General features: G+C 46.1%; 3 protein-coding genes, 1 long non-coding RNA gene and 1 pseudogene across 15 annotated transcripts; 2 read left to right on the top strand and 3 right to left on the bottom strand.

Moving 5' to 3' along the window:
• The first annotated feature begins 15,189 nt into the window (after positions 1 to 15,189).
• UCN3 (urocortin 3) lies at positions 15,190 to 20,867 on the top strand. The gene is made up of 2 exons (XM_082738232.1): positions 15,190 to 15,314; positions 20,115 to 20,867. The coding sequence occupies exon 2, from the start codon at positions 20,121 to 20,123 to the stop codon at positions 20,622 to 20,624; it is 504 nt and encodes a 167-aa protein (XP_082594358.1). The 5' UTR covers positions 15,190 to 15,314; positions 20,115 to 20,120; the 3' UTR covers positions 20,625 to 20,867.
• Positions 20,868 to 25,913: 5,046 nt separating this feature from the next.
• On the bottom strand, positions 25,914 to 50,025 carry TUBAL3 (tubulin alpha like 3). 9 transcript variants are annotated; one of them, XM_082742328.1, is made up of 4 exons: positions 48,952 to 49,117; positions 34,839 to 35,082; positions 28,570 to 28,722; positions 25,914 to 27,290 (listed from the first exon to the last, which is right to left on the bottom strand). In XM_082742328.1, exons 1-4 carry the CDS (start codon positions 49,006 to 49,008, stop codon positions 26,350 to 26,352), a joined length of 1,395 nt encoding a protein of 464 aa, XP_082598454.1. In that variant the 5' UTR covers positions 49,009 to 49,117; the 3' UTR covers positions 25,914 to 26,349. The 9 variants fall into 9 exon arrangements, with proteins under 9 accessions (XP_082598454.1, XP_082598456.1, XP_082598455.1 ...); XM_082742330.1 differs by having other exon boundaries at positions 48,941 to 49,026; XM_082742329.1 differs by lacking the exon at positions 48,952 to 49,117 and adding an exon at positions 38,621 to 38,684.
• On the top strand, positions 49,276 to 108,558 carry NET1 (neuroepithelial cell transforming 1). 2 transcript variants are annotated; one of them, XM_082742326.1, is made up of 12 exons: positions 49,276 to 49,545; positions 67,934 to 68,000; positions 72,429 to 72,488; positions 101,294 to 101,401; positions 101,839 to 102,006; positions 102,415 to 102,477; positions 102,737 to 102,833; positions 103,259 to 103,335; positions 103,925 to 104,182; positions 104,619 to 104,789; positions 106,149 to 106,335; positions 106,677 to 108,558. In XM_082742326.1, the coding sequence occupies exons 1-12, from the start codon at positions 49,418 to 49,420 to the stop codon at positions 107,081 to 107,083; spliced, it is 1,791 nt and encodes a 596-aa protein (XP_082598452.1). In that variant the 5' UTR covers positions 49,276 to 49,417; the 3' UTR covers positions 107,084 to 108,558. The 2 variants fall into 2 exon arrangements, with proteins under 2 accessions (XP_082598452.1, XP_082598453.1); XM_082742327.1 differs by lacking the exons at positions 49,276 to 49,545; positions 67,934 to 68,000; positions 72,429 to 72,488 and adding an exon at positions 95,809 to 96,065.
• LOC309870163 lies at positions 91,635 to 95,733 on the bottom strand. 2 transcript variants are annotated; one of them, XR_014314518.1, is made up of 4 exons: positions 95,461 to 95,733; positions 93,436 to 93,552; positions 92,612 to 92,851; positions 91,635 to 92,016 (listed from the first exon to the last, which is right to left on the bottom strand). It is a non-coding gene; the product is annotated as an uncharacterized lncRNA (long non-coding RNA). The 2 variants fall into 2 exon arrangements; XR_014314517.1 differs by having other exon boundaries at positions 91,635 to 92,851.
• Positions 108,559 to 128,242: 19,684 nt separating the features above from the next.
• On the bottom strand, positions 128,243 to 129,300 carry LOC309869597 (calmodulin, striated muscle pseudogene; annotated as a pseudogene). The gene has a single exon. The product of its transcript is annotated as a calmodulin, striated muscle pseudogene (transcript).
• Between the last annotated feature and the right edge of the window lie 13,649 nt (positions 129,301 to 142,949).

Below are 142,949 nucleotides of genomic sequence, written 5' to 3'. Positions count from 1 at the left end.
ACTGAGTCTGTGGTATCCTGTTAAAGCTGCTGAAACACACACAGACAGAAGTACCTGTTTTTGTTAGATTAGATCTCTATATTCTAAGCAGAAGCTGGAAGTCTCTTAATTTGGATTTAATTTGCATTTTTCTGATGATTAATACTGATGACAACTTTGCCAACCTCATATTACCACTTTTATATCTCGTTTTGTGAAATGTCTATTGAAGGCTTTTGCCAATTTTTACTGGGTTTTGTTTTCACTGTAGAGTTGTTGGCATTGTTTATGTATTCTAGACCAAACCCTTTGTCAAATATATATTTTGCGAAATTTTTGCCAGTCTATGACTTACCTTTTCATTTTCTTAACAATGTCTTTTGAGGGCACCTGGGTGGCTCAATGGATTAAGCCTCTGCCTTTGCCTCAGGTCACAATCTCAGGGTCCTGGGATCGAGCCCCACATCAGGCTCTCTGCTTGGCGGGGAACCTGCTTCCCCCCTCTCTCTGCCTGCCTCTCTGCCTACCTGTCATCTCTCTCTCTCTGTATGTCAAATAAATAAATAAAAATCTTTTTTTAAAAATGGCTTTTGAGAAGCAGATTTTTTTCTTTTCAGATTTTATTTATTTATTTGAGAGAGTAAAAGAAAGCATGAGAAGGAAGGTCAGAGGGAGAAGCAGACTCCCCACAGATCTCGATGCAGGACTTGATCTGAGGACTCCAGGGTCATGATCTGAGTTGAAGGCAGTCACTTAACCAACTGAGCTATCCAGGTGCCCATAAACAGATTTTTTTCAACTTTAATTCAGTGTACCTATTTTTCCATTATGGTTTATGCTTTTTGGTTCCTAAGAAATCTTTGTCCAATATAAGTTCATAAAGATAGTCTCCCATGTTTATTTATAGAAACATCATATTACAAGCTTTTATGTTTAGGTTTATGGGACATATAAAAATCTTTTTTGTGTGTCTGATGGGAGGTAAGAGTTGAAGTTAATTTTTCTCCAATTATCTAGTTGCTCCAGCACCATGTGTTGGGGAGATCTGCCCTCCCATTGAACTGACTTGTGTGTTTGTCAAGAATCAGTTGGCCGTGTATGTGCGGGTTCATTTCTAAACTCTACCTACTGTGCCATTGATCTAGTTTTTGATTCATACCATCTAGTATTACAGCTTTACAGTAAGTCTTGAACCTAGTAGTGTTAAGTTCTTAAACGTTGTTCTTCTTTTCAAGATTGTTTTAACTATTCTAGGCCCTTTGCCTTTTCAAAGAAAATCCTTGCTGGGGCTTTTTATTGGATTTGTACTGATCCTGTAAATCAACTTGGGAAGGATTTGTGATTCCCTTAAGTCTATTTCCTAGCTAACGCTATAGAAAGAGCCTAAAAACAGTGATCCCCTATAGCAAGAGGCATATCTGGAGTTCTCCACTATAGACATTTTTTTAAAGATTTATTTATTTATTTATTTGAGAGAGAGAGAAAGAGAGAGAATGAGAACATGTGTGCAAGCAGGAGGAGGGGCAGAGGGAAGGAATATCCAAGTAGACTCCTACTGAGCACAGTGTCTGAGGCAGGTTTGCTGGACCTCATGACCCTGAGATGATGACCTGAGCTGAAACCAAGAGTTGGACACTCAGCTGCTGAGTCCCCCACATGGTCCCACTAAATATCGTTTCGAAACACCATTCCCCACTAAAAAGAACCAGGGCTGCTTGGAACAACGTTTGATCCCAGTCCTCTGATAGTGAAATTATAAGCCTATAATATCGTCTTACCAGAAAGTAAGGATGTATTTTTTTAAAAAAAAAAGAAAAGAAACTAATAGGGAGATGTCAAAAGACCCAGGAGCTAGCCTGAAGGACCACCATTGGACACAATTTGAATAACTCGAGAATAAAAAAATATATAGTAATGGATAATAACGCCGGGAATTTAAAAAAGAATCTCTAAGTCTGTGCTGCTTTGCACATGAGAGTGGAAGAGAGGGAGCAATGAGAAATGAGAGAGAGGGAGGAAGAAAGGTGGAAAGCTGAGGGTGGGGCGTCCTTCTCCACTGAGAAATGCCAGCCAATAAAAGTGGTTAAAGATTTAGGAAGTCACTGTTTTCATCCTCTATGATAAGATTTATCAGATGGTGTCAGTCAATGCTGAAACCACTGAGCGAAATGTTACCAGGAAACAAGATATTCACGAGCTCTCAAAATATCAACACAGATTACTTATTGACTAGAAAGAGGGAAAGGGGCTTTACAATCAAGAACACTAGGAAAACCATGTTGATGAAGTGATCAAAAGTCATAGAAGCAGTGATGGAACAAGTTGTTGTCACACACTTCTTCTTCTTTTTTTTTAAAGATTTTATTTAAGTATTTGACACAGATCACATGTAGGCAGAGAGGCAGGCAGAGAGAGAGAGAGGAAGCAGGCTCCCTGCTGAGCAGAGAGCCCGATGCGGGGCTCGATCCCAGGACCCTGGGATCATGACCTGAGTGGAAGGCAGACGCTGTAACCCACTGAGTCGCCCAGGTGCCCCTGTCACACACTTCTTGATGTGATGCTGTAGGAAGGTACATCATGTCATCGATGTGCTATTCTTGTCAGAAGTGTTTAACCTAAATCAAACACGAGGAAACTGATCCAGCATGTGGGGCATTTTACAAGATACGTGGCTTGGATTGTGTAACACACACAATGTTAACAACTGGTTAACTTAGGTAAATTGTATACCAGTGTTCATGGAGCTCTGATTTCTACTTTTCGGGAGATTTAGAACATTTTCCAAGATAAAAGGTTCAAGTTCAAAAAGAGTGCATAAGGAGTCATTTGGGCAACACTGCATTTTACACAAGGGATGGTGGTGTTATCCTCGTGGTAGAGCCCTGGACACACTGGCCACGTCTTCAGTAACAAGCTCGAATGTTTGAAAAACAGCCTGGGAGAGAAGGATGAGCAGTTGTGAATGCATGATGAATTACTGTTGGGGGGAAATCTCATTTTCACCTCTGAGCTGGAGCAGTTAGACTCTAGAGAAAAGTGATGTTCTCATTAGCAGCCCAGGTTCGGCTCAGATGGCCACGTGTTGTACACGGCATGGCACCAGCCGTCTCCCTGCAGACAGCAGTTCCTGAGCGAGTGCCTGCTGCTTACCAAGATGACTGTTCCAACCTCCCTCTCCCAAGGGGGAGCGGGAGGGGTGTGTGCCACGCAGCGAGCCATCCGCCTGAAACACAGAGTGTGAAATGAAGAGAAGAATGTCGTTATCCCCGTAACAGTGCAAAAGTGAGTCTCGGATGAGCAAAAAGGGAAGTAGACTTTTAAATGTTTGAAAAAGTGTGGTGGGTATGGGGAGATGGCAGAATATAAAGTAACGTCTATTCTATGACCGCAAATCCATGGAACCCGGTTTCTCAGGCTACAAATCCAGGTGCCCGCGCCCTTGTCTGAAGAACAGGGGACCCACGGTGCCACACTGACCCCCAGACCCGAGGAGCTATTTCTGGGGGTGTCTTATGCGAACTCCTGAAGAGGACTTTTTCTCCTTTCATTTCCAGCCCCCCACCAGGATCACACAGATGTCCTTCCCAAAGCTACTGACCCCGATGGGACCAAAGTGACATCATTTCCCTCAGCTTTCACTGGGGTAAAGGTAAGGTGTGCTCCACTAAGAGTTAAAAGCTGGTCATTTCTATTCTTCTTGGAGGCTCACCTCCCATTCAATCACCTGACTCCTCAAACTTATCTACAAATGGTTTCCTATAAGAAAGCCATTTATTGGTGCTCCCATCACTGCTCTTCTTGCCCGAGACTCTTGTTAAAATGCACGTTCTGGTTCGTTAGGACTGGGGTGAGAGCTGAGACCCTGCACTTGTCTAGAAAGCTCCTGGGGATGCTGAGGCTGCTGGTCCAGCGACCACGCTTTGAGCAGGAGGCTCGCATAGTACTTAGTACTAAGTCCTATTAACTTAGCACCTACGTTCCTCATACTTAGCAGGTATCCAGTAAACACACTCGGGGCGGGGTGGGAGGGGTGACTGCATCTAGGGATGTTTTGACAATAGTAGAATAAAGCAGAAAAGCTTTATCAAAACATCTGCTTTTCTTCCCACTCCCGAGCCTCTTTTTTCTTGGAGTAAGGAAGCTCTCGCGGTAACCTGTGTGCGACTCCATCTAAGTGACGGAACTGAAGTATAAAGTTTCTTGGGCCAAACTGTCTATGATTCTAGAAAAGTTCACAGAAGCAAAAGCACTTAAAATACCTAAAGAATAGAGTGTCTGTTCAGGCCTATGTGATTGACTGTGATGGTGTGTGTGTGTGTGTGTGTGTGTGTGTGTGTACACTCAATGTTCAGCCTCATTTATGCATATACAAAAACTATATACATATATATAATGTGTATATGTCATATACATGCATATAAATTATACACATATATGTTATATATATTGCAACGTATATAAATATTAATTTTTGCTATATGTATACACTTATATACATATGTGTATGTAAAATTTTGCTAATTCTACCTTGTTCTAGATTTCACACAGGTCTAGGAGTCACATGGCTTGCATTTCCTCACTCTGCCATGGATTGCCAGTGTAATCCTCAAGAAGAGTTATACACACCACACACACACACACACACACACACACACACACACATACACCCCAGCACCAGCAACAACACTGCACCCACCAGATTTCTGCTTCCATTGGCCTGATCCGTGTTAAGCAGCAGCATTTTCAGACCTGGGGCTTAGAAGGGTTGTTGGGTTTGGATTTTTCCTTCATTTTATTTGTTATGATAGTAAGAGCTGGGTTTTAAACAAAATTAGGTACAAAGCCCAGTATAGAAAACAAAAGTCCACACTGTGGTTAAAGCAGGGAAAGCAATCTGAAACCCTACCTTCCCAGTCACCCTTCACTCCCACGTCCCTCCTGCCCATTAAGAAACAGCCCGACATTTCAGCACGCTAGCGGAGCCATCATTTTGTCAAGGCTCTCTTCCACTCCAGGAGACTTTGCTCCCTTTTTCCCATGGGGTGAGGGGGAAGTCTAAGAGCTTCAAAACCAAGAAAATGTTGACCCTCAAAAATTCTTATTCATGAAACCTCTTTTTGTCAGCTGGAATCACATTGAGAAAAGAAAGCTACACCTTCCTCCCTATGAAGGCTTCCAAGAGGAGTGACCATTTCTCTCTCCCGTCTTCTTCAGATGAAGCCGCGCCCATTGATTTGGCTCTTATGCTGACTTTCAGGTCTCTCATCCCTTCATGCTGCCTCTTCATTCAGTTTATCAACATCACTTTAAATATGTAACACAAAACCCAGGGACTTTCTCCACAGATGCGGGGCTTCAGCAGCACTCTCAAATGAGATGAGCGTTGTGGTTTCCACAATCCTGGTCCCGGGAGCGTCCCTCTCTCAGAGTGGACACCAGAACTTGAAGCATTAGTAAGCGTCAGACTGTGCCAGGAAAAATATCCTACCCGTTCAGGATCTCTGGGGGATACCTTGGCAAATATCCATTTTTGTATTCATCGTGCAATTCTGGAAACCGAGCTCCATTTTGTTTCTTTGCTCATTGTGGAAGCAGGTTGGTGATGCTTAGATTTTGGTTTTCAGTCTGTGGCGAACACACAGTCCTGAGTCCTTGTCCACTGGTCCCAGCCTCCGTGCTCTTTGTAGAGGATAAGCATTAGGATATTCCATTAAAAGGTCTTCCCTCTGTGACAGAGAATTTCCTCCATGTTATCTCCACTCTACCATCCAAACAATCAATATTTGCTGTGTAGAGAACACTACAGACTCTTCACCACAGTATAGGAAGGAAATTAATTGCTCTGCAGCCAGATGGGATTTGTTTATGTATGTATGTATTTAAGTTTCTTTCTTTCTTCCTTTCTTCCTTCCTTCCTTCCTTTAAGAGATAATTCCTACCAACACACACCTGAATCCCCTGTACAGATGGGTTCTGCTGTCCTGTTGGACTCAGGAGAAGCAGCAAGAGAATGCTGATTTAAGGAACAGTGGTATCTTCCTTTTAAGGAGCACAGACCACTACCAGCAAAATAATATTTATATTTATAATATTTAATATAATTATGTATTAGCTACCTATCTGAATCATTTAGTTAACATACCATTATAGTAAGCCCTATATGAGAAAAAATAGATAAAATAACATACAGCCAGGGGTGCCTGGGTGGCTCAGTGGTTTGGGCTGCTGCCTTCGGCTTGGGTCATGATCTCAGGGTCCTGGGATGGAGCCCCGCATCGGGCTCCCTGCTCCACAGGAAGCCTGCTTCTCTCTCTCTCTCTCTCTCTCTCTCTCTCTCTGCCTGCCTCTCTGCCTACTTGTGATCTCTGTCTGTCAAATAAATAAATAAAATCTTAAAAAAAAAAATAACATACAGCCAAATGGGATCTCTGACGAAGGGACGGAGAGTTTACCCAACAACGGTCTCGCTCCCACACATCTATGTAATAGGTGTAGTGCACTAATATCTATTGATTATTATTTTTCCCTCACGATCACATGTTTTTCTTTCCCCATATCCTATTTAATTGGTTGGCCTGGCCTGCTGTCAGTTACTCAGGGGAAGGATGAGACAGGCAGGTAAGTGAGAAGTTTTCTTGGCTTTGATTTCCAAAGACCCAAGCATAAAAGGGAACAGAGGGGACTTCTAGCATAAAACAAGTGTTTGAGAGAATGACAAATAGTCACAATAAAGGTCTCCCTTACAAAAATGTCACTAGGTTAAGAGCAGGGCATGGGTGGAAGGCAGAGGGGGAGAGGAGGGGCAGGGGTGAGAACAGAAAGGTTGGGGGGTGCAATATGAAAGGGATAGGCATGAAGGCAAAGAGCCACCAGCAACCCAGGCTCAGTGCCCGCGGGCCCCGGGCAACCTCCTCCCAGCCCCTAGTGCCACACAGCTGCCTCTCCCCCTCCGCTCTGCTGGCTGGTAGAAACAACATTCTAACCTGAGACTTAGTGTTAAAAAAAAAAATAAAAAAAAGATTTATTCATTTATTTGAGAAAGAGAGAGAGAGAATCTTCAGCAGACTCCCCACTGAGTGCAGAGCCCGACCTGGGGCTTGACCCCAGGACCCCGAGATCATGACCTGAGCTGAAACCAAGAGTCAGATGCTTAACCGACTGAGCCACCAGGCATCCCGAGACTTAGCCATTTTCACCTGATCTAAAAAGTGAAGATTGCTGGACATACCCCGGATTCTTAAAACATGCATCTCAGCCCTTTTCTCTATTATATTGGAAAAACATTTGAAGAAAAGAAACTGACTAAAAGTATAAACTTTTTAAAGATTCTTGAAAGATCATTTCAGAAAACTTTCACACTACCCCCAGCGGTGTTGGGAAAATGTTCAGCCTCATTAAACGAAGAAAAGCAAATTAAAACAAACAGGATAAACAATTTTGTAATATTCAAAGCTGATAAGGGTAATGAAGAGATGTGTTCCCTCATGCACGGTGACGGTACTGGCTGAAGTTAATAGACTTTTTATTTCAGTTGCCAAGAAGAAATGGAGGAAATTTACATCTTTAAGCACCTTTCTTAGGCTAGGTACTGTGCTAGGTGATAATACACGTGACCTCACGTAATGTCATTATATCCAACGGGGGGGCGGGGTGGGGATTGATGAGTAACCACATTTTTAAAGAAGAAAGAAAAAAACTAAGTGAAATTAGTTTGAATAATATAGTTTGAATAATATATTTTACCTAACCCAATATATCCAAAATGTTATTTCAACACATAAGATTATAAAAAATTGATGAGATCTTTATACCGTTCAATACTAAGTCATTGAAATAGAGTGTGTGTTTCACACTCAGAGCCCACCTCGATGGAGATTAAACACGTTTCAAGGGTTTGATAGCCACAGGTGGCTAGGAGCGCCCACCCAGGACGGCGCAGAGTTGGAGAGGCCAAATTTTCTCTGAAGGACTGTGATAAGGAGCTTTCCGTCTAGACCCGCATTTAGCACAGCCTTCCAAATCACAGGGGGACACTCTACAACTGTGACCTACTTTCACCGAGCCGTTCGCTTCTCACAAGGACCCAGTTTGGCTCTTGAGGCATTCTAAAGTTCTTTCCATTTCTACATTGATTTATCTATCTCATAGAAAGATTTTTGCGGGCATCTCAGTTCTAAAACTACCTTTGAGAGGCTCCAAGCCCCTCTTGTCTGGTCCCACGTAGATGTTAAAACCAATGTCCCTGACTCCTAGGCCCGGCAGTCACCCCCCGAGGTGCATGTGGCATCCACTTATGTGTTTGTAATTTGATTTTTAGTACCTTTGTGTCTTCGTGCCAGAAGACACTCTCCAACCCCCCTTCCTCCTTGTGAGCTCAGAAATGCATTTTTCAATTATTTTTTTTTTAAGATTTTATTTATTTATTTGACAGAGAGAGAGAGATCATGAGCAGGCAGAGAGGCAGGCAGAGAGAGATGGAAGCAGGCTCCCTGTTGAGCAGAGAGCCCGATGCGGGACTCGATCCCAGGACCCTGAGATCATGACCTGAGCCAAAGGCAGAGGATTAACCCACTGAGCCATCCAGCACCCCTGATTTTTTTTTTTTAATCCAGAATTTCCATACGGCCAGAGTTGGAGGTTTGGAGTCATTGTAGCCTGCCTTCCTTACCCGAGTCATGAGGGCTTCTCTGTCGTACTTTCTGTTCTACCACGAGAGAGGCAGAAAGGAAGAGGGAAGTTGTTAGGAGGGAAATTCTCGCTGTCCTGCTTCTGGCTTCCTGTTTCCATTCATTCATTCGGCGCATGGAGCTGGTCCTTGTGATTCGCGGATTCCGTACCGCAGTTTGTTCCCCGTATTATAAATGTCGTAGGCACTTGAAGGAACACGTGCACGATTTTCTGTATATTATGTTTGGTCATCCTGAAGAAACTTTCCAGGTGGGAGACACTGACTGCTTTCCTGGGGCTAGGCAGTCCTTCGAGATAGGACACCTGTGGTCTGCAAACTACCCAGTCTTGAGCCAGGCCTCTCCATGGGATCTGTGGACCACAGGAGGCAACATCCCTCTGCTTTCATCATCCCAGGGCTGGGGGCCAAGTGATCGGGACGCACCTACAGCCCAGAGCCTTTACTATCTTGTCTTTCCTTTCTTGAAGAAACCCCAAAAAAGGCCATGGCTAAGCATTCTCCTTGCTCCAGCTTCCTGCCTCCTAACTCCCTGCAGCTTCTCCCTGTGGCCCTGTATGGTGGCCGTGTCTCCCATCTGCAGGACCTTTGAGTATAATAAACTTCGCTTTTCTGAGTCCTTCCTGCATCTCCTCCTACAGCTGCACCTGACCGACCAGCTTATAAAAGAAGACAAAACACTTACTTGGGGGGCCTGGTTGGCTCAGTCAGTTAAGCATCTGCCTTCGGTTCAGGTCAGGGTCCCAGGGTCCTGGCATTGAGCCCTGAGTCTGGCTCCCCGCTCAGCAGGGAGGCTGCTGCTTTCTCTCCCTCTGGCCCTCTCCTTACTTGTGTGTTCTCTCTCTCTCAAATAAATAAAATGTTAAAAAATAAACCACTTACTTACTACAACTTACTTGTAGTAATTTTACCCAAAATTAATACCCGTGGACCTTTCGGGGTCATTCAGGCACATGTGTCTGGGCAGAGGGGTGAAAGGTTTGAGTCCCCCAATGCACACGCTCCTGTCTCAGGTTGAGCAAGGTGACACTACCTCCTGCGTTTAGCTCCCCTGCTGCAAAGGCATGCCCTTTTTGCAACATATTTACTGCTGCATGTTAGCATACGTGTGCTTTTTGTTGTTGATTTTGCTGTTTAAAACGGCACATATCATCAGGGAAATACAAATCAAAACCACAATGAGATATCACACCAGTCAGAATGGCTAAAATCAACAAGTCAGGAAATGACAGATGCTGGCGAGGATGCGGAGAAAGGGGAACCCTCCTACACTGTTGGTGGGAATGCAAGCTGGTGCAGCCGCTCTGGAAAACAGCATGGAGGTTCCTCAAAATGTTGAAAATAGAACTGCCCTATGACCCAGCAATTGCACTACTGGGTATTTACCCTAAAGATACAAACGTAGTGATCCGAAGGGGCACGAGCACCCGAATGTTTATAGCAGCAATGTCCACAATAGCCAAACTATGGAAAGAACCTAGATGTCCATCAACAGATGAATGGATCAAGAAGATGTGGTATATATACACAATGGAATACTATGCAGCCATCAAAAGAAATGAAATCTTGCCATTTGCGACAACATGGATGGAACTAGAGCGTGTCATGCTTAGTGAAATAAGTCAAGCAGAGAAAGACAACTATCATATGATCTCCCTGATATGAGGAAGTGGTGATGCAACATGGGGGCTTAAGTGGGTAGAAGAAGAATCAATGAAACAATATGGGATTGGGAGGGAGACAAACCATAAGTGACTCTTAATCTCACAAAACAAACTGAGGGTTGCTGGGGGGAGGGGGGTTGGGAGAAGGGGGTGGGGTTATGGACATTGGTGGGGGGTGTGCTTTGGTGAGTGCTGTGGGGTGTGTGGACCTGGTGATTCACGGACCTGTGCCCCTGGGGATAAAAATATATGTTTATAAAATAAAAATTTTAAAATAAAACGGCGCATATCGTCAGGTGGTCCTAAGAGTAGGAGACCTGCCCCGCGCCCTACGGAGAAGATGCATGTTAGATGAAGCCGCAGTCAGGCAAGACTTGGCACCATCAGCCCCATCAGCTCCGAGTCCAGGGTCCGCTCCGAGTCCAGTGTCTGCTCCGAGTCCAGTGTTAGCCACGGCCGGCTACAGAGCACATCCTCGCCCAGGGAAACAGATCAGAATTCCCAGCAGACAGGAATATGCTGGGTTTTCTTTCTCATTGATGATGAGATCATTGATGGAGCTTCGTACCTGATGAAACCGCAGGCGTGCAGACGGGTTCTGAAGTGCGTCTAGTCAGCAGGGCGGCTGGAAGGAAGAAGGGGGACAGGTGCGTTTAAGGCTCTTGGAGGAATGGCGTCTGCTTGGCCACCATCCCCGCGGGCTGTGCTTCCACGCAGATGTGGAGGAGCGTGCTGTCCATTCCCCTGCCTTCGGGTCATGTTTCAGAGAGTTCTTATTTCCTTTGTCACTAGAGAACACGTCTATCCCGTATGTGGACCAGGCGCTATTGATTCCTTAGTGTGCCCACCACGTAAATAGCCCCCCAAGTTTGGGAAGATCGCAGTGGAACAGGCACACAAGGCTATCCGAGAAGGCGCACATCAGCCCCTTCTTGGAGAAAGAGAAAGCTTTAGATTCTTTGTTCCACACAGCCCTGGCCCCCAGGAGATTTGCTCCATGAATCAGTCAGCTACCCAAACTCCATTAGAGAGGGGCATAAAGTGTCTGACACATCACCAAGGCGCCTCGATATGGAGACGAGCCAGAACTCTCCCCATCTGCTCCCACTGCTGCTGGTTGCAAGATAGATACAAAGTCCAGTGAAAAGAGTGTGTCACAGATCCATGGAGGGGGTGTTGCCGACTGCTCCTAGCGAGGACTGGACGTTACTGCGGCGTAATGGGCCTGCTAGTATTGCAGAAGTACTCATATTAGCAATTAAATTCGTCCAGCTTGTTGCAAGAAACAGAGGTCAAAGCCCATCTGCCCTCCCCAACAGATAGAACGATTTTACCAGGTTAAGAGTGGGCTCTTCATTTTTTCTGGGATGCAGGGAAATCAGGGCTCCAGGGAGACACGGTGGTTTTGCATGCTTATATTATAAACTAACAGAAGGGCAAATGAAAATGAAGAATTAATCCAGCAGAACACAGACGAGGAAAAACCCTGGGCAAATAGAAAGCCCAATGTAAGACAGCAGAAAATAATCCCAATACATCCTTAACCACTATTTGTACAAGCGCGTTAAAGGCCCTGTTAAAATACAGGTTATGAGACCAGGTTTTAAAATCTAAATGTGTGCCATTGACAAAATAAATGTTGATGCAGAAAAGACTGGAAAAGTGCACCAAGCGAATGTTACCCAATAGAAAACTGGAACAGCCATTTGGAAGTCAAGCAAAGCAGACTTCAAGACAATCAGTGTTATTTGGCTTGAAGGGGTCGAAAGTCATCTGATGAACAGACATTTGCACGTACAGAACGTATCCCAAAAGAGCAAAAAATGGAGGGACCCGCAAACAGACTGGGACATTAACACACACACACACACCTGTCAGACACGGAGGAGTCGGGTTAGCTGAGAATCAGGGAAAGTGAGGAAAGGACTGCACAGTGAGGCTCACCATGCTGTCGTGCATCCGTGTAACTCACCATGCTGCGTGCGTCCGTGTAACTCACCATGCTGTCGTGCGTCCGTGTAACTCACCATGCTGTCGTGCGTCCGTGTAACTCACCATGCTGCGTGCGTCCGTGTAACTCACCATGCTGTCGTGCGTCCGTGTAACTCACCATGCTGTTGTGCGTCCGTGTAAGCCTGCATCAAGTCCTTACGAATGCCATCTTGACACCAACCTTGTTAGAAAAACAAGGAAGGCTCACGAATCCACATTTCATCAGAAGGCAATCAGGAATTGGAAGAGCAGAGAATGCAAACAACCCAAACAAATCTCCATGGGGGAAATCCCCTCCCTGTAAAAGCAAGAGTTCTCGCAATTCCAACTCCTTTCCCTGCCTTTTTTTTTTTTTTTGGCTGCCTGGCTCAGAAGTTGAGAAACTAATTGTGTTACTACGTGGAACTGCTCTGAGCCTTCAGAGACTCGAGTGTTGTAAACGTCAGCCAGTCCTGTTTGCGCGTGAAGCTGTCCAGCGTGTTCCGCATACGCCCTACGTCCCTATCCGACGTCCTGGTGCTGAATCCACGGAGGAGGCCGATGGCTCGCCAGGGCCGGAGAGCAGCACAAGCATAACACACAACCCCTGTGTGGCAGCAGAGGACATAAGGGAGACCGCCGTTTGCCAGTAAGGACACCCTGGGTCCTTCTGCTCACCAGTCGGCTTCCTTCTGTCCACTGCTCGCCCCAGGCCTCCATTAGATGCAGCCGGAAGCAGCTGTGCAGTTGTAAAGCAAAGACAATGCTCTTGTGGTTTTAATCCCTAAGAAAAGCACCTTGAGGACCAGGGCTGGGCAGACCCCGCGTGCGACCCTCCTCCTCCCAGGCCAAGAGCTCCTGGGAGCCATAGAACCCCAGGACCAACCCAGATGGCCAGGTGGGGACTCATGGGCCCTCCTCTGTCTGCAGAAGGGACAGTGTGCTCAGGGACAGCCACTAGCCCCTGACATAGAGAGGCTCCATGGTCCTGTGGTCCTTCAGACTCAGGTAGAGAGCTTTTGTGGGAAGTTGGGAGGAGACAGGGCAGATGAGCAAAATGAGAAGCCGGTGATTATGATCTCTCTTTCTAAATCTCATCTTCTAGGGCAGTCGTTCTCAACTGGGGCAGTTTTGTCCCCGGGGGACCTAGCTGGAGACCGTTTTGGTTGTCACAGCTGGGCAAGGGAGGGCGTGTTCTGGAATGTCATAAGGAAAGGAAAAGGACGCCCTACGATGGTCAGAACAGCCCCCCATAACATCATCCGGCTCCAAATGTCAGTAGAGCCAAGGCTGAGAATCCCCACTCTACGGGTAGCAATGTTGGGTATCTTCCCAAGACCACCTCCCCGGATTCCATAGTTCAAAAAAGGCAGAGAAGGAGTTAAAGACTCAGGTTTCTAACCAGGTACCCCTCAACCTACAGAAATTCCATTACTGCCTCATTATCTGAAATGGGGAAAAGAAAATTCCTCCCGAAGATGAATACATGAGGGAGTGAACAAGTAAGCAAAAGAGTTTGGATCAGATCTCTAGCCCCATGTAGACGGTCATCCCAAGAGAACCCCAGCCCGGCAGCTCCAGAAGAAGGCACAGTGAGGTCCAGTCCTGCGGGTCCACAATGAAGGCTGAGACTCTGGGAGGCATCGCATCCTTCCCTACGAGGCTTTCCACTTGTTCCCCCAAAGTACCTGTGGGCATGAAGACGTTGGGATAGTTCCAGAAGTCCACTTAGTGCTTCGTCTAGATGGATTTCAGGAGGTGAAAATGTCCATTGAGGATGGGGAGCTGTGGTCTGGCCTCGAGGCCGGACACAGTGTGGGTCTTGCATGGCTCTTCCAACTGGTTTAGCCCGAGGCTCAAAGAGCTCTGCACTCACCGGAGACCAGGATTCTCACCCTGACTCTGTCCTCTGTGTCCTGAACCTGAAAGCAGGGGCTTGACTGCCTGCCTCCACTTCCCGACATCTTCACCATTGTATCTGGAATGAAATTGAAACCCCCTCACCTGAGTGTTGGGTGCCTCCCGGTGTCCTGCCGCAGCACTGGCCGCCTGCCTCCCCTGACCTTGGGCCTCCTCCTCGCTGGTCCCCTCCCTGTCAAACCTCCTTTCAGTCCGGAGCTCTGCTCTCCTCTCCTGGAGCCCCATTACCTGTCTTGAGTCTCCAGGATGGAGAGGTGCCTGTGAAAACAGCGTTCTCAACATCTTTAAATTCCTCAGGGCCCTGCCAATACCAGCCACACAGCAGGGGCTCTAAAAATATTGAATGAATGGATGGAAAAAAATGGGTAAAATTCAAATTTCTGATTTTCCATCAGAAGCTCTAGGTACACGGTGCCTGCCCCCTCATGTGCCCTTTGATGAACACAGCCTTACCAAGCTCTGTGAGTAGCGGGAGATAATACAGCAGGTCAGGACCCACAAGAACCACAAGACAACAGGTGAACTTCAAGTCACCTTCCATACTTTCAAAGCAGGTTCTGCGTCCATTCCCAAAAGGAGGGGTAGAGTGCTGAGGGCATAGGAAGACTGAAATCAGGAAGAACTAAGATCAGTAATAAAACTCTTCAAAGGAGCTGCTTCTCAATTTAACAGACCGTTTATTCTTTTTATCAATGAGCAAGTTGCTAGGGCAGGAGGGGAAGTGGGCGGCGATGGGAGGGCCAGTGGGGAGGCGTGTGGGAGGGGTCAAGGATACAGAGTGCCTAGCATCTCCATGACGCGGACAGCTGGTCCGGGTGTATTTTAAATGCAATCGCATCCCAGTGTAGACACCACGTCTGGAATTACAATCCACCCCGTGATCTGTCACTTTTATATATAAACACGAGGGAGTGGAGTGGTTTCCATAGAGAGGAAATATCACGGCCCACTTAGGAACAGTACAAGAAGAGAAGGAGCAGTGACCCCAGCAGAGACAGGAGTTCAAGGGGATGTTTCTGGGGGAGAGCTCCTGGTCCTGAAGCTGCCGCCTGCCTTGCTGAGGGTTTCGACTCCAGAGCGAAGGCCACTCACAGGTAAGGTTTGGGCTGGGGACTCGTCCATGAAGGATGAATGTACTGGTTCTGGGTTAAGCAGGACATGCTGGGGACCAGAGAGGGGTGAGAGACCAAGGCTGCCAGCGCCCCTAGTCACAGCCCAGGGAGCAGGGTGCGGAACCCCACAGTGTGCGTCTGAGGTAAGTAGAAGCCCACCCTCCCTTTGCTGGTACAGAGAGACCTGCTTTACAAGGGTGATAGATGGGAGGCAGAACAGGTTCTTGCAAATGTATGTTTCCGAAGAAAAGGGGAGGTGGGTGTGAATGCAAAGCCGTCATTCCTGGCAGGAGGGTGCTGGCCTGGATTGACTGTTTCCTCTCTGCACACCTGCGGGGCAGGGAATGTCTCCTTCTTGGGCTGTGGCCCCACGGAGAAGCCCAGTGATTGATTCACCCCGGGGCAGTTGGGGGGAGAGGGTAGTTTCAAATCCAGGTCCTCTGCCTTCAACACCCAGAGTCCTTTGTCCCTTGCCAAGTTGGGGACATTAGAGGAAGGGGACAGACACCCGTAATGACTTGGTGCTACCTGTGAAGGGGAGGGAACATAAAGATGGATTTTGATGTCTCTGATGTCCAAGTTCTCTGAGAAGTCGTGTTTGCAATTTTCTCCTCAAACATGGCAATCTAGTGGCGATCTCACACACACACACACATACACACACACACACACGCACGCACGGACCCCACTTCTGAGAATGGGTTAAATAAGGTGACTATGAACACTGCCAGGACACATTCTCTATAACAGGTCTGTTTCTCCTTGCTGTTCCTCCCTCTTCGGGGAAAGCAGCCTTTCACGCAGAAACCCTCCTTGGAGGCTCACTTGGAGGGGGAGCTGCTAGCCTTTCTGTGGGGACGGGCGTGACACACATACACACTTCCAGGAGTCCACTGTAAGAAAACAGCTCCTTACTCTAACACGTGTTGACATGCATAAAACTCCTCTAGATTCGGCAGCCACGGTTTTATAAAGTGGTTTTTAAATTCAGCTGCTTGACAGTGTTTGCAGACCAATGGGGTAAAACGGGGCGGGGGGGTGGGGGTTGTAATACGGGGACTCCCCCCGCCTTCCTCACCTCCGGAAAAGGGAAAACGGAAAACGGGCTGGCACGGGGCGGCGCTCTTTGCCTCTGGCTTTACCACCTGTACCTTTCCCCTTGGGGCACCCTCTCCCTTGGGGTGCTCTGCCCCAGGCTGGCGCAGGTCCCTTGCGGCCTCAGGTCCTCGGGCGGGACTCTGGGACAGCTCTGAGAAGCACCCCGAGAAGTCCTTGCTGGAACCCAAAAGAAGGGGAGTTTCAGGTACCCAAACCCGAAAAGCAGACTCTTTCGGAGAGCTCTGTCCTCTTCCATCTAACTAGAGGGGAGGCTGGTTTTCACAGCAGGTGGCAGGGACCGCCTAAACCTTTGTGACACTCACTAGGGGTGACAGCGAAAGAATCCAGAGAATGGAGGAGGGGCAGCTTGCTCCTGAATCGCACTTGTGTTGAGGAGCACAGGGCGTCTGTCTGCCCTGGAGACCTTCTTCCCTCCTGCCCGGAAAACCCTAAACTCTCTCCACAACCTCCCTGCCAGCATTAACCCTTTCTCTGGGAACCGGCATTTTGAGTCTTTAAATCCTTTCCATCTTACAAGCCCTTGGAAACTGCTCCAAAGCTCCAGATGCCGCCAGGCAGTAAGGCAGCTAAAGCCACGATTCATCCTATGTTTCCACAAAACAACCAGGAACTAGCTGGGTAAATGAGAAAGCCGGTGTCTGGTTATTGAACACAATATTAAAAGACATTAAAAGAAAAGAGTCCATTTTCCCACAGAGATAGTCGATATGTCCTTGGTCGAATGCTCTCCGGGAATTCTAAGGAGCTCGCGGGAGGACAGGGGGCGCTCACAGGGGCGGTTCTCACGGTGCTGTCCCCGGACCGCCCTGTCCCTGTCCTCCAGGAGCACGTTAGAGAGGCAAAAGCTCAGGCCTCTTCCCAAACCTACTGACCCAGAAGCCCCCGGGACAGCGCCCTGCAGCCCACGTTTGAACAACCAACCCCCCATGTGGTTCTGAGCTCCTCGAAAAGCTGACAGCAGCTGACTGAGACGGAGTTTAGGGCCGGGGGGAGCCTGCCGGGCTGAGGACGGAGAATGTGGGAGAACGCCAAACCCTAAAATCCAGAAATACAACACAACAAAGGGACGGGTCTGCAGGGTCAAACTAGTGGAACAAAGTCACCGGCGTGTCGAGATGTAGGTGTAGAGAGACACACAGATAAAAATAAGTAGATGCAGGAGTGGCTTCCGAGACGGTTATACGTGAACTGAATCCTATCCTCATCGGAACGGGAGATGATTTGTGTGTCAACGGAGAGGAAGCGGCCTCCTTCATTAAGTAGCGGCTAGAGCAAGCGCGTTTCCCGCCTCAGGCTCATCTTTCTTCCGTGTAAGCTCGATGAGGCAGTTACCGCGGTCTCCATCTATCCAATGAGGAGGTGGAAAGGCACAGAGCTCAAGCACCCTGCCCACGGGCTGGCGCAAAGGACGAGGAGGATTTGAACCTGGGTCCCCGTAACCCCAGAGTCCGTGTTGATTTCTCTGCACAGCACCGCATGCCCAGACCCGGGGGGGTGGGGTGGGGGGCATGCATTTGGAGCACATAAAGCAAGGATCGCCTATTTTTTTCATAACTGTCGGATAAAATAAACTCGAAATTTTCAAGATGTAAAAACAAACAACAGACGAACAAATCCAGCTGGTTTCTTAAGGGAAAGAAAAAGGAAGGTGGTAGGCACGTGTGGAGTGTCCAGGAAAACCCCAGGCTTCTAAGGAACACCTGCCAGGTCCGTGTGCACGTGAGGCCTCCCAGGATTCTCCTTTAGAGAGAGAACGGGGCTCGGGTGCTTCCGGCTCAGCTCCGGCCCCATCCCTTCACAGCCTGAAGAAGCTGGGAAGGCAGCATGGGTTCGTTCCCTCTCTTGTTTCTGGGAAATGACCTGCTCCAGGTCATGTTGGCGATGATCTGCAGAGCTGAGGCTAGCCCTCAGCCTCCGACAGCCCGCTGCACCCCCACCTCTGCCTGTCACCACAGAAAACAGAAGGATCCTGTGCTAGTCCCGTCTTCTTTCTGATCCGTAGTCAGACGCGTTATGCATTGCACCACTGGCCCACTAGTCCAGCCTTCTTAATGCCCAGAAGGACCCCATGTTGATTTCTTTATCCAATTTGTTTCACTTCCTCAAAAACTACCTTATAGGAGCGGCCCCCAAGTTCGACAGCTAACCACACCTTTCTCGCTTTCTCTTGTGGGAACCAAGGATGTCTCAGGCAGAAAATAAACTCCAGGTTCAGGTAAAGCAGCCCAAGGGCAACCCTTCACTCTTTGTGCCTCCTGGGAGGGGGTGAGGGGGTCAGCATGTCGGGGTGCCCAGCACAGCCAGCGTTCCTTCCTGGGGGAGGGGAGTCGATGAAATCCCACACCTTTGACCTCACATTTCTTTCTCACGCTTCAGAGAGGGTGACAGTGAAGTCAATGAACCTTGCATCCTTGGTCCAGAGCTGGAGAGTGCGCAGACAGGACAGACCACAGGGGCTGTGGTGCAGGGCAGGCTTGGTCCTAGTACGCAGGAGGTGAATTCTGTCCCCTTCACCATTTGCCTGAGGCCCAGTGACCACACCCAACCCAAATTCAGATGGTCAGCGGGGAGCTGTTGCTGCAAAGGAGGCAGGGCAGAGGGGTGGGAATGACCCCGCTCAAGCCCGTGTCCCTGCTGGGTCGGCACAGTGCCGCAGTGGCCCGACAACCATGATGGCTTCAAACCCGAAGTCCAGGGTACAGGAGAGACACCGAGCCGGACGTTGTCACGGCCACACATGCTGCCCACACTAAATTTAGGGTTTTTCCTTTTCTTTCTTTCTTTTTTTAAATAAAAGACTAAATGCATCCTTTCATGCCTCTGAGCATCGCTGCTGGCCCTGGACAACAGCGCGACCTCCCCTGCTCGTGAAGGCACGGACCCACTCCCGGAACGGCACGTCCTCGGACATGGGTGTCCCTGGATTGGCTCTCAGACCATGTCTCTCTCACCCAGTCAAATAGATAACCAAGAACTTCCATATAATAGAGACAGCCGATCGTTTTAGGACTGAGGTCACATCAGTCTTCGACACTAGAAAACACAGGTGTTTTTTGTGAAGTACTTAACATCTCTACACAGAGACCAGACTGAATTTCACTTCATAAATTCTGTGGTAAAACCAAACAAATTCACAACTGTTTGCTCCCGAGGAATACTGATAGCCCAGCAGGGGGACGGGTCTGAACGACCAGCCTCAGACACACTGACTGGACCACCCACCACCGTCTTTAAACAATAGGGATGCACTGAGTCAGCAGCACTAAGGACAAGAGAACTAAAAGTCATCAACCCCAGTAAGCCCCAGAACACTCCCCTGGCACACTCGCCATTCATCTCGCAGGGCCAGCAGCGGCCAGCAAAGCTGGACGAAACAGAAGTCATCAATACCAGCCGATGAATGGCGCTCAGACTTTACTGACCATCAGAATCACCTGAAGACTTGATTAAAACTCAGATCCCTGGCCCCGGACTTTTGGATCTAGTCATTCTGGGGGCAAGATCTGAGAATTCTTTGCATTTCTCACCAACTTCCCGACGCTGCTGCTGGCCCCGAGTCCCCACTTTAAGAACCGTTGTAGACTATGACCAAAGCCCTATTGAGTTTTAACCCCTGTCCTCCTGAGCACTGAACCCTTCTCACACCCCTGTTCTCGCCCCCAGGGAGAGATGCTGAAGCCAGCCCACCTCCTGCTGTTGCTGCTGCTGTTCCCAGGGGTCCCCCGGCCGGGCCTCTCCCAGAAGCTGTACAGAGCCAAGTCCTTCTTCAGCTGTATCAACCCGGCCCTGTCGGAAGCCAGGAGGAGTTCGCTGGAGGATGTACCACCGCTGAGCAAGAGAGGCTTCCCCTACCTGCCCAGCCAAGACCCCTCCTCAGGAGAGGATGAGGAGAAGGAGGAGGAGGAAGAAGGCAAGAGGAAGAGGACCTTCCCAGGCTCCGGGGGCAGCAGTGGAGCGGGAAGCGCCCGGTACAAATACCTCCCCCCAGCTCAGCTCAAGGGCAGGCCGCACCAGGAAAAGGCCAAGAGTGACCGGCACACCAAGCTCACGCTGTCCCTTGATGTCCCCACAAATATCATGAACATCCTCTTCAACATTGCCAAGGCCAAGAACCTGCAGGCCAAGGCAGCTGCCAACGCACTCCTGATGGCACAGATTGGGCGTAAGAAGTAGAAGCAGAGACCAGCAGGAGGGCGGCAGCACACCAGGGACCGGGACGAGGTCGGGGTGGAGGGCGAGGAGCTGCCCATTCAGCCGGTTTGTATTTCGAGGGCTGGATCCTATACTCGAGGCTGTTCAGTGCTCGGCCCCCCTGCTCCTTCCTGCCTCCAGCCCGGCACCCTCCTCTGCACACATGCACACAGGGCGTACCGTCCTACCCACACAGACACGAGCCCCTTCATGTCTCTCCCTAGATTCTGCATCTGCTTTCTTCTTCCCTGCTACGAGAGGCAAAATCCCGCTGTCCGGCTCGCCACGCTCTTCCTCCACGGCCCATGCCTGGGGAGAGGGCGGGGAGCACTCCTTCCTGCCCACCCACACCCACGGCTCACCATCCTGACTTCGGACCCCATCTCTTCCCTCTCTCAATCCCATTAAAACCAATGGCTTCTGCAACCCTTGGGCTGGTTTCAGCTTCTTTTCCTTCAGCCCGTGGCCTGCACGTCACTGAGCATGGAAAAGTGGAGGCAGACCAGGGAGGTAGCCGCGGAGTCTGTTCCTGGTCTCTTCTGGGGTGGAGAGGTTCTTGCAGTCCTAGGAGGGGTAAGAAAAGGCTGGGAAAAGCCAAGCTGGCAGGACTCTGGCGAACGTTGCTTAGGTTAGAGCCATGTGCACGGACTGGTCCGGCCCAGGAGGCCTAGCCGAGGGTCTGCTCTCGAGTGGGCACTGGGTTAGGTGGGGAGGGGGCTTCCAGTTACTCCCCTGTGCTGCCCTGAACTCCGCCACGGCTGGGCGTGGGGGCCCATTTCTTGGCCCCTCAGCGATGATGGCCAGCCGATGCCGGGCCTGGTGGCAGGGGCCGGTGGTGGGTGAGGCAAGTCCTCTGCTCTCCTGGAGTCTGCACACCGAGTGAGGATTGAAATAAATACACCAAGGGCTGTCTGAGCGACCAGTGGCTAAGCGATGGCAACCGGCGTAAAGAATTAGATGAGGGATTCGGAGATGAGAAGATTTAATACGAGTGAAAGTCCAGTAAAAGGGGACATTGGCAAGAACTCGGATGGCCTCTGGCTGCAAAACCCAAGGGCCAGATTCCCGAAGAGGGACTGTGCTTCTACTCCCTCCTGCGAGGGGAGAAGTCGTGAGTAACAGGACAGGAACCTCCACATGTCGCCATTACTTTACGATAAGTGACGACACGTGGACAGCCAGTGCTACCACTGCCCCCAGAGGCAAAGTCCAAACCCAGATGCAAAACAGATTAGAAAAATGCTTGCAGCTCATACAAAAGACCAAGGGCTTAGCAATCAAATGCATAGCTGCTCAACACTGAGGAGAAAAGAACCGTTCCCCCAAACAAGCAAGGACAGGGACAGATTTTTCTCTGTTCTCTCTCGCATTCAAATGATCTTTACACATGTAAGGAAAGGCTAAACTTCATTCCTCTGAGAACTGCACTCATATCCAATTTCTCACCTATCAGACCAGCGAAAGTCCCCAAGCGTGACGATTAACCTAGACTCCACAGAGGATGATGGAGGGTAATAATGAGTTCACGTTAGTGAAAATTCCCAACACAATCTCTGTGGGATAATTTGTGTTGATTTGAGCTCCCTTGGAAAAAATCATTGAAACTCTCTTTTAAAAATAAAACAAGGCTCAAAAGCCAAGTGAACCTCCTCCAATAGACAAGAACAGTGGATGCACGATGTGACCTCAAACGTCCCACCACATAAGAAGCAAAAGGACCTGCTTTCTGACAGTGGCATGACTTTGGAGCTATAACTAAATAATCAGGGAAAGCTGAGCCCACCCAAAATTCTGTCAGATATTTCATACAATTCCAAAAAAACTTGTTCTGCTTTTGCTTTGTCTTATTGATGAGAGCCTGGTGAATTCACCCCACTGCTCTGTCCCTACACTCTGAAGCTAAACACAACTTAACACGTACGCACACACTCGTGCACATGTACTCATCCACACTCGCACGCACACAGTCACCAATCTCACCTTACAATCCCGACAAGCCCTCCATGGACAAAGCCCTCAGCAAAGACACTGCCACTCCCACCCTGACTACCCGAGACGTGCACTCATTTTCTTCTCTCCTCAAACTTCACATATTTCCTCCCCATGTTCCCATCGTAGCTGGAGACCTCGCTTTTCATTTCACTAAGAAAATCAGATGCTTCTGAAGCAAAATTTCACAAACCCCAGGCATCACCATCCACACACTCTGCCTTCTACTCTAAGCTGGACGCACCACTCGTGGGCCCCGTGTCATGCCCAAAGTTCCCATCGCCTTTGGCCACTGCGAGACACCGACCCAACAACGCTTCCTCCTTTCTGCTGCGTCATTAGCATTACCCCCTCCACCGCACCAGTCACAGCAGCACACAAACCCACTTCACTTTACCTGTGTTGAAAACAAACCCCCCAAATCCTTTTTTTTAAAAGGTCTTATTTATTTATTTGACAGACAGAGATCACAAGTAGGCAGAGAGGCAGGCAGAGAGAGGAGGAAGCAGGCTCCCTGCTGAGCAGAGAGCCCCATGCGGGCTGAGATCATGCCCTGAGATCATGACCTGAGCCGAAGGCAGAGGCTTTAACCCACTGAGCCACCCAGGTGCCCCAAATGCCCCCGAATCCTTAATTGCCACTCTTTCCACATCGTAGTGGACCACTCTGCTCCTCCTATGACCATCCACTGTGGGCAGTTATCTCTTGGGACTGTCTCTCACACTTTCTCAGGCTCCCATCCCTACCATTTCTCTGGATGGTCTTTTCTGAGTGTGTGCATTCACACACACACAGGCACGCATGCGCGCGCGCGCACACACACACACACACACACACAAATGTCCTTCAGAATAGCAAAACAATGATAGGAACTGAGGGGTTAGTTAAGCGTTCACTTGTGCCCTCTGGTGTCTGAAGAGAGAAACAACACATGCACATAGAACTAGTAAAAGTCTGCTAGTTAAAAACTCAATATAGGATATGCACATGAAAATATATATGTAATTCATTAATGACTCTTTAAAAAAGATTTTATTTATTTATTTGAGAGACAGTGAGAGAGAGCATGAGCGAGGAGAAGGTCCCATGGGGAAGCAGACTCCCCATGGAGCTGGGAGCCCGATGCAGGACTCGATCCTGGGACTCTGGGATCATGACCTGAGCCGAAGGCAGAGGCTCTAACCGACTGAGCCACCCAGGCACCCCTCAAATGAGTGTTTACTACATTATTTCCACTGCAGTGAGAGATTTCACAGTGTATCCCAAATGCCTCTAATCCTGGGGTGGGCGCAAATGGATACCCAAGAAGCTTCACAGGACAGGTGCACTGGGTTTGAAGGAAGTGTTCTATCACTCAGCCACAGAAGGAAAGAAGAAAGAAAGCAGCCAGAAGGAGCAAAGGCAGAGGCGAGAGAAGAAGAGGTGCTAGAAGTAGTGAGCTCCCCAGTGTGGATGGAATGCCGGGCAGCACAGGGAACGATGGGACTGGAAATGTAAGTTGGAACTAGTGGGGACAGGGCTCTGCACGCCATGGGCAGGGATTTAGACTTCATACTTAAGAAGATGGGAATCATGAAAGCTTTGAGCAAGGGGGGAAAATAACCCAAGCTGTGCTGTGGAATATCATCACAGGTGGGCTGGATGGGGCAGCAAGACAAAGGGAGAGGCAGAAAAGCCTTTGGGCACTAGTGTGCGGGCCTGAGCTAGGATGGCTTCCACAGGAAGACAAGGAAGGGAACGGATCCTGGAATCACCACCGAAGTAGAATTGCTAAGACCCCGGCTCTGTAGAAAGAAAGAAGGCAGTCAAAAATGACAGCGTTGTTTAGAATCTGGGATGAAGACAGAAATAGACAAGACAGAGCACTCAGGGAAGAGCAGATTTCTTTGGAGGTATAGTGGTAAGCTTTTCTTGGAAGAAGCTAAATTTAAGCGCAGGCAAGGCTATCTGAGAAGATAGCAGAGAGGCGAAAGTTTCGATAAAGAACTCCAGAGAGAAGGAACACTTAGCGTCTTCTCGGTCACTCACATGAAGCGAATGTGGTTGTGGACAACGGAAGTGAGAGCCAGAGAAAGGCACCAAGAGCATCTCCACCAGGAGCAGACGTGGTGCAAGAGAAGGCTGCACAAGGCTATGTGATGTGAATGGAACTCTTGAAGCCACATCCCAGGGCAGTGATGTTAGTACGTAAGCGCATCGACCAGGAGGCCGTTAGAGGTGGAGTCCCCATGCCAGCCAGGTCCACGTAAGAAGAAGGTGTCGCACTACAGTCTGGCAAAGCTCCCAGTATGACCCTCAGCTTGATGCCTTCAGCCAAGGATTTCGTGCAATTACCCTCAGATTATCTACCTGAACCCAACACCCTGACCATGTTAGGCAAAGAGGGCACAGATGGAGGACTAGGGCTGCAGGGGAAACACCACAGCTGAATGAGGCACCTGGAAAATATCTACCATCAGCTCAAGAGCAACACGTAAGGCCAAGCGAGTACCTTTGCAGGGTCTGGTTTACCTGAAGGCTGGTGACTAGTCAGACTAAAATAAGCATCATGGATAATAAAAATGTGGCTGATGGCTTTAATGCATTTATAACTACTTCTTCCACTTTAAGTTTTAACTTGTTTGAAAGTAGGATAGTTTAATTCCAAAAATGAATTCCTTCAACTGTGTGTGTGTGTTTTTTTTTAAGATTTTATTTATTTATTTGACAGAGAGAGATCACAAGTAGGCAGAGAGGCAGGCAGAGAGAGAGGAGGAAGCAGGCTCCCTGCTGAGCAGAGTGCCCAATGTGGGGCTCGATCCCAGAACCCCGAGATCATGACCTGAGCCGAAGGCAGCGGTTTAACCCACTGAGCCACCCAGGTGCCCCCAAGTGTGTTTTTTAAACTTCAGATTCTTAGGTCATGCCCTCTCCAATCCCCAGAGCTTCTGTACCTCAAGAATCTACATATTTTTTAAATTTAATTTTTTTATTTTTAAGTAATCTCTACAACCCCAAGATCAAGCATCACACACTCTACCCACGGAGTCGGCCAGGTGCCCCAAGAATCTGCTTTTTTTTTTTCCTAAACCTCTCCACTGGTTCCAATGCAGGGTTCTGCTGGCTACACTTTGAGAACATCTCTTCAAGAACAGGGAGCTGAGAGAGATCCTTCTCACCTTCTGACCCACAGGAATACAGATGTAAATTTTTGAAAGACCCAAAAATATTCTTGCTTTTTGTTTGCATATTAAAAAAAAACTGAGACTTTAAAGCCTACCTTTGAAAGAAAGAAAAGAATGATACTGAAATAGTCATTATTTAATCAATGTACAAAACATAGACAGGGGGGAAATAACATTAATAATTAACATGTGCTCCTTTACACCACAGGAAAGGGAATGGGAAAGCACTGACTTTAAGGTTTCATCATTTTTTGAAGGAGCAAAGAATAAAGCTAGCTTTCCATTCTAAGAAAAAAAGAAAGAAAGAAAGAAAGGAACATGGGCATGATCCAGAGGCTCAAAGGACCCCAAACCTAGGGGGTCCACAGGTAGCTGGGCTGAACCAACAGACAAGATACTGACCCATTTGACTGAGAGCTGAGCTTAGGGTCTTGTCTGATTGGGTTTCCAGTTTCTTCCAATCAGGGAGAACCCTACCCTCCAAGAGTACATAACGTCTTGAAAGAAAGCAAGACACTTCAACTTAACACTCATTCTCCTCGGCCACATTTCCATCAGGAACTTTGCCCCATTTCTTCATAATCCTTCTCCAGAGCGGCCAAGTCCTCCCTGGCCTCTGAGAACTCGCCTTCCTCCATGCCTTCCCTGCTGTACCAATGCAGAAACGCCCTCTTGGCATACATGAGGTCGAACTTGTGGTCCAGGCGGGCCCAGGCCTCCACGACGGCCGTGGTGTTGCTCATCATACACACAGCCCGCTGGATCTTGGCCAGGTCCCCTCCTGGCATCACCATGGGTGGCCGGTTGTTGATGCCCACCTTGAAACCAGTCGGACACCAGTCCACAAACTGCACAGAGTTCCTGGACTTCATGGCTGCAATGGCTGCATTCACGTCTTTGGGGACCACGTCCCCTCTGTACAGTAGGCAGCAGGCCATGTACTTCCCCAGCCGAGGGTCGCACTTGACCAGCTGATGGGAGAAGTCAAAGCAAGCAGCGGTGATGTCGGACACAGAGAGCTCCTCATGGTAGGCGTGGTCAGCAGAGATGATGGGGGCCAAGGTTGTCACGGGGAAATGTATTCTTGGATAAGGGACAAGGTTGGTCTGGAATTCAATGAGGTCCACATTCAAGGGCCCCTCAAATCGGAGAGAGGCAGTAATGCAAGATACCGCCTGGCCTATCAGCCTATTAATGCTGGCGTATGAGGGGCGCTCGACACCGAGTTTACGGTGGCAGATGTCATAGATGGCCTCGTTGTCCACCATGAACGTGCAGTCTGAGTGCTCCAGGGTGGTGTGCGTGGTGAGGACGGAGTTGTAAGGCTCCACGACAGCAGTGGAAATCCGGGGGGCTGGATAGACAGAGAACTCCAATTTCGTCTTCCTGCTGTATTCTATCGAGAGCTGCTCCATTAGGAGAGATGTAAATCCTGATCCAGTGCCTCCTCCAAAGCTTCGGAAAATCAAAAATCCCTGAAGTCCACTGCACTGCTCTGCCTGGGGAAGCAAAGGAGAGGTGAGACCTGGGCCGCATGAACCCCACAGTGGCAGTGGGGAGACAAGAATTTCCCCCGGACAAAACTTTCAGAAAGGACGAGTGTGCCTTTATTAACGCCCCAGGAACACACGTGAGTGGTTACCTGTGGGGGAGGGGAAGCACTTTAGAATTTCACTATAAACGAAGCATAAATATTCAACTGTCTTTAGCTGTCCTTCACAAATGGATCAGCTTGTGAGCTACAGTCTTTCTCAGTAACAAACAAAATGGCCAAACACTGAAGCAACCTACGCCTCCCGCTTCCCCCAGGAGATGAAGTACCTCTCACTTGTACATCCAGCCTACTATGCAGCTGTAAAAGGCATCGTGTGATTGAGGAGAATGCCAGACACCAATATGTGTACTAGACAAAGGATTCTCCAGATGCAGGTCCGTAAAGAAGAGTTCCAGGTCAGGAACTAGAGTAACTAATCTCCTGGTGGGATGTGTCACCTGTTAACTTCACGAATAGCGAGACTACAGGAAAAGGACAGGTGTCAGGAGGCTTTGGAGGTCTGTGAGAAGGTGAGCCATGTTGAGTGGGCAGTTGCAAGACTAGAGGGAGGCTAGTCATTAAAAAGAAGGCCACCCTGCCCTCTGTCACAGCATGGAGGGACCTTAAGGCCATTAGGCCAAGAGAGATAAGTCAGACACAACAGGACAAATACTGTATCATCCCATTCATATAGGTGGAATCGGAAAATGTCCAACTCATAAGAACGGAAAGTAGTACAGTATCTGGTGGGGGCTGTGGGTAGGGGAAACTGGGAGACGTTGAAGGACACAGTCATCCAGCTAGCAGATGAGTCCATTCTGGGAGCTAACAGACAGCACCGTGGCTCTGGTTAGCAATTCTGTGCTGTAGGCTTCAAAGTTGCCAAGAGAGTGGATTTTGAACGTTGTCAACACACACACACACACACACACACACACACACACACACACACGTTAACTGCACTGTGGCCATCACTGCGCAGTATCTCAATAAAGCAGTGGAAAAACCAAAGTCTTTCCTCATAAATCTAAAAAGAAAGAGAAGACGAGGCTGCAGTAAGCGAAACGGAAATGGTTTCTTCCATGCATCCTCCATCACGAAGTGTCGTCCAAGCCTACACCAAGGTGCCTCCCAGCCTTGAGTGTCTGCGGGAGAGGCCGGGGGCGGTGACCCGGGTGTTGTGTGGAAGGCGGATCCCAGGCACTCAGGCACGGGCCCCCGCTAGGCAGAAAGGGGCCACTTGCCAGCTTTCGGATCCTCTCGAGCACCAGATCGATGATCTCGGACCCCACAGAGTAGCGACCGCGGGCATAGTTGTTTGCGGCGTCTTCCTTCCCGCTGACGAGCTGCTCCGGGTGGAAGAGTGAGCGGCGCTGGCCGGCCCGAATCCCATCTGCAGAGGGGACAGGAGGTCAGCACGCTCCCTCCATTTGACAGCTAACCCTTTGCCAGTTCAACTGCCAACCCAATGCTGATTTCCCCAGTGTCACGGTAAAGAAAGGGTTTTCAACTGCCGAGCTGGCCTTCCTCAGTCTAGAACAGTATCATTACTTCCAGACAAATGGGAAGTACATTTTCCCAGTGTAGACCCTTTGTTAGTTTCTCACAGCTGCTGTAACAAATTACAACACACCTGGTGGCTGAAAACAAGAGAAATGTTTTTTCTCGCAGTTCAGGAGGCCAGAAGTCCAAAGTGAAGGTGTTGGCAGGGCTGGTTCCTGCCGCAAGTCTCAGGGAGAAGCGGGTCCTCAGCTTGGGGCCACACACTCGAGCCTACCTCCATCACGCATGCCCACTCCCCGGGACTGGGTCCGCTCTTCCTCTCATAAGGACACAGACCCTTGGTGTTATGGTCAACACCAATCTTGTAGGACCTCAACTTAGAACATCAGTGGCAAAGACCTTATTTCCAAATAAAGGCATATTCTGAAGTTGTAGGTGGACACATTTTTAGGAGACACTCTTCAAACCCATCACACACCCTGTGATGCTCCGGCATTCTAAGGCCAGTATTTCTATCTACAAATCGCCGAATGAGTGCCAAAAAAAAGCAGGAAAAAGCAAACTGATCTAAATTATTACTAGTCCACTTTAAAAGAGGCTTTAACAAAGAAGGTGTGATGAGCTCAGATGCCCTCCCCAACTCGAATGTGGCTGATAAAAGCGCAAGTAGCAGGGAAATTGGGGTGAACATGTTGGCAGTCTTCAACACAGCCAAGGGCAACTCCTGCCTGGTTTTCCTCCTTTTAAAAACCTGCTCAGCTTGAGAAAATACCAAACACACGTCCTCAGGCCCAGGTCCTGCTCCCCAGGCCGAGAAGTACCCAGATAGCCCAATTCCTACAGAATTACACATCGGTGTTTGAGGGCCAAGCAGGCTCTGGGAACGTTGCCCAGCTTACGGCAGGATGCCATGCGGTGCAGCATTCACGAGCACGTATCTGAGAATCTGTTTCCCAAATTCACGGTTTCCTTCCTCACTCGGCTTTCCAGCAGTTCCTTAGCATCCTTAAATCCCAATGACCTCACCTCACATATAAGGATAATGTTAAGACCTACCCCCTTGAGCTCCTATGAGGATTACGTGAGATCGTAGAGCACAATGTAACGGCCCATATGACAACAATTATAAATAATAATGACACAACTGGCTTCACGACACGTACTTATGCTAACGCTGTACTGACTCATCACCAGATCCCTACAGATAGCCCTAGAAGCTCACTGCCTGAGAGGAAACACGCTCCATTTCTAAGAACGAGATGGCTCTCTCAGTTCACCTTGCTCTCCTGCCCATAACCACGATTTTTTTTTTCATTTTTTTTTAAAGATTTTATTTATTTACTTGACAGAGAGAGACAGAGCGAGAGTGGGAACACAAGCAGGGGGAGTGGGAGAGGGAGAAGCAGGCTTGCCACTGAGCAGGGAGCCCGATGCGGGGCTCGATCCCAGGACCATGGGATCGTGATCTGAGCCGAAGGCAGACTGAGCCACCCAGGGGCCCCTTTAACCATGAATTTCTAACCACAATTTTGCACACCACCAAATGTTTAAATTTACTAAAACTGATTTAAAGGACTCTTAAGTAACATACACACACCCAAAAAGTAACCAAAAGACAAATCAAAAAACCCACCAAAGTGAAGAGCTTTAAAAGATATATTTATAAACAAGATGTAAGTGGGCGTATAATTCTGTGGACTATTTGCTTCTCGCTTACAGCTATAAGGCGGAGTTCAGGCAAAGAAGGGAATTTCTGGAATTTTGGAAGCCTGCTTCTTCATGTCAACGTTCAGTGGAGATCCTGAGGGTCACTCATAAATTCTTTCGGTAAAAACCATTCTTGGAGATCAGTGATTACAGCACTACCATTTAGTGCTACCAGTAGCTCTGCTACCCAAGCTGTCCACTCTCACTTCCTGGCACTTTTTCTACTTTCCTGAATGACAGGAGCATCTGACCCAGCATCCTGAACCAGCACCCTCACGGCGTTCAGTGGTTTTTAAACACGATTATTTGGCAATCCCTTGCTTCCTTACTTCCAATGCTATCAGCCCCATTCCTCTTGAAATCACTCACAACTGCCCCCCCCCATCCAAAACCTTAAAGTTGTGAAATCCTTTCTCCAACCAAACTTCCTTACTTCCCCTTGCTCCCCCAAGACCCAGCTCAACAGTCTTGCCAGATTCCTGTCCCCATCACTCTCCTACCTACACCCTGTTCCTGTTCAAGGTGCCCGCCCCTCCACGCCTCTGGGAAGCTGCCTACGCTGCTCCCTCAGCTGAAGATGTCTGATGGCTCCCCAGCTGCTCACTCCTTCCTCGGGGTACCGCTGCATCTCATGGGCATTTCTACTGCTATTAGGTTGCATTGAAGGACGCTGGCAATTTTTAGGGAAGAAATAACCAACCACGGACAATTTCATACGCCTCAGATGACCACGTGTGTTGGTGTTGCTACGACCACTTACATTTTCTTCTCCACTAGCTTATGCTGCTCTTTTGTTGGAACAGAATGGCTTTTTATTAGTTGGCAGACCTAGGGTCAACCCAGTTCTCCCCTCAACAGTTCAACAACCTAAGGCCAGTTCCATGACCTGCCCAAGACTCAGCTTCTTCATCTGTTAACCGAAGATGGCAACAAGGTTTCCTGACAGAATTGCTGGAAGGATTATAGGAAAACACCCGTGTGGTTTTTTGCTAATAACAGTGGCTTCTGCAGACTGAATGTTCGTGTCTCCCCAGGAGTCACACACTGAAGCCTCCCCGCAGGGTGAGGGTGTGAGGAGGAGGGGCCTTTGGGCGGGGGCGGGGCCAGGGTGGGGCCCTGGTGAATGGGGTTAGTGCCCTTGCAAGGGGCCGGATGTGAGGACACAGTGAGACGGCAGCTGTCTGCACATCGGGAAGAGAGCGCTCATCCGACACCAGCCAGGCTGCCACGCTGGTCGTGGACTCTCGCCTCCAGACAATGAGAATAAATTCCCGTAGTTTAAGCCCCCAGTCTGCAATATTTTGTTAAAATGGTCTGAACTCACTAGGACAGTAGGAGGGAAGAGATGGACATTCGTTCCTCTCGGTGCTCGTCTCTACCTAGCTGGAATGAATGTTCATTGGATTCACTGAAAGATACTAAATTCTTTCTCACCTCAGCCTCCCCTTTCCACCCCTCTTCCCTTCGGGCTGGCTTCACCGGACAGCCTGGCCCTGGGATTAGAAGCAGACGCTTGCCGCCAGGCCCACATCCCTGCTCCCCCTGTCCACATACCACAGGCACCGCCCACCCCAGTTGTGCTGCCCGCCCCTCAGACCCACACTCAGCACACCCTTCACACTTCCCTTGACCCTCGGTCCTCTTCTGCAAACGTGGATTAAACCTCCTGTCCTTTCTCTGAGTTCTCACACAGCATCACCCCATTATTCCGATCACAGAACTCCTCAATGAGCACCTTCCTCCTTGACACAAAATCCTCAGTCTCTACCTCAGAGAAGGAGAGGCATGACCCACTCCTCTCCATGCTTCGGGTCCCCTCACTCACCCACCCCGAACCCTCCTGCCCCTCCCTCTCTCCTTGTTCTGCCTACAAATATCTTCAGTAGAATTCTACTCTACAGACACAATAAAAACTCACCTTTCCTTCATTCTAGAACCATTTGGGCTGGCTTTGAACAAGACCAGCTACTACCACCGCTTTTGAGTTTCTTCTCTATAGGATAACTTCTCACTGAACCCCTCTGGTTCCCCCATCTTTTACCAGGACCAGGCTCTTCACATGCAAATGGAACTTACCTACTCCCACACACCTAGAACCCCCTCTGCAATTCCTACCTCATTTATCAATCTCATTATTCAAACAGTAAAATCTGACTGCCATCTCTGAATTCTCTCTAGAACATTCACTGACACATAATCTGTTGCTCTTGTTTTAGATGGAGGTCTCTCAAATCTGGGTTCTCTTCTCCATTCTCCCTCCACACATCACAAAAACCTTGTAACTTTCTCCAGTTTACTCTCTTTCTAGATTAGTACCTGGTACATAGAAATGTTGTATACATTAATGAATAAATCTCTGTGATTAACATTACTGAAGTATAGTTCTCAATCTGTCTTTTCCTTGCTCTTAAATCTTCACTGGCCCCCTATTTGTGATGAGGTTCACACCACACAAATTATTCAAAGAAATCCCATAGCCGGCCTCCACTCCAGTTGACGTCTTCTGTGAGTCTGCTGTATCAACATCTTCTCCCTTTTCAAGCTGAAACAATATGTTTTCCATCCTCTCTCACCTGTGAACTGTTAAACAAACTCTTACCCAGCCTTCAAGACTCAGATGGAGTATCACTTCGTCCATAAAGTCCTTTCTAGGCTCTTCCGGAGAGGAAGATGTCCTCACTTCCTTCAGATCCCTACATGTCACCCTCTCTACAAGGCCTTCCTCGGCATCCCTTAGGAAAAAAGCACCTCCCCCCACTCACACAACGTTCCCTATCCCTGTGGCCCTGCTTTATTCTTCTCCATGCCACTGATGACCATCAGGCATCCCACTAGAATGGAGGGTCCATGAAGACTCAGAGTATATACACCTCCAATGTCAAGAATAGTGCCTTGCACGCATGAGGCTCTCTTATTTGTTGAATAGAACAAGGAAAAAACAGTGCCTTCTCCTAAAACCTGGAGCTTATGCCTCTCTGTTTGGGCCAGTTCCAGATCCTCAAAACTGCCCTCTCTCTATGCTGTTTTCTAGAGGACTGGGGAATTTCTTCTGGTCTCTTCCTGCCATGTATCTCTGCCCTGACATGCTTATTAGCTTCTGATTCCAGATCCTAAGCTGCCTCTTTGCCTAGCATCTTCAGATAGGCGCAAGTTAAAACGCCTGCCACAACATTCCGGACACCGAGATGTGGTCTCTCACACTACTGCTTTAGCTACATTCACCAAAGTCCTCTGGGGACATATTCTACTCTGCCCAGGTTTCTAGGATACGAGACTCTAGCTAATGCTCACAGCTGCAAAGCCCCATTTGTCTGAAACAAAAATTCAGATATTCTCTTCAGGCACTTAGAGCTCAAGTTGGAAGACAACATAACTGCCTCTCCTAGCCTCCATGCGAATCTCCCCAGTTCCTGAAGCCACCAATATTTCCTTATTTTCATCCTTTCTCACCCAGCAAACATGGAAGCGGCACATAGGAATCCTGGCTGAGGCGGTTCTGACCCTCCTCTCGTACTAACACTCCATCTTTTCCTTTCCTTGGTTGATCAGTTACCTGAGCTGACCTGGTTCCAATAAGGAAATGAAATCCAATCCACTGTGTACAGATTGCATTCTCTGAAGATGGCCACAAGAATGTTTTCCATTTCTTGTGTGCTTCTAGAACCTCGCTCTTTCCACATCAAGAGGTGAGGTCCGCTATTCCTCCCCTGGGGGGATCTCTGTAATGGTTTCAAGCCATCAAACAGCAACAGTGACACACTGGGACTACCAAGGCTAGATTACAAAAAATGCCACGGGCTTCTGCCTTGTGCTCAGGTGAGGCTTCCTCTTGGAACCGAGCTGCTGTGCCATGTTTCTGGACAAGATTCTACAAAGTCTGCTATTAATAATCATAAAATTGTGCTGATTTCTCAAAGTTAGATTTGTCTGGTTCCTTGCCTCTTCAGAGTCATGGTCAGGTAATGCCAAATTTCAGATTCTTTGTTGGAATCTTCTAGCAACTGGCTTTCAAATCCAAAAAAAGACTTAATCTTCTGTGACAACAGACGTGTGGAGAAACTAAAAAGGTTTGAATTTGTTTCATCACACAGAGAAAGAAGGCTAAGCGAGTACTCCCTTTGGGTATGTTTCATGCCGATCGCCATAAGTGGTCACGAATGAAATTCTAGATCTAAAAAATATCCCCATGGCCCTATTCAGACAGATTCACACAATCTGGTGAGGCCATCTCTAGCACTGGATTTGCTTGCTTGGAGTGCGGACCTGGTTACGTACAGGTGAATGCAAGCCTTACATTACCTACAACAGCGGGATCCAGATCCACGAGGAGCGCTCTGGGCAGGTGCTTCCCAGCTCTCGTCTCACAAAAGAAGGTATTGAAAGACGCATCCATGTGCTCCATGTTCCCACTTTTCAGCTGATCGTGTCTACTACTGAGAACAACGCCGTCTGGCTGGATTCCATGTTCCAGGCAGTAGAGTTCCCAGCAAGCATCCCCAATCTGGACGCCAGCTTGGCCAATGTGGATGGAAAGGCACTCCCTCTGAAATAAGCCGTAGGAGGTTAGAACCAACAGCCCTTGAAGATCACATGAGCTTGGTCCCTCAGTAATGCTGCTCACAGTCGATAGAAACCAAGCTTGCAGAAGCCAATGAGGGAAATGTATGATAAGGCTAATTAAGTGTCTCATGGAAACCAAACCCAGGGCACAGGTACGCTTTAAGAACAAATGAACCAAGGACTCCCATTTTGCTGAAAGATTTCTTTCAGCATCATAATTTAAGGACTTACTGAATAACAGGCTAAGCATGTGAGTTAAGAATATATATCCATAATATATTATACATGTATAAAATCAAGCTGCCTCACCCAGAAAAATCTTAGCTAGTTACTGGAAAGGAATAAAACCAAAAATCAATGTATAACCTTGACCTATATTAAAACCCATTACACTTAAAGATGTTACTTTTTCACATCTTGAGGTTTTATATTTACTATGCATATGTGTTCTAAAGAAGAAAGGATGTTCTCAGCAAAATTTACCAAGGAAACATATAATAGATTTCACAACCCCAAAATGTAAAAACTCAATACTGCAATAAGCAAACAAGAATAATGGTTCATAAAAAATGATTGATATGTAGTTCTTCACATTAAGGGCTATCAATAGGGCAATTTTACATACATCAATTAAAAAAAACTTGCAGAAAATCTGGCTGGCTCAGTCGGTAGAGTGACTGTTTATCTCAGGGTTGTAAGTTCAACTTCATGTTGGATGAAGAAATTATTTAAAAATAAAATCTTTAAAAACCCAAACAAACACTTGAGATAGCCGGTAGAGAAATAGGCAGATGACATACACAAATGAATTATTAAAATTAATAATAAATGAATTATTTTTAAACATTGAAAAATGCAAGGATTTAGGCACAAGGGAATTCACAGTATTATTTATAAGAGTGAGAATCAAGAATCAATCTACATTCATTTATTGTTGGGCATTTGAAGAAAAGTTATGCAACCCTTAAAAGTTTACCCCCCAAATTTTATGACATGGGAAAAGCTTATGATAAAACTGAGGTAAGAGGCATAGAAGTTGTATAAGTCTATATAAAGTATGACATCAAATACACTAAAAAATAAGCAGAGAAAAAGAACCTTAAAATGCATCAAATATTAACTATCTTTATATCTGGGCAGTGACTATGTTCCCTTGTCCGGACTCCAGTGTTGTCCCTCACCCTCATCAGCCTCCACTCCCCCAGCCCACGTTTCAGTCACCATTCATGTCCTTCTTTTTAAAGGCCAACACCTGTTTTGGTCATTTAAACAGACTCCTCTAAGAGAAGGAAAGAAAAGACCCCGAAAAACCACGAGGGCAGCATTGACACATTTGAATGCTGTGGGGTTTTGACGGCCAGCGGGCATGGGACAGGTCTGTGCAGGGGGGCATGGGCTCCCCTTCCAGCTGTTAGCCTGGTGAGCCCATCAGCAGCCCTGCCCTTGTCCAGGCTGCTCTTCCGCTGGACAAGGTCTGAGATCAACCACGAAAAGACCACTCGTCCAGGGAGGGAGGGAGTCACAGCCCTGCCATCCGACCTGGACTCTGTTCCTGCTCCACCACATCACGCCCTTGTACTCTGTCTCCTCGATTCACAAGGACTGACAGCCGTCTCTGCTTTATGAGGAATTCAAGTTCACTACTTGAGTAGAACTCCCCCCACCCGTGCCTTTTCCACGCAACTATGGGTCTCTCACAACAAAGTCTGTGAACTCAATTCAGGAAGCACCTCACCCAGGATCCCAACCTCCGTCCAGCACAGAAAAAATCAAACAGCTCCGTCATAAACGAGCTTCTAATGTGCTTGTCTGCAAAGCACGGCTTCCTTCCTCCCACACCTGCTGAACTGCAAACGATCTCAGTACAGTACAGCTACTGTCATCAGATCAAAACTCCCTAGATTTAGGTAAAAATGCTGAACGGGGGGGGGGGGGGGGGTTCATTTCATGGTTTCCCCATCTTTTGAGCCACTCACATGCCGATTTCTCTCACATCACCCCATCTTACCGCCCAGGCTATGGCGGGTGCACACGCATCTGCTCCAAGTACCCAGAGAAAAAATAATCACCAACGTGAAAGAGCAGTTGCTGCTCTTTACACAGTCTGTTACCCAAGGGGTTCAGACATAGGCCTGGTATGGTCCTTTTCAAACTTGACAGGAGCACTTGGCTCAAGAAGGACCAGTCACGCCCTTCCCAGTTTGAGAAGCAGCTGAGTTTATGACTTAACTGTGTCCCAGGGCATAGAAGGCGATTTTCACCTTCTTCTCTTAGCCAGTCCATCCTTTCCAAACTATCTGTTAAAACATTAGCCACACTAGGGGAGCCTGGGTTGCTCCGTGGGTAAAGCCTCTGCCCTAGGCTCAGGTCATAATCTCAGGGTCCTGGGATCAAGCCCCGCATCAGGAGCCTGCTTCCCCCCTGCCTGCCTGCCTTTCTGCCTACTTGAGCTCTCTCTCTCTGTTAAATAAATAAATAAGATCCTTTTAAAAAATAAATAAATAATAAAACATTAGCCACACTATAAAATGATTGTAAACTGCCAATTCAATATTTATATTATCAGCTGCTACAATGTTTATCTAAATTACTAGGAAGGCACAGTTTTCTAATTAACTTTTTATTTTGAGATAAAGGTAAGTAGTAGATTCATACACGTTTTAAGAAAGAATGAAGATCTCATGTACCCCATACCCATTTTCCACCCCGTTAGTATCTTGCCAGGTGATCCTGAAAAATATCATCCCCAGAATACCGAAATTTGGTCAAGCAACAGAACGTTTCCCGTTTCCATGACTGCAGGGATCCCTCATGTAGGAAGGCATGATTTTTAAGAGCAAAATAACTTCAATATCCTTAAAATGTTGGAGAGAAAGAGTCAAAGGGAGTGAGACTATCAGATGAGAAAGCAGTATGAATTTAAAATTCTAAGACACCAAAAACCTACAGGGACTAGCACATAAGACATTAAAGGGAGAGTGGGTCTTCAGAGATGATCCCCAAACAGGAATTACTGTAAGTAACTAGGTTCATTGTTGTCCCCCAAGAACGAAACCCAAGAGAGGACAAGGAGATGGCCGTGCACTTTACCCTGTCGTACATTTATGAGTCTAGCCATGATGACTTGGGTCTGAAGTCCCCAGAAATTCTAAACGCATAGCTAAAAGTGGAGCAATTGGTTTCTACAGAAAAATCGGCACAGCAGGTCCAAAACAAGTGTAGAACCAAAGGAAGGAAGGGTTCCTGTTTCACTACTTCGGTTAAAAGCAGGGAACAAACTGCAAATTCACTAAGCTTTTCCTAAAAGCAGCAAAACCACAGGTGAACAGACCAGAGCTTCTCCAAGTCTGCCTCACACACAGTTACCAAAAGAAACAGATGTCTCCTTAAAAATTATTTCTCTTGTACTAAGAATATATTAAGGATGGTTGGGCAGGGAAGAGGGCCAAATACGGTTAGTAAAATTTGCTACAAAACCACAGCAACACTGATAACCACGTCCAAGAACCCCAGCCACTTACCATGCTGATCTGGAGGTGCCCCTGCTGGCCCTCGGTAATGACCAAGCTGCAGGCCCAGGTGGACTTTATCACCGGGCAGGAAATGACTCCAGCTGAGGAGGTGAAGACACCTGCTTCACTTAAAGCAGTACAGCCCCTTCCTGAATTTCCCGTTCTCTGCCCCAAAGCAGCGATGCGGGACCCGAACAGCCTGAGATAACTCTTGTACAATTACAGGTGATGTCATTAGAGCGTACCCAAATCTACTTCCAACTTAAACCTGTTCTGGTTAAAAATAACAACGGTCTTCTTTCAAAGATCCTCCTCCTGGATTAAGAATGTATTAAGCATGGATGGGGAAAGAGTAGGAATCAAATTCGCTGCAATAGCAAATAGCTTTTTCTAGCACATAAGGACTACATGAATATCTTCCCTTTAAATAAGATTCAAACAATTCCTGGGACAGAGAACCAAGAAAGTGTCTTTTTACCTCTCACCTCCTCATGTGCCTTGACTGTCACCACCACTTCCAAATGTATGGGGATTTCTATGTTTTGGTTATTCCTAATTTTATTATTTGCTCTATTTTAAATTGTGATATTATTATAGATAACATACACTTATACTGTTATTTTTGGTTATTTGAATTAAGATCAGAGAACATACTCTAAATGATTTCTCTCTTTATATATTTGTCAAGACAACCTTCATGTTCTGCTATATGGTCAATTTTTGAAAATGTTCTGTGAATGCTTCAAAAGAATGTATTCTGTAATTTGTTGGATGCAATGCTTTAGATACACATTTCAAACTGATTTACTATGTAGTCTAAACTTTGAGTATTGATTCCTTTCAGAGATGTGTTAAATTTTCCCATTATGATTGTTGATTTGTTTATTGTTTCTCTCTGACAATTTTTGTTTTATATATTCTGAGGCCATGTTAATAAGGCCATGTTAATAAAATTTTAAATTGTGAGATTTTCTTTTTTTTTTTATTTTTAAAGATTTTATTTATTTATTTGACAGACAGAGATCACAAGTAGGCAGAGAGGCAGGCAGAGAGAGAGAGAGAGGGAAGCAGGCTTCCTGCGGAGCATAGAGCCCGATGCGGGGCTCGATCCCAGGACCCTGAGATCATGACCCGAGCCGAAGGCAGCAGCCCAAACCACTGAGCCACCCAGGCGCCCCGAATTGTGAGATTTTCTAAGGAACAAAATATTCTATCACTTTAAAATGACTATATCTATGAATGATTTTGTCTTAAATTCTTTATTACTGAATAGTAATATTACTACTTCAATATTATTTTCTTGGTTAGTGTCTGAATGATGTATTTTCTAGCATTTTGCATTCTTAAGAATTTAAAAACCTTTCAGAATTCTCACATTTTTGATGTGTCCTCTGTAAGCTTACATTACAAAAATTATAAGAAAATATTTTCTTATTTACCTTTTAATTGAAGAATTTAGTCCATTACATCTAATTTAATAACTAATAAAGCTGGGTTTAGATATCTTATTTTGTGCTTTTATCTTATATCTGTTTGTCCCCGTGTTCTAAGTTATCTGTTGGCATCCTTTCTTTTGTGCCAATGACATGTATTTTAGCCAACACGGCCTTATTGTTATTTCATAAAAATCAATGTTTATTTTACCACTTTCTTTGCTTTTCATTCCTTCTGCTACTTTTTTTTTCCATCTGTTTGAAGTAAATCCTTCAGAATTCCTTGAGTGAGGTCTTTCGATTACCTTTTTTTCCTTTTGTACAAATGCCTTTAATTCACCCACCTTCCTGAAAGGTATCTCATTGGGTATGGAATTCTGTGCCAGCATTTCTCCCTGAGTCCACTGGCTTCTGCCCCCACTCCTGCCTACAAGAAGTTGTCAGTAGAAGAGTTGCTCTTTTTAAGGTCTCTCTGGATGCATTAGAATTTATCTTTGTCTTTGGCTTCTTTAGTTTTACCGTAATTGTCTTTATGTGGATTTCTTTACCTGTCTGGCTTTGGATTTGTTGGTTCTAATGATCTGTAGATTCATGTCTTTCTGAGTTTTAGAGTTCTCAGCCATGATCTTCTTTGAGTATTGCTTTCCTCCCATTTTCTCTTTCCTTTTTTTTTTTTTAAGATTTTATTTATTTATTTGACACAGAGAGAGATCACAAGTAGGCAGAGAGGCAGGCAGAGAGAGAGGAGGAAGCAGGCTTCCTGCTTAGCAGAGAGCCCGATGCGGGACTTGATCCCAGGATCCTGAGATCATGACCTGAGCCGAAGGCAGAGGCTCAACCCACTGAGCCACCCAGGCGCCCCTTCTCTTTCCTTTTTATTAGACATTTTTATATACTTTATACGTTTCTGAACATCTCCTATTTGCAATCTCTTTATACCTCTGTGTTATATCCTGCTTAATTTCTCCAGCTATCTTCCCCTTTATCCATTATCTTTTTTGGGCTTTACCTAATCTTTTTTTTAAAGTCATGCACTAAGTTGCCAATTGTAATGACTATATTTTTTCACTTTTTGGAAGTTTTTTTTTTTTAATTTGCTACATCCATTTTTGTTTTTTGTTTTTGTTTTTTTTGGGTGATTGACTATTTCCCCAAGATATCTTCCATCTTGTCTTCTATTTGTTTAGACATAGTAACTGTAGATGTTTCCTAATCTAACTGATTATTCCATGAAACAAACATCTTTGCAGGTCTGTTTACTTTGTCAGTTATTTTTTCTGATTCATACCAACGCTGGCTTTTTTCCCCCTTATGTACTTGTTTTTGACTGTGTGCTTCTGGTTTTCTTTGAGAACTTATTTGAAGGGAGTCTTTGAGGTTTGGAATGAACATATTTCTCCAGAGACTATTTGCATTTACTTTTGCAAGTCATCTAGGGGGCATTATCTGTTTAAATTGATGCACTGAAGTTTTATTTTTCAGACTATCCAAGTGAAGTGATCTTAGGTTACCTTTTGGTCTAGGGCCATCTTGTGGTTATAATTCTGAGAGGCAATCCCTCCCAATGTCCTGCTTTGCTCAAAGCCAGAGGAAAAACCTTGCCGTCTCTTGGGTGTTGAGTGGCCTTACACGTATTCTGTAAGTATTTGAGGAGTTCAAATTTATGGAGGAGGATCTCCTATGAAACTATCCTGGGTTGGGCATTGATTCCTCTCCCTTGGGCCCAGTGGGTCCATGAAAACTGATGCTTCCCTGTTTGGCAAGCACCTTTAACACAAGAAGGAGTTTCTGGCCTCCATGTATCTCTCTCATTCCCTCAGGAACTGGCCTTGAAATGCTCTACTGTCTTATTCATCAGAGCTTTTGATATGTTCTTTTGTGTGTTAGTCGGCATTTTTAGTTTCACTTAGTGGTCAGAGGGGTCCAGCTAACTTATCCCAACATATTACTAGAGCTAGAACTCCAATTGCTTTTTAAACTTGTTGTGGATGTGTCTCTTGTAAGGATAGTGAGAGTCTCTGTCTCTCAGTGGGAAAATGTAGTGTGTTCACAGTGCTTGTGATTACCAATATGCCTGAGTATATTCTTGCCTTACTTTACATTTTCCACTGACTAGGCTTTTTTTCTTTTCTTACTTTCCTCCAATTCGATAGCCTAATTGAATTCCCTTTGGGCACCACAATATTTTTCTAGTGGTTTGTAAGTTGTAGCTCATTTTCCAGTATTTCTGCTACTCTCAAATATTTTTTAATGTTTTATTTTTTATAAACATATATTTTTATCCCCAGGGGTACAGGTCCGTGAATCACCAGGTCCACACACCCCACACCACTCACCAAAGCACACACTCCCCCCAATGTCCATAACCCCACCCCCCTTCACCCTATCCCCCCCCCCCCCCAGCAACCCTCAGTTTGTTTTGTGAGATTAAGAGTCACTTATGGTTTGTCTCCCTCCCAATCCCATCTTGTTTCATTTATTCTTCTCCTACCCACTTCAGCCCCCATGTTGCATCACCACTTCCTCATATCAGGGAGATCATATGATAGTTGTCTTTCTCCACTTGACTTATTTCACTAAGCATGATACGCTCTAGTTCCATCCATGTTGTCGCAAATGGCAAGATTTCATTTCTTTTGATGGCTGCATAGTATTCCATTGTGTATATATACCACATCTTCTTGATCCATTCATCTGTTGATGGACATCTAGGTTCTTTCCATAGTTTGGCTATTGTGGACATTGCTGCTATAAACATTCGGGTGCACGTGCCCCTTCGGATCACTACGTTTTATCTTAAGGGTAAATACCCAGTTTAGCAAACTCAACACCCAAAGAACAAATAATCCAATCAAGAAATGGGCAGAGGACATGAACAGACATTTCTGCAAAGAAGACATCCAGATGGCCAACAGACACATGAAAAAGTGCTCCATATCACCCGGCATCAGGGAAATACAAATCAAAACCACAATGAGATATCACCTCACACCAGTCAGAATGGCTAAAATCAACAAGTCAGGAAATGACAGATGCTGGCGAGGATGCGGAGAAAGGGGAACCCTCCTACACTGTTGGTGGGAATGCAAGCTGGTGCAACCACTCTGGAAAACAGCATGGAGGTTCCTCAAAATGTCAAATTTTTAATACGCAAATTTGATTATATTTGTTAATTTATATATTATTTTAATCTTATATAGTCTTTTAGAAATCTATTACCCACCAAAACATGCACGCATGTGTGCATACACACACACATACACACATATTTTCAGTCTTCCCCCTTTGTAAAAAAATTTTTAAAGATTTTAAGTAATCCCTAAGCCCAATGTGGGGCTTGAATTTATAATCCTGAAATCAAGAGTAGTATGTTCCACTGACTGAGCCAGCCAGGCACCCCTCAATCTTCCCCTTTTATGCTATCCTCACATCTCTTGCTTCCAAAATTGATATTATCTGGAATTTTGGTGTCACTAAAATAATTTTTTTATACTAGCCATTAAAAATTATTTAGGCATAAGTATAAATTGTTCTGGCTTCTTTATATACTACTGCTTCCTGTAACCCACTTAATTCTTTCTCATTGGATTTGTTAGTCATGTTGCTGGATTATACATGCAAGTAATTCTTTCAGTTATGTGGATGGTAATTTGATAGGTTCCTGCAGATTCAAAAATGTGTTCACCTTTTCTTCCCCCTTAAATAATAACAATGTGTTTGAATATGGGATTTTAGGTTCCAAACCATATGTCCTCAAACCTCTGAAGATACTGGCCATTATTCCTTCTTTCCATTAAAAAATATTACACTGCTCTAATTCTTTGTTCCTTATAGATAGGCTTTCTTTGAGAACTTTTATCATTTTTCTCTTTATTTCTTTGAACATGAAAATTTCCATGATGTGGTTCTATGTAATCTTTTTAAAATCACCTCATTCCATACTTAGAGGATACTTCTAATACTCAGGTCTTACTCTTTCTTGGGCCTGGGCTTTTTAATTTAGTTATTTTCTCCTCTCCATACTGCCTGTTCTCTCTCCTGGACTCTAGTTAGATAAAAGTTGAAACCTTTAGTGTTGCCCTTTTGACTCTGTATTCTTCTTTCATATTTTCCTTTCCCTGGGTCTTTGCATTGTGTTCTTGGAAAATTCTTCAGCTAGAACTTTTGGCCTATTGATTTGCTTTTCATCTGCGTTGCTTCTGCTATCGATGTGTCTTTTGGTTTAGTTTTATTTTATTCTATTTTATAGATTTTTTTTAAAGATTTTATTTATTTATTTGAGAGAGAGAGAGCACAAGCAGGTAGGTGGAAGGGCAGAAGGAGAGGGAGAAGCAGACTCCCACAGAACTGGGAACCCTGTGTGGGCTCGATCCCAGGACCCTGAGATCATGACCTGAGCCGAAAGCAGACACTCAACTGACTGAGCCACCCAGGTGCCTCATTTATTTTTAAGTGACCAGAATTTTAGTGTATTTTCTTTTCATGGCTGAATTGGCATCTCACCTCTCCCTTTGAAGTCTTCTGTTTGTGTTTGTGAAGTCTTCTGTTTCTTTCCTTGTGTTCTAATTCTTGCCCCTTTAGGATTTTGATGTCCCTCTCATTGTGAAGGCTTTCCTTAAATCTTTTAACAGTCATGGTTTTATCTTTTATCCTGTTTTGTCTTAGACCTCTGTGTGCCTGCCTGTGTGTGCTATTTTTACAGCCTGTTTCTGGTGATACAGGTGGAAGGTTGGAATGTACTGCTGGAGTGGCTTCTATCTGTCTTCTGCTTTCGTGTTCCCCATCTTCCCTGGAATAGTCCTGAAGCACTGCTCCATATCTCCAGCTTTGGGTCCCCACTCACTGCTTTAGCCAATGGGCAAGTATACTTCGCAAGCAGAGGAGGGGGAAGAAGCTAATTGACTCACCTGCTCCAAATGTACCTTCCAATTTAATGATTCCAAATCATTAAAACTCCTTCTGCATCTTGTATCTGTTGATTCTGCATGGGGAGCTCCTTTAATCATGTGTACTCCAGCAGTTTTCTCCTGAATTTATGAGTTCTACTGGTCACAGACTTTGATCTTCATAAAGTCAGTCCCATCTGTCTCTGTCTGCCAATAATCCCCCAAATTTTTAGGGTTCTGGTAGTTCCATATAATAAAGGCAAAGAATAAGCCGGTTTCATTTTATAAAACCAGAATCGTGTTTATTTTGTTGCTGTGTCAAATTTCTCCCATTGGCCCCTGATTATTTTTAGTTTGACACAAGATAAGGGGAAATCAGATGATTTAATTACCTCTTTTCTGAACCACTGACACATTTAGCATGTTTCATTATTTTTTTTTTAATTCTCAACCTCACTTAGAGCTATGATTACTTAAATTTGCAAAGGAATTAGAACAGAATTAGAAAAGTCTCTTTAGAAATATAACCTAAGAAATGCATCTTAGTATTAGTTTCTTTTTTCTTTTTTCTTTCTTTCTTTCTTTCTTTTTTTTTTTTAGTAATTTATTTCTTCCTTGAAACACTAAATCCTAAAGGAATAAAGTTCCCTAAAGTAATAATAATTGGAATTTCAAGTCTGGAGAAGTCTTCTGTTGTGATGGTTAGTTTCATGTATCAACTTGGCTAGCCCATGGTGCTCAGTTATTCAACCAAACACTAATCTGTAACTGAGAAGGCACTTTGTAAATATGGTTAACATAGACAATCATTTGACTTTAAGTAAATATTACCCTTGATAACATGGGTGGGCCTCATCTAATCACTTGAAAGGCCTTAGAAGCAAAGCAGCAGCATCAGCTTCAGCTCCTACCCAAGAGTTGCCAGCCTTCCAGTCTGTCCTACTGACTTCAGATTTTATAGAGCCCACGTCACATAAATTCCATGAATACACTTCCATACACACACACACATCACACTACTTCATACCTCATATACATACAAATACATAAATCTCTCTTCTACATAAACCTCCATTTTTACATAAATATAGACATATATAAATATTTATTACTAGCTCTATTTCTCTGGTAGAACCCTCACGGACACATGGGTTAGCTGTTGTTAGGTCTTTGAAAGAGAGTGGAAAAAAAAAAACTTGCAAGTATGAAAGTGTGGGGTGTATGGTTAGGATTTCCTTTCTTTACAAAGTTCATCTCTTTAACTATTTTTCAATATAGGCTAGTCAACTCACTGGCTAAGTGATTGAGAAAAAATAACCTTCTAAGCAAGAAATTCTTCGGCTCTGAGAACTAATTCTTTCTGACTGATATTCTGACATTTGTGAAGATATCTTTGCTAATTCTCTGTTGGCAACCCAGGCTGCCACAACCAGAATCACTTCCCATTGTCATTCCCACCCCTACCGTGCCCACCTCCCTACCTTCTTCCCTCTCCTCCCACCTCCCTCCTCCCCCACGAGGAACAGAACTCTGTACTTTGAAACTTCAGTGGCCTCCTCCCCAGAAAATCTAAGCATAAAAGCAATTTGCCTCAATCTACTTCTAATTTATTGTACTTCTCCTGGCCACACATTTTTCTTCCCAAGTTCCATTCCTCTTAAAGCCCCCCTCCATCATTCCAGTTTCCAATTTAACTGTTTTTCTCCTTGAAATATCCAAAACCAAACCAAGATCGTAAATAGATGATAGACAGGTGCAAAACAATTACCAGCTTTCCCTTCCCCTACACACAAACACACATGATAGATTCGAAGAAACGAGAAGCCTGATTTCAAACAGCCGGTCCTGTTGCGCCTAGCAATACTCTTGCTGGTCAGATATGATGACTGGACAGTTTCTCCATCAAATACATTTACCATCAGAGTTTTCTCCATCAAATACATTTACCATCAGAGTAACTTTCCCATTGGCGGTTTAAGACTGCACAGCTTTGATATCTTTAAAAGTCTTTTCATTCTCATTTTTCTGCAAAACATGTGTCTGAGGGCTTGGGGAAAGAACTGAAGTATCCATGGTGTAGAGGGGTCAGGCAGACTGCTGGAAGTTGCCGAATAAAAGACACTGCGCTTTCCCAACATTCTCCCTCTACAACCCCACTTACATACAGCTGGTATGTACTGAATGACCTTACTGGTTGCTAAAACAAGCATGACAGGTATCATTTGGTAAGCAGTTTTACAAAAAGAATTTGATTTATTTAGAGAATATGAGAGACTAGGTTTTAGAAGTATTGGTTTGTGTACTAATGCATACCAGTCTACTAGCTGTTGAAATATTATCTTTGAGAAAGACACCCAAAAGAGTATTTGTAAATCTATGTTTGCGTGGAAACCTGCTCCTTAGGGGAGCCTGGCTGGCTCAGTGGGAGGAGCATGTGACTCTTGAACTCAGGGTCATGGGTTCAAGACCCCCTTGGGTATAGAGATTACTTAAATAAACAAACTTGAGGGAAAAAAGAAAGCTCCTTAGACAGCATTTCTGTATGTTTTACTCTAACTGCTGCAAAGCAAAACTTTCTTCTTTAATTTCCGGGGGAGAGTGGGGTAAGATATCTCAACAGGATTCTTGTAACACAAGAATTTGTCCTCATGTTATAAATGCAATTCAAGTTCAGCATCTCATGATTAAAAAATCATGAAATACAAGAAAGTAAAAAAAAATTTTAATATTATAGTCTACTTAGTGAAATTTTAATACATTGCATGTTCTTCTTTTAATCCTCTTATAATTCATAACTCAGGGTATACTGAATATACGTCTGTATTCCATGTTTTTATTTCAGACTTACAGTACCTATCCTATGATACACTTTATAGTTAATTTTTATTGGCTGAAAATACTCTTCCCAGTGGATCAACTATAACTAGCCACTTTCCTATCATTTTTTATTTAACTCTCTTTACTTTTCTGATATTATAAACATCAGGGCCATTAATCATGAATATCTTGACGTCCAGGGGCAACAAAATTTCACTTCTGTCCTCCCAGGGCGTCGGGGGGGGGGAGGGGCATGCGAGGGAAAACGTCAGAACGCGGATGAACGGGGAAAAGCAAACCTCGTCACAGGGACGCGGGAGCCCCAATAGGAGAATGAAGAGCCAAAGAACGGGCGAGGTCTGAGGGCTTTCACCCTAGGTCAGAGGAAGAGGCAACTGCGGGGAAAGGAGCTGAAACGTCCGAGAGCAAAGCAGGGCGGGAGTTTCTTTCACGGGCGCGGCTGCTGCAGGAGTCCGCCTCCCGGGGCTTCGTCCTGCCGCCGGGTCTGTGCCGGTGGTGTTTCCTGCGGCGGGGCACCGGCAGCGCGGCGCTCCCACGCAAGCCGCAGCCGCCGCGCTCGGGGGGGGGGGGGGGGGGCCGGGGAGTCGCTCCGGGGGGGGCCGGGGAGTCGCTCCGGGGGGGGCCGGGGAGTCGCTCCGGGGGGACCGGGGAGTCGCTCAGGGGGGACCGGGGAGTCGCTCCGGGGGGGGGCCGGGGAGTCGCTCCGGGGGGACCGGGGAGTCGCTCAGGGGGAACCTCAGGGGGGACCGGGGAGTCGCTCCGGGGGGGCCGGGGAGTCGCTCAGGGGGAACCTCAGGGGGGACCGGGGAGTCGCTCCGGGGGGGCCGGGGAGTCGCTCCGGGGGGACCGGGGAGTCGGGGCGCCCCTTCCGCGCCTGGCGTTTGCGCGCGCACAGCTCATTCCCGCCCCCGCGCCCCGACGCGCGGAAAGGGACCTTTAACATCGAGGAACGAGCTAGAGAACGGCCGTCTTTATACCGGAGAAGGTCCCTCACTTGCCGTCCGCTTCGTTGCCGCTTCCACAGACTTAGGGGATGAATGAAGACTCCCTCCCTCCTCGAAGTCTGTGGAAGGTCTGCGCGCGAGGGGCTCCCTCCCCGAGGACGACTCGCCATCGGGTTTTGCTGGTTCCCTAGAGACGCTCCGAGAGCCCCTTTCCGTCCCCTGAGGTACCTGGGATCTACCTCACGCGAGTAATTCAGCTCCTCCGTGGCCAACCGCCACAGCTCCGTTCGGGTCATCACGTCCGATCTCTCCCGCCGCCCACCCCCGCGTAGTAGGACCGGCCTCGGGCTGCCGTTCGCCCAGGCCTGTGGCGTGAGTCCCAATCGGTGAGCCGGGAGGGAGGAACCCGAGTACAACCTAAACCCGAGGCCGCCCACGGTACTGCTCTGCGGCGTCCGCGCCCGCGCCCGCGCCCGCGCCCGCGGGGCGGGACCTCCCGTCTCCCAGCAACCGCCCGCTGCCTCCCGATTGGCTGGTCGCCGCACGGCCGCCATTTTCAAACCCCGGAAGATGGCGGCGGCGGTGGCGGCGCCCTCCTGACAGGATCTGCTCTCCGGGCCGAAGTGGTCGGGCGCGGTGCCCGTCCCAGCGGGTCTGCCGGGCACCCGGCCACCGCCCCACCCCTAGGCCGCCCCCGTCCGCGCCATGGAGCCCGAGCTGGCGGCCCAGAAGCAGCCCCGGCCGCGGCGACGAAGCCGCCGGGCCTCCGGGCTCAACGCGGGCGGCGGCGGGGAACCTTCGGCCGACACCCCCAGGCCTGAGCCGGACGGCCGGTAAGCGCGCGGGGCGGCAGCGACGGGGGTCCCGGGCATCCGCTCCGAGGCCGGAGTGGGAAGGAGGGAGAGGGGAGAGGGGAGGGACGCGGGGAGGGGCGAGCTGCCCTCCTCCTCCTCCTCCTGCAGACGGTCCTCGGCGGGGGCGCTCCTCACTCCCCTCCTCGCTCTCCTCCGGGTCCTCCGGCGGGGACGCGGGCTGCTCACCCTCGTCCTCCTCCTCCCGGCCTCAGTCGGGGGCGCGGACCGCCGAGGTGGTGGGCGGGTTCTCCCTCCGCTGCGGGGCCGGGGCTCGGCGGGGCGCGTCCTCCGTGCCCGCCCCGAGCCTGAGCCTGCCCTGGGGCCTGCGGGCGCCGGGCCGAGCCGCGGTCTCCGCGGGGGCACGACGTGGAGCCCGGGAGCGAGCGTTCGGTGTCCGAGCCCAGCCGCGGCCAGCGTCCCGGCGACGAGCGGCCGGAGGGGGCCGCTGAGCTCCTCCTCGCCGGCGCGGTCCGCACGGGGGGCGCGTGTCCGCACGGGGCGCGCGTGTCCGCACGGGGCGCTGGGAGCGAGTGCTCGGAGCCGCGCTCCCCGTCGCGCTGCTGGCGGCCGCCCGCCCTGTCGTCGCTCCCGTGACACGACGCCAGTGCCCCGTCCGCAGTGCAGCTGGGTCGGAGGATGCACGTCCCCGGCGCGCCAGTCCCTGCACGGAGAGCGCTCGGCGGCCGCCCGCGGTTGTCCGTGAGAATTCCGCCGACGCCGGTCACTTCGGAAGTCCCCGAGGCCCATCTCACGGGGTCCCCTGCGCGATTCATCGTCCAGCGCTACCTGCGGGTCCTGTCCCGGGCCCTTCTTGGGAGCCACGACGGCTTCCTTGAATCAGGAACGCATTTATAAACCCATTGTTCAGCTACGCGGCAGAAATCTAGGGTTTGGGTTTTTTTCCCCATTAGAAACTGATTTTTTTATTATTTTGAAGTTTAAAGGACTCCTTGTCTTAGTATGCGCTGTAAAATCTTGGCACTGATCGCAGCCTCTGTTTAAGAGGTAGTGAAGGAGCGGAAGGAAAGACCGGCTGGGGAAAGCAGAGTTTCAGAAATAGCAAACAGGCCTCCTAAATGCATTCCACGTTCCCTCCGTAAACTGTGGGGCACCTCCAGGGTCGTCGTCGATGCTGGCGGGTCTGGTGAAGAACACAGGTGAGGTCCCTGCTCTCTGAAGCTTAAATTCTGACCGGGGGAGAAAGACAATAATCAAATACATTAAATGTCAGGTGGCCTGCTGCATAGACATAAGAAAGGGTAGCATTGGTTTTTTTTTTTAAAGAGCTAAATAAAGGAAAGGCCTCTCTGATGATGATGACATTTGAGATCTGAGTAAATTAAGGAACTAAGCCATGGACTATTTGGAGAGAGGGGCAGCACGTGCAAAGGCCTTGAAGTACAAAGTCATGTGCTATGTTTAAGGAACTGCAACGAAGCCAGGGTGACCGAGTGCGTGAGACAAAGGGAAGAAGGGCAGAGGATGAGGTCAGAGAGATGGCTGGGACCAGATCAGGTGGGACCTGGGAGACCACTGAAAGGACTTGACATTTGAATCAGTGGGTTGGGAAGCGAGAGGACACGATGTGATGTGTATTTACAAGGACCGCGACTGCTCTAAGCAGACACCAGCTCGGGAGGGTGCTGCACTGAGACATCATATCACAGTGGGACATGTGGAAAATATTCATATTTGGGATGTGTTTGAAGACACAGCTGACAGAGTTTGCAGATGGATTAACTGGAATTAAAGGAAAAAGTGGAAGGAGCTCTCTTGAGGTTTTTGGCCTGAGCCCTAGAACAATGGGTTTTACTCTTCTCGGAAAAGGAAGACTATGAGAAAAGTTTGCTTTGGGGTAGGTTATGAGGCTCGTATTAAAGAGTTCATCACCATTTTTTTCCTTTTTCTTTTTTCTTATATCGAAGTGTCATTAACATAGAGTTATTAGTTTCAGGTGTACAATATGGTGATTCAACAATTCTATACATTATTCTAGTCATTACTCTCTTTTTTGCTTTTTTCTCTTCTTTTAACCTCTTATTGAGCTATAAAACTTGAATGAAAGGGTACAAAGATCATTAGTGTTCAGCTTGTTAAATTTCATAAAGCAAACCCACCTGTGTAACCGGATACAAATTTGAGAGTTGTGAGCAAACAGACTTGAAATCATAGATAGTGAGTATAAATAAAGAAGAGTTTGAGGACTAACTGCTGAGGCACTCCCAACATTTAAAGGTCAGGGTAAAGGGGATACTCAGGGAGCAGCTGGTGAGGTAAGAAAAGAACCAAATAACAGAATCTAGGAGGGCAAATGAGGAGAATATTCCAAGAAAGAGGATATGATAGACTATGTCAAATGTTACTGATAAGGACTACAAAGTCTAAGGTAAGGAATAAAAAGACCGTTAAATCTGGCAATCATAGACTAGTTAAAATATTGAATTTAGAATGTTTGCAGGGTTTAAGAAGAGAGAGAGGTATGATTTACTCAGGAAATATGTAAGACACGAGAAGTAGAAGATGGATATCCTTACTTTAAAAGAGTTTATAATTTTATAGGGAAGAAAGATAATAATTATAATAAGTTAATAATTATAATTGTGATAAAAGTTACTGTAGAGATATACACAGGATGCCATAGATGCAAATAAAAGGGACACTTAAGAAAAGAACAGAAAATAATTTCCTGTTGAAATCCGTGAGTCTTGGAGGACCAGTTCGGAGAGGTGTGAATGGGTGATTTCATATGGGGGAGAAGCATGCTAAAAGGCTGTGAGTGTGAGTTTGAGGTAGCATACCTGCTAGGCTGTGACTGGATGCTAATTGTGTAGGTGGAGGACTTAGGGATAGTGATGCAAGATTATGCTAAAGAGATAAGAGCCACATCTGGAATGCCATGAGAATTTGGGTTTTATCTTCAAGGTGATCTTCAGGATCTGCATGCCTTGAGAGTTTGGGTTTTATCTTCAAGGTGATGGGGAAACACTGAAAGACAAGCCAATGACACGATCATATTTGCATTTTAAAAAGTCATTCTGCCTTCCTTGAGAAAAATAGGTAACATTTGAGGTCATTACACTCTTTAAGTCTTATAAAAACGATTCCCAAAAAAGTGCTGATGTACATAAAATATCAGATTTGTGGTCCCTTGCAGTCCAATTATGGATACCAAATTAAAAATCCCGAATATAGACATTGACTTTGGTGGGAAGTCAGTCTGCAGTATCCTGGATGAAAAATGATGCGTGTTTGAAACTGAGAGCTGGCAGTGATCTTGGAAAACAAATATTGAGTGTGCGTTGTACTTCGAGAAGTTTCCCTGCAAAAGGAAGGCAAATAATGGAAGGAGACAACAGAGTTTTGTGGGGCAGACTCTTTAAGGGATAAACTTGGTACCCTTGGGAGATAGGTAGATGGAGACGTTGAAGAGACCAGAGAGAAGGGGTGATTAAGCAAGAAGGCAGAAAAGGATGGAATTCAAATTAAGTGCGGAGAGAGAATTTAGCCTGACTAAGAGCTATGGATGGTATACTTGGTAAGTTTTGGGGAATGGGGGAGGTTGTGAGAAGGAATTTGAGGCTCCCATTTTTTGTGTGTGAGGGTGGAAATGAGGTCTGCTGAGGAAAAGGTGGTAACACAGGCAGCATGAGGATAGAAATGAAGTGAGAAGAACTTGGAGACAAACCATAAAGGGAAGTAATTGATCCATATTCTATTTTCTAGAAAACATAAAATATGACAGGGTGATATCAATTGATAATGGAGCAAGAAATAACTAAGCTGATATCAAATCCAGAAATCACAAGGAGAAAGACTAGTAAATCAGTTAAATATAAAACTCTGTAGGTAAACTCACTGTACACTAATTTGAAAAACAACAGAAGAGGGGCGCCTGGGTGGCTCAGTGGGTTAAGCCACTGCCTTCGGCTCAGGTCATGATCTCAGGGTCCTGGGATCGAGTCCCGCATCAGGCTCTCTGCTCCACAGGGAGCCTGCTTCCTCCTCTCTCTCTCTGCCTGCCTCTCTGCCTACTTGTGATCTCTCTCTGTCAAATAAAAAAAAAAAAAAAGAAAAACAACAGAAGAAAAATGAAAGTATGATTGACTTTTTTTTAACAGCGTTCACATACATACAATTTTACCCATTAAAAGGTACTGTGTATTTCTATGTGTTCAGGTATGTGCAGCCATCACCACAGTTAATTTTAAACCTTTTTTTTTTTTTTCACAGACCTGTACCCCCAAGACAAATAATACATGTTAATAAAAAGAAAAAAAATTTTTTTTAATCTTGAAAAGAAACCCCATCCATGCCTTTCAGTTATCCCCTCCCTAATACCCCTCCCTCCTCCTTTATCCCCAGCTCTAATTTACTTTCTGTCTCTGTATGGCCGTGTTCTGGATATTTCATATGAATGGAATCCTGTGGCCATTTTTGGTGGGCCATCCTTTGCCCGTTTTTTTAAATTGGGTTATGTGTCCTCAAGTCCTTTATCAGATATATGATTTGCAAATATTTTCTCTTATTCCCTGGGTTGTCTTTTTAGTTTCCTGATGTTGTCCCTTGAAGAATAAAAGTTTTTGATTTCAGTGAAGTACAATTTATTTACATTTGTTGCTTTTTCTTCTGGTGTCACATCTAAGAATCCTTTGCCAAATTCAAGGTTGTGAAGGCTTACCCCTAGATTTTCCAGTTTAAGCTCTTTTATTTAGGTCTTTGATCCATGTGAGCTAATTTTTAGATATGATGTGAAGTATGGAGGTACTGTTTCTTTTTCTTGTGCCTATCCAGTCATTCCAGCACCATTTGTTGGAAAACCTGTTCTTTCCCCATCAAATGGGCTTGGCACGTTGTCAAAAAACCAGTTGCCCATAGGTATCTTAGTTTATTTTTGGACTTTTAACTTTATTCCCTTGATCTGGATGTATATCCTTATGCCAGCACCACACCTTATTGATTATCATTCCTTTGTAGTAAGCTTTGATATCCAGACATACATACAAGTCCAGCTTTTTTTTTTTTTTCATGATTGTTTTGGCTATTTTGGGATTCTAGCAACTCCATGTCAATTTTATTTTATTTTATTTAAGATTTTATTTACTTATTTGACAGAGAGAAGTCACAAGTAGGTGGAGAGACAGGCAGAGAGAGAATGGGAAGCAGGCTCCCTGCCTAGGAGAGCATGATGCAGGGTTAATCCCAGGACCCTGAGATCATGACTTGAGCGGAAGGCAGAGGCTTTAACCCACTGAGCCACCCAGGCGCCCCTCCATGTGAATTTTAGTATCAGCCTGTCAATTTTTACAAAAGTCAGCTGGGATTCTGATTGGAATTACACATCAGTTGTGGGGGATATTGTCATCTTAGCAATGTTAAGTGTTCCAGTCTATGAACAAGGAATGTTTTTCCAACAATTTAGCTCTTTAATTCTTTCAGCAGTATTTTGTAGTTTTCAGAGTATAACTTTTGTACTATTTGTTCAATTTATTCCTAAACTTTTTTTCTTTCAGGTCCTATTACAAATGGAATTTAATTCTTAACTTCATTTATAATTTCATAATTTCAAGTGTATAAAAATACAATTGATTTTTGTATCCAGCCCTGTTGCTGAATTCATTTATTCTAATAAGTGATGGGGGCTTTTTGGTGAATTCTTTGAAAATCTTCTACATACAACATTATGTCATCAATGAGTAAAAATAGTTGTATTTTTTCTTTTCCCACCTGGATACCTTAATTCTTTATCTTCCGTAATTGCCCTCACTAGAACCTCCAGTACACTGTTGAATAGAATCCTCAAGACTGGAAATCCTTAGTTTCTGATTTTAGGGCTAAAGCATCCAGTCTTTCACCTTTACTATGATGTTAGCTGTGGGGGTTTATAGATGCCTTTATCAGACTGAGAAGTTCCTTTCTGGTCCTAGTTTTTTGAGTGATTTTATCTTGAGAGTATGTGGGAGTTTGTCAAATGCCTCTCTTCCCCAACCCCAATTTTGGTCTTTTCAAAATTTACTGAAAAAACTAATTAATTACATTAATTTTTAGGTGTTATAACAACTTTGCCTTCCTGAGAGAAGTCCTACCTAGTCATGGTGTATAACTTTTATACTGTTAGATTCAGTTTGTTCATATTTTTTTTAGGATTTTTTCCATCTACATTCACAAGAGATTGGTCTGTAAGATTTTTCCAGTATCTCTCTGGTTTTGGTATCAGGGTAATACTGGTCTCATGAGTCTTTGGAAGACTTAATGAAGAACTGGTTTTAGATGTGTTTTTTTTTTTTTTTTTTCTTTAAAGATTTTATTTACAGAGAGAACAAGAGAACACAAGCAGGGGGAGCAGTCAAGGGAGAGGAAGAAGCAGGCTCCCTGCCAGGGAGCCCGACCTGGAGGACTGGATCCTAGGACCCCCGGACCATGATCTGAGCCCAAGGCAGATGCCTAACCATCTGAGCCACCCAGGCACCCCTTGGTATTAGTTCTGTAAGTGTTAGGTAGGAGTCAGGGATAAAGTCATCTAGACCTGGGCTTTTCTTTGTGGATAGTTGTTTTTTTTTTTTTTAATTTATTTATTTATTTGACAGACAGAGATCACAAGTACGCAGAGAGGCAGGCAGAGAGAGGGGGAAGCAGGCTCCCTGCTGAACAGAGAGCCCGATGTGGGGCTTGATCCCAGGACCCTGAGATCATGACCTGAGCTGAAGGCAGAGGCTTGAACCCACTGAGCCACCCAGGCACCCTTCTTTGTGGATAGTTTTTTGATTGCTAGTTTAGTCTCTTCCCTTATTAAAAATGTACTTCTTAAATCAGTTTCAGTAGTTTGTGTCTTTTAGAAATTTGCTCATTTCATCTAAGTTAATATTGTTGGTATATAATTATTCATAGTATTCTTTATAATCCTTTTTAGTTTTGTAAGGTAAGTGGTAATGCCACCTCTTTTATTTCTGTTTCTAGCAATTTGGGTCCTATCTGCCTAGACATTTGTCCATTTTGTTGATCTTTCCAGAGGACCAGCTTTTGGTTTCATTGATTTTTCTCTACTGTTCTTTTATTCTCTCTTTCAATAATTTCTGCTTTAACCTTTATTATTTCTGTCCTTTTGCTTGTATTAGGTTAAGTTTCCCTTCTTTACCCATTGTCTTAAATGGAAAAGTATTTATTTGAAATCTTTTTCTTAATATAGTTATTTATAGCTATAAATTTCCCCTCAAGCACTGCTTTAGTTGTATCCTACAAGTTTTGATATTTTGTGTCTTCATTATCACTAATCTCAAATTATTTTGTGATTTCCCTTTGCTTTCTTCTTCGCCCCATTGATTGTTTAGGAGTGCATTGTTTAACTTCCACATATTTATTACTTACCCAATTTTCTTCCTGTTGTTGATTTCCAATTTCATTCAACTGTGGTTGAGAACATATTTTGTATTTATATCCTTTTAAATATATTAAATTTATATCCCCTTAAATATACTAAATTTTATTCTGTGCCATAGAATATAGTCTCTCAAGGAGAATGCTTCATATGGATTTGAAAAGAATGTATATTCTTTTGGATGTAGTCTATAGGTAGCTGCTAGATCTAAATGGTTTATAGGGTTGTTCAAGTTTTGTATTTCCTTGTTGATCTTCTAGTTATTCTACCATTATTGAAGATGAGGTATTGAAACTATTATTGTTGAATTGTCTGTTTTTCCCTTCATTTCTTGTCAGTTTTTGCTTCCTATATTTTATTTTGTTATTAGATACACATATATTTGTAATTACTATTCTTCCCTGATGGGCTGAGCCTTTTATTATTATAAAATTGCCCCCCTTATCTCTGGCAACTGTTTTTTGTTTTAAAGTCTAGTTCGTTTGATACTAATCTAGCCAGTCTAGCTTTCTTGTGGTTTGCTCCTTGCATGATATCTTTTTCTTTTTACTTTCAAGCTATTTGTATCTTTGAAGCTGAAGTATGTCTCCTATAGGTGGCACAGTTGACCCTTGAACAACATGGGTTTGAGCTGCATGGGTCTCCCTAATACATGGATGTTTTACAGTACTGTAAATATATTTTCTTTTCCTTATGATTTTCTTAATAACATTTTCTCTAGCTTGCTTTATAGTAAGAATGCAGTATAGAACACATGCAACATACAAAATATGTGCTGATCTACTGTTTATGTTATAGTTTAGGCTTATTTGTGGTCAACACAAGGCTGTTAGTAATTAAATTTTGCGGGAATGAAAATTAAACATGGATTTTTGACCTCATAGATGAGGGGTCATGACATCCTCTTAACCCCACGTTGTTCAAAGGTCAATGATACATAGTTGGATTATGTTTCTTTTTTTTTTTTTTTTTTTTTTTTTAGATTTTATTTATTTGACAGGCAGAGATCACAAGTAGGCAGAGAGGCAGGCAGAGAGAGGAGGAAGCGGGCTCCCTGCTGAGCAGAGAGCCGGATGCGGATGTGGGGCTCATCCCAGGACCCTGGGATCATGACCTGAGCCTAAGGTAAAGGCTTTAACCCACTGAGCACCCAGGTGCCCCTATGTTTCTTTTTTTAAGATCCAAGTTAACAGTCTATTTTTTGATTGGGTGATTTACTCCTCTCAACATTTAATGTTAACTATTGATATAGTTTGATTTATGCCTGCTCTTTTACTTTTTGTTTTATATGTAACCTTGGTTTCTCTGTTCGTCCTTTATTGCTTTCTTTTGCATTAAGTGAATGTTTTCTACTTTATGGCATTTTAATTTCTTTATGAATTTTTTTTCTCATTTAAACTGATTTTATTAGTGCTCTTTATTTTTTTGGGTAGATTCAGATTACCATGTAGGCTTCCTTGCTTTTAGCCTGAATACTTCCTTTAATATATGAGTCAGGTCTACAAACAGCAGATTTTCTCAGTTTTTGTATCTGATAATGTCTTTAGTTCACCTTCATATTTGAAAGATAGTTTTGTTGGATATAAGATTCTTTGTTGATAGTTTTTTTCTTTGAGCCCTTTGACTATGGCATTTCACTGCTTTCTGGTTTTTGTAGTTTCTGCTGATAAGTCAGCCATTAATCTTCTTGGAATTACCTTTAAGTAGCAAGTCATTTTTCTCTTGCTCCTTTTAAAATTGTCTCCTACATTTGACCATTTTTACTGTGGTATGTGTTTGGATCCTCTTGAGTTTATCTTACTTAGAGTTCACTGGGCTTTCTGGATGTGTAGTTATTGTTTTTCTGTAAATTTGAGAAATAAATTCTTCAAATACAGTTTCTGCTCCTTTCTCTCCTCTGGTACTCCCATTAGATGAATGTAGAAGAAATTTGGCAGATAAAACAAAATTTTAATAGTGCATATATTTAAGCTGAGCGCTGTATGTATAAGAATTTATATCTTAGGAAAATAATGGTACAAGTATATATGGGTGTATGTGCAAGACAATATATTACAACACATTTTTATAGTAAAAAGGTTAGGAAAAAATGGAAGGAAATTAAATATGATATTTTTATGCAGTGAAATTTATTAACTATAATAGTTTTAAGTCTTTTTCCATAATTCATAGGGAGTTTATCTGGTATATTGTATAAGGTATATTTTGGTGTACATTTTCTTTCTGGACCTATACAGGCTTTTTCTAGGGCAACAGTTCTTGTTTTTGCATTGTCACAACTTCTGTACCCTTTTTAAAATTGCTGAGGACACCAAAGAGCTTGTGTTGATGTGGATTATATTTATTTAAAATGGTTAATTTCTTAAATTTCTTTTAGCAGTCAGACCCACTAACAACATATTTGCAAAAACAACATATTTTTTAAAATAAAGATTTTTAAAAACAAATTGGTGAGAAGTCTGGAGTTTTTATAAGTTTTGCAGATTTCTAGTATCTAACTTAACAAAAGATAACAGGATTCTTACATTTGCTTCTTGCAGCATATAAAAATGAAGTCTATAGAGAATGAAGTGTATGAGTTTATGCAGAAAATCTACCCTGACACAGATTTTTAGTTCAAAGTGCATGAGCTCTTTAATAGTCTTCTCAGACAATTGTGGATATTCTTTGATAATATACCAAAACTTGGCAAGTGGTGGTTTCTTAAAGTTTGGCTGCAGTTTGGAATCTGAAATGTTGGAATGAACTCTTCATTCTCTGTTACATTAAAATCCACTATCTTAAATTTTTTAATAGGCCTGCTCTACTTACCATGATTTTGTGACACTATGTATTTGTCATTTAGAAAGTATTGGTGTACTGAGTTATGTAGCTCTTCCAAAGGTTGATACATACTGTTACATGTTATCAATAAATCACAGTCATTTATATAATCACCAGTCTCACTTGAAAAGCTTTTAAGTGTTGAGATGTCATACTCACAATGATGGATACTGTTTTCAAAAATTCTAATTTTCATTTGAAAGCACAAATTTTTATCATTGACAGCAATACTTCATTATAGAGTAAATGCCTGCAAAATACCTAAGTCCAAATAATCATAGTTTGTTAATAGTTCACTCACGTAAAGATAGTCTCTGAAAATGAACAGCTAATTCTGTTCACAAATCCATTGATCACACAATTGCTTTTCCTTAAGACTTTTTATTACACTGACTATGTGCCCTTATTCAGGAAGGATCTTCCTCTAGCAATTTTTAAATTGTTGGAATGTCTGTTTACATTTCATAACTCATTATTCGGTATTTTTTGAAGTTACTGTGTTTTGTCTTTGGCTTCTTTTAGAGTAGTAAAGAGAATATATAGAATATATAACCCAGTGTATAAATGGAAGGTTTGGTCTTAGTTAATACAGCTTATACATTATAACAAAAAGAGAAGAAGTTGTTTAGGGTGTATCGGTAGATTGAACAATGTAAATGTGGGGGATATAATATTATAAGATGCAAAGTCATAAGCTGAAAGTGAGGTAGGGTTGAGGAGGGCATATTGGAAGAGTAAAGAGAGAAAAGTTTGAAATAATTACTTCCAAGAGTAGGAGAGGAAGTGACAAGGTGGAGAGGAAGTGACAAAGTGACAAGTAATAGCATTGCTGGGCCAAAGTGAAGACCTACCTGAAATTTACAGTCAGGAGTTTAAAGTGAAACTAGTCAGTACAGGGTGTGTGTTTGTGTGTGTGTGTATGCACATGCATATGTACGCAATCATGCCCACCCTTTAATCAGCCTGACGCATAGGTCTGGAGCTCACTTCCACCTATACGCATTACTAATAATTATTCCTGGCCTGCCAAGCAATGAGCTAGATCAGAGAATAAACTACGCAATAGAAACGGCTAGGATGTACAGATCCGGGAGAGATAGAGGACTTACTGTTTTTAAGTCTCTACCAAGTTAAATATAGGATTATATACTATATAATGTTGATTTTGGGGGGGAATATATCATATGTGTGGGGACTGCTGACTGATATAGGCTGTGGCAGGGGAGAGAGATAATTAGGGGGGAGAAAGAGTAGAAATAGCTAGAATCCAGCAGAGTGCAAGCTTCTGTATAGGTTCTGTAGCAGATTTCTCAAGTCTGCTCTCCCCTTCTATCCCTCCCTTTTGTTCTGGAGTAGCAGGAAGGGACCTTGTCTACTGACAGCCCTAGGGCCCGCCGTGGGGTTCCGAGCTCAGAAGACGCCTGCTTTCCTCACCTCCTTTTCCTGATGCTGAGGCTCTTCTGACCCGGTTTTGAGTCACCTGATTGTTTTCTCTGGGAATGTACATTCTTTTAGACTAAGACCCACAACCCAATAAAATACTAGTATTTAAAGATCTGAGGCTTTACAGTCAGGCTTCCTGGGCTCAGACTCTGTCTGGTTCTTGAGACTTAATCTCTTTAAATCTTACCTTACAGTATCTATCTCATAAGGTTGTAAAAATTACCCAACATAATTTATATAAAGCGTTAGAACAGTACCTAGACATAGCAAATGCTCCATGAATATTAGGTATCATTATTTGTATTTTTTGCAGGAAACGCTAGAATTATCACATATATACTGTCTATCAAAGAATATTAGCAATTAGCTCTCTTGACAGCTCTTGTAGATGTGATGTAGTATACTTTTTAACAGCATAGTGCTAGACCAGACTGATTGGATATAAATCCTGATACTGCTACTGACATCTTTGAGGCCTTGACCAGTTTCATTGATGCGTGCTGCCAGCCTCTTCATTATACCTCATTTATAAGTACTTGCCTTGTAGAGTTGCTGTAAGGATTATAAGTCAATGCATAGAACTCATATAAACATCTAAATGCTTAGAATGGTGCCTGGAACGAAACAGCCGTTCCCTAAATTTCTTGCTGCTGTTATTAACTCTAAGAAACATTGACTTGTTCATTTTAATACCGAGAGGGCCTTAGAATTTAGCACAACTTCTTTTATAGACGAGAGTGTGAAGCTCTGAAATTTCACAGCTAGATACTAGGAGATGTTTGTCCTGTATTTCCTAACTCCTAATTTAATGTTCTGTTTGCCATGTTTCCTCCACAGAATGTCTCTAAAGGGATGTATTAGTAGCATTAACCAGCAAAACAATTACCATCATTCATGTAACCACATTTAAGGAGCTTTTCTATGCAAATACTAAGTTGTTAGATGTAAATGACATTTAAATAATAATGTTTCTGCCCTTTGGGACCTTAGGAGGATCCACTGAATATTATACACTGCTTGAATAACAGGAGTCTGAATCCATACTGATCCTTTAAGGATTTTATAACATACTCCTTTTAACAGATTTGAAATAATGCTCTCCATAGTAGAAAGATAATACTGTGAGGCATCTGGGTGGCTCAGTCAGTTAAGCCACTGACCCTTGATTTCTGCTGAGTTTATGACTCGGGATCCTGAGATCAAGCCACTACCACCACCACCCCTACACTCTGCCCATGCTACCCTGCCAGGCTCTGCACTCATCCCAGAGCCTGTTTGTCTCCGCCACCCCCTCCCCCCACTATCATGTGCACGCATGCACTCTCTCTCTCGCCCTCTCTCTCAAATAAATAAAATTTTAAAATTTTTTTAAAAAGATAATACCGTGCCTATGATCTACCAGTAGTGAACTCTGTAAATTTTGTTTTTCTAATAAAATTGATGAATTTGTAGAATAATAACCAGGGTTAAAGGCCCAGTCTTAAGCCAGGCTAGCTGTAGTATAAACTCAGATCTAAGGATTCCTGTTCCCTGTAAGGGAATGTAACTTTTTGGATAGGCTATTTTTCAAAACGTATTTTAAACCAAATTAGGGCATTTAAACAAATAATTAATCCAGTTCTTGATAACTCAAGATTGTCATATTATTAATATTTATGTAGTTGCTAAAAATAAAATGATACCCACATTAGTTCCTAAGGTTATTTGTTCCCACATCAAATGACAACTTGTTAACAGTTTTATTGAGATGCAATTTGCATATGATAACATTTACCCATTTTAAGTGTGCAGTTCAGTGAGTATTAGTGAATTTATACAGTTGTGCAACTATTACCACAATCCACTGAAAGAACATTTCATCACCAAAAATATTACAAGTTTGTATGCAGTCAGTCCCCCCTTCTACCCCCATTCCTAGGCAGCCACTTAACCTGCTTTCCATCTGTATATATTTGTATTTCTGGACATCTCGTGTAAATGCAATCACAATATATAATCTTGCAGTTCATCCATATTATGGCTTGCATGAATATTTCATTCCTTTTTATTGCTAAATAATATTCCATTATATGAAATGAATATTCCACATTTTCTGTGTGTATGCTGGCTTACAGCATACATTATAGATGCTCAGCTGCGTTCTAGACTTAGAGATGTTGCAAGATGTATCTGCTATTTGGGGCTCACAAATAACAAAGTTGAAAAAACCCTAGTAGGATAAGGGATAATAGTCTACATGAGTTTGGGCTCCTACAGAACCTTTATAAAGTGGGAGAAGACACAATTTCTTAATAGCAAAGATGCTAAGTAGTCAAAACAGTCCACTACATTGGATGTTTTACCCAAATGAATGAATGGCTTCAGTAACATTTGTCATTGTTTTTTGCCTAATTTGCAAAGAAACTGATAACCTGAGTAGTTGAGTGCCCTGAATATCAACAAATGTTCACTACAGAGAATAGTTTACATCCTTATTTCTACATTCATGGTACCCTTGGCATTTACAGATTAAAATTTTAAATTTTAGCTGTTTGTGAGGTATGGATAGTAGTTTGTGATTAGGACCAGGCATTAATTTGAGTTGCACTGCTGGTGTGTGGGACCGGCTTCCTTAGTCTAGCAGCACATTTCAGCACTACTCTATTTTCTTGTTTTACCACATAGGAACTAATTCTCCTTATAAATCTGGAGGTATCACACACAGTTTTCAATTATACCGTGCATATTTTAGGTGTCCTGTGCCTCAAGTCTTCTTGCTGATGTCAGTAACCTCGACTGCTATATTGCTATCTTTAGTCCTTCTATTTTGCTTGGTTTTTTGTTTTTGTTTTGTTTTGTTTTTTGCTAAGATTTCATTTATTTATTTGAGAGAGAGATAGCAAGAGAGCACAACGTGGGATAGTGGGGGTAGGGGTGAGGGAGAAAGAAGCAGGCTCTCTGATGAGCAGGGAGCTCAGCTCGGGGCTGCATCCCAGGACCCTGGGATCATGACCTGAGCCAAAGGCAGATGCTTAACTGACTGAGCCTGGTGCCCCTTTCGCTTGCTTTTTAAAACAATTCCTTTGCTAAATCATTTTGGTTGTTCTTTTGTAAACCCCTAAATATATACCTTATTATAAGGCAGTATCTTTACATTTTCTTCCTTTTTCATTGGAAGAATTATCTCCTTTATGTTGTCAGTACATTTCCTGAAAATGTTCATTGAGCTACCTTTCTGCTATTTTTAATTATTTGCCATGACAGAGGAGGGCAGTGACACAAATCATAATTGAAAACATGATTTGGCTTAAGAATAAATTAACATAATTTTTCTCTTTACCATTGTAATTGTTTTGTTAGACTAAAAGTAGTTAGTGTAAAATCATTTACATTAAAATAAAATCATTACATTGTTTAAAAACACACCAAATGACAGGAAAAGAAGTATGGATGTTAGGCTAAGGAACAGTCACAATGGGGTTAATAGGAAACACAATTTAATACACCAAGCTAGTTTCTACATGTATTAGTTTATTTTCTGCCTGAAATGTTGTAATTGTTTAAATATATGAAAAAAGGACTGGACAAAAATTATGGAAAAGATGAAGGACTGTCCTTTCTTATATCACCCTTTAATACCTCTTGAAATGAACTCTGCTTAGTATCTTCTGGAAAGGCCACTTACAGTTTTAACGTTTTATGAAATCAAAGTTTTTTTCCCACAAGGATTTAAAATAGCTATTACATTTGGAGTCTGACCCCTGTGAAAGATAACTGTATGTCTTTCCAAGATTTTTAAAAGTTGGCACGATCTTACATGGTTCCTGGGCACAACTTGTTTATTGGGTTCTTTTTTTCCATGGGTATTCAAAATAAATAGGTACTTGTTATTGAATTGGGAAAAAATAGCATAGCTATAAAACTGATTATAGCTTGTACTGGAAAGAATCTTGCCATCTGATTGGAAATATTTTTCCAGTTTGTTGACCTAGTTGAAATTCCTAAGAACTATTTTTCTTTCCAGCTTTCAAACATCAAATTCATTCTGAGGTCAGTTTGGTTGATTCTAGGGACTAAAAAAATGAATAACTTTGGTTTTATGTTCTTAAAACTTAAGGACATATTTACTGAATATTTTAACTGTCACTATGATTACTACTCTAATGAATATTTGCACTGGATTAAAAATAATCTTATGAGAAATCATAATTGATGCTTCTCAACTCAGTCCCCACTGTTGCTCTTATTAAGCATGTAGTATGTGATAGCACTTAACCTAGAGTCGTGTTTTTAAACAGCATGATCCATGGATACATATGGTATGAAGGTCCTGTTTTTCTTATCTTTTAGCATTGTTTATGATACTGTATCTTTGTATTGTTGAGACTTGTGAATTCTAAGGCATTTCAGATGTCATGTTGGTTTCACCTAAATTCCTCATTCCAGTGTTTTATCAAAAATCATACTGTTTTCTTCATCGTTACTTTTTCAGCAGTGGCAAGAAAAACCAATTCCTTGGGTTATCTGGCTCCACTGAAGAGGCTTTTGGGGGAGAAATAAAAGGCTCAGTGTGCTTTAATCTTTCACAAATAATTATTTAGGAAACGTTTGCTTAATTATCTTAAGATCTTTCTGCATCTATTTCTAATTATTATTAGTAGAACCGTATTTCACTATGCCAGGAACCTTGGTGGAAACTGAGCTGACATAGGGAGGAAGAGGGAAAAATCTGCCAGTTTTGTCACTGAGCCCTCTTTTTTTTTTTAAGATTTTATTTATTTATTTGACACGCAGAGAGAGATCACTAGTGGGCAGAGAGACAGGAAGAGAGGGAGGGGAAGCAGGCTCCCTGCTGAGCAGAGAGAGACCAATGAGGAGCTCCATCCCAGGACTCTAGGATCATGACCTGAGCTGAAGGCAGAGGCTTAATACACTGAACCACCCAGGCGCCCCCATGCCCGCTTTCTAATGTGCTTCTCCTAACTTTGTTGCTATTGCTTCAGCCCCTTGGTGTCTATTGTAAGCAATATGGGAGCTGCCTCCTGACCAGTCTTCCCAACCAGTCCTGCTGCCATCCTTCTTGTTACTGAAAATTCCATAGTGGATTGGGGCCACCATACATTCAAGATCAAGTCCATACTCTTTATAAGAGTCGTTTATGTAAGGCCTTTTAGCTTGCCCTTCGTTATTTCTCTTGATACCCAAACATAAGGAACTACTTGCAGTTCCCTGAATGTAATTCATTTCACTCCTGCTTAACTTGTGCTGTTCCCTTTGCCCTAAAAGCCTTCCTGGCTCTCATATGCTTTGCTAATTGCTATGTCTCTTTGATTCAGCTTAGTATCACTTAAATATTAATTCTTCTGTGAAGTCTTTTGACATCCTCCTTTTTCTTGTAGCCGTCTTCCCTGTGTTCATATCAAAACATAAGCAAACTTCTGCTTTATATTTAGCTTAGAAAACTACCTTATATTTGATTAAGCTTGTAAATTCTTGCAGCTGCAAGAGCCATCTGTGGTATTACTGTAACCTAGAATGAACAAAGACCGTGAGGATCAAGGATGAGAAGTGGAATGAATATACAAGTGGAGAATGGCCTTACAATCCAGAAAGCTGAACAATAACTTTTTTAACAATCAACCCACAGTGGCTAGGACTTGATTGATAACTGCCAAGTTCCCTAATTTTTATCCTTGCTTCCAACTTTGAACTAATCAGAGCAAGCCAAATATATACCCCCCTACCACTCACAGAGGATATCCCACCCCTGCTTAGCTCACCTTCAGCTTCCCATGCCAACAGCCTCCAATCAGGGCACACTTGAAACCTTCCCTTTATTCCACTGTGAAGCTTTCGCATTCTTTAGCCCGCCTTTGAATCTGCCTGAACACAAGTGATCGGTGGCTTTTTTTTCTCACTTATTTCTATACAAGGGGGAAACATATTTATTTTAGAATTATTTATATCCAAAGAGATTAGTGGTAAGTATAGTTTATAACCTGTATTTCTTGTGCTAACTATATTTTGTGATTTTTCTGCATGTTTTATAAACAGAGGTTTATATTTTATAAAAGCAAGGACAGGTTTTTGTTAAAAGGATTCTCTAGAGTGGAAAGATAAACAGAAGAAAAATCTGTCACTTAATAGTAACAAAATCCTAGTCAAATTTTAATCTTACTTGAGATCTTTGTCTCAGATATAATTTTTAAAATTCCTTATTTGGTTAATTAAACCGTAATTTTTTAAAAAAATCAGTACATGGAAGAGATTTAAACAAGAAATTCAAATTAAAGACATTTGAGTTTTATTTATTATGTTGAGCATCCTTTATTCTTGTTTTTAAATGTTAGGCAAGAATGCGTAATTTTGTTAAATAATTTTTGCATCATTTACTGCTTTTTATTTAACTTATTAGTTTAATATACTATATAAAAAATAGATTTCTTACTATTGAACCATGTATATGTTCCTAAAATAACCCTGCTTGGTTTGGTGAATTATTTTTAATATGTCCACTAATTTTATAAAGGCCCTTTCACTTTTGTAAAGATTCTAAAAATAACCAGGGGATAAATCCTGATTTTTTTTTTTTTTTTTGCATCCCTTCTTTATATTTCTACAATTGAATGACTAATAAAGTTACTTTAAATAGTTTTGAACCTATGAGAAAGATAGCTTTTTTTCTGTCTAGAGCTTTGTTTTACTAAAGTTGCTCTCGGTTAACTTTTTGCTTGAATTTTCTTTTAACAGACATTCCCTTCGGAGAGGTAACTCCTTCACATTTTTAACACCTGGCCCTCACTGGGACTTCACCTTGGTGAGTACCTGGGTATTTTATGTCAAGACATTGAGAGAACTAATTCCTAGGTTGTCTTTCAGTCTTGGTGTACAACTCAGTTGTCTGTACTTCTTGAATATCTTGAGATACAGAGTTTCTGTCGCCATCTTTGGCAGCCTAATTTCTTTTTTCTTCTGCTAACAAGTTAAAAACAAATTTTATTTCAATTAAATATAAAATATTTTGAAAAATAGCAGATCTTTTTTTTTTTTTTAAGATTTTATTTATTTATCAGAGAGAGAGGGGGAGAGAGCGAGCACAGGCAGACAGAATGGCAGGCAGAGGCAGAGAGAAAAGCAGGCTCCCCGCCGAGCAAGGAGCCCGATGTGGGACTCGATCCCAGGACGTTGGGATCATGACCTGAGCCGAAGGCAGCTGCTTAACCAACTGAGCCACCCAGGCGTCCCTCTATTTATTTTTAACCTTATGTAATCCTTTTATTCCTACAGTTTTAAAATTAAGAGAATATATTATGAAATATGAAGCTGTTTTTATGTACATACTCTTAACAGCTTGTTTCTTGGTTGAAAAATATAAAAATGATTGCAGATGATATATATGATGAATGAATTATTTTCTGTTATTAATCATCCTAGTATCCTACTCTCATTATTTTTAGAATGAGACTTTTACAGAGGCATCTAACCAGACAATTGGTTCTTTTTGTAATTAAAAACTCATTAGCTCATAATACTCGTAAATAATGTATGTACAAATAGAGCATGATTCTTACATTTTCTTATTTGGAGGAAATAGCAAAAATCATTCTGTTTCTAGTTTGCCAAGTTTTACCGGATCGTGTACTGATGGGTTCAGCAATGCATATTTAATTTGCATTCTGTTCTTTTGTATTTAATTTATATCTTTGTTGGGGACTTCTGTTTGAGATTTTTTTGCTCTTACCAGTTACTTATATTAATTGGTCAATTAAGGATTCATACCAAGAGTCTCCTGATTTTAATACAATACTCTATTCTCCTTGAGACTTTTTTTCATCTTGATTTTTTTCCTTTCATAGTTGACAAGCCTAAACTCAAACAGAAGTGTCTCCAAACTTAATTTTGCAAACCTATCAGCAAAAATATTTTGAACACGTACCCTGCTATGTTTAGTTAGGATTTTTATGTATGGACCAGCTTTATTAGCTAATAAGTCAAAGCACAGTACTCAACCTCAGGTGAAGTTCATGATAGTGGATGTAAGTCCGTATTTCAAATAGCCATGACATTTTCACAGTGTGAGGTCAATTTCTGGGAACTGTTGGATCACTTTTGTCTAACCTTATAATGTGGATGATGATGAGTTCATCATCTGTATATTAAATATTAGTAAACCTTATTTTTAAGGATTAATAAATACATAGATATTGAAGTTCTAACATTTTCCTCCTGCACTCCAGGGAAGATATCTTGCATGTCCTCTGGGATGGTACATCCCTCTTGGGGAAAACATATTTGTAGAGTTCTCCCATGATAAAAGAAATAGCTCATGGTTAAAACATTCGGAATGTGATTAAGGAGTACTAAGAGATTAATAAACTTTCACATACCTAGGTTGAGAAAAAAGAGGACAAAAAGTAAGCATTTGACTCAAGTAATTAAAGAAGGAACAGTAGAATGAACCAAAAAAAATAGATGGAAAATGAAAATGGATAAAAATAAAATCATTGCCCAGTCATGATAAAATTCTTGGCAAACTGGGAATAGTACAGAACTTTCTTAGCCTGAGATCTGCCACAAACAACATGTTTTGTAATGATAATATGTTAGTAACATTTCCTTAAAATTTTGGAAAAAAGCCTGCTGTCACCATGTCTATCCAGAATTTTACTGGTGCTTCTAGCCAACATAGTGAGACAGGAGAACAGGTGGTATTCAAATTAGAAAGAAAGAGACAATAGCATTTCATCGCTTAGGGACATTATGACTATCTACATGGACTATCCCAGTGAATATTGATAGCAGCTATTAGAACTAAAAGTTCAAACAAAATTACTGGCTATAAAATTTATAAAAGGGATTCAATAAAATGTGTATATACACTGGTAATAAACAAATGTAATTTGTAAAGATGCTTCTACTGAAGTAAAAACAATTTTTAAAACTATGAATAAATCTGTGAAAAGAAAAAAAAATCTGAAAAAATCTGTGAGATTTTTGTTGGGAAAATTGGAAAGCATTAATAAAGAACATAGACACCAAATTAAATGGAAAGATAGGCGTACAAGGAAAGACTCAATAACCTAAAAATGTTAGTACTTCCTATATTAATTTATAAATTCAGTGTAGTTCTGATAGAAATCCCACTAGAGTGTAAGAGATCTCATTCTAGGGATGCCTGGGTGGCTCAGTTGGTTGGACGACTGCCTTCGGCTCAGGTCATGATCCCGGAATCCCGGGATCGAGTCCCGCATTGGGCTCCCAGCTCCATGGGGAGTCTGCTTCTCCCTCTGACCTCCTCGCTCATGCTCTCTCTCACTGTCTCTCTCTCAAATAAATAAATAAAATCTTTAAAAAAAGAGAGAGAGAGAGATCTCATTCTATAATTCAGAAAGAAAGTAGAAAGCCCAGAGCGCAGAAGTATTGTGCAAGTCAGGGAACATTATGACTTTACCTTATTAGCTGTTAAGGCTTACTCCACAGGTACAGTGATTATGGAATCACAGTGTGGATGAAAGTCTAGGTAAACAGACCAGTGCCATAAGATTGAGAACCCAGAAACTGACATATGTATGAGACCTTAACGCATTGTAGACATTAGAAGGAATGGTGCCTGCAACAGTGGTCTTAGCGGTGGGCACGGCTAGCTCTGCCGTCTCATACTATATACAAACAAATGAATTCTGGATGGACTGAATATATAGGAAAAGCAAAACTTCAGAATGTTTAAAAGAAAATATAGTAGAATATTTTCAAATCTGTTAAATGTCTTTCTACATATGCAAACACATGTACAGAATTTTATATAAATGTGTAAGTATAATCATGAATGAGCTTTCCCCTCAGTACACTTCTTTTTGTTTGGCAGTTTCCTCCTTCCCTCTCTCCTCCCCTGTCAGTCCTTCCATCCCAGCCTCCACTCTAACCTGTGTCAGCAGTACCATACCTGTTCCTCTGTTTTGCTCATATAATTATTTACACACACACACACACACAGAGACTCACAAATAAGATACACATAAATGCAGGATCTTTGCTTTGTTTTTTTCAGAATTAGGATCATATTACTTATTTTTCTAGATCTTCTGGATATGACCTTAAGATCAATAAGGATTTCTTGTCACCTCATTTTTAGTTTTTTCCAATCCTGATTTATATTTTTCTTTCAAGTCTTCTATCATTTTCCTAATGCCTTTAGCTAACTTTGGAATAGTATGTCCTAGTTTTGCTCTGCTTCTTTGAGCATTTCATTCCAAAGTACTTTCATTCCCTATAGGGATATTATTCTTCCCCTTTCCCTTTTTTCTTCGAGTCATTTGTGTAGGATTTGACTTGGAGAATTTTCTGTTCATTTTAATGTGAATTTAGTTTTTCTGAATTTTACAAAGAGGCCTGGTTCAGATAACTTTTCTAACTTAACAGAGCCCCCTCTCTTTTTATGGTTCCTTGTTTCTGCGATTTCCAGGCTCCATCAATTCCCCACTTCCATCTGGACTCTGTCTTTCCTTTTCTCCAGTGTCCCTGTCCTGCTCCATTCTGATTCCACTACCACCAGTTAGGTCCTGGAAGGGAATCCTAGCTGGTCAGTTTTGAGAGTTCACAAGAGCTAGACTATGTCCCAGGTAATCTGAAAAGTTATTTTGAGTTGTGAGTGGGTGATGTGTTACTTAAGAATTCTTCTTCAATAGTGATGAAGGACAGAGATGAGATGGTATACATTTTCACCACTACAGGCACCAGAAGGGCTGAGTGAGAGTGATGAATGGTGACTCGGAGTATGTTGTCTTCCAGTAGATAAATCCTGCTTCTGGCAACAAGTCTTAATTTTCTTTGGGCCATGAGAAAAGGGTATTTTTTTTCTAGTGAAGACCCTCCCCCCTCCATAGGATAAATAATATGATTTTTAAAAAACTCGTCACCTGTATGTTTAAAACATATTTTACTTTTTCTCTAATAAATACAGTTAGCCCTTGACTTACTAAGATTTCTCTTCTGAAAAAACTTTACATAAAGTTTTCTGATAGGGTGAAACTTGGCAGCATGAGAGGATTCAGGCCAGGGGGACGATTTAAACAGTAAATATGCTAGAGATAATTTGTGATCATCCCTCAAAAATAATTTTTTTTCAAAAATAATTATGAATAGAGCTTCACTTTTGTAAGTGATTTTTCTGGTTTTATGGAGTCTCTGTTTAATGAAGTAACATGCATTCCTTCTATATAAGAATGAAATCTTTTTTTTCATATAGAAAAGAAAGCGGAGAGCGAAAGATGATGATGTCATAAGCCTTAACAGCCTTGATTTAAAGGTAAGCCTTTCTTCTTGTCAAAGAAAAGCATTTAAAAATATGCAGATAATATTTTATTTTTGTGCTATAAGGATGATGAATGCTAATTTTTAAAAAATTTTAAGTTCAAAACTAAATAATATGGACTCTTACAGATGTCTTTTTTCTGTTGTACTTTGTTAAGAATGAGGTAAAAGCCTCCCTAAGAACAGTGTTAGGCTTTAACTAGTGATCTCACACTCAAATGTCTGAAGAGGCCCGGCCTACCGTGTATGCCAGGAGGAAGGAAGCGAGGGACCGCGGCGGAGAGAAGAAACCTACCCTCCTGCAAGAGGCAGCTGCTCCTGTGCTCTAGCTCACAGCTGCTTGTAGGACTGTCAAAATCTGGGTTTTTATGTGAAAGCTCCCAATCTTTATATGTTGGACCATGCAAACCAAACAGCTCGTCTGTAGGTCAGAAGTGTCTGTGTTTCCAATGTGTGACCTGTGACAAACCAAAATCCAATGCACACTTAAAAAATGATTATGTATCCTTTATGTAAAATTATATTTAAGTCCCAAAACTTGGTATCTGTGGAATTACTTAGCCCATTTTTGTCAACTGGCAAATTTTACAGAACCATCTTGGTTTTAAGGAACCTTTTTAAAGATTGTTACATAAAGGTTATACATTTTTTAAGTGAGATTTTAAAAATGTTTGACATCATGTCTAATGATGGCAATTTTTATAGGTTTGCCCATCAACATTTTACCAAATCCAGCAAGCCAGATTTGCAGGGGAGAGGGTGGCATGTGTACATATGTAATATGTTTATGGGAGAGCTCTGTTTTAAGTGTTAAGGCTTTTTGCAAAACAGTTTTAGTTACATTTAAAAATCCTGTATTCAAAGAAAGAAAAAAAATGAAATTACAGCCCTGAGTATTTTTAGGTATGCTTCAAATCAGATCACATACAGAAGTAGACAGTATTTATAGTTTGCCACAATAAAATCCATGGTCAAATCTACTGAAAAATAATCCTCCTTTTGTTTATCCCAACTTCACCAGTTCCCATCATGTGATCAAGTTATTGTCATTTTATCTCTCTGTTTGCCGCCTCTGCCCTAGATTATTTTGAAGAAAATCCTTTATGTTGTATCATGTTATCTGTATCATGAGATTGAGTGTTCACACTTCCTTGATTTGTCTTACACCTTTTTTGTTTTGGTTTTGTTCGTTTTGTCTGTTTGAATTGGAATTTATATGAGGTCCATACATTGTGATTATCTCCCTTCACTGTCTTTTAATTTGTAGGTTCTCTCTCTAGCTTTTCTTTTTTTCTTTTTCTTTAAGAGTTTTTTGTCGTTGAAGAAGTAGGCATGTGTAGAGCCCTTCACATCCCGCATAGTCACGATCGCATCTCTCTGGTGTCGTTTCTTCTGTTCCTCTCTCTTCCCTTTATTCCGGATAAACTGGTAGATCTAGAGATTGCTTTGGGCAAAATTAATTCTCATTGCCTAGAATTCTTTTATCATTGAGGGTTGCAAAGTGGTAACATTGTGCCTTTATCAGACATTTTTATTAACTAGATTACTTCTGTAAAAAGAAAACTCCCCTTGCCGTGTCCGAGTGGCTGGCTCAGTTGGTTACGCATCTGCCTTTGGCTTGGGTTATGATCCCAGGGTGCTGGGATGGAGTCCCACGTCGAGCTCCATGTTAGGCTCCCTGCTCAGTCGGGAGCCTGCTTCTCTCTCTGCCTCTCTCCACCACCCCCCCCCACCCCGCTCATGCATGCTCTCTCTCAAATAAATAAATAAAATCTTAAAAAAAAAAAAAAAAAAAAAAAACTTTCCTCACCAACCATCTGGTTACTACAAGATACTTAAAGTAGAACAAGTGCATGATTCCTTTTATCAGTTTTCAAGTGATGTGTTTTATTCATTAAAATTCTCTAAAAGTAATTAGTGATTTTGTTTCTTTTTAATGTGATTATGAACATATGAATATTAGCACATTTGTAGTGTTTTAATCCACTTCCATTATTATGCTTACAGTGCTCAGATTCCCCTATCTTTGGCGGCAGAATGGTGCCAGTGTCCTTATTTCCCCCGTTTCATTATATAATCGACATTTAACATGATGTAAATGTAAGGAATGCAATGTATCGATTTCCTGTATCCTTTAACATGAGCCTCACTTTATATCTAGAAGCTAAATGGCCTCCCTTTCTTCCAGGATGACAAGTTCTTCCAGGCCCACTTGTATATTTTGTTGATGTTTCTGCTCCATACCTGGAAACAGCCCTATTTCTAAAAACCCTGCTTTCCTTAGGAAATGGTAGAGGCTTAAACCTGAGCATTATGAACAGTCCTTGCTGCTGTATTGATTCTTGTTTCTGTGCCTTTTTAATGGACAAATCTAGGAAATGTATATCACTTTTTCAGATATAATAAATTTTGAGTTTGTACTGATATTTCAGATTTGAGGCTACAGTGTTTTTTACTCAGTTGCATTAATCTTCCTGTCTAGATCTCTCCAGCCACACCAAAAATCTAGGTCTTGGGACACTGACATAACTATTCACTTGATTTACTCACAGTTCAAAGACAACAGTCTGCATTACTGCAGATTGTTACTGCTACTATATTAATATAAATGAGACAATTATTGAAAACATTGTATGTTTTATTTTTCAGGATTTTTGTTTTTTGCATATTAGTTACAGTATGTACAGCTTACTATGTTAAATTATTGAACTATTCTTTTTTTTTTTTTTAAGAGAGAGAGAGTGTGAGTGGGGAGGGACAGAAGAAGAGAGAAAGAGAGAGAATCCTCAAGCAGACTCCCCGATGAGTGTGGAGCCCAACATGGGGCTCAGTCCCAGGACCCTGAGGTCAGAACCTGAGCCAAAACCAAGAGTTGGATGCTTAACTAACTGCACCACCCAGGTGCCCCTGAACTAGTACTTTTCTGTGTGTAATTATGGCAACAATTTACTTGTTCCTTTTTATTTTCAATTTTTAAGAACTACTTTTTAAACTTAATTTTTCTTAAAATCGTGTAACAAAACTGTATGGAATTTCAAAGTCAGGTCTACGGGATTCTTGTTTCTATTCCTGGATCTTCTACCCTACTTCTTTCTTCCATAAAAAATCCCTTTTTTTGTTTTTTAAATTTTATGGTTTATTCTTTCACTTTTTAAAAATAGAAGCAATTGCATGTATATTTGTATATCCCACTCTCTTGGCTAAACAGTAGAATGCTGTCTTTATTATATGCTCTATTTTATTCTTTCCTTATTTGTTTTGCTTGTGTGTTTTGCTTTGGCATGTCTTTCCATATTTAGGAAGGTTCGTGTTTTTGTTCTCTTGGATATTTTTGCCTTCAGCTTCCCCTTTTTAGCTATTGTCAATTGGTTCATTCCTATGAGCATTATTATAATCAACTGACACCTCTTCTCCCTCCTCTCCTTCTCCCCTGTTAATAAACTAAAGTAATAATCCCTTTATTCTAAATTAATACATTTAAAGTATTAAGTGCTTATTTTACTTTTCATATACATTCACCATTTTCCATTTCTTGAATGTAGTTTTACTGTATCTACAAAATCATCACAGGTTGTGCTGTGTACCCTGGTACCCATTTTTAGGCTTTGGTTCTGCAGATAAGTGTATATTGTATGCTGAGCACCAGTTCTAGATTTTTGGTTTTCTGAAACTCCTTTTCTAGCGAAGGGTCAGTTAGCTATCAACCCATGTCTGACCTGCTCAGTGACTTACATATATTGTTAATGGTTGCTTTTAAAAACACTCCAGTGGCAGAGGTTAAGTAGCAGTGACAAGGACCATCTGACCTACAGAGACTGAAATATTTACTATTTGGCCTTTTATAGAGAGTTTGCCAACCCCTGCTCTAGACTTTAATAAATTCAGATGACTTGTTCTCATAGTTTTTGTCATTTTTTTCTATTCCATTGTTTTCTGTCCCCTTCCTGATTTTTACTTAGTTTGGATTTTTTAATCTTTTATATTTATCATTTTCTCTCAAAATATTTTCTCTTTATCTTTTTTTTTAGAAGGCTCCATGCCCAGCGTGGAGCCCAGTGCGGGGCTTAAACTCATGACCCCGAGATCACAACCTGAGCTGAGATCAAGAGTCAGATGAGCCACCCAGGCTTGTCTTCAAGCTTGTCTTCCCTTTTGTATTCTTTTTTATCCTAATTCAGTAGGCATTTTTTCTTATTCTAAAATAATTCTTATATTTTTAGTTCTTTTTTTAGTTCTCTCACCTCATTGCAAATCTTCCTTTCTCTACCCACCTAATTTCTGTTTTATGTTCTTTCATGGCTTCTGTAATTTCCTAATTTATTTTATGCTCAGAGACATTATTCTACTTCACATTTTCTGTATTCTTATAATAGTTTTAAAGGGGATTCAAGATTATTTTCTGTTGCTCATTTTTTAAGTGCAGTAAATTTTCCGGTCTTAAAGATAAGATGGAGGAGTGAGCCGTTGTAGCCTTGTCTTCACCTTCATGGCTCCAGGGCTCCCTCTTCTGTTGTCTTCACAAGGTGGTTTATAACAATACAGCCTCGTGCTTTCGGAGAGCTTTCTTTTTTGCACCCCTTCTTTATCTGAGTTTTTTTCTTGTCTTTGCTTCTATTGCTCTGTTCTACTCAATTTGGAATAAGATTGCTAAATAGATGCAAAACAAATTAATACCCTCATCTCCATCTCTACCTACAAAATGTATTTACGCTGCTCTCAGTTTTCTACAGTTAACATCTGCCCTTACAGAGTCACAAAACCTGGTCAGTAACAAATGGTGAATCAGACAGGAGGCGTGGCCCTAGAAGATGAGGTCATCCACGGAGAGAACATGCAGGCATCCTTCACTGCTGACTTCAAGTTTTGGATATTGTGTTTTATTGCTAATTCCTTCCTTAATTTTGCCACCTTTCTAATTTTGATTTATGCTCTTTTATAAGCTAGTCTTGGAATATTGTAGGTTTTTTGTGAGCATGTTTTTCTACCATGCTTTTATTTTTTGTAGGGATATTACCTTTTCCCTTATAGCTTTTTCCTTATGAAAACTTCATATGGGATTTAACTGTGATTCTTTTCTATTGGTCATTACCACATGAAAGTGGCTTCAGAAAGGGGGCGTGAGTCAGGAAAGCTTTTCTAGCTTTATAACTTTAAACTTCCTCTTCTCTTGTCTTAAACAAATAATAAAAGTAGACACACTTTGAGTTCTCCAGGACCTGTTTTCCTCCTCAACTTTTATCGGACCTTTCTCTTTTGCTGGATGTCTGTCACGTCTATTCCACTTGACTTGAATCTGTTCCCAGAATTTACACCACAGTGTAGGGCTTTGTCTTAGAAGGGAGCTTTGAAAGTCCTAAACTCATGTGTTCCAGCCATGAACCCCTTACTGTTACCCTTTAGTAGATAAAACCCTTCCCGGTTTTAATAGCCATGGTCACAATGACACACCTTACTCTGCAGCTGCAGCATGTAGCTGTCCGTAGTTTCCTGATTCTTCTCTAGTCAGATGTGGCAGATATTTTATTTTTCTCCTTTCTCTTCTGATGCTATATAAGTCTTAGAGTTGTTGGTAATTTATCCACATTAACTTGTATTTTGGGGTTCATAGGGATGTGTACCTTGTCACATAGTGCTAGACATATTGACCTTGGGGTTTTGGTTTTGCTGTCCTTGTTCTGTGTGTTTTCATGGAAGGATTTGGAAAAAATTGTAAAAACTATGTCACTGCCATCACCTTAGTCTCAGAATTATGACTCCTGCATTTTATTCTCAATGGTGAAAAGCAAATTTAGCTTTCTTCTGAAACCAATATAATTTTAGCAGATTTTATTGACATTGAATTTACTGGACTTATTTGAATTGCTATAATTTTTAGCATAGATTGTATATTATGCACTGATACTAATACTTATCAACAAGCCAAAGATAAACTTTTTATTGTCCTTCAAAATTTGTCAGGTTCGGGGCAGTGGTTATACATTTGCATATACTATTGCTATGTTCTTCAAGCTGTGGAGTTATACTCAAGAAAAAAATCTTTATAAAAGTTTGGTTACAGGGCACCTGGGTGGCTCAGTCATTAAGTGTCTGCATTCAGCTCAGGTCATGATCCCAGGGTGCTGGGTTCAAGGCCCACATTGGGCTCCCTGCTCAGCAGGAGGTCTGCTTCTCCCTCTCCCACTTCCCCTGCTTGTGTTCCCTCTCTCTGTGTCTTTCTCTGTCAAATAAATAAAATCTTTAAAAAAAAAAAAAAAAGGTTACATTAACCAGACCTACCTGTATGTCATGATATAGTCTCCATTTCTTCCAGACCTAAGGAATTATGTACAACTATGATAAGAATGAATTTGAAATAATAATTTACTGAGTATCATCTTTGTTTACTCAAAACTTCACTAAGTCTAAATTCTTTTACTCCTTTTTTTTTTTTTTAATTCCACAAACATTTTGTGGGGCACCCACAATGATTCAGGTCCTATTCTTAACCTTAGAGATAAGACTATGTCCAAGCCAGAAATGAGACCCTCTGACAAAAACATACCTGCATAGTTACACAAGTATGATAGTGTTAGGAAGAGGAACAGGAGGGAGAAATAGAAGATTTGGGGAGGTTTTGATTTGGAGTTGAGTTTTTAGGGAAGTGAACATGAACTGGGAAAACCAACCCCAGATAGAGAAGGGGCGTCTACAAATGGCAAGAATTAAAATAAGTTATGTATGTGTCAGGAACGATAAATTCTTTAGAAAGAGTCAAATATATGAGGAAGAACTAAGAAATGAAGTAGTACAGGGGGTTAATTGGTCACTCAGTTTGAAGGCTGGAAATGATTGGCTGAAGAGTTTATTGACCTATGAAAATCAACAGAAAGGATATTCTGGATTCTTGAACGGATTTTCCGCAGTTATAGTCCTTCCTTCTCTGTAGAAAGTACTGGTTAGTGAGGACCTGGTGGAGTGTCTGGAGCCTGGAAGGGGAGTGATGACTGTGGAGATGAAAAGAGCGTTCCTAAGGTTTCATCTTCATCAGTTTTTTCTTCTTAATGATCTTCCTTTGGAGAGCCCCTTCATTCACTCACCAGATTCAGCTTGTGTAACTGACGACTCCCTTCCCTAATCTGAATCTTTAAGCCAGATCACAGTCTGATTTTCACATCCCTTTATTCAGTTGCTTACAAGTTACAGCCTTGTAACTGGCCTCCCTGACTGTAGCCTCTTTATGATGCCATATTGATTTTCTTTGATCTTTTTTTTAAGAGGTGGGGGCATGTGCCTGTCCGTGCAAGTGGGGGAGGGGTAGAGGGAGGGAAAGAGAATCTCAAGCAGACTCCGTGCCCTGGGTGGAGCCCAATATGGACTCGATCTCATGACCCTGAGATCATGACCTGAGCCAAGTCAAGAGTCCAGATGTTCAACCGACTGACCCACACCCAGTCCCTCCTCCTTGGTCTTGCTTAAATTCTTTCAGTAGCTATTCATTGCTTTAAAGATAAGACCCAAATGTTACTTAACATATAATCCCCATTATGATGAGCTCCCACTCCATCTCTCCAAAATCTCGCTCTCAGTCATATCCCTGTTTCCTTTCCCTTATACATCCTCACTTGGTTTAATTGCCTGGAGATTTCCTACCTATTCCCGCTCATTATATCCAGGAACCCTTTCCAGAGTCTTACCCCCTCCCTGAATCCCACCCCTACCAACCTAGCCTGGTTACCCCTCCCATAATCCCTCTAGGTAGGGAAAATTGAATAGCAGGAACAGTTTAGGATTTCATGAGGAAAAAAGAAGTCAGCAGTGAAGTTGTGATAACAGTAGCATTAAGCTATATTTATGTCTTGAAAATAATTATTCAACTCTGGCTATAAGTCAGAGTTACCTGGAGAGTTTTTAAGGGAGGAAATGTGCTGCTAAGCCCTATCCCAGACTACATGAATGTGAGGAGATGGGGGAAAGAGGATAGGTGCCTTTGGGACCTGGGAACATCTGAGTTTTGTTTTTATTGTTTCAAGTTGTCCCGGCAATACTTAGGTATAGCCAGAACTTAACCATTAAGTTAGAATGTGACATTCTTAAAGTTGTCCCTCTCCCCAAAAACATACCCTGAAATGGATACTCTGCCAACTCTCCCAGCCCTGTGTTTTGTATGGCCTTTCATCTAAATATAACAGTTATTATGTAATATGCTAAATATAATCAGTTTGTATGGTCTTTTGAGGCTCTTGTTAGGAGCCATTGCTTTATTTACCTCTGTGGTCCAATCCTCTAGCCACCTGGCCTGACACATAATAGGTGCTCAGTAAATATTTAATGAATAAACAGATAAAGTAATAATGGGTCATATGATTCAAGTAAGACTTTGGACTTAGGTAAACATATAACATGAGCATTGCATTATATATTTTGATTTTGGATATCTTACATTAAGAATTTAATACTGATGTTAAGGATTTGTCATGTAGGGGAATCATTGGCTCCTTTATTGTGAAGTTGTGGTTGCTTTTTATCAAATTTGTCTCCAAGTAAAATTTTAGCACTATCTTTTATCAGGTTGCCTTACTACTATATTATGTATAAAATTACTCATCTTAAAAGGAACATGACATTTGTCTCCCAAAGGTGTTTCTCATCTCTGTTTGTTAGCAACCATAACCTTGCTCTTTTCTTCTGATAGTAGAGTCCAAAGTGACTTTTTACTTTGTTCATGTAAAATAATACTGAGATGAGTAAGACTGAGTCATATTTTTATGACCAGACTTCTTTAACTCTGTTAGTACTCAAAACACAAACCAGAACACTTCAAAAGAAATGTGTGTTTGTGTGTGTATATATGTGGCTTTTTCTTTTTCAGAATGTTCAGATTTGGGGATTTCATTTTCTTATAAGTTAAGTAGTATATTGAAGTGTTATACTGAGTATTGGTGTACTATGTAAATTTTAGATTAAACACAATAATGAGTTATGTATGTTATTCCTTATAAATGATTTTTAAAACATTTGTGATTATTTAGGATTACAATAAACTTTTGTTAGTTCCTGGATTCATAAAATCTCACTTTTGGCAAGCACACCTCTTAGACCATGACAGGATATTGGTAATTTTTCTGAGGCATAGATTTGAATAATTTGAAGCTAGATGGCATGCTAAAGCTAGTGACTTACTTAACTTAGTGCTTTTTTAAAGGTTTATTTATTTGATAGAGAGAGCGCAAGGCAGAGGGGCAGAGGGAGAGCTATTTAAGCAGACTCTGCACTGAGTAGGGAGCTTGACTCGGGGAGGAGCTTGACTCTGGGATCTATCTCACAACCTTGAGATCATGACTTGAGCAGAAACCAAGAGCCAGAGGTTTAACCTACTGTGCCACCTAGGCACCCTAGCTGCTTACCTTATGAATTACTGCCCCCATCTTGAATTTTGATGTAACCTATGATCTCTGCTGGTGCCCTGTAAGATAATAGAATAAGTCATTGTTTCTCTGTGACATAGGTCAAAAAAATAAAGCCACCTGCTGGTACAGGTGATGAAAGTGAAGAGGAACAGAGGATAGATATAAGAAAATGGTTCTTCTTAGCCAAAAAAATAAAAGTTAAACATAAAACAGTTACTCCTGATAATGCTCTGAGAAGCTACTGAAGTATCCAGAGCTGTTTATCGTTAAGGTTAATCATTCCCAGATCACTGTGAATCATTCCTACGCTGCTCTGTGCATGTAAATGCTTGTGTCTGCTTTTTAATTATAAAAGTAATACAAGAATACATTGTCTTTGTTCAAAATTAAACTTTTTTTTTAAGTTTCCTTGTATCGCCTTCATCCTCTGAAGTAACTAGTTATTATTTGATGTGTTCCAGATTCCCTTCTGTTTATTTACATAATTCCACACAATGTGTGTAATGGTGACCTGTATATGATCATACTGTACATGTGCTTCAGCTTGCTTTTTTTCTCTTTATCTCTTATCAATACCATATAAGGCTACCTCATTCTTTTTAGATTGCCGTATCATATTCCATAGTGTAAAGTACCATGATCTACTTAACCAGTCCTTGAAGAATGGCCCTTTAATATATTTTCCATTTTTTCACATTAAAAATAATGCTGCATTGTGTTTTCTCCTTCTGTACAAAGGAACCTCTAATGCAGATAGCTAGAAATGGAAATGCTGGGTTGCAAGTTTCAGTTTTGATAATGTGGTTCACTTGCCTTCCAGTAGTTTTACAAATTTATACTTCTCCATCAGTTTATGATAACGTGTCTTTACATCCTTCTCAACCCTGAATTTTTGTAATCTTTTAAATTTTTGCCAATTGTGATAGACAACCAGACAGAAAATTAATAAGGAAATAGGGGACTTGAACACCACCATAAACCAGTTGGACCTAACAGACATCTACAGGAAACTATCCAATAAGAGCAGAATATACATTTTTCTCAAGTGCGCATAGAACATTCTTCAGAATAGAACATATAAAGCCTTAATCAGTTTGAAAAGATTGAAATTATATAAAGTATTTTTGTAGTCACAATGGAATAAAACTAGAAAGAACAGAAGGAAAACTGAAAAATTCATAATTCTGTAGAAATTAAATAACACAGTGTTGAATAACCAGTGGGTCAAAGAAGACATTACAAAGAAAATTGGGAAGTGCTTTGAGACAAATGAAAATGAAAACCTAATATACCAAACTAGTGGGATGAAGCAAAAAACTAAGAGGGAAATTTATAGCTATAAACTCTTACATTAAAAAGGAGAAAGATCTTGGAGCACCTGGGTGGCTCAGTTAAGCATCCAACTCTAGATTTCAGCTCAGGTCATGATTTCAGGGTTGTGAAATCAAGCCCTGCATCAGACTCTGCTGGGTATGGAGCCTGTTTAAGATTCTCTCTCCCTCTCCCCCAAACTCCTACTTACGTGCTCACTTGCTCGCTCTCTAAAAAAAAAAAAAAAAAAATTCAAATCAGCAACCTAATGTCATGCTTTAAGTCACTACAAAAAGACAAATAAGTTACATTCAAGCTAGCAGAAGGAAGGAAATAGTAAAGATTTGTGTGGGTTTTAATTAAAAAGGGAATAGAATAATGGAGAAAAATCAATGAAAAGATAAAACCAATGAATCTTGAGGTAAATTGACTAAAAAAATAAGAGAAGACTCAGATTACTGAAGTCAGAAATGAAAGTGGAGACATTGCTACCAATTTACAGAAATAAAAAGGATGATAAGAGAGAACTGTGAACAATTATACACTAACAGATTGTATAACCTAGATGAAGAGAATAGATTTCTAGAAACCTACCAAGACTGAATCACAGAAATCATCTGAATAGATCTATAACTGTTAAAGAGATTGAATGAGTAATCAAAACACCTCCCAGGAAAGAAAAGCCACGGACCAGATGGCTTCATTGGTGAATTCTACCAAACATTTAAAGGAGAATTAATGCCAGTCCTTCTCAAATTCTTGGAAAACATTGAAGAGGAGGGAACAGTTCTTAACTCCCTCTATGAAGCCAGCAATACCCTGATACCAAAGCCAAAGATACTACAAGAAAACTATAGACCAATATCCCTTGTAAGTATTCTTCAAGAAGATACCAGCGAAGTGGATTCAGCATATTATTAGGATTATACACTAAGACCAAGTGAGATTGATTCCTGGCATGCGAGGATGCTTCAACAAATGAAAACCAATTAATGTAGTTTTTAAAGTCCACATTAACAGAATTAAGGATCATTTCAATTGATACAGAAAAAGTATTAGACAAAATCCAGCACCCTTTCATGATTAATTAAAAAAAAAAAACCAACAAACTAGGAACAGAAATAAACTCCCTTATGGATAAACAAGATGTAATATATACATATAATAAAATATTCAGTTTTAAAGAGGAATTGAATTCTGATACATGCTACAGCATGGATGAACCCTGAAAACATTATGCTAAACAAAATAAGCCAGACACAAAAGGACAAATATTGTATAAGTTTGCTTATATGAAGTACCTAGAATAGTCAAATTCATAGAGATAGGACATAGAATAGTGGTTACCAGGGGTTGGGGAGGGGGGAAATGGGGAGTTACAGTTTAATGTGTACAGGGTTTCTGTTTGGGAAGAAAGAGGACAGAAGCAAATCATGGTGGTGGTGATTGCACAATGATGTGAGTGAATGCACTTAATGCTTCTGAGCCCCCGTTCCTGCACGATACCCTTAAAAATGATTAAAATTGGGGGTGCCTGAATAGCTCAGTGAGTTAAACACCTTCGGCTCGGGTCGTGATCCCAAGGTCCTGGACTAGAGCCCCGTGTCCAGCTCGGTGCTCAGGAGGGACTCTGCTGTCCTCCCTTTGCCCCTCCCTCCACTCATACTCCCTTCTGCCCACTCTCTCTCTCAGGTAAATAAAATTTTTTTGAAAACGATTAAAATGGTAAATTTTATATATATTTCATCACAATTTTTTAAATGGGGGAAAAGGGAAAAATAATTTAAGTTCCTTATGTTGTATGGCTCATAGCCTCTGATTTATTATGTATATTGCAGTGTTTGGAATTTTTTTAGTCTCTTGTTTTTGTTTTGTTTTTAGATGCGATCGTTTATTTAATATTTTCATAGTTTGAGAGTTTTCCTTAAATTTTTTATTCATCCGGTTTGGCATTTTTTAGACCCTCTAACTATAAAGAATTATATTTATTTCAAAAATGCCTTGTGAAATTTTCTCAGTTTTAGATTATTTTTATCCTCTTACTCTCTAGTTGTTGCTTCTAGAACTTGGGAAGATTTTGGAAAATCTGGAATTATTTTATATGTTTATTATCTCTTTTTTAAATTATTTCCATCTCTTTAATATTGTATGCTGTTCTTTGGGAGAATTCCTCCATTTCCTAGCTTGCTAATTCCTCATTAGTATCTATTTTACATTTCTGTATTGTCAATAAATAAAATTTTGACAATTTTTTTACTTCTAAGATCTCTAATTTTTTGTTTTGTTTTTCCATAAGAATCTTTATTTTCATTAATGTATTTTCCTCTGTTACCTTTCTGAGAATATGACTTCTATTTCTTTTAACATATCCTTCTGTTCAGTCTGTATAACCATAAATTAAATTATGCTAGGGCCAGTAAAGATTGTTCAGAAGTTGCAGACTTTTGGACTTAACCAGTTGTAAGCCTCTGTTTTCTGTATTTAATGATAAAATTTTAATCTCAGATTTTATTCACAGCTTTTTATTTTCCTCAGCATATTCAGTCTTCATTCATTCATCTATTATATTATTGAGCTCCTTCTGTGTGCTAGACACTCGGAGAACAAAACATAGTCTTTGCACTCATGAAGCTTACATTCTAGTGGAGGCATTCTCTCTCTCTCTCTGCAGGTTATATCTCTCTGCAACCCTAGAAATCTGTAGAGGAGATATGTATTCTGTTTATTGCATGCATCTTCTTCCCATCTTTTTGAGACCCAGACTCCTCCAAGGGAGAAGGGAGAAACAGGGTCATGTCTCTTCACCTGACTGGATGAGATTAGCAATCCTTTTCATTTTGGTTTGTAACTTCTGTTCTATCTCATCCTCTTTGGGATCAGTGAGAAGGAATAATGGCTCCATCAAATCCTGCTAATGAGGGATCCATTCCTGTGAAGTTCCCTGAGGTATCGGTGGTCCATCGCTAGATTAGCCACAACTTCTGGATGCTGTCTTGCCAGTAGGATACCATGCACCTTCCAGTTCATGCTGTTCTTTGGCCACCTGGATGCAACCATCCCAGCAAGACCATGTCCTCAATCTCACCTCTATTCTTTGTAATAGAGGAACCAGAAACTCATGTGGGGTCAGTGCCATGTTGGCCCTCTGTCCTCTTGAAAGTCCACAAGGGAAGGATAGCTTGGAGAGAGGAGAGAATAGTCTCTTTCCAGGGAAACTGCAGGACCGTACCAACAGCTTTCTTTCTCAGTCCTTTTCTGATGAAGTGAGATGCTGTTGTGGGCATGAATTGTTCATTCCCTGATCAGGCTGTAAGGCATGAATCCTGCAGGGAAGCCATAATTGAAACACATTCTCCTACTCCTGCACCACCCATAACAGGTTTTACTCACCCTGAGCCAGTGGCTAGTGCCACTTGCTTATGCCTTCTCAAATTAGAAATATGGGTGTCTTGGGGCGCCTGCATGGCTCAGTCAGTCAGGCATCTGACTTCAGCTCAGGTCATGATTTTGGGGTCCTGGGATTGAGCCCTGCATTGGGCTCCCTGCTAGTGGAAAGTATACCTCTCCCTCTCCTTCTGCCCCTCCCCCCCCACTCGTGTTCTCTCTCTCACTCACTCAAATAAATAAAATCTTTAAAGACAGGGGTGGGGGGAGAAATATGGGTGTCTTAGTCTGGGTTTCCTCCAGAATGTAGAGGCTGAGGAGGCAAGGCTTGTCTGTAGATATTTTATCAGGGGAAATAAGGAGCTGGGAAAAGGAGGAAAAGTAGGCTCCAAGGCAAGTTGTTGACTTGGCAGCTGGGCCCCTGGGGAGTCGGAGAGAGCATCCTCACAGGCAGAGGAGCAGCATTTCCTCTCCTGGCCCCGTCCTCCATTGGTCCAGATTCCCTGTAGGGTACATTCAAGAGGCCCTAGAGCAGAAAGAGTGATCTGTAGTGCAACTAATGAAGGGGTAGGGGTATAGAATATGAGAAGGAGGCTGCAAATGCTGGTTGACACTGTACACTCTGTACTGCAGAGATGTGCTCATATACTCCTTTAAATCCCATCTGTCACAGGGGCCTCTAGATCGTGGCCAGCTGCCATCTCTGCGAGTTCTAATAGAGCAAGGCACAGTGTCTGCTGCTACACAGAGCATAACCGATGAACATCTTCCTCCACCACCACTGGAAGACATTTCCTTCACCCTTGGCCAGCACTTCAGTGGGTCTGGCTTGCTTGCCCCACCTTTGTCCTTTGTCTGAGCCCCTAGTGTGTTTACATTTTTTGAGTCTTGGTGGCTACAGAGAGCCAGGTTGTGCCTGGGAAACACCACATCTGGGAGTGCTGATGTGAAGGACCAATTCTTCCACCCCTTGATTCCTAGTTTGATGGCTCTTGAGGACACAGGACCATATATAGGCGGTTTCACATGTATTATGTTCTGAAGGACAGTGTTCCAACACTGCAGAATTTTAACCCTGAGCTGCTGCAGTACCTGAATCTTCAATAAACAATGCCATCGCTCTGTTATGCTGTCTGCTTCTGGAAACAGGGAATATGGGAGAACCAGTGGATCAAGTGATTCTCTTTCCATTGTTGTAACTCCTTTGCTACAGAATGCGTCCTGAAGTCTGAGGCAGTGTTGTGTATAGGATCTCATGCAAGTAGTGCAGGTACTGTGCAAGCCCTTCGGTGATGGTGCCAGCAGGGCCCAAAGATACAGAAAGACATTCAGTGTCCAGCGGAGATGGCTGTTGCAGCAGGGGTGAATCCCTGCATACTGTACAAGTAGGGTCTGATGTAATCAACTAGCCACCAGCTCTGCCCAGGAAACAACTGTATGGCCAGATTTCAGCATCATTTCCCAACTGCTGGCAGGTGGGGCATTCTTTAGGGGCAGAGGTTAGGTCAATCTCGGTAAAAGAGGGCCCCTGCTGGAGAATCTGTACATACCCTTGATACCTGTGCTTCGGCCAGTCTTTGTGGGCCTCTTCCAGAGTGCTGTGATGGTCTAGGAGAGAGAATTGTCAATATGCATAGGATAAATCACTGTTTTTACCTGGTGCCTACAAGGCACCTAGTACCTTTGTACTCTTGATAACAGGAGACAAAGATCCTCCCACGTTGTGCACAATCCATAGGTCCATTTATATGCCTCTTTTCCAAAATTTCTCTCAGCCTTTTTTTTTTTTTTTTTTTTTAATCTCTTTCCTTCCAAGCCCCTGAGCAATTAGCCAAGCTATTCGCCACCTCTCGGGAACCTGTATATATCTGTACTTCATGCCCTTGCTCCCTCCATAGAAATTGGATGACTGCCTGCAGCTCTGCCTGCTGGAAGTGTTTCCTTGTACCAGTGTCCTTCAGGATGACCCCTAAATGGCACTGTAGTACAGTAGGGGGGTCCGCAGTAGTGCTCCTAACAATCTACCCAGAAACTAGGGCAAGTTTTTCTCCTCTATCAGTTGGTTACCAAGAACCACCACCGAATGAAGAATTGAAGGGCTAGCCATCAGGGTACTGGGATAGCTGGGGACACCTACTTATGTAATTTACTTGTGCCCTTTGGTCTTGTTTAGGCTTAATTCCAAATAGGCCATTTCCACCATATAATAGGTTGCCAAACCTGTAACTTGGTAGGCTTGACTGTGGTTCATTTTGGACACCTCTGATTGCATTAGTCTCATGATGTCCCGTGGACAGATCCTCAGTCTTCACTAGGGCTGCTATAGCACTCCAGGAGCTGCTGTTCACAAAGCAGGCTGTTTCCTACCATGGAAAGCCTAGCCTAGCTTCAGAACCATAGCATTGCACTTCTTTTCCTAGCTTTGCCAGAGACATCACATGGCCTCTTTGTCTGCCATAGAGCTCTCAAGCTTTAGCAGATATGCTGGGTCACGTGTTCTGAGCAGCAGGACCGGCTTGTATCACAGCCTAGACCTGCTACAGAGACTTCTTCTGCTCTGGATTCCACTCAAAACTGCATTTCAGATGACTCCATTAATGGGTCAGAGCAGAATTTTCAAATACAGGTAAAGTCTTACCTAGTGCTGTGCCCCTTCCTAGTGCTAGGGAATGCAGGTACAACTTGTTCTTTAGCTTGGAGGAGAGATCTCAGAAAGCCACAGGCCACAGGCCATTGGACCTATTAAAACTTTTCTAATGTGGCAGCCCCAGAATTTTCATGTCATGCATTTGACTTCCTGGGGTGTCCAGAATACTTGCCATTTCCTGCTCACCAAGTCCTGTTTGACTGATGTCATCAGTTTACTGGACTAACATGATGTTTTGCGGATCACAAGGCCCCTTAGGACTCTGACAGAGGAGAAAAGTTAACAGGCTCAGGATATGAAATAGAAACTGCTCTCCTTCGCACAATATAAGCTAACTACTTTTGATCTTCTTCACTAATGGGAATTGAAAAGAACACACAGGCCATATCAAGAGCTGTATACCAAATGCTAGAGGATGTCTTGACCTGTTCCAATAAAGGATCTACGTCTTGCCCAACAACTGAGATTAGACCTACCACTGAAATTTACAGTAGTCCACTGTTAGCTGCCACAGTCCATCTCATTGTGGGAGTCCTGCAGATTAATTGAATGGAAATGAAGTGGAGACTCACTACTGCCTGCTGTAATTTTGATGACTATCTCTGTGTTTTCCCTTGGTATGCAACACTGCTTTTATTTATTATCTTGACTTCAGTGTAGGGGATAGAATTTCAGGGGCTCCCACTTGGCCCTTCCTGCCATAATGCTTCTGAGAACATTATGAAAGTTACCAGCTGCTTTTTCAAAGCTTTTAAAGCAATTAACAGAAGCCAGCCAACTCTACAACCTTGGCAGTTAATGTTAACCACCCCCCCATGTTTTTCATGTGCCACAACCCCTGTAGGAGCCATTGCTTCATTCCATCCATACCGATCAATAACTACAGACCTTACCACCATTTTTCCAATGAGCGACCCAGTTCCAGAATCTCATTCTGTGTGTCTAGTGTCCAGGGCCAGTCTCCCGTTTCAGTGTCCTAGCCAGGTTCCTTCCAGAAATCAGCCTGAGACATGAGCTCATTGACAAGCTGTTTTGAGGTTTGGTCCCAGGGACGGGGAATTGAAACAGAAGGAGGCAGCTAATACCAAGTATCTGCATTGAAGCTGGTCACCATTGTGGGCAGCAGGCTTATTTTTGCCGGAATCTTCAGAAGAACCGTGTAAGATACACTGCAGAACCGTCTTGTGAAGGGACTGAGGAGGGAGCTTCTATCCACCAGCACCTGTGCTCCATTAGTCAATGACTACCCCATGGTACCTGTGTAAATGGCACATTCCAGTACTCAGGGAGCCCAGAGTGGACAGCAAGAGCGACCTAGAACAGCCGATTGCTGGAGCCATGACTGATGTAAAAGTGAGCTGAGGAAACATGGGCACAGGACATAGGACCGTTAGTCTTCAGATTTGAGCCTTAGCTGAGTTTCAACCTCCTTTCATGAGAAAAATCCCACTCAACATCCCCTTACACAAGCCTAAGTGATCTTACATTACACTGGAAGTTATTTGCTACCCTATGTCCTTGAGATAAAAGTCACCACTAAGAGCACTGATACCGCATTTTTTTTTTTTTTCAATTTGTATTATTGCGAAAAGGACCAGGGTTTTGAGAATACCAAACTTCTTAGCCCATCAGGAATTCTGTTGATAGTCATGTTAATAGTATAAAGATCTGAACTGATCTTTTTCCAAACCCAGCTCTTAGTAAAGCTTGGAGACAGTCAAATTTTTAATCCAAATGATTTTTTAAAACTCAAATCTATATGTAACTATATTAACAACTTCTTTCATGTTCATTTAGTCCAAGTAACTGCCTTTTTGTTGTTTTGTTTTAAAGATTTATTTGGGTGGGGGAGGTACAGAGAGGATGTGGGGCTCCATCTCCCAACCAGGAGATCATGACCTAAGCCAAAATCAAAAGTTGACCCACTGAGCTACCTCAGCGCCCCACCTTTTTGTTGTTTTTAACCAGTTCCTAAATATTTTGGAACTTGGTTTTTTAGAAGTTTCTTTTGGTTCATGTTTGAATCAGTGTTTCCTTCTTTAGTAAGATTTAAAATTCTCTTTTAAACTGAGTTGTTTTTAGTGAAATACATAGTAGTTATTTGTAATCTTAAATTCTAGAGGTGTTTGTTTGTTTGTTTGTTTGTTTGTATTTTCTTAGATTTGTTCATTTATTTGAGATAGAACTCAAGCAGGGAGAGGGAGAAACAGATCCCCTGCTGAGAGGAATCCCTCTTCGGGGCTTTATCCCAGAACCCTGGGATCATGACGTGAGCTGAAGGCACACATGTAATGGACTGAGCCACCCAGGCACCCCAAATTTTAGAGTTTTGAAGTGGAACTTAGTTTTCTTGTATTTAGAAAAAGCCCTTAAAATATTTCTTGTGAATTGTAGCAACTTTCATACACTTATATGCTTTTAAAACATGTTTAATTTAGTAATATGAAACATGAGAGCTACACAAGGGCTGAGGAAACAGATGTTATCTGTACTGTTATCCATATTTCTCTACAGATTAAGATTGTTGATAGAGCCATCCACATAAGATCCTTACAAACATAGTTACAAAGTTGAGAGAAAGCAGGTTGGGAATTGCATTTCAAAATATCGCCTGCAGAGGTCAGCAGAGAGCTTAGACTTTGTTTTCTCTTTCTGTAATAGGGCTTTCCTCGCCTAATTTCCAATTACTTATTATTCCGGGCAAAAGTAAATAAAAACAAGCAGTATCCAGACCAGAAAAAGTAATGATTATTCTTCAACTCTAGTTTATCTGAATTCCAGAATTCTGATTTCACCTTAAAAAGAGGAGAAAAGGTAAGTAGCCTTTCTCTATAGAAGGGAAACCATGTTCTCTCTCTTTACCTTCTTCATATTTTAGGAAAGAAAGCATCAAAGATTCCATACAAGCAGAAGAACAGAGGTTATAACTATAACTGGTCTTTGGAAACCTGTATTTTCACCAAAAACGGGTATCTTTTACAGGCTTAATTATTCCCAGAAAACTCAGTTTTTAAGTTTATAAATTCTAGATTTTCTGTGCAAAGAAAAGATACTTAACCAATCTGTGCTTCAGTTATGCAATTAGTAATATTTGTAAGTCATGCCTTAATAAGCTGTGAATAACATTAAACAATTGAAATAGGACCGCCTCTAAAACTGAAGCGGAACTATTTTATAATCTTTTTACTTACTTGCCTTGTTATAAAAAGGCTATAGGGCAAATAATCTCTCAACTTTTTTACGATTTCCTTCTCTGCAAAGTGTTCCCATTTATTTCACAAACACTAGCTGGGACCAGGAGACCCATCTCACAGAAGGCCGGCCAGCCGGCCCTGACTGAGCACCGAGTGTGCACCGAGTGTGCTGACGGCGGTGCATTTCCCATCTTACCTGGAAGGTGTGCTGTATCAGGAGCTGGCAGACCAGACTCAAGCCTGTCCAGCCACTGATTAACTCTGCAGCTTTGGACATGTTTCTTACTCTGAGACCCGGCTTCCTCCATCTGTAAGATGGTACTAATAACACACACTTCATAAAGCTGGCCAAGTAAGTAACATGCATGAAGCTCCTAGCACAGGGACAGGACACTGTTTTCCTTTCTTATTTTCACTGGTGTTCTTCAGTTTCCTCCTAAGAAAACAGAGGAGGAGAAGTTAATGACCTCAAAGGACCCGTTCAGCTCTCTGGTTTTATGGAGCGTTGTTGGCGCCAGGATCCTCCCAGGCTCATCACTCCGGTGCTCATTGAACATCCTCTGTTTGTCGTTGCCTTGTAAGATGCTGTCTGCAATCGTCTCAGTTACATTTGGAAGACAACCCTGAACATTCAAAATGAAATGAAGATTGTAGGGTTGGTGAATTGGGATTTTTGTGCTGTGACTCTCACCATTAAATCCTTTGTGGCTCCTGTAGGCTTTCAGTTTTTACATTTTCCTCAGCTAAAGGAGAGAAATGAGAGAAATCCCTATCTTGGCCGTACCTCTTTCAGAACTAAATAGAAAAACACTGGAAAGAGATGTCAGGGAATAGACCCATGAGGTCACCCTAGCAGCTTCTTCCCTACTCTCCCTGAGTGTAAGGACTGTATTCCCTTATGAAACTCAGTGGCCATCAGGTATGGGCCTCACTTGGATCATTTTAAGCCAATGAAACTGAACGAGACTCATGGGTTCTAGCCTTTCCTCTTTGAGGGCTTGAGCAGGTCGATGTTCTTACCTATAAGTTATGAATCAGGGAACGGGCTCTGCCCATCGCTTAGTTCCTTCTGCTTCACCGCTGTATAGTACTGGCTTCTCCACACCGTCAGCTGGCCTTAAAGCCAAACATATCCGCCTATGTGTGACAAGCATGGGCAGGTAATAAAGGATAGATGATGAAATATAGCCAATCACCATTTTTTTTAAATATCTCAGCAAAAAGATGAATTATTATCATCTTGACTACAAAATACATTGGTATTTATAGAAGAGCAGCATAATGCTTCCTATAAGAAGTTATACCATCCTGCAAACCTTAGTAAATTGTTTTTTATAGATTATTTGTCATTCTAAATAGTCTGTGCTCCCTATTTATTCTGCTTGGTATACCCTCTGTCTTTAGTCCACTGAACTAGCACACTCCAGGGCCTCATTAAACTTGTAATCACTAAATCCATGCAGCTCTTCTTACCCTTCTTAACCTTTTTGCTGTAATTAACACCTTTTCTTCCTTTGGCATCTTGCTATGTTGCTTTTCTGCTGACTATTCCTTTTGCATAAGTCTTTTTTCCCTTGGCATCTCTCCAAAGTTAGATCTTTAGACCCTTGTTCTTTTTGTCCAGATTTTCTCTCCCAAGCATCTCAGTCACTCCTAGCTCCCACTCTGATCCCTGTGTATGTGACTCCCCAGTCCAAGTCTGCCCTCTGGCCTCTTTCAAGTCTTTGTCCAGCATTTCCAAGTACTAGCCCAGTATTTTCATTTTCATGTTCTTCCACCACGTCAGTAGATCTAAAAATGAAACTCGGAATTTTCTTTCAAAGCTCATTCTTCCTTATTTCTTTATGTGCATTAATAGTTCTCCTCCTAACTTTGAAATTGTGGGCATCTTTGACTTTTCAGTGTGCGGCCCCTCGCATGTATCCTTTTCCTTTCCCACTGTCCCTACCTTAGGGTAACTTCTTGATAACTGGTTGTGACTTTTGTATTGTGTTGCCAGTCGTTTTTCAAACCATGTGATAGATCAGCCTACACATAACATAACTTCTGTTATCTCTCAGCTGCTCAATAAAATCCTCTGCTCATCTGTCTTCACCCACAGCCCATGACTGCAATGTGTGAGCTCACTCCTTCATGCTCTTCGGGGAAATCCTTGCACTTTTCCCTTACTTGGGCCTGTGAAGAACATAACGTGGCCTTCCAGCTCCAGTCAAATAACATCATGCAATGTCTTCTGTCACATGTTTCCCAAGCCTGTCTGCTCAGAAGACTGCTGGCAGCGGCTTCTCCTGCTGAGCGCCTGTGCACTTGGTAGCTGCTGCACAACGTACGCGGGCATTTTCAGAAGCTGTCTGAGTTATGTCTTGGGGAAGCCTACGTTTCCATGATGGTCTGTTAGCACTTTAGGAGCAAATATGAAGTCTATTTCTCGTCTACAATATCTAGAATAGCGCCTTCTCCGTAGATCGCTCCGATTTTTCTGATCCTATTAAATCCTGAGAACAGGACCTTTTTTGCGAATTACTGGCATGGTGTCACCCACAGTAGTGTACAGTCACGATAAAGTCCTCCCCTCCGAGATAGGGTGCGTACATTCGGGTGGGGAAGAAAGTCCGCTTCTCAGCGGGCCTAGCCGGTCAACGTCAGCGGTGTTTTTCCCGAGAAGAGACGGTCCAGAGACCGTCGTCAACGTGTGACCTGAGGTAAGCTGCTTCACCGCGGTGGACCTCGTTTCCCTACCAGTGCAGTGCGAGTCACCTTCCGAAAAAGGCCTTTTGACTCTTTCAGGACCCGATCCGGAGTAGTCATTTCCGAATAGAGCAGGACTCCGTTAGGAGAACTCGCCTCTCTGTATTCAGGGTGGGAAACCTGGGTCCCTCAGGAAGCGCGCTTGAGGCACACGGGGAGGCACGTGCCCCTGAGGGAGGGCCGCTGACCGACCGGCGGCCGGGCCGAGCACCGCGGAAGGGCCTGGCGGCTCGGGCGGCGGGGAGCGCGCTCGCGCCACAAGCGCCTCGCATCGGCTTGACTTCGGCGCGCGCCTGCCGGGCCCGACTCTCCGCGCCTGACTTGAAGCTGTCAGGTTGCCGCCGCTGCGTTTCCTTCCGGGGGACGGGGTCTGAGGAGACCCCCGTCTGCGGCGAGCGCGGGAGCAGCTAGCGCGGACAGGCGGCGCGTTCCCTTCCGGAGCGCCGCCGAGACCAGGAAGGCCTGGGCAGGGACCCAAGGTTCCCTGGAGCCCGGAGGGGCTGCAGAAGCCGCCAAGCTCCTGCGCTCTCCCGGGGCCGCCTGCAGGAGGAAAGGGAGCGCCCGGGGCCGGGGCCGCACGCTGGGTCACGTGTGCGCAGGCGCCGCCCCCGCCCCGCCCCGCCCCCGGAGCCCTGAGGTCTGGGTGGACCGCGCGGCCGCGGCAGAGCGGTGGCGGCGCGAGGGAGCGCGGAGGCGGATGGCCGCCCGGGAGCCGGGGCCTCGGAGGGCAAGCCTGTGCGCCCGCGGGGCCGCGCGGTAGGGCGGCTCGGCTCCCGGCGACTGAGGGTGTGCGGGGCACCGAGGGCAGCATGGTGGCTCATGACGAGGTGGGAGGTCTGCTGCCCATCAAGAGGACCATACGGGTCCTGGACGTCAGCAGTCCGCCCTTCAGGGAGCAGGAGGTGAGTGCGCGGCTTCCCGAGACCCGGGCGACTCCCCCAGCCTGTGAGCACGGTGACCCTAAACCGCGCTGCGGGCTCGTGGGGAGGCCGGGCTCGGATCTCTGCGCGGGCGCGAAGCCGGAGTGTACTCAGACTTTTATACAAAAAGGACTTTAAATGCGTGTGCGGCTAAAGTTGGTTAAATTGGTCCCATTTCTGATGCTTAGTACTTTGTTCCTTTTAACTTGCGCTTCTCTTACCCAGTCTGAGGACCTGTGTTTCGGGGTAGAAGGAAAATAAGAAAACCTGCGGTGCAAGTTTCACACCAGTGACCAGATGGAAACTGAAATGCTGTCTGACCTCGTCCTTGTTTTTATGTTTCTCTCCATATCTCATAAGTTTATGTGTGCGACTTTTTTTTTGAAAGGAAAAAGTTAAAACACTTAAACCATGAAACCATTATTTCGGCTACTTCTCCCCTTCCTGCTTTAATTGTCTGAAGTCATGGTTTTAAAAGTATTTATGAACACTTGGAAAAATAAGTCAGGTGATTTTCGTGCCATTTTATTGAATTTTGACAGCTGATCGAATACTACATGGATCCTCCTATTTTTACTGCTTACTCTATGGTATATGCCACATTATCACCTAGAGGACGGTTGGTGTCCCTGCGTTCAGTTAACTGGATACTTCTTACCTAGATGGTGCGAATAGTCTTGCGGTTATATACTCGCGTCCAGACTTACCTAATGGTACATTTTCCGTATGCGCGGTCTGTCCTGTGCCTCAGCAAGCCATGTATCCGACCACACGCATCTTCCCGTAGTTCCAGTGCTGCCATCTTTAGGAGTTATGCTTCCGTTTGGTAGAGTTTAGCTTTGGTTTGTTTTGTTTTGTTTTGCTTTTCCCGTTTGGTTTTGGTTTTTACTTTTATGTTTCAGTTTTCTCAAATGTGTAAGCATTTCCTTTGAGTAGGGCAAATCATACGTGGTCATCAGTGTAAAGACTGAAACTGATCATCTTTTGGACCATCAAGAACTAGTCTTTTTTGGTTGGTATTGGGAACCAGCCATATTTCTGGCATATATTTATACCAAAAATTTAAAACACAGGAATGTTATTAGGTTCTTAGTACTAGCAATAACAGCCTTTAAATAAATGACTAAATTTGACTATTTCTAAGTAGAAAGCAAAGAAATCCTATGTAATTTTAACTCTTTTATCCTTTTATAAATATTTTTTCTTTTCTTTTTTCTTATTTTAAAGTTCTTGCCAATGAGAGATTATGCACCCAATAACCCAAACAAATAAACCCAGATATATACTGGGTTTTTTGTTCTTGTTTTTAACTATGATTTTTTTTTTTTTTAAGTAAACTCTATGCCCATTGTGGGGCTCAAACTCATAACCCCAGGGTCAAGAGTCTCATGTTCTACTGACTGAGCCCCTATTTTTTTGTTTGTTTGTTCTTAAGTGTTGATTTGGTTGACTATAGAAGAGACCCTCCTAGTCTCTTTCATGACGTCAGTAGAAAAAAACTTTTTATTTAAAAAAAAACTGCATTCACAAGTTTTCCATGTTTTTGTTTTTATGTGCAAGGTACATCCTAGTAAAAGACTTAAAATGCATCTAAACAATGTTCTGTTTACAACTGGATTAGCAAAATAAATTGGTTAAAAAGTCGGTCTAAAAACAGATTCGCCAAAATAATGCATGTGATTGCCTGGCTGAACTAGATAGTCTGGTTAAAACCTCGCCAAAATAAACAACATAAATCTATGTTCAAGGTATTGGGGTATTTTTCCATCTCTGTGAACTTTGGCCCTGGTGGAAGATTGGCTATAGGAGAAAGTTCTTGTGTATGGAAATCTTGTTGGTATTCCTTGTTTATTCTCCTAGATGTTCGGAGTGTCTTTTGAGGAGAGTATATAGTTTCACCATCTGCACTGGCTCTTTTTAAGCTTTTTGTATTTGCCACGACACTGTTAATAGCACTGCAGACTGGTATTAACAGCAGCAGCAAAACCTCGTAAGCCTTATTTTTGTGATGGTGAAACAGGTAGACTCCTGCCCCTCTCTGCCTTCCTCACCTCGAAACACTGTGCCTGCATCCTGTGTGTGCAAGTGGCAAATGTGGATGTAATACCAGTTCTCAAAAAATTCTGTCTTTGAAATAGTTTTGTGACCAGTGCTAATGTTTAGGTTCTTAATAACCAAACCAAGATCATTTGGACAGTTCATCTGGATCTCTAAAGAAAAACTCCTTTTGGTTGTAGCTTACATAGGTGGAATCCTAACCTGTATTTTAAAAGAAATTTTTGTTCTGTCCTTTAAGGTGACCCTGTAATATAATAGGTGACTGCCTAATCTGTGTCACTTCGCTACAGAAATTTCTTCTGTGTGATATTTTTTCTCAAATACTGTATGCGTATCCTAAGGTTAGAGGTGAACCATCTTCAGCTTTACATTTCAATCATACTTTTTAAGTTATTGAAATTTTTCATACTCTTGAAATATATATTCTAAAAGTTTGTGTTGTGTCTCCTAAACATTCATCGCATATGTCCTTCTAGGGAGGGAGTGGGTCCTTTACTTTTGGATCTCCAAAAACATGTGTGAAAAGTACAGAGGTAGCTACCCCTCCCCCCATTCCTGATTTAGTACTGCTCTTACTTACTTACTTACTTACCAGGGCATTTGAAGAGTCTTTTGCTCTAGTGACTGAGCTGGCCTGGAACTCTTACCAAGACAGTTGAGATCAGATGAACTAAGACTGTCCTTTGTGAAGATGGGAGATAGATGGCTTTCTGAAGAACTGTAGAACGCATTTAACTACCAAATACTGCTCACCGTAAACAGCCCACCACCCTAAGTGGACTGCGTATTAATTTCAGAAAGATGTTTTAGATATATTTAACATCTAACTTTTTTTTACTTTTAACTTTTTATTATTTATTAACATTTTATTGTTTATATAATTGTGATATAATAACTAACATTCAATTAAATCTTAATTCTGTAGTCTTAACTTTAAATACCACATAATTTTGAGTCACCAGGAAATAAGTAGTTGAACAGTAACTGATCCTATAAAGATAAGAATTTTTTATCATTAACCTGATTTTAATAAAATAAAATGGGCCCAAAGCTCTTGTCCTCCCATCCAAACTAACTTTTCTTTCCAAGTTCACTGGGAAGAGCACATTTCCAAAGATGTGTTAAGTTGAAATGACTGATCTTGTGACTTATTAGGAAGTCAAATTTGTTACGTTTTAAACAGGGAAGAGGAATTAACCCGTGTTTCCAAAAAGTAGAACAGAACCTTCTGACAACTGCTTTGTTTCTAGTTAGCATTGGCATATCTTACTTTGTGAGGAGGTAATTATATCTCTGCTCAAACAGAAGACTCTTTGTACTGTCTTTACTAAATAGAAAGGAATGCCTTCTGCCGGACCTTCTGCCCATGCATGTGTCACTTCAGTCTTGCACAGATGTGTGTTGTAAAGGCATCCGCACATGTCCTTGGCCACACAGTGTGTCATTTTACTACATATCTTGAAGGCTTCTTTTTTAGTTCATTTAACATTTGCACATTAGTGGTTTTATATTCAAAGTTTTACTTTGGGGTTAATTACTTTGTTGGGAGAGAGTTGGTCTATAACTCTACCTCTTAGGGCCTTCAAAGACCTGAGCTGGTCTTTGAAGGCCTTATCTGCCCAGTCTCCTTACTTAGTAAGTCACATTCCCTTCTGATATGAATGTGTACCTTTAGGAGTTATAATAGGTCTTGCGTCATTGAAGATTCAAATCATTGAAGGTTCTTTCCAGAGAATTTTAACTCTTTCTGCCATTTTATTCTTAAATTAGTAGTAAGAGGACTATTTTTACTCCATTTTCTCACCCCTTAGTTTTTTATATGGCATTAGTCATATCAAAGAATTTTTAGAAGAAAAGTTTTCATCTGTCATTTCTAAACGGTAATTTTTACATTTTATTTTTATTTTATTCTTTATTTTTAATTATATATCCTTCTGAATTATCATCCGAATTATTTTGTCAAGTATGCCACAGTTGTCAAAAGCACCAAATACAAATAAATATATTCCTTAGACATGTAAAAAGACAGACCTGATGTTCTTTATTTCAGTAGCTGTAGGAGTCACCTAATGCTGTCCCTCCATTTCCCTAGCAGTAAAATTAAAATAATGTGATCTGTTAAGCTTTGAGATTCTTGAATGATTAAGTGATGTGTTTACTAAAGTATTATTTTTGAGACAATATGTGTAGAATAACTATTTCTTCTCAGCTTGTATTTGTTTTTCCTTGAAGTTAACAAATTAAATATTTGAAAGAGAACCTAATTATTCATAAATCCCAGTGTTTATGTAGTAAGTAGAAATATCTCTAAGAATGTTAGTAATAGCAGAAACTTAATGTGTTCTAGGCATTGTTCAGGCCACTTAAACATATCTTACTTAATCTTCACAACAACTGTAGAAGAGAAGGTCTGATATTGGTCCCATTTCACATATGAGAAGACTGAGGCCCAGGACATTCCCTAGCAAGTGCTAGAACCAGGATTTGGGCCCAGTCGGTCTGATCCAGACCCTGAGTTCTCTCCTAACCCTGTCCCGCCTCTGCTTGCGTACATCCCACAACAGAGATGCTCTTCCTTCCAAGTTGGCCCGTTCCAGCAGCAGATAGGCTTATTTAAAAGCTGTTCTCTAACTGAAGTACTTAAGAATGAAATGATATGATGTCTGGGATTGGCTTTAAAATAGGTGAAGCAATTCTCACACCAAAAACTGCTGAAGCCGAGGGATAAGTACTGGGATCCATGATGCTGTTACTTTTCACTTTTGTGTGTGTTTGAAATTTTTCGTAATAATAAGGTACTTTTTAAAAGTGACTCTCTATATTAAACTAAAAAGTTCTATAGAATTCTGGAATCTAGTGTCTTTGTTTTCATTTTAGTTTTTCTTTTGTGCAGTGATAATATTTGTTCTGTTCTCAAAGTGATACTTAGCTGGCCTTTCTCATACCATTAGTTTTTTTAATAGTTTACTGGTTACTCAATAGTGTTCTTAGTATTTTAACAATAAAGGACAATATTCATTTTCAGAGTTTCATGTTTCTCTATTTTATAATGTACAAATACTGGTTTTTGAGAGTGTTCAACTTTGTCCAAACTTGTTTGAAACCATTACACCTAAATACACATTTAGTGTAATCTGTTTTTGTTTTTACAGGAGCCAAGCAATAAAAGAGTTCGACCTCTCGCTCGGGTCACATCCTTGGCAAATTTGATCTCTCCTGTAAGAAATGGAGCAGTCCGGCGCTTTGGTCAAACAATTCAGGTAAGCAAGGGATGGGGCTGAGAGGTGAGTAATGTAGTAAGGGGACTTTCTACAGAAGCCTAAAATTTGTATTTTTCTTTGAGTTGTTCAAACAGTTTTACACTGTTATATTTGAACATAAAGTTTTGGGTTTTTTTTTTAACATGCTAGTAAGGAATATTTTTATGAGAATGGTATTTATATAACTCCATTAGATTACGTTACATCTTATATCAAAGCAGTCTTAGGTAGTTTTTATTCCCAGAAATGTAATTTTGGCTGATAAATATTTTAGAATGGTAGATTGAAGCTTGAGAAATTCTCAGAACTTTGTTTTTAATTTGTCTATTTTTTTTAAGAAAAAGGAATAATTACTATATCCTTTAACTCTCTCTTTTGTTCACCTCTTTTTCTTTCTTTTTTTTTTCTTTTCTTTTTTTTTTTTTTTTAATTTTAAGTCATTTACCCTTCGTGGTGACAGCAGATCCCCAGCTTCTGCCCAGAAGTTATCAAGCAGATCAACAGTCCCAACACCTGCCAAAAGGAGAAGCAGCGTCCTGTGGTCAGAGATGTTAGACGTCAATATGAAAGAGTCTTTAACTACCAAAGAAATCAAACGACAAGAGGTAAGCTGGCATTCAGTAGCAAGGCTGTATTTATTGGCTTATACTTAAAAAAAAATCGTCCCTGTGTTTTAAACATGTATTTTGTCAGAAGAATAGCAAACTAATGCTTAAGGCAGAAATCAGCTGTGCTTTAATATCCCAGTCATGACCCATCACCCACGCTGGGCAGCAGCACTCTGAGTAGTGGTGGTCATTAAAGTTAGCTCTAATGGAGTGAAGTTGTAAGACATGATGGCAGCCTCTTATTTGAGATTCCATTCTGAATGATAGTTTTCACACGGAGTCACTTTAAAAAGCACTCTTCAAAACATCAGTTAAATAATGATAAATAGCCATTGCCTATAATTTTCCTTTCTCAAAAGAAGGAATGACCTATAATGTTTGCTGGATTTTTTTTTTCCTCTTTAGGCGATATATGAAATGTCCCGAGGTGAACAGGATTTAATTGAGGATCTCAAACTTGCGAGGAAGGTCAGTAAATAACTTTTTATCACATGCCCTAGTTGTAAAAAAAATATATTTCACAAATAATAAACTTCTTATATGGCTTCAAATCTCTTCAAATATGAATATCAGTAAGAGAATGTGTTTGAGTAGTTTCTTTTATGTATCACAAATAGAATCCACGCGTGACTTTTATATAGTTAGTCATGTTTGCGTCCAAGGAAGGTCTCTCATCATGTTTTATTTGCTTGATCTCTTTGGTGACATAGTTCTCCCCTTCTGACAGGCTTACCATGACCCTATGTTAAAGCTGTCTATTATGTCAGAAGAGGAACTCACCCATATATTTGGTGATTTGGATGCTTACATACCTCTCCACGAAGGTAAGAGATGCTATTTAATTTTCATTCGTATCTGAACAGCATTAACGGAGGTGGTGGTTGTGGTGGTGGTGGTTGTTTAGAGAGGGCAAACTGGGTGTGGTGGGAAGGGGCAGAGGAAGAGGGAGAGAGAGAATCTCAAGCAGGTTCCATGCCCAGGACAGAGCCCGACATGGGGCTTTTTCTCATGAACCTGAGATCATGACATGATCTGAAATCCAGAGCCAGATGCTTAACCAGCTGAGCCACTCAGGCACCCCAACACAAGTTGTTTTAAATATAAACTTCTGATTTAGTGCTAAATTAATTATTTTCTTAAATAAATAAATAAATAATAAATAAATTATTTATTTTCCTAAATAATAAATAAATTATTTATTTTCCTAAATAAATTTGTTATTGATATTTCTGCCTTTTTTGCATTTCAGACTTACTGGCAAGAATAGGAGAAGCAACCAAACCTGGTGGAACAGTAGAGCAAATCGGTCACATTCTTGTGAACTGGGTATGGAGCGCATTGCTTACACAAAATAGTTTTTTACGTATATGCCAAGTAAACACTGTGAGAAGTTATGGTGTTTACTTAAAAAAATACTTTATGAATGTTATGATTTTATTTGTTTTAAAAATATGTTCCTCTTTGGACACAATTCCCGTGTTAATCTGTTTTGTTCCATTAACATTTGAGTGCCTGCTAGATGCTAGGTGCTATTCTAGGAGGGACCACTGGGGATTCAGTGATGACAGATGCCTCTACATTTATAATCTAGAGAAAGGATCGTCAAGTACATACACAGTCTCAAGAGTGGTGATGCCCCTGGTAAAGGAACTCAGATGCCCTGAGAATAGAAAAGACTAGCATCAACTGAGGCTGAGAGAAAGTAGAAGTCATGGGTCTTCAGTTGGATTTAGTCAAATTACAGGGAAATTAGAAAAGGACATTCTGATGTTGGCTCAGAACACTACCCTCCCCAATTACCACCTGCAGGGAAATTTTCGCAGCTTATTTAAACTTTGAGAATGAGCTGTAAATTCTGTGTTTGTTGTTTTCACAAAACATGTATCATACCATGTTTTCTCTTACTCTTCTTCAGTTGCCAGGCTTGAACGCTTACAAAGGCTACTGTAGTAACCAGCTGGCAGCCAAAGCTCTTCTTGATCAGAAGAAACAAGATCCACGAGTCCAAGACTTCCTCCAGCGATGTCTGGAGTCTCCTTTCAGCCGCAAACTTGATCTTTGGAGCTTCCTAGATATTCCCCGAAGTCGTTTGGTCAAATACCCTTTACTGTTAAAAGAAATTCTTAGACACACTCCAAAAGACCACCCTGATGTTCAGCCTCTGGAGGAAGCTGTAAGTCCAGTAAATGATTCATATGTTTTTCAAGTTTATGTATATTAGCTGGCCTTAGAAAGGTATACAGCGATACTCTCAAATCTTAGGCATTGGGCAGCATGGTGAAACATTCTGTTGGTTTTTTAAGTACCCAATACAGTAATGCACTAAGCAATGAAGAGACCAAACGCACTGTATACTTACTTGTATTTTAATCAAAAGACTAGATGCTAATATCTGCTCTCTTCCACTAGCTAGCTGTATAACTTTGGGCAAATCATCTAATTTAGCTGAGGCTGTTTTTTCATCTGTAAAATGAAGGGACTGACTGAACTATCAGATTTCTAGAGTCCCTTCAAGCTTTTAAGTCATCTTAATAGAATGTTTTAGCCCTGCAGGGAAACAGAGTAAAGTTAATATGCTGAAAATGCTTCATTGATTTCTTGATTTTTAGATACTGATAATACAAGGAGTTCTCTCTGATATCAACTTGAAGAAAGGTGAATCAGAATGCCAGTATTACATTGACAAGCTGGAGTATCTAGATGAAAAGCAGAAGGATCCTAGAATTGAAGCGAGCAAAGTATTACTCTGCCACGGGGAGCTGAAGAATAAAAGTGGACACGTGAGCATATTTTCATACTCACTAATCCGAAGCTGTTCTTTCATCCTTCTGCCTTGTTCAGTTTTTTCTGCCTAAGTCATGGAGCAGGCTTTAAAATGAATTCATCAGACAGTGAAAGAAGGATACCGGATTTTATTTTATAGCTATATTAAAATAGCTTATTTTATGTTTAGCTTTCATAAAGCAAACTTTGGTTTCTTTTGTGACAGAATGACTTAAATGTCTTGGTGGAGAGCATTTTATACTTTATTTTTTAGTTTTGAATCATAAATCAACTTGTTTGGCTAGGAGTTCCTTTCTAAATAAATTACTAGTTTTATAATAAAAAAGCATTTCCTTCAGAAAATTTTTCAAAGAGTATATAGTGATGGAAGTAGCTTTTAGCACTACTAAACAAATTTCTACAGTAGATTGAATGAAAGCAAACTAATTTTTTAAATATTAATTATAAAAGTACCTGCTAGAATAAAATGTAAGCATGGAATTTTTCTTTTTAAGATTTATTTATTTATTTGAGACAGAGAGCACCCAAGCTGGGGGAGGGGCAGAGAGAGAGAGAGAGAGAGAATCCCAAGCAGATTCCATGCCCTGCGTGGAGCCTGACATGGGACTCGATATCATGACTCTGAGATCACGGCCTGAGCCAAAACCAAGAGTCAGACACTTAACTGACTGAGCCACCCAGGCGCCCCAGTGGAATGTTTTTTTTTTTCATTAGGTGCTTTTCAGGAAGAAGCCCAGTTATTTGGGTTTGGGGTTTTTTGGGTTTTTTTAGGTTTTTATTTTAATTCCAGTTTGTTAACATACAGGGTAGTACTAAGTTCAAGTGTACAATGTAGTGACTCGGCAATTCCGTACATCTCCAGTGCTCGTCACAAGTGCTCTCCTTCATCCCCATCACCTGTTTGCTCCTAGAGACCCAATTTATAAGTTGAGGTTCTTTTTGGAAAAAGTTGAAACCTGACATCTCTGATTTCTATCATGAAGCCTAATTGTTCTATAAAGCTTACACTTCTGTGGGACAAGAAGAACCATTAACATTTACCAGCTTGCATTTTTTTGATCCTTATTTTGTTAGAAAACTGGTATACAATACTGGTGTTTCCAGGTGTGTTACTACTGGTAGGTCTTTGTGGTGCATGGAGTTTGGTCAGTTTTGAGTAAAGGTGAATCCTTAATCTAATGTTACATACTGATAAAAATAAGTTTTATATCATCTGAGATCAGAAAAGTTCTCCAAGTAGAACATGCGTAGCCTTGAAATCACGGTCTTTATGGGGTCATTTGTAAGGATGGATTTCACTCACTTAAAATCACAAAGTTTCACATTTAGGATGTATTTGTTTCTTGTTTCTCTAGAAACTTTACATATTCCTGTTTCAAGACATCTTGGTTTTGACTCGGCCTGTTACACGAAATGAGCGTCACTTCTACCAGGTTTATCGGCAGCCAATCCCTGTCCAAGAGCTGGTCTTGGAAGACCTGCAGGATGGAGATGTGAGGATGGGAGGGTCCTTCCGAGGGGCTTTCAGCAACTCAGATAAAGGTAAAAATACAAGCTTTAAGGTAGTTTACATAAACAGAAACTCAGAATGTAAATGAATTTAGCTTTAATCTTTAAGAATTCTGTCCTTACACAAAAAGTTGTTAACGAAATGGATTTCATTGTCCTGTACCTACCTGTTCCGCCCCTGAAACAGTTGTCAGGTTCTTTGCTGCTCTGACACCCGCAGGCGCATCGCATAAGTGACTGGTGGTCTTTACTGGATGTGTCTGCCTAACAGGCAGGCCTGGCATAGGAACGCCACCACCCATATTAAGACTGTAGGCTGACTTTATTGTTCAATAAACTTTTTAAAAAGTCTTTAACATTTTTTATTCTTCTAGCTAAAAATATCTTCAGAGTTCGCTTCCAAGACCCCTCCCCGGGCCAGTCACACACACTGCAGGCCAATGACGTGTTCCACAAGCAGCAGTGGTTCAACTGCATCCGCGCCGCCGTTGCTCCTTTCCGGCAGGCTGCTGGCCCAGCCGAGCCGCAGGGCTTGCCGGAGCTCCACGAGGTGGGCGAGGAGAACAGCCCCTCTGCTGGGAACGTCCGAGCCCAGAGAAGGGGGTCCACGGCATCTAGTGTGACTCAGGCCCAAGGCGCTGGAGACGCTTCAGAGAGCGGCTGCCCAGGGCACACAGCAGAGGACATGAAGAGTGCGAAAGTTCGCCAGACGCAGCCTGGCCTCCGAAAGGCGAGGGACAGAGCCCAGGTCGATGGCAAACGGAAAGAGACTCTGGTGTAAAGGAAGTTCTGTGTATTAACTGGTAGGGAGGCTGTTTATTTATAAATGTGTACAGTTTGTTTTTCTTATAATGTGAGCATCGGAGCACTGCAGGACTGCTTAATACCAGTCTTAACATTTGTTATGTTTTTGGTTGGTTTGGGTGGTTGTTCCTTTTATTTTATTTTATTTTTTTTTAATGGCAGCTAAAGATACGTGCAGATTGCTATTAAACTGTAGCCTTTTTTTTTTTTTAGAGATGTTTTCCCCAGATTATTTAGAACATGCAAACCTGGTATTTTTAATCAAATGAAACATTTATGAAATGGATTTTCTCCTTACCCTGCATTCATCACGATTCTCTAATACCAGCCAATTGTGATATTTACAATATTTGCCAAAAACCAAAGTTTTGCAAATACTGGGATTTTACCAGTGTTTCTCTGATAAACTTTTGTTTGCAGATTTGAAATTGTAGCATTGGCACCTAAAATCTTCCTGCAGTATATGTTTATGATATTTCAGAACTTACACTGAAACATAAAGTCCTTGGAGAACAAAGCATAAAACTCATCAAGTTTTCCGTTTTATCAACTGGAATGCCTTATATTTGTTTTTCACTGCACATTCCTTATTTTTCATCCGTTTAACCTGCCAATTATTTAATTTTTTTAATCTGTAAAGTAGTTTTTAGTGTCTGCTTTTATTTTTTTACTTTGATACCTTTGCCTTTTCAAATTGGCATGTCTTTATTTTTCTTCTTTGATTAAAAATGTGTGTGTATGTATGTGTGTGTATATATATATATATATGTGTGTATATATATATATATATATATCTTTTTTTTAATCATATTAACTTTACCAAGTGAAACCAAGCCATACTGTTTTTGAGCCAATTAAGAACATTGCAATTTTTAAAGTGTAGCACGTCAGAGTGGTGAATACACGGGAAATGACTCCCATGTATTCGGGACTACTGACAGAAAAACGCCGTAAGGTTTTTGTTGGATGTTTCAGAGGGAAGGCAGTTGACTGATAGTAAGTTTAGAAAAACTGTACACACAAAAAAAGAGGGCCTAAGAGAGTGAGTAGTTTTGTCTTAAAGTAAAAATGTCTGGTTGCACCAGAACATGAAAGGAGATAGTAAAAGCTAAACTTGAGGGTCTGTAGTAAGTCGTAGAAGGCTTGGGGGAAGTGACTTTTATTTGCCTTGGTTTGTGGGTTTGAAAGGAAACAATGAAATGTGTTGAAAATTTGGCCATATTAGATCAGTTTTGGTGGATTTATTCACAAGAGGGGAAAAAAGACTAATGAATCTTTTCCTGTAAAGTGTTTCTGTTCAAATGAGGCATATTATTTAAGGAAGGAAAACTAAAGCCCTGTGTCATGGCAGATCTATATTGGTGATCCACTCAAGTAAATGTTGACTATTACGTGAACTCGGTCTGGCCAGTGGAAATGAAAATTGAAAAAGACTGTAAATAGATAATCCAATGATTTCTCTGTATAAATGAATTATACAATTAAACAAAAAAAAAAAAGCACATACCTAATCACCTTAAGTTTTCTTGGCTGGACGGGTGGATATTGGGGGACATTTGCCAGGATGTGCTAGTTCAGTAGAAGAGGTAATGGCAAGCAAGCCTCACAAAAGTTTTTAAAAATCATAAACAAATCCTTGAAATTCACTAATAGTAAGGGAAAGACTGAATTATGAGGACAAGTTTTGTGAATTTCTTACACCATTTAGAAAATAGTATACTCAGAAATAGCTATTGGATTGCAGACCGCTATAGCCACATTCTAGATAGCCACATTCTAGATAATATTAGTAAAGCTAATAGCAAAGCATCCTGATTAATTTCAGATTTTAATTTAAGTATCTCCAGTTTCTAAGTTTGGAAATGCAAAGTCAAAAGTGGAGGTTACATCAACCGTTGTGATCTGAAAAGTCAGAAAGCAAGATTTCTGATCATTTCTAGAGATGTTATATAGAATATTCCTTCCAAAATTACCTTGATCAGCTTCTGAAGTTACAGAAACAAGTTTAAGTGCTATTAGTGGAATGATTTTTTTTTTTTAATCAAAAGCTCTATTTTCTTTTGGTTCATACAAGGGAGAAAATAATTATATGGAAACTGAATAATTACATGGAATGAACACTTCATAAATTGCATCTATATTTGAGAGCATTTGATGATCCGGCTAGTAGTTTTCAAACCAATACGGGCATCAGAATCACCAGGGGTGTTTTAAAAAAAAAAAAAAAAATGTAGGTGGGCCTACCCCTAACTCTTCCTGCAAATACCCCTTTCACTGATTCAGGATCCCGGGGAGAAGGTGGTAGGAGTGAGGGCTGATCATCTGTATTTGTGAACACTGTAAACCCTCCCTCCTAGTAACTCCTTGGGTCAGCACTTCTAATCATGGATCCAGCCAATAGCCATTATGTACATGAGACACAGGATCAGTTTCTATTTACTGACTTCTCAGTTTGCCTTAAAACTACTCAGGCTCTGTTGAAGTAAGTCTGATTTTTCTTCTCTTTTCCAACTTCATTCAGTGAGTGTGCTTATATATTTTGAGCAAAGTTAGTCTCTGCTTGGGAAGGTCTTTTTAAACTCAGTGTGTGTGCACGCAAGGTGGGACAGGAAAGCAAAGGCACGCACCCGCATTAACTCGGGCAGTCCGCGGGAAGCCGCCGTCGCCTGGTCACCCTGGAATCTGTTGAGACGGACATTTCCTCGACCGATTCAGGTGACCAGTCACTTCTGTGCAGCTCGGTCTACTTTCTGTTTATGCTTTTCTCAATATGCAGATCTCTCCCACAGTACTTAGTGATTCAGTGTGTATATATATATAACTGTAATATTACTAAATTAATTTTGCAAACATCAGCAAATGCCTGGTTGAGGAAGGCTTCCATCTGCCAATCTTGGTAACTGAGATGCAGGCAAAGCGGACATCTTACAGTTTGTCTTCATCATACTCATCAGTTACAATTCCTGCCTGTCCTTAGAGATGAAACTGGCCTTCATTGTGCTCAGAAGTCCAAGGGATTCAAGGTACATGATACCTCAGTCTCCTTGGGCGGGCTTTTCTCAAGCAGCATTCAAGAACACCTATGAAAGAGTAAGCGTCTCTTTGTCCATTGAGCCTGATTCCCCTGAGGGAAGTGTCCGATCTAAGAAAATCTCCCTCACTTCAGAGGACTCCAGAGTCTCCTAGATCCAAAGGAATTTTGATTGTTGCCGGCATATTTGAACAACTCCAGAACCAGCCGCAAGTCTGAGGATGTCTTAGATGTAAGTGGTTCCTCAGGTCCACTCAGATATATCCAAGTTAGACCCTGAGTATTTTGAGACTCCAATACAAGCTGTGGGCCCTCTTCCCTCCCAAAAAATTGTGTGTGTGTGTGTGTGTGTGTGTGTGTACACATCCACACAAATTAGGAGGTTTCAGGGATATTCCCCAAACCTATCTATGGATCTTGAGTTAAGCTTTGCTCAAGTCTGTCCGGACCAGGACTTTGTTAAGGGAAACATGGTATGGATTCTCGCCTTGGAAAATCCAGAAAATAGAATAAAAAAATTGCCTCAGGGGAATAAAAAGACTAAAGACTAGGAGGAAATATTTTCGAAAGCCCCATCTGATACAGAACTATTAGCCCAAATACACCAAACCCACAACCACAAAAACTTCAAACTTTACAATAAGAAAATGAACAAACTAGTTAGACCCTTCACCGAAGAAGATACACGGGGCGGGCCCAAGAAAAGACCCTCCCATCATGTAGCATCTGGGAAGCACACGTTCAAACAAGATTTTGCTCCAGCCTGTTGGAATGCTGAGGCCCAGGCCGCTGGCAACCCCAAACACCCATTCTGCGCCACTGGGAACGCAAAATAGTGGGGCTATGTGGAAGACCCTTTGGCCATCTCCTACTAAACTACAAACTACAACCCACCATATGGCCCCACAGTCATGTTCCGGTGTTTACCCAAAGACGTTGAAGACAACGTTCACACAGAAACTTGCACGTGGATTCTTACAGCAGCTTTATTCATAATTGCCAGAACTTTGAAACAGCCAAGATGCTTTTCTTGGTGATGAATACGTAAACTATGGTGCATTTAGGCCTAAATAAGATATTCCAGCACTAAAAAGAGATGAGCTATCAAGCCCCGAAAAGACAGGGAGGGATCTTCAATGCATGTTACGAAGGGAAAAAAGCGAATCTGAAAAGGCTCCACACTATAGGATTCCAGCTTTATGACATTCTGGAAAAGGTACAACTGAAAGACAGCAGCCGTCCGTGGTTGCCAGGGCGTGTGGGTTGGGGACAGGGTTTTTAGGGCAGTGTGTGTGATACTATAAGGGTAGAGACATGTCATCGGGTATTTGTCCAAACCGATAGAATGTGCCACACCAGGAGTGAGCTCTAATGTCAGCTGTGGACTGGCTGATGGGACAAGGTAGGCTCACTGACCGCTGCCCCACTCTGGTAGGGGATGTTGCTGGTAGGGGAGATGTGGGCGTATGAAAGCAGAGAGTAATGGGAAATCCACACTTCCCACCCAATTTAGTTATGGACCTAAAGTTGTACTTAAAAAGTCTATTTTTGAAAAAAGAGAAATCACCTGGGCCCAGGAAAAAATGTGCAGTTAGGAATATATACCTTTCAAGACCTATCTACAGAGACCAAAATTGGAATACCACTGTAGACGTTCTAAGACATCGGATTTAAATGCTCAGCAAAGAGAAAAGTGACCTCTGTGTCCGGATGTCTGGGCCACAAGCCTTTGCTCTCAAACCACACCTGCTTAGAGAAATTCTATGTCCAGAGGCCAGGATCCCAGTCAGGTTCCAACACCAGGCCCGGCCACCCAGAGCAGGGCACCTCCAGCCCCAGAAGAGTCAGGATCTCAGGCATAAAGGTGTGTGAAGCCAGTCCTCCTCCACTCACAGGGGAAAAGGCAAGGCAGGCAGAAGGTACCAGAGTCAGCAGCTACACCCCAGCCTGGTGGGGAGGGGAGCTCCCAACTCGGTTTGTCCTAGCCCAGCTGAGTCGGATTGGAGCTGGACTCTGCTTCTGGCTAACCTGGGGTCCACCACCGTGGGGCAGAGGCCCTGCCTTTGCACCTCTGCCTTCCCTCCTCTACGTTTGGTGGGCAAAGAAAGCAGGGCCTGTCCTCCAGCTACCATGACCCCCCCACAAAGGCTTCATACGACCCTGGCCCTCACCCCAGGAGGGTTGAGGGTGAGATGGGGGGCCAGGCTGCACCCCTCCCGCTGGCCGGTTGGATGTACTCTCTTCCCCCAGGCCCCCTCCCTGCAGTTCCAACTACTACTGTCGGTTGAACGTGACTTGACAGGTTGGCGCCAGGCCTCCCTCCACTCCCGGAAACTGCTCCAGGGCTGGAAGAGTGTTCTCTGACATCACCTCCCTTTGCCAACCATCAAGCATTGACCTTGTGTGTCTTCTCCCAGGCCGACTCCTCCCCAGCCCCCAGCACACCCTGCCTACGCCTGCCTGTGTGTGTTGCCGCCTTCTTGGGGGATTTCCAGGTGTGAGCTCAGCTTCCACCCAACTGCCCGAGAAACGTGGGATCTCTGATGACTGGGGGAGGGACGGAGCATGCCAAGGGGGACTGTGAGCAGGGGGGAGGGGCAGGGCAGGTGACACGCCCATCAACTCAGAAGATACGGGGGTGCCAGGCATCAGGTGGAGCTGGAGCCCCCCCACCGCCTCCCCTGTTCTCTGTCCTGTCTCAGATGCTCCCGTGCAGTCCCTCTCCAGGGACAGCACATGAGGGAGGGGCGTAGCCCAAAGTCTCTGCCCCAAAAGAATACGTAATCCGAGACAGATGGCAATGAAGCCGACCATAGGGCAGACCTCACAAACCACACGTATAAGTAAATAGCTGGAGCCTCACTTTTCCTAACATCAAAGGTCTCGTGCATTTTAGAGGGTGGCGGAGGTAGGTGGAAACTCAGCACAGGCTTTAAGCTCTCCGGGTCTGGGCAAGCCTGTCGTCACGTGTGCTCCTGCGGACCCCTGCGCGCGTGCTCACCCCAGGGGGCAGCGCCCTTTTCCAAAACAAAGGAAATGGCACACGGGCGTGTAGATACACACCCCCGCACACCCTATCTGAGCAACTGGGGAGGAGTCCCCGAAACCCCGAAATCATGTTTGCCTCCAGGCAAGGAGCATGAGGCGGTCTTTTCCACGGTTGGAAACTTTCTGTGGTTCCTGCTGTTCCAACTCACAGCCAGCTCCTCCAGGCTTAATCTGCCCGCGCTTTCCAACAGGCTTCTTTGTTGCAATAACAGACAAGTGCAACCTGGGCCTCTGCCTGCCTAACAGTACATTCAAAGGACGTGGAACTTTCCACTGGTTCTGGGAGGTTCTAAAATCAGAGCACATGGGAGAAGTGACATCCTCAGAGGACCGTGCTGAGCCCCCCACCCCCCCAGCCCCTGCCCCAGGTGGCCTGGGCTCTGCACTGGTCACAGGGTCTGCCCGCCTGGAATGCCAGTCCTCTCTCCTCTCTCCCTCCCGCGGCCTGCAGACTTCCTCTTCCTCCCTCAGGACCTGGCGGGCCTTCCCTGTGCTAGGCAGCCTTCTCTGACTCCCCCGAAGCGTTCCCACCGCCCGCTCCGGTGAGCATCCCCGCCCTGGGACACGCAACACAGTCCAGCCTGAGCATCGCCTTCCCCGCCGGTCTGCGAGTCGGCTGCGTCTTGATGTCCCCAGGAACTACCACTTCTCCCGACACGGAGAATGTGCGTGAACGTGATTGTTGAACGCACCAGAATGCCGAAGTGATCTCGGCTCTGTGTCAAGGAGTCAAGGAGACTGCCAGAATCTCAGGCCTGGGCGCGTCCTCCCGAGGGCCCCTGAAGAGCCCCACCTCCTAGAATTCATACCGTGCCAGGTCCCTTCCCACGGCACAGCCCCACTGGTCCGCACCACCAGCAGAGTCAGACGGATGGGACGGCATGTGACTTCCAAGCCCCTTCTGCTTGCTGCGTGCAGGGTCCCCCGCTCCGGAGGAAGCCAAACACCGGGCCATCAGGACGCTCAAGCCAGCCCGCGCAGAGGCCCCAGGAGGCAGAGCTGAGCCCCCTGCCCACCGCCCACACCCGCTGGCCAAACTTTGGGGGGTCTCCTGGTGGCAGACCCTCCAACACGGACTCAAGCCTCACCCTCTGGCTTCCTGACTCATGGAAAGTGCTGACTCAGGACCCCTAGCTAGGTTGCTCCCAGAAAAGACTGAGATAATTTGTGTTTATGACGGTTTTGAGCCATGAGGTTTTCCTATCGTTTGTTACACAGCAACAGGTTACTCCCTCAAATCCTAAAAGCTCAGCAGGGCTACGGCTACAGCGGGGAGAGTCCTGGGCAGTCTGGCCTGGGGGAACTCAGCTGAGCCTTGGGGTTTGGACTAAGCCAGACAGAACAAATAAGCAGTATCAGGAAGAGAAACCAAGGCTCGTCTCCTGGGGCCCAGAACAGAGGCGTAGGTCACACAAACACTGGGCAGACGTGGCTGTGGTCTGAGCCTGAGGCCTGCTGCCCTCTCTCCCTGAATCGTGCATCCCAGCGGACAGAGCAAATAGGCTGACCTTGACTGCCCCGGTCTTACTCAATCACACTTGGTCTTACCGCCAGGGACTGACTTGCCCACCCCCTATGGCGGTAGAGCCGCCACCTGGAGAGATGGGCCCGGCGTCTCTGGCCCCAGCTCGGCCTGCTTCTGGCTACACTCCACACAACTCCCCCCACACGGCAGGTGCAGGAGCAGCTCTCTCATCTTCTCCTCCCGCTCTGCCTCCCCTCCCCCACCTCTCTCTCCCATGTGGATGCGGTTTGTAGACGCAGAACCATAGCACAAGATTGGTCAGACTCGTGAGCAGGCTGGCTCACCAACCGGATGTTGAGAGCGACCATTTCTCGGGTGCCCACCACGACCCCGCCGCTCCTGCTGGCCTCCAGCCTGCAATCTGTGCCCTTTGCTTCCTGCGCAGCCCCGTCCTGCGCCGGGAGGGCCCTCGCACGTGCCCAGTCCGCCTGTCCAAGTTCTGTCCATACCCACACCCCCTCTCCCCACAAGCCACTGCTCCTTGGGCCAAAGGGTGCGAATGGCAGCGATCCAGCCACCAGGCCAGACGCAGACAGGCCTCGGATGTGGGTGCAGGGTCATCCGGGAGGGAACTCTACGTTTCTCTGCACCAGGAACATGATCTAAAAGACGGGGTGGGGCTCTGGCTGGCAGGACCACGTGGCCCAGAAGGGTCCTGACCTCCTGGGCTTGGCAAGGTGGAGAGACGCCCCTGTGGCCTCCAAAGTAAGGAGCCCAGAGCAGCGGCCCTGATTTCCCAGGCCTGAGGCCGATGCCATTCCAGGCACTTGACACACAACTGGTCCTTTTCTTCACTCCTGGTGACTGACAGCATCTTAAGGTTTGCTCAACTGTGTCCAAAGGCAGAGACAAGGCTCCCCTGATCAGGCAGGAAACCCCAGTGCCACCAGCCCGCAGACCGGCTTCTGAGCCTTCTGGGAGCCAACGGTGTGGTGGCGAGCTGGTCAGGACACCTGGCTGGCGGCTGGAGGAGAATCCAGTGACTGACACGCAGCCACCGGCGCACCAAGCCCAAGGCCAGAGTCCCAGACAAAGTCCAGAGAAAGGGTCCCGAGGCAGGTCCTGGCAGGCAGGGGAGCCCGGGAGGGATCAGACGGCGCCGCCCGGCGCCCCCACCACGCTTTGCTACGCATCCAGGGCCCTGCAGACTCCGACTCAGGGTGCAGGGAGCAGCCAGCCAGTCCCAGTCTGGCCTACTTTGGGTCCCTCTTCCGCCTCAGATCACTAGTCTCCCCATGCACTTGCTAGTGTTAGACGGAGCTCCCCGAAAGCAGTAGAAGGGCCTCATCTTGGGCTGTCCTGAGCCTGCCTGACACCAGCAGGCAGGGTCGGAAGGCCCAGAGACCATGGCCGCGTGCGGTCGCCAAGCTGGGGAGACTGAGTCACACACCTAGAACCCTCGATTCTGCAGGGGCTCCCGCGCGGCAGTCCGTGTGACGCTTAGCACAGAGGACATGACATGGGTGCCCCAAGACCCGTGCTCTGCTTCAGACGACAGGGCCGCACCGGTGGACGTGGCGGTGGCTGCCAGGAGCCTGCCATCGCGTGTTTGTCCCGACTGTAATTCATGTGCACCCCCAGATGCCTCGGTGCCGTTGCTCTGGCCTGTTAACTCTATGTTCATAATGTAAGCAAACTGCTCTCTCCTCCAGCCCCCCGGGGAAACGGCTGGAGAGGCTGGCTGCAGGGGTCGGGGCTGGAACGGCCTGACCTCAACTCTCGGGCTAGGTATTCTGGAAATTCGCTTCAGGGAGCATGGCGGACGTGCAGCAGACCCCTCGGAGAGACCGACGGTGACCCTCAGCAGCTGCGCATCGCCCCAAAGGGGCTGTAACGGGGACACACGTGCTGGACGTGTCAAGATGCCGCGGACGGACGTAAGAAATGGGGACTTCGAATATTCGCCGCCAGTCGAAGTCACGATCCCGGACGAGCTCGGAGTGGCAGGCACAGGTCTGTCACCGAGCCTGGTGGCCGCAGGCCGCGCGGCAGCCGGACGCTGCTGTAAGATTATCCGGGACGAGGAGCGCAGCCGATCGGGCTGAACTGATGGGATAAATGCGGACGAACCGTAACCACCTGCCTCCGCGGACCTCGGCACGGGTTTTATTTTTAAATGGTTTCCCCTGCCCAAGTGCATGGGGGCCGCGGAAATGGCGGGGAGCTGCTGCCACGAACCTCCCTTAAGGCACGTTCCCCGGCAACCTCGCTGCACCGGCGTGGGAAAGGAAAGCTTCAGGCCCGGGACGGCTGCAGTCGGGAGCCCCCTTCCTGCACACGAGCGACCTTGACGCCTCAGACTGGCTTCCAGGCTGGCCGCGCCCTGCACCCCTGCCCCCCCGGCCCCCAGCTCCTGCACCCCCAGAGCAGAGCTTGCTGTGTTCAGAAATGTTCCTCCCTCAGCTAAGTGCAGGCCAAGGGTAGGGTCCTGTCTTCCGGCCATCCTGAGCCCCAGGGGGAGCTGTCCCCTCCCTGCAATCGGCCCCCATGTCGCGTCCCTCCCACATGCTGCTAGTTCTTGCATTTTACCAAGAGGCCGCCTCAGTGTCGGGCTAGGTGGCGTCCACCTCCCAGCAATTGTCCCCGTGTTTCACCTGGGAGGACCCGGGGGACCTCCCACACTCCACCGTGCCCCTTCCCACCCCAACCCCAGCCTGGGCAGGACAGCCATCGCCTGGAGTGACAGGAGAGAGCGGTCCTTGTCCTGCTCCAGGCTCACCAGAAAGGGCTGCTCAGCACCAGGGTGGCCCGCCAGCTGCCGGCCGCCGAGCACGCCGCCGGTGCCTGTCTGCACTCCTCTTTATGCCCGAAGCTTCCAGAAGTGACTGGCCCAAGGCCCCGGCTCCAGAGCCCGAGCGCGTCAGCCACAGGTCCGTCTGTCCTGGGAGCCCCTGCCAGACGTCCGTCCGTCCTGACATCACTGCAGCGCACCTGGGTTCTCTGGCGCTCCCGGACTGGGCAGACACCAGTGTTCCCGGCTTCCCGCGGCTCTGCCTGCCGGGCCCGGGCAGAAGGAGAGCCACAGGTCATGAGACCAAACGCCGCTCCGGGGTTTTTCTTGATGAGCAAAAACAAAAGTTCTGAGGCCTCCGGGGAGTTTTCAAAACCTCTGATCAAATGAATCAGAAGATTTGGAAGCTCTGTCTTTAGGGTCCCCTCCGGGCCGTGACCACATTTTGGCCTCCAGCTCGAGCCCTGAGCCCCTGCTTCGCGCTGGGCAGCTTTGCAGGTGACATCTTCTCCCCCTTTCCCTGTTCCTACTGTTCCTACTCTGTGTCCCCCACGCTCCCACCCACCCACACTCGTGCCCGCATCCTCGGGGACCACAGTCAGACCCACCCCTCGGTGCCCTGGGTCCTGTCCTCCAGGTTCTGGGTGGGGGGCGGTGCTTGGTCCCCCCTGTGTTTCCAAAGGGTCGCTGCCCAGAGAGCCACCGTCACGACTCCGTGTCTTTCGCTTGCTTCTCTGCTGGATGTGTCTCCACCTCCTGGTTCTGTATTTATTCTAAAAGACCCCATTATGTCCAATTATTAAGTAGAAAACCAGCTTTCCTTGCTACAAATGGGAGGAAACAGTAACAATCAGTGTTCTGAAAACAAAACCATATTAACAAGTCTTGCCTAGATACCAAAGGGAGGTCTGCTCTCCCCTTTGTTGGGTCGTTCTGTGTCCTAACTTCAGCTCAGGGCCCAGGAGCGGTCAGGGCCCAAACTTCAGCCAGCAGTGCCTTCAGCGATCTTCGGGGTGCTTTCAGAACGACCATTTGAATTATTGATTTTTCTGCTTCTTCCTTCCCCCTCTGCCCCGCAGTTTCCTTCCCAGAGGTTTGTTGTAACTCCCTGTGAAATCACAACAAACATACACACAAGCACAATCCTCTGGCCTGAAAACTTTCTTCCCCCTCTTTTGCCAGTGCACAGAACAAGGGGCCAGCACTGTTTGGGGAGAGACAACAGGCTCCGTTTCCACCATTTCTCCCCACTGGCCCCGGGGGAAATCCCCTTCTGCCTCACGGAGAAGCCAGAGAAGGCAGCGGAGCAGCCCCGGACGCTCAGGCTCCGCCCAAAGCTGCAGAAGTAAATCACCAGGGCCAGCCTGGGTCCTAAGCCCAGGGGCTCGGAGCAGCCCCTGCAGGGACCCCCCGGGCCTGAGGGAAGCCACGCGAGTGCCCTGCCTCGTGAAGCTGCCCCTGCACGGGGTGTCAGCAGGTCCAAAGTGATCTCCGCGCTGACAACCGCTGCAGCTCTGCAGAGAAAGCGGCATCGCGCTCTTTGATGATTTTCAAACAGAAAAACCAGGGCCAAGAGACTGTGCCCAAGATCTAACGCAAGGTCAGTGCCAAGGTCAACGTCACTCCCTTCCCCGCCCTGCCCACCCCACACATGGTTGTCGGCAAAGCTCACGGGATGTACTGCCTGTTTCTTCTAGAACTCAAAAGCTGAGCTCTCTAGGGCCACCAGGGAAGGTGGCCTGAGCACGCGGCCTGGGAAAAGGGACAGCGCACGGGGAGGTGAAGGGAAGTCTGGTCTGCTACAGGCCGGCCTCCTCTTGAGGCTCCCACCCCGCCCCACCCAGCACACACACGTCGCTCCCAGGCCCCCTGTCCTGGCGGTGGGTGGCACACACTGTCCTGCCTCCTCTGCTGCCAAGGACCAGCCGGGCGCTCCTGTCCCTCCCCGCCCCAGCCCGGTCTGGGAAGACTGCGTGGGGAGAGCGGGGCGCAGCCCTGTGGACCGCAGGCTTGAGCGGCCGGCCATCCGCAGACCGGGGAGCCCTACCCCAGGCTCACTGTGTCTGGTGGGAAAGCAGCAGGGGGAGCGGGGTTCCAGACGGGCCCCTCTGGGGACCCACGTCCCCACCCTTCTCCCAGGTCCTCCCTGCCGGCTGCCCCCAGGCCCCAGGGAGCCCTGTGCACCCTCCAGCCAAACCTTTGTCTACCCAGGAGCCCTCATTCCTAAGCTGTGATTTTAGCGCACAAACCGTTAGCGCTGGCCGGCGCTTCTTTTGTTTTCCCAGATGGTGGGGAGCCGGGGTGTGGGGAGCCCACCGGAGCCCATGCAGCCGCAGAACTGGGGCCACCCTCTGCACTGAAGGCGCCCCCAGGAGCCCATGCGCCCCCTTCTCTGCTCCTCTGTGAGGCGGACAGCTTTGCCCCCCCGCATGTGATCCCTGAGGACAGTGGAGGCAAATCACCGCTAAGTGAGCGGCCCGGGACCCCAGGGCTCACCGCAGTCTCTGCCCCATTTCACACGGCCTCCGCCCTCTGGGGCAGGGAAAGGCCAGTCGTTAAGTTTCTGGAGGCCGGGCGGGGAAGGACACCGATCTGCGGTGCGTCTCGTTACCTCCAGTAAAACGAGGACCTTGAGACCCGACTTGGGCAGTTAGGGAATGACGGAACAGCAGAAAAGGGAGGAGTATCCACTGTCCCCACAGCCAAGCCTGCGGGAAGATGAACGAATCTCCTCCCCACCTCCAGAGCAACCACAGAGCCTGGGGAGCCCCCTGGGGAGCACCGTCCTGCTGAGTCAAAACCCCTCCGCACACCCCGCAAGCCCCACTCCCAGCCCTGATTTTAGCCCTGGGGCCCCTTGGGGCAGGTCTGAGTCCCTGGGGTGGGAAGATGCTCCTCAGGGATTCAGCAGCCCCTGCTCAGGTCCAACAGCCCCCTGCAGCCCCCGCAGACACCTCCCCCCCCCCCCGGATCTTCTAGATCATTCTCTGAACAGGTCCCAGCCTGTCTCCACCCCTTCCTTTAGAAGGCGGTGCCCGGAGCTGGAAAGGAGGGCCATCTGCAGGCTCCTCCTTCCTACAGAATTGAGTCCAGCGATGAGAAGAGCAGCTGAAGCCAGGGCTCTAGACAGCAGCAGACACTTTCTTCGCAGCCTGTCCCTGGTGCCCCCCCATGCCCGCCGTCTCTGCCCCATCCCCCGGATGCCCCCCCGGGCTTCTTTCTCAGGGCCAGCAACAGAGGGCGGCCCCGCCCAAGGTGATGGCGCTGGGAAGGAGGTTCATCCTTAGAGAGAAAATTCCAGAATTCCAATGACAGGGAGAAGAGAGGATTACACGGCTGCTCAGGCAGCCCCTCCCTCTCCCCTCGGGCAAGCCGTCTGGGCAACCGAGTGCCTCTCTCAAAGGCGCGGATCTGTGTCCAAGCAGAAAGACAAGCAGACAAGGTGCCCGAAGAGGGGAGTCCAGCAGCCGGCCCCAGCCAGCCCAGAACTCTGCCCTGAGCCCTGAGTGCCCACCAGCCGGTGGTCTGCAGGGCCCCCCAGGGGCCAGCAGCAAGGCCCAGTGGAGATGTCCTGTCTGGCAGCCTCTCTCCCTGTGGCAGGGTCAGTCCCAAGATCCTGGGGGTGACAGGTCCCCCAGCGGGCACTCCTGCCTGTGTCCCTGTCCCTGATGGAGACTGCTGTCAAGATGGGCACTTTCTTGGTCAGCAACACCTACCGCTGTGCCTGGAACAATCGTGCCTTATACAGGTTTGTTGAAAGGAGAGCCAAGAGGAGGGAGAGAGAGGAGGAAGGAACCACGGAGCCTCTTCCACACCCGCCCCCACAAGAGTGCCCCAGGAGTGCCCCAGATCCCTGTGCACACCCCCCTCGCCCCCTCCCCTCCCCCGTCCTCTTCCCCTCCCCCCCTTTCCTGGAGCAGGTGCCTGAAGTAGCCCAGAAGTCCCCTTCCCCACAACTGAGTGTGTCGGGGTCGGGGTCAGGCCCTTTCCTGGAGGGAGGTGGGTGGACAGAAAGGCTTAGGGACACTTCTATGTTTTGGCCCCCACAGTCCTGGCCAGAGGGGGTCCCGAGCTTTTCTTCCCTCTGTTTCTGGAGGCTGGGCAGGCCCCCCAGGGAGTTTGATGAGCGGTGCACTCTGTCCTGTTCCGACCAGAGCCTGAGGCTCTCCCTGTGGCATCAGGATTCTGAGAACTGAATGTGTTTTTGCCATTTGGCACAGCAAGAGGCCTCACCGGTCCAAGGGTAGCCGGTCCTCTGACAGCAGCAGGAGCAGGGGTAGCTCCCGAGCCTCGCGGCCCAGGCATGGTCCTGCCCTGCTGTGGCTGAGCCCCTCCCCACCTGCCCCAGGCTCAGGGGGACACAGAGTCGGCCCCACCCAGAGCCCTGCCCTCCCTCTGGGGTGCACCAGCCGCAGGGGCTCCCCCAGCCCGGCTGCCTGCCCCCTTCCCTTATCAGCTCAGGCTCAGTGCCTCCTCGGGGACCCAGGTGTCCGCTCTGGTTCATCCCGCACGCTGCGGAGAAATAACCTTCCAGGAGCACCGCTGTGCCCACACGCCTCCTCTGATTAAAAACCTTCAGCGAGCCTCCAGTCGATCTTCTGGGAAAAAAACCAACGCACTAACAATGCACAGATTACGCTGCGTCTCTAAAGCAAGCTACTCCTGCCCCTGCTGCCAGCTCTCTCTCCGTACGGCTCCCTTGGGCCTCACAGCAACATCGACAGACACATTATTTCCTCCCCATTTTACAAGGAAACTGAGGCAGGGGGTGTAACAGACTTGTCCCAGGTCACGGAGCTGGGAACGGCCTCCAATGGTACTTGAAAGGATTTCCACACTCCGTCCGTCGTGGGCCGCCCGACACGGGGCTCCGGGCTCTCCCCTGGCTCCCGGGCTTTGGGACGCCCCCAAAAGGCATGACATGTCCCCACCACCATCCTTCTACTCTCAAGGTTCCTCTGCCAAGAACGTTCTCCCACCTGCTGAGAGCTCCCCACCCCCAGCACCCAGCCCGGGGCCACCCTTCACCCGGCACACCCAGGGCCCTGGAATCCATCGAAGAGACACCTGCCACCCGCTGTCCTCGCATGTGGTGGTTCATGCCCGCATCCCTCTCCCTTAGAGGGCAGAGGCCGGTGTGACATTCCTTCTGTGTCCTCACACACCCGTACGTAAGAAGGTGGGTGGTCCAGGAGGACGCTGCGGAACGAGTGAATGGATGGACAGATGTCACCACCGCTGTCACGACCACATGCTCTGGTGCAGGGAAGCACGGCTCCTCCAGGAGACTGGGGAAGCTGCCGGCACCAGCGTCTCGGCGTGGCAGGGTGGGTATCGGGGCTGGCAGGTCCCCAAACACAGCGCCATCTGTTCCCAAACAGAGTGACTCAGACTCGACTTGTGCAACCAGCAGCCTCCCACCGTGGAGACCTGTAGAGACGGGTGCCTCCTCCCCCGGATTCCTCCCCACAGGCCGTGCCTATCTGCCCAGTGGGGCGAGGGACGAGTTGGGGGGGTGGGCCCCTGGTGGAGTCATGGATTCCGGGGACCGGCTGAAGCAGCACTGCTTACTCTTGGCTTCTCCATCTTGGCCACGCAAGCACTTGGGAACGTAAAACAGATGCTCAACCCCGGGCCCCTGGCCCCGCTGGAGGGTCAGGTCATCCGTCTCCCCAGGCCAACTGAGGGTCAGAACCCTGGGGTGCTCCAGACCATCTGGGGGTCAGAATGTCGGGGGATCCACACATGGCCTTTTTCAGCAGCTCTCGGGTGCATCGTTGTTTGGTGGAGGGAGGCGTCGCTGGCCTTCAGCCAAAGGCAGGTGCAGGGGTTCCTGGGGGCCTCCGTCGGGGAAGTGTCTGCCTTCAGCTCGGCTCCTGATTTCAGGCTCCTTGCTAGCAGGGAGCCTGCTTCTCCCTCTGTCTGCCGCTCTCCCTTCCTGTGCTCACTCTCTCTGTGTGTCAAGTAAATTAATTAAAATTTTTTAAAAACAAACAAACAGAAGCAGAAGACGGCAGGCACAGGCTGGACCGGGGGAGGTGAGATGCGGGGCGGGGGCCAGTGCCTTGGGCGTGAGGCCGTCCGCAGCGGGAGACGAGAGCCCGAGGATGGTAAACAAGTGTAGATCAGCAAGAAGGAGCTTGCAGAACGGGGCGTCTGGGTGCTTTCCCAGATGGAGGAAAACCAGGAGCAAGGGCGGGGGGGGGGGGCAGGGGTGCTCCTGGGGGGGGGGGCGGTGGCTGGGAGAGGCGGGCTGTGCTCCCTCTGGAGGGTAACTGAGCAGTTCAGCACGAGAGGGGCTTGGCAGCCACACTGTGGACCTAAAACTCAAAACCTGGACTAGTTTATGAGCAAATGGGACAAGGTGTCCTATCTAGATGTTTTCCTGCGACTCTGGGCCCTGCAGGCCCTGTATCCGGGGGGCAGAGGGGACGGTGCCCTGTGAAGAGCGCTGGTGCAATGGCCTGACGTCTCACCTCTGGTGTCCTGTGACCTACGCCACCCGGACGCTCCCTGTTTCCACACCAGGAACGAGTGAGCTTATGATGGTTCATTCTTGCGGTCTAGCTCGGCTGGACCACAGGACCCCCAGAGGGCTGGGTGTGTGGGATGGGGGGGAGGTGGCCTTCCCCAGGGTAGGGGCACCAACAGTCCATCCAGGGCCCACAGAGATCAGAATGGCGGAGGAAGGGTGAGGTCACTCCCGTTCTTGAGCCAGGACAGGGGCCCGCCTGGATCTTGGGCTTCCAGACTCAGGCTGAGCGACACGGTGGCTCAGGGGACCGCTCGGCCACCCTAATCACATGAGCCAATTCCTGTAGCAAACGTCCTCTTACATCCCTCCTCTACGTCCCCAGAGCACCCTGGCCGATGCAGGACTTTCAGAAATGTATATCCTGAGGGACTGACGGCAGGGAGGTGCCTCTTGCTCAGTCACTCCGGTCTTTTCTCGAGCTGTGGAGCAGACAATGCAGAGGCCCCATCCAAGCCAGCGGGGGTAGAGGTGAGGCCTCATGGGGGAAGGAGCCCGCCGGGGCACGCGGCACCCAGGGCAGGCGCGGGGAGGGTTCGCCACTGACCAGCCACGTTCCTGGGGTCCCCACAACCTGGGCTCAAGGGCAGGTCCCAGTGTGATTGGGGACTAGTTTGCATTATTATTTGGGGATCTGAGAAAGAAGACTGGGCCTTATTCACAAGAAACTATAACACAAGATGCACCTCGATGAGGGGGAGAGTCAAGCCTTCACTCTGGCGGGTCTGTGCAGGACTCGCCGCCGGCCAGGCCTGTTCTGGAAGGCTTCCTGGAGGAGCAGGCATCTGCTACGGACCTGAAAAGAAAGGCCTGTCGGGAATGGATGTAAATTGGGATTTTCAAAAATCCGGGGACGATTCAGTGAGAAAATGTATTATTCAGTATGTGGAATTTGAAATCGCCGTTTTGACCAGGAGTAGAGTGATTCATCTAAAACCCACGTCCTGGTGAATGTCTTGAAGGGTCTGGGGAGGACTTGGCTTCAGCTCAGACTAGTTTTGCTTTCCCCGAATGCTTCCCCCACTAGACTTCTCAGTTGGGTTCCGCTCCGCTGAGTGTCCAGTCCGTGGCTGGTCACTATTTCAGAGGCCGAGCCTTTACTGAATACCGCCCAGAACCAAACACCAAAGCGTCTGTCTGTCCGGGCCCGTGTCTGTGAACCAAGGCAGCGGCCTCTGCTGAAAACCTGTGAGCAGACAGACCTGCCTGTCCACGGCCCGTAGACTCCTGCCGCCGGAGGCCCGCACGGCTACTCCGTCTTGAAGAGACGCTTTTCTCGTCCCCCCGAGTCATGGGCCCAACGGACGAAAACGAACACAGGAGCAAACGAGAACAGGACACAGAGAACGTCCATCTTTGTCCGGTGCTGGGGCGACGTTCAGGTGAACCTGGTGATGGACCAAACCAAACAACTCCAGGAAGCTCAAACCCTCCACCGGGCAAGGAAAACGCCACAGAAATACCCCAGCGTGTTGAACCATTGCATCCAATATGAATCCCCGTAATCCTCATAAAGTGTTTTTACAAACAAGTTTTTTTTTTTTTTTTTTTTAATTGGGAAATACCAGCAAATAGGCCAGGGGCAGAACCCGTCTTGGCAAATGGACGTCCAGGGAACTGACTCTCCCTGAAGTCACCCCAGGCTGCGTTGGCTCTGGGGACGCCTCTCGAGCTCCTTCCCGTCCTCCCCGGCGCTCTAGATTGGGGCCGGCGGCTTCCCAAACTTGGACTCTACCCTCTAAGGTCCTCCAGGAGATGGGGAGTTGCTGCTGAGGCTGTTTCTGCGCATCTCCTGGAGGCCAGGTGTAGCCAGAAGGTCGTCAGCCTCGTGGCCTTCCAGAAGGCGCTCCTGTGGGTCCCGACCAGGCCTCTCCGGCAGACCCCCCATGCCCGAGGAGTCCTTCCTCCTTGGCGTGGGGCTGCCAGGGTCCAGGACGGAAGAAGCTCTGGGGGGAAGAGGGGGAAGGGGCCGCCTCTGAATCCTTGAGGTCCACACACATCTGTCCCTCAGGGGAGACCTGAAGTGAGTCACTTCCTTCCCCAGACCCTCAGATTCCCCGTCCGTCCTCAGAAGCAACAGACAGAGAGACGCTCCTGCTGCTCTGTCCTGCCTTCGGGGCCCACACCCTGGTCCCAGGAACAGCCCGAGAGGGAGCGACCTCAGGCGCCCCGCCTCCTAGCCCCCGGGGGCTGCCAAGGGCTTCACATCTCTCCCACCCTCCACCAGCTCCAGTCTCTCTAGCGCCGCCTGCATAATGCTGAGCTGGGCTCTTTGAAGACGTCTGAAAACACAGAGAACACACGAGCTAGCCACCCCGAAGCGGGCAGCGAGCTGGGAAGGCGTGGGGGCCGGCCCCCGGGACCCTCGCCTCCCTGTCCCGAGCAAACAGCAGTCCTGAACACGCGCCCGCTGTTGACGGTGGGAGCTTTCTCTTCCTGTGCATGAGCCACATGTTCGGGGGGGAGGTATCTTTTTTTTTAAAGAAAGAAAATCGATTTTACACTCCACCCCCCCCACCCCAGCAGCAGTTCTCAGACATTTGGGGCCGGGGGGACACTGAAATACCCACATTCACTGGGGGCACTTTATAAGGACTCTTCATTTTTCAGAGTAAGAACATGAAAAAAAAAAAAAAAAAAAAACCTCCCAGAACCATCACCAGCCATCATAGTGGCTTCATGGAAGAAAACACGTTTAAAAAATACAGAATGAAAATACAGAATGAACGTATTCTCAGAATTTTAAACATGGCATACATTTAGGCTACTTGGAAACATCTTTATTTTTAGCTGTTTCCACCCAGAGCCTGGAAACCTTCACCTTGGGTCAGCTTGGCATTTAGGACTCACTAATTTAGAAACTCAGACCTCTGTGACCTATGTCCGTCAGGGACAGGGACTTTCTGTAGGGAACCACCCCCGTCCTGGACCCAGGAGTATTGCTACCACTCCTTTCCTCACCACAGCAGGTCTGGTGGCTACCTTGGCCCCTTCTTATTGTCACATCCGAGCCTCCCCCAGACCCCACACCTCTGTCATGTTGCTCCCCGGTCCGTCCCCTGCCTCCCTCAGAACCTTAGGGGAGCTGAGGTTTCCTGCCTCAGAGCCTCCCCAGCCCACCAGCTCTCCCAGTGCTCAACCCTGTTTGGACACAGGGTTGTCCTGTGTCTGACACCTGCTGGGCTTCATGATGGGGGGGGGGGGGTCTGGCCGTACCTGGGGACTTGATCTGAGGACAGGGCTGGGAAAGAGATAGAAGCGTGTGAGGGTCACAGGAGACTGAAATGACCCACGATGATGCCCAATGGGAGAAAGAAAACGGAAAGATGTCATCCGAGCCGCAGCCCCCCCCCCCACCGCCCCCGGATCTGTCCCTGTCCTGCCTCACTGGGGTGCGCTGGGCAGGCTCTGCCACTCGCCCCCGCTCTCGCTGGAATGAGGGGCAGGCGGGAAGGGCGGGAGCCGGTATTTTGCAATACCCCCGCCTCCCCCAGGGAAGCTGGCTCTGTCTCCCCACCCTGGGCTGAGAACCACTGACTTGGCACAGCTAGGATAAGGCACAGTCAGTCATCGCCGAAAGTAAAGGAAAAGCTCATGTCACGAAGGAGGAAGCAAAGCCCGCCATCGCACGGCACCGGGGCCGCACAGCGGGTTGCAGACGATGCCGGCAAACCCTGTGTGCTTCCCGAATCCTGAGGCCTAGGGCTCGTCTGCCTCCCCTACAACCCCAGGACCTCAACCCAGTGCCACCCGGGGCCTCGGTTTCCTCCTGACAGATCGCCCTCGGGTTGAGCCCCCCCCCCCCCGAGAACCAGGACGAGGAAGGGAACCTCGCAAACTGTGACCAGCAGCCTCCAAGGGGCCTGGGCAGCCGCACTGCAGGGCCACAAACCCCGTTCGAGCGCGGTGGGGGCAGCAGAGGATGGTGATGTGCAAAGGATGCTAACGTTACCGTCTGTGGCGCGCACAGTGTCCCCGTCCCAGGCTCCAGCTCCAGCCTCCCGTCCGGACCCGAGAGCTCAAGCAGAACCTTAAGGCAAAGAAACGTGCCTCTCGGCCCCCTCCCAGCCCGGCGCACGCCTCCCGCACCTGTTCTCCTCCCCCGGCCTCTGGGAGACGCTGGGGGAGGACTGTGGGGCCGGACCAGGCTGGTTCTCCCCAGTGGCCCAGGAAAGGGGTCAGAGGCGCAGAAGAAACCCAAATACCGCCATCCGGAGGCTTCGATTTTCCGCCTTCCCACCAAGCACTCAAGCACCGGCACACACCGCCCTCGGAGCTCACACTCCTTTTATTTCAACCTCCGTTGCCTCGGGTTTCCTCACGACAGCCCAGGGCGGCGGGGGAGCCCCGCTTCTCTACAGGAGCCGCTCTGAGGTCTCGCCGGGCACAGAGCGCAGACCCCAGGCCCGAGAGAGAGTGGGTAATCCCCCCCCCACACACCCCACCGCCCAGACCGCCCCCGGACGTCCCCGCCGCAGAAGCGGAGGCCCCGAGAAGGCAGGAGGAGCAGGAGCCGGGCCGGGGCGGGGCCTCACTTCTGGGAGAGGATGCGCAGGAACTCCTCGTAGTCCACCTGCCCGTCCTTGTTGGCGTCCGCCTCCTGGATCATGCCGTCCAGCTCCTCCTGGGAAAGCGTCTGGCCCAGCTTGGCCATGGCCTGCTTGAGCTCGTCCACACTGATGCGGCCGTTGCCGTCCAGGTCGAAGGCACGGAAGACCTCCCGTATGTCCTGCTCGCCGCCCCGGGATTTCATCCTCTTGGCCATCTCTGCCAGGAACTCCTGGAAGCTGATGACGCCGTCGCCGTCCGTGTCCACGAGGGCGATGAGCTCCTTCAGCTCCGCTTCTGACAGATTCTGGCCCAGGGCCTGCATCACGGCACCCAGCTCCCGGGTGTCGATGGTGCCGTCCCCATTCTTGTCAAATCGGGAGAAAGCCGCCTTGAATTCAGCCACCTGCTCCGCAGACAACTCCTCGGCCATGTCGTCACACCTGTCACGGAGCTGCCGACCTGGCTGCCGACCGGCTCAAAGGGCTCACGTCCGAGCTGGGGACCAGGGACCGGGACAGGCAGGCCAGTCTGTGTGAGGGCAGAGCTCCCGTGGCAGCCTTGCCATGGGTTGGGAGCCCCCTCCTTTTCTGCAGTTGGAGCGAGGGAGGGGTAAGGCTCTCCACCCTCCCCATGTCCTTGGGCAAAATCCTCCTCCCAGGGAGGGACAGACCAGTGACAGACCAGAAATGCAGGAACTGGAGTGGCAGGACCCGCCCTGGAGATGCTGGAGCAACCTTGCGTGGGGGCCATCGGAGGCCTGCCAGCCTCCCTGCGCCCTGAGAGCTGAGGTGCCCCCTTGGAAGCTTCTCACAGAGACCATGGCTGGGAGGGGAAAGAGAACCTCCCTTGGTGGCCACAGCAGGTCCTGGAGGAGAGGGGGACTATCGGGCCTTCCTTTCTGTGCTCCTCTGGGGCTGCTGTCAGGCTCTCATCCCACAGGGCAGGCCAGTAGAGGCGGATATAGGAGAATTGCTTGGAATTCTACCAGGGTGGACCCATGGGCATCCTTAAAATTTCCAGCCCCGGGTGGCGTCCAGATCTATAGATGGAAGATGTGGCCCGCTGCTGCTGGCATCTCTGAGCATGCAGAACCCGGCGCCCGGTGGTGCTGTTTACACCAAGGTTCCATGTGTGATTTCGGAGGAAGGGGCTTCTTGTCCCCCCAGAATACCTCTCCTCGGGCTCCGTGATTCCTCTGGGCTGCTCCATCGCTAGAGTCAAGCTTTTCGTGAGGACACGGGGGAGGAGTGCGGAGTCCTGCCTGAGAGCTGCGGGGGTGCCAGGGAGCATGTGGCCCCCAGTCTTCTGCGATCTCTGGAAGGAAGCCATCTCTGCCCACTGCTCTGAGAAGCAGAATATAGACCAAGAGCTCAACCCGCAGGGACTATTCCCAAGTCCTTACTTAGCAAGTGAGAGCCGAGGCTCTGAGGGGACGCTGGCACTGGAATCGCTGGGGTGTCTTTCTCAAGCACATCTCCTCTTGGTCCCTCCACATCCCCAGGACTTCCAACCACCTGTGCCTCTATCTATGGAATGGGGTCCTTCACTCTCCCGAGGAGCTGTATAAATTTCAGCTCTCTCTGGCTCAGCCCCTCAGACGAGTCTGTCCTTCCCTAGAGGACAGCCGGACGAACACCTCCCTCGGCGGGGCACATCGGCCTCCCCAGCCCACTCCCGAGCCAGGGGACCCAGATGGAGAAAGAGACACAGGGCAATGTCCCATCCGTCTAACTTCTTTTGCACAGGGCAATGTCCCATCCGTCTAACTTCTTTTACACAGGGCAATGTCCCATCCGTCTAACTTCTTTTACACAGGGCAATGTCCCATCCGTCTAACTTCTTTTGCAACGAAGTCTTGATGGAGGATTGCTGTTTCATCTCTGTGCGGGAACGGCACGGAGACCTCAGTAAACGTTGAGCAATCCGGGTCTCAGTGAAACCGCCAGCGGTGTCGGGTGGAGAACGTGGTCTCCCTGGGACGCTCCTGCCTCGCACGTGACCTGGGACGGGTGGGGCTCCTGACAGAGAGGACCCACTCTTAAGGATATTTGAAGATATAAATCTGTATTTTACATCGTCTTCTTACCTTATTAGGAAGACTGTGATTAAAAGTCCAAGATGCTTAACATTTTGTTAGTTTCCCTTGGTGTCAGAGGATGCATCATAAACAAGGAAGAACTTTCCAGATGCTATCAGGAGACGAAAGCTCTTGGTTCTAGCTCCATCACAGATTTGGAAACTTAACTTGGGTCTTAATATCTTCATCTATAAAATAGGACAGTGTGCCCACCATCTATGATCAGGGCACTCGAGATCAAAGATGAAAGCTGCTTTGATCAACGGAAGGCATTATTATGCTAGGGTAAAACTCATCTCCGGGAACAAACTGGTTTGTGTTTGATGTGAACCAACACTCGGGAAGAGGAGGACCTCAGTCTCAATTTTGTTATTACGCCTTTCTCGATGGGACTGATAAACTAGACTCGTCTGCCTGCGGGTTTTAGTCACATCAAACAGTCCGAGGCCCAGACATTAGTCGGCTCTCGGACATCGGCCCCAACAACGCCGTTCCGCAACGAGGAGGAGTCTCAGAAGGGTCAGGCCTGTGTCCAAGGCCACCCAGTAACTGGGGAGGCAGCCGCAGCTCTGGTGAGTACCTCCCCACCCTCGGCCTGCCATTTTGGACCCTGCTTCGTCTCTGATGGGTGTGTTCTCTTCTCAGAACATGAATCCAAGTGGGAACGACTCCCTCCTCCTCCCCACCTGGCCTCCTGCCTCAGCAGGTGAGTGCCCGGTCCACTGCACGGCCGCATCAGGGACCGCTGCTCCCCAGGGACCAGCACAGGGTGTCTGAGAGTTGAACTCAGGCCTGGGAAAGGAGGATAGCCCGGCAGGCGTCACGAGAACCTAATCCAGCTGGATGAAGTCCCGTTCTTCCTCCGCAAGAGCCCGGCTCGGCTCTTTGGAAGCAGTGGGAGGGAGCTGGACCCTCACGTCCAAGGGTGTCTCCTCAGGGGGCCACACCTCTCACTGGGCTCCCTGTACGTGGGATGAAGGTGCCCATCAGGGATGAGTCTGAGGCTAGGAGACTGTCACCTGCTTGGTGCCCCCCGGCTGAGCCCTGGGGCCAAGTACGAAGCACACACAGGAAGACACGTCATACGAAGCATACGTAGGCCCCTCCCATCAGCCCATGGGGTGTCCGTGTCCCCCCCCCACGGAGTGTGAGGAAGGAGAAGAAAGGCTGCCTCCCGGGGGGCATAGAAGGACCACGCCTGAGTCGGTGGGGGGGACCCAGATTGGCTGAGAAAGGTCCCCCGGAGCCAATGAGAACAGAGAGCAGAGCCAGGCAGCGCGGAGACCAGCACGGGGGCTGGAGAGAGCCCTGGGCCTTCCTGGTGTCGCCTGCCGGAGGTCAGCCTCCTGCCCAGGACCCCTCCCTCTCTGACCCCTCTCAGTTCATCTCCCCGTCCCTGCTGCCTGGGACCCTGGGACGCTGGGACGTCTCCCAGTGAGAGCAGCCGCCCCCTGGGTTGAGGAGGGATCAGGGAGGAAGCAGCCGTCCCCACAGGCAGCAGGGAGGGGGTCCTTACACCCCACTGCTCATGCAGTAGCCCTGCGTGTGCATACATGTGTGCGTGTGTGCACGCGTGTGTGTATGTGCACGTGTGTGTGCATGTGTGTGTGTGTTGGGCACCGGCGTGTGAGGTGGCTGGCCTCTGGCTCAGGCCCTCACGACTGATGGCTTCCCCAGGAACAGAAACACACTCAGCCCTCCCTTCCCCCTTCTCCCACTGGCTCCAGCAGGCAAGTACTCCTGAGAAACCAGTAGGACGGGTTTGGGGGCCTCCTCTGTCTCCTCAGACTTGCGGGAACCTGCTAGGCCCTTCCTCCTGAGCCAGTCTTTGGGGTGGGCACCTCCCCCCAGCTTGCCTGGAGCTCCCTGTGTGTCCGTGTGAGGCTGTCTGCGCCCAGAGCTCCCGGAGCCGAGCCGGATCCCAGAACCCGCCCTCCATCAGGCCCTTTGTGGGTGGTGAGCAGGAGCAACGGTGAGCCGGTGAGCCACTGGGCTGCCTTCACGGCCGGCGGGCCCTCCGGAGTCCCCACAGTGTCCAGAACCTGAAACTCAAGTCACGTAGCCCATGGAGCCGCTGGCCTTGGCACCTGGGAGCTGTGGGCGTCGTCCTGGCTTCCCAGGGCAGAGGCCACATGGCCTGATGCTGGTGACCTCAGCATAGGAGGACCCCACCCCTGCCTTAGAAGGGTGAAGCCCACCGGAGCCGCAGGAAAGGCACTGGCTCGGGACGGGCTCAGGAGCCCCACTGTCTTGGTGCCCATCACCCAGCTGTCGGCTCCCCGTGAGGCCCCTCACCAGACCCTGGCTTCTGCAGGCAGGTGCTCGCAGGCCGATGGACAGACAGCCCTGAGCCGCCCAGTGGCTGCTCCCAGTCCTCAGGGAAGTCTGAGGCCAGTGAAGCACCAGGCCTCACCGACGCTGGGCACCGTGTCAGGCTCACTCCCCACTCCTGCTCCTATCCCTGCCATGAGCAGGTGCTCCCGGTGTCCAGTGACTTTGGTAGGTGACCCTCATTCCGCAGCAAACGCTCACATGTTGAAGGCTCAGAAGTCAGAGATCACCTTTCCATTTTATTTATTTTATTTTATTAAGAATTACTTATTTGTTTCAGAGAGAGAGAGAGAGAGAGCACGCACGCACGGGAAGAGGGGCACAGAGAGGGGGTGAGAGAGAATTTCCAGCAGAGCGTGGAGGCTCAATCCCACAACCCTGAGATCATGCCCTGAGGGAAATCAAGAGTCAGAGGCTGAACCCCCGAGCCAGCCCGGCGCCCCTCATCTTTGCGTTTAGATCCTTGTCCAAGCAAAGGCGGGATCCTTGGGCTGCAGCGGGTCACCGGGAAAAGGGGGGAGGCCCCACTGTCGTGGGCTCGCGTTCAGACGAGGGGCTTTGCGTCGATGGCTGTGCCCTCAGCACCGCTTGCTGGGGGGGCGGCTGTGCCGGCGGGGCCCACGGTTTGCCCAGACCTGCCGGTGGTTGGCAAGCGCTGTCCTTCCCGCCGCTTCTCCGAGACACACCCGGGGGCTCGGCAGGACATGCACACACGCGTGCAGCCCGGGGACCACGCGCTCCCCCGCTGGCCCGGAGGAAGGCACTGTCCCCAGGACGCGGAGCATTTTTACTTTAACCACCTGCGCCGGAAATCTAAGAGGCACCAGGTGTGCCATTTCCCACCATTCTGGACAACAGTGAGGTGCACCGTGGGTCCAGCAGCGACAGATGAGAAACGGGACCGTGGTGGTGCCCTAGCGTCGCCTCAGCCGGCCGTAGGACCAAGAGCAGGTGTGGGCGCCGTGCGCTGGACCGCGGGGCGGGGGGCACTTTCCCCGCGGACGCGCCCCCCGAGGGCCCATCTGCTTCGGTGTTCACCCCGCGGGCCAGTCCATGTCCCCCTAGTGTTGCCCTAACGAGGTAGAGCCAGCATTGTCAGGGGACGGGAGGTGGAGACCTGACCAAACTTGGAAATCAGTGACTCTAATTATGTAAAAACAGTCAAAAATTGGGGCACCAGGGTGGTTCAGCGGGTTAAAGCCTCTGCCTTCAGCTCAGGTCATGATCCCAGAGTTCTGGGATCGAGCCCCGCATCGGGGTCTCTGCTCAGCAGGGAGCCTGCTTCCTCCTCTCTCTGCCTGCCTCTCTGCCTCCTTGTGATTTCTGTCAAATAAATAAATAAAATCTTAAAAAAAAAAAAAAAAGTAAAAAATCCAGGCACCTGGGGAGCTCGGGCAGGTCATGATCTCAGGGTCGTGAGCTCGGGATGGAGCCCCGAGTCAGGCTCTGTGCTCAGCGCAGCGTCTACTCAAGATTCCCTCTCCCTCTGCTCCTCCCTTGTCGTCCATGTGCTCGCCCTCTCTCTCTCTCTCTCTCTCTCTCAAAAAAAATTTTTTTTCAATTTAAAGAAAAGTAATTTTAAATTTACTTTTTAATTTAATTTAAAATAAAGTTTTAAATTAAAAAAAAGAGTAGATATAAATTTAAAGAAAAGCAGTAATAAATCAATCGCTCTGAGATGGTGCCCGGTGCTTCTACCATGTCCGTAGGTGCAGTAGATTCAGGCGGGACCCTAAGGCGTCAGGAGTACCGTGGCCTGAACAGGGCTCAGAGCCGCCATTCATTCCCGCAGACTCACCGGCCTCAGCGCCTCCCCGCCTCCCTCGTTGCATCCATCTGGCAAGAAATGAGGGAGGGAGCAGCCCCAGGACATTGCCACAGACCAGAGGAGTGACTGGGGCGCACCCACGCATCCCACTGCCCTGCTCAGAGGGCGTGAATTAGGTCGCAGTGCTCCCAAAGGGCTGGCCCCGGGATCCCCCTCCGCACCCACTGGGCTCCCTGGGAGAACTCAGGACACCTTTCCGCCATCCCTCCACTCCTCCGCCTTCCCGTTTGCCCTGAGGGGGAGCCAGACAGGAGGCTAATCGGGTCTCTGTGCAAACATGCCCTCCCCACTGTGGAAATGACCATACAAAGTGGGTCATAACGTCCTGTGTTGCCGGGCAGAACATTCCAGAATGTTTGTGACAACCTCCCACCCCATCTCGCTCTCCTGTGCTGGCTTGAACACACACACATCCACACTCAACAACTGACACTACCAAACCATCCACATTTTATCTTGCCCAGGTAGGAAGGGCGTTTTCTTAAAATGATCTTTTCCTTCACCTATCATTCACCAAAGAATTAAGAATGGCCTTCTAGAGAAAAAACAGTTGACAAGTTTATATGAACTCCTCTCTCAGTAGGTAGCTGAACGCTCCCCAGCACCGTCAGGCACCAGACCAGGGACTGACCTTTGGAATCCCCGGGGGCAGGCACAGCACAGGGGAGTAGCCGGAAGGGCGGGCCCAGCTGCTAGAGCTTGGAGAAGGCAGTCTGGGGGGGGGGGCGGGAATGGGGGCCAGGAGATAGGTAGGAAAGGTGGGGTCTCTAGATCCCTGGAGAGACAGCTGGTAACAGGAGAGGGAAGAAGGGAGCCCCCAAACCAGAAGCTAATTATGGCTTCTTCCCCATGGTGTCAGAAAGACCAGGACACAGAGAAATAATCCACCTGTTAGAGGAGAAAATAAACAGCCACTATCACACCCGTATTAACGGCTGCGACGCGGGGGACAGAGGCAGCCTTCAGGGAGTTTAGCTCTGACTAAGGAAATGCCAGCAGACGGGCGCCCCAAGTCAGAGGGGGGATGGCAGAACTACATTTACATAATTCTGGAAACGCCAACATTAGAAAAGACTATGCTAAAAATAATACTGACTACGTCAAAGAGTACGCTGTTCTAGGAGTGGCAAACAGTGACGGTCAACAACAAGAAGTTGGTGTCTCCTCTGTAGGCCACCGTATTTTTAGTGTCAGAACTTAGAAGAAGAAATTAAATATCTCATTTGAAGCCTTGGTCATGCTGAGAACGCAAACAGCTTCTTTGGGATGTCGTGGGGAAGACAACCTGTTTACGCCAACAGCTGTTCTAAGCAAAACGGATGCCATAAAACGCGTTATTTCTCCCAGGAAACGTGGCCATCTGGAGACGGCCAAGAAAACATTTCCAACTTCCCTTGCTCTAATATAATTAGGCAGATAGTTTCTGGCAAAAAGATGTAAGCAAATGAATTGTGGGCAGCCCCTGGGAAGAGAGGAGCTTGCCTTTCTCCGGCATTTTCCAGAATTGGGCTGTGCAGGATTCGGGCTTGAGACGAGGCCTTGACCCACCCCCTTGGGTCAGGAGGTGGTGTAGAAGTAGAGATGGAGTTACAGAGCCCTGGGTCCCGAATGTTCTGAAGATGCCTTATCACACCAGACTGCTCGCCTGTGGACTTCCTTTCGACTTACAAAATAAAACCCTAGGGGTGCCTGGGTGGCTCAGTGGGTTAAGCCTCTGCCTTCGGCTCAGGTCATGATCCCAGGGTCCTGGGATCGAGCCCCGCATTGGGTTCTCTGCTCAGCAGGAAGCCTGCTTCCCGCTCTCTCTCTGCCTGCCTCTCTGCCAACTTGTGATCTCTGTCTGTCAAATAAACATAATCTTTTTAAAAAAAAATACTATATTGTTGGCGGGGGACAGATCTGGAGGAACAAACAATGGGCCAATGATTTACTATATGAATGAAGAGCTCTTGAATTTTTCAAAAAACCACAATAAAATAGCAACACCAGCCAAGGATCCGAATGCAGGTCACAGAGGAGCAGATCCAAATGTCCAAACACACACTGAGGGACCCCGCAGTTCGGCAGGAGATGGAGACGTACAAATTAAAGTGATGACGAGGTATCCTTTTATACCCAGTCTGGGTGGCAAATGTTCGCGGAGCGCTCTAACGGCAGAGAGGACGCCAAGAGATGGGCATGGGCCCAGGCTGCTTGTGAAGAGGGCGCGTGCGGCAGCCTTCGTGTGAGAAATGTGGCGCACGTCCTGCAGGCAAAGCCGTACTGGGCTTACAGGAGCAGGGTCGCAGGTCTAGGCCGTGAGCGGTGGGGGGTGCCGAGAGGCAGGAAACGGAACTAACACGAGAAGGAAGAGATGGACAGTCAGTACGAGTCTGTGCACACGTGTGTGTGCACACGTGTGCGTGTGTAAGAGATCAGCAGCCGTCCCTTGGAAAGGACCATTTCTGGAATGACTCATTTATGTTCCTCACAATCTCAGGCGTCAAAAAGCTTTCATTTCTAAGACGGGAATTAAGAAAATCACACTTGGCAGAATCAAATTTAAAATCCTGGGTTTCCGCGGCAGAGGAGGCCTGAGCAGCCCCGCACTGCGACCTCGGGGCCTGCACGGGGCGCCTCTGCGGGGTTCCCTCTCCCCTTCCTCTTAGATCCGAGGGACGGCCCTGCCAGCGTCTCAGACTTGCCCAGGACTTGATCAGGTCTTGAATTTTTTTTCAAGTTGCAGTTTGGGATCATTGAGTGTGACCAAGGAAGCCTTTAGGGGAGGTCGGCTCTGTGTTAAGTAATCACATTTAGGGAAACTCTGGGCCCCTTTGAGGAGCAAAGTTGTAGACTATGTGGGTCCTAAGCGGGCATGGGGGAAGAGGTTTGGCCCCCACAAGCCGTAACCGTGCAGACGGAGGTAACGCTGGACATGGCGTTCCCTAAGCTCAGGGATCCCGGTGCTTGGGTTAAGGATGAGCCTGCCCCCATCGCCCCCACGCCTGCTGTGGACCACCAACCCTGGCAGAAGGACCTTCTATATTCGCAGGACAGGACGCAGGGTGCTGGACCTTGCGAAACAGGATGGGGCCTCAGTCCACCCCCACCCCTACCCCCTGCCTGTCCCGGGAGCTCCACGGAGGCACAGACAGAGAGCAGTGGCCTGAACCAGGTCAGATCCTGGGACCGGGTGAGCAGGGCCCGCCCTGTCCCCGCCAGACAAGCCCATTGCCCAACCTGGGCACGGCCTGGGTGACACACACCTGGGGGAGGGGGAAGGGCGGCTCCCTGTGACTCCTGCCGGAAAGGCTCCGTCATCCCCTAGGGGACGGTCCCTGATGGCCCAGTTTCAGCGGGGGAGGTGGGCCTGATATTCCCCCCAGCCTCCCCACGGAGGGCCCAATAATGGGGCATCAGCAAGGCTGATCATGGTAACGGGGTGTTGGCGCGGCTCCGTCACCTCAGGTGGCCACCCTCCGTCTGACCAGGCCACACTGGCTGACCTGCCAAGGGTTCCAACGTGTGACCTCATCTCTTAGTCACTCAGTAGTTGGTTCCTGTTTTGCAGAAGAGGTGAGCGGGGCTCAGACACAGGACAGAACCCGTTCGTGGCGCAGCTGGGACCTGGAATGCAGGTTCCCTTCCTCAGCCCGTCCCCATGTCTCAGGCCTTCAGCTGTCCCTCCTGTGCCCCTGAAAGCAGCCACACGCGCGCTCCGGCCACCTGTGGTGGCCTGTCAGAGCTGGCAGCCAGGGCCCTCCCCAGGCAGCCGCGCCCCGGGTGCCGAAGGGCAGCAAGGCAGGTAAGGCCGTGGAAAGTGCCAGAAAGAGCTGGCGTTTCCGCGGGCGCCCCGCCTCTCACCCGCTGCCTGGCTCCGGCACACGCTACCGGATAGCAGTCAGCTTTGCATGTCGTATGGATCGATAGAGACAGAGATAGAATTCGTTTTGAGAGAGAGAGAAAAAGAGAGAGCGGGGAAGGGGCCGAGAGAGAGAGAGAGAGAGAGAGAGAGAGAGACTCTCAAGCAGACTCCGCCCCCGGAGCAGAGCGGACGCGGGGGTCCCTCCCACAACCCTGGGATCCTGACCTGAGCCAAAATCAAGAGTCAGACACTCAACCGACCAAGTCACCAGGTCCCCCAGTTCTGCATCTTAAATTGGGCAACTCGGCAAATGCGTTTGGTACACAGACGGTCCTCGGGGCACATTCGTGAAATCCTTGGGAAGCGTTTCTCCAGAAGCCATCGCCCGTCGCCAGGAAGCCCGCACCACCCCGTCCGCTCACCCGTATTCACCCGAGTCCGCCAGTCTGCTCCCATTTGTCGGGAACGTCGGGGACAAGCTGCCCTGACTCTCGCTTGACTCTCTCTGTGCCGCATCTACACCCGTCTCTTTACTGGGGCTGTACTAGTTCCCCTACTTTCATTCCAGGTTCCTCATCTGTGTGTCTGAATGTCTGTGCTCCCCAGTTAACACAGGGAACAATGATTTGGTTTTTAAAGATCTCTAGCCTTTAGCTCTTCCTTAAGAGCTTGCTTGCTTGCTTTTTATTTTTTTATTTTTTTATTTTTTTTTTGGTCTATCTGATTACTTTCTGGCATCTCAGAAAGAGAGCAGAGCTTTCCCTCCACCCCGCCCCCTCCTACTACAGCGTGAGTAACGTTCTGCTTCCTCAGGGGAGCTCTGCTCGGGCCCCCCGCCCCTCCCAGCACACGGGCCACACTCTCCAGCCTGACCGGCTTCCGGGCACGATCAGAGAGCAGCTGTCGGGCTTTTTCACACGTTACTCTCTTCTTGGCTTGCACATACACGCGGCCACAGAACAACCTCCTTTTAGAGCTAACGTGTTGTGAACCAGGTCTCGGTATTTGGGTTCATGGTCATTTTGTGTGTTTGTTTCCTCAAGCTGCATAGTATTTTCCCTGTGATGCATTTGAAATTCTTTCCTCCAGGTGTACCAGACGGACAAACAGACATGTAGATAATAGACAGATAACAGAGGACAGACGACGACGGGGAGATAGTAGAGGGACGACAGATAAGTAGGTGAGAGGGAGGGGCCATTGTTCGGGGGCTCCCTGCTTCATTTTGGAAAGGAGTTGGGGGGAAGCGAGCAGCGGGGCCCACATGACGGGTCCCGCTCAGGCGTCCTCGCGCCGAGCATCCGCCATCTCATCCCTGGTGTGGAAGCAGCGCCTGCCCCGCACCCTCCTTCCCAGGGTCCTCCGCACTGTTAGGTCTGGGACGGGGGCTGCTGAGACCCCGACTTCTCAGGGAGCCAAAGCCGCTGCTCCCTAGAGCCGCAGACGGAGACGTGCCAGGCTCCCAGCAGGCAGGGGAGGGACAGCTTTCTGGTGCCACCTGGTTGCCCAGAGACGGCCAGGAGGCTGATCTCCGCGGGCGTCCTCACAAAGGAGCGGTCCCAGCTTTCTTTCACCCCTTGTTCGTCAAGAACTCAGAGCAGGCACGATGCCAGGGACGTGTGGGGCTCGGGGGAAGTCGGGGGTGGGATGTCAGGCCCCTGGGGCAGACCCCATTCCGGGCTCTTCCCCCACCACGTGTCAGGCCTCCGGCAAACGCCTTCTTCTCGCTCACCCACGGAGCTGCCCCATGGCCCGCCCTCGAGCACCCCATGGGGGGAAATCTCGGAACTGAGCAACTCCCCGTCCCTCCTTCCTCGGCCCTTGGACTTCCCCTGGGGCTCCCTTGGACCACACCACACCGTTCTCTCCGCCCCTTCCCCGTCCTGAACAAAGCTCCTTTCCAAGGTCTTCCCTTCCCTTCTCCGGGTCATCAAAGGTGGCCTCCTCCGGGCATACAACGCTTGGTCCTGGGTGAGGTGCCTTGGGTCACCTCCATACTCCTTCAGAGACAGGTCAGGAGCTGTCTGCTCTCTCCCTCATACAAATGCAGAAACACCGCCGGGGTCAACGTCGGTGGCACTCTGAGTCAGGGCTGGACCTTGAGAGCGTTGGTTCACGCCGAGATGCTGGACCCCTGTGGTCGGTGGCAGCCGTGTCATGAGCCCTCCTGCCCCATCCCCCCTACCACACACGAGGCGCCACTTCTGGGACCAAGCCTTCTGCCACCTTCTGCTTCCCGGAAAGCCTGCATCTAGCCCAGCCAGCTGACCCTGGTCGGAGCCTTCACCTCTGTTCGGCAGATGTCTCTCAAATGCCTGTTAGTGCTGGGGCCGTGCTGGACTTGGGACTCAGAGGGTCTCCGCTGTAAAACCCTCTCCCTGCCTTCCAGGGGCTTGGGGCTGATGAGAGATTCTCTTAGTAAGTGGCGATGGCCCTCAGGCTCTGTTGCTTGCAGCACAAAGAGCCTGGAGACCCTCTTGCTAGGCCCATTTTTGTGGCTCACAAAGTAGTTGCCTAGTCCTGGGTAAAGACTTAAGTTGGATGGGTTATGAGGTCCTCGTCTGGCAAAGAAGGGGTTTAGACTAGAGGGTGTCTTTCAGAAATCATTAGCCATGGAAACCATTTTTCAGATGAAATCTTCCTTGCATGGTAAGTGATTGTTAACCTTTATTGAGCGCTAACTGTTCTAGCCACCGTTCTGAACCTGCTGTGTTCATCTGTGGTGCCCTATGCTACTGTTGTATCCATCGTACGGATGAGGATCCCAAGCCTTGCCCAACGCACGTGAAGCAGTTAAAACCAGGGCTTTACTGGTTGGCAGTGGGGACAGGGAAGGAGTCCAGGCACCCCAGGTCTCACTCACCACCCATCTCTGGAAGGACCTTAGCAGAGTCCAAGGGATTCAACAAACAAGCCTAAAGCTTGTTGACTAAAGTAAATGACTTCCAAAGGGAGTTCTGCCCTTTGCTGAACCCCTTTTCTTCCTTCAAATTGCTTACCTGAGTGCAGAGCCCGTACCCCAAACCCCCCGCATTCTCCACGCCGCGCCGCTCCCCAACAGGCTCGCCTGTGCTCACGTGGACACCTGACGCCCAGGCAAACACGAGCTCACACACGTGGCTTTCTGCAGGGAATGAAAAGGTTTTCATCGCAACCATCAACTTCAAAGGCTTGGAACCTGGAACAAACGCTCTCCCTGCCTCTTCCGGAGTTCTGCACCCCTCGGGCGAGAAGCTTGTTCTCGGGAAGGTAACTGCCGCACCCCTGTGACTGCGGGGCTTAAAGTAAGGGCGCAGCCAGTGATCAAACAGAGGTCTGTTCCGTGTGGTTCTAGGCCCTCGGCGACATCACCTCATCAAATATTTTCTGTTGGTCAATTTTTTTTTTTTTCAAAACATAGAATATAAAAGAAAAAAATTTTTAATAAAAATTGGAAAACCACATCAAATATCCGATTTGAAAGGCCGGTGGTTCACACAAAGGAGCCCCTCCAGAACCCGGCTCTGCCCTCCTCCACGGTGCCTTCCCCAAAGCCAATGCAAGAACCTTTCCCCAAAGCCCAGAAGTTCAGGGGAGGCACCAGTGAGCATGGCCAGTGACCTGGGCTAAGTCACCAATCCCAGCAGGTGTCATTTGGAAAAAAAAAAAAAAACACAAAAAACAAAAAGCCCTTTTCCCAGGAGAAGAGGATGTCTGAGAAGAGATGTAATGGGTTTGGCTGCATTTCATGTGGGATTTAGTACTAATTTGCTTTTGTCTGGGGAGATCATTTAATCTTGGTTTGATCACAGAGGCTGTCAGTAATGACATACAAGTCCCATTGCCACCCTCCTGTCGCCTCCTGACTACATGCACTGAGCGAGGTGCTGGCCGCGCAGCTGCTAGGAGCTGGAGACCCCGAGCAGTGGCGTCGGCATGGGGTGGGAGGGGGCGCCCCGGAAGCCTGCCCCGAAGCCTGCTGACCTGAGGACACACTGACCCAAGGAGATCCAGGAAACTTTCAAAACAGTCTCCTGATTGCCTCCCCGTCCTCGGTGCCCTTCACTCCGCAGGTGAGGCCTCTGGTCATAAAAGCCAACCACTCCTTCCCTTTGTGGCCCAGCAGGTGGTAACGCACGGTGCCCGGGGAGCACTGGGAGCGGTCTTCTCACACCCCGCACCAGCGTCCTAAACCATGATGTCACCTGGTTGCTTATCAGATTTCAGTGAAACAGCTCCCAGCCCCCGTCAGAGCAACCGTCTCCTCCTTGAACTCAAACTCCACTCCAGCCCAGCCCAGCCCAGCCCAGGACAGCCCCGGAGGAACCTGGGTGATTCAACCAAGACTGACCAAAAGTCATTCCGA

Source organism: Mustela nivalis, assembly GCF_964662115.1.
Source record: "Mustela nivalis genome assembly, chromosome: 7".
In the NCBI taxonomy this organism is placed as follows: Eukaryota; Metazoa; Chordata; class Mammalia; order Carnivora; family Mustelidae; genus Mustela; species Mustela nivalis.
This window is presented reverse-complemented; position numbering and strand designations above follow the sequence as displayed.

What these genes read in the sequence shown, in the direction of transcription:
- UCN3 (XM_082738232.1), top strand. Translation starts at nt 20,121, where the DNA reads ATGCTGAAGCCAGCCCACCTCCTGCTGTTGCTGCTGCTGTTCCCAGGG.
- TUBAL3 (XM_082742328.1), bottom strand. Translation starts at nt 49,008, where the DNA reads ATGACCCGAACGGAGCTGTGGCGGTTGGCCACGGAGGAGCTGAATTAC. An exon ending in TCTGGATCCCGCTGTTGTAG is followed by an intron (nt 28,723 to 34,838) that starts GTAATGTAAGGC and finishes TCCCCTCTGCAG; the next exon opens with ATGGGATTCGGGCCGGCCAG. An exon ending in GAGGATCCGAAAGCTGGCAA is followed by an intron (nt 27,291 to 28,569) that starts GTGGCCCCTTTC and finishes TTCCCCAGGCAG; the next exon opens with AGCAGTGCAGTGGACTTCAG.
- NET1 (XM_082742326.1), top strand. Translation starts at nt 49,418, where the DNA reads ATGGAGCCCGAGCTGGCGGCCCAGAAGCAGCCCCGGCCGCGGCGACGA. An exon ending in CTCACTGGGACTTCACCTTG is followed by an intron (nt 68,001 to 72,428) that starts GTGAGTACCTGG and finishes TTTTTCATATAG; the next exon opens with AAAAGAAAGCGGAGAGCGAA. An exon ending in TGAAGAATAAAAGTGGACAC is followed by an intron (nt 104,790 to 106,148) that starts GTGAGCATATTT and finishes TTGTTTCTCTAG; the next exon opens with AAACTTTACATATTCCTGTT.